The sequence below is a fragment of the Lates calcarifer genome, linkage group LG5, assembly GCF_001640805.2.
Source record: "Lates calcarifer isolate ASB-BC8 linkage group LG5, TLL_Latcal_v3, whole genome shotgun sequence".
Taxonomy (NCBI): Eukaryota; Metazoa; Chordata; class Actinopteri; family Centropomidae; genus Lates; species Lates calcarifer.
In genome coordinates this window covers 4,253,545-4,372,489 of record NC_066837.1, presented here as the reverse complement: position 1 = coordinate 4,372,489, position 118,945 = coordinate 4,253,545, and the positions used below count along the sequence as shown (strand labels likewise).

General features: G+C 40.1%; 5 protein-coding genes across 9 annotated transcripts; 4 read left to right on the top strand and 1 right to left on the bottom strand.

Moving 5' to 3' along the window:
- The first annotated feature begins 5,475 nt into the window (after positions 1-5,475).
- Positions 5,476-38,185, top strand: fam20cl (family with sequence similarity 20 member C, like). 2 transcript variants are annotated; one of them, XM_018682441.2, is made up of 11 exons: positions 5,476-5,587; positions 5,896-6,381; positions 7,759-7,934; positions 9,813-9,891; positions 10,250-10,342; positions 10,545-10,660; positions 10,888-11,068; positions 11,545-11,654; positions 36,305-36,386; positions 36,525-36,584; positions 36,986-38,185. In XM_018682441.2, exons 2-11 carry the CDS (start codon positions 5,900-5,902, stop codon positions 37,257-37,259), a joined length of 1,653 nt encoding a protein of 550 aa, XP_018537957.1. In that variant the 5' UTR covers positions 5,476-5,587; positions 5,896-5,899; the 3' UTR covers positions 37,260-38,185. The 2 variants fall into 2 exon arrangements, with proteins under 2 accessions (XP_018537957.1, XP_050926366.1); XM_051070409.1 differs by having other exon boundaries at positions 5,482-5,587; positions 5,820-6,381.
- On the top strand, positions 12,197-36,194 carry LOC108887170 (dynein heavy chain domain-containing protein 1). Its single transcript, XM_018682438.2, has 44 exons — positions 12,197-12,256; positions 13,002-13,453; positions 13,691-13,888; positions 14,005-14,208; positions 14,318-14,428; positions 14,706-14,862; positions 15,066-15,320; positions 15,598-15,741; positions 16,196-16,307; positions 16,528-16,760; positions 16,872-17,115; positions 17,340-17,497; positions 18,061-18,186; positions 18,298-18,574; positions 18,811-18,938; positions 19,237-19,435; positions 19,523-19,620; positions 19,741-19,969; positions 20,072-20,197; positions 20,306-20,400; positions 20,488-23,644; positions 23,732-23,831; positions 23,975-24,134; positions 24,235-24,517; positions 24,619-26,143; positions 26,517-26,622; positions 26,953-27,067; positions 27,183-27,369; positions 27,618-27,720; positions 28,097-28,225; positions 28,388-28,579; positions 28,814-29,233; positions 29,353-29,776; positions 29,963-30,055; positions 30,165-30,338; positions 31,118-31,296; positions 31,727-32,743; positions 32,838-33,012; positions 33,140-33,214; positions 33,622-33,847; positions 34,001-34,092; positions 34,175-34,324; positions 34,589-35,214; positions 35,340-36,194. Exons 2-44 carry the CDS (start codon positions 13,086-13,088, stop codon positions 35,766-35,768), a joined length of 13,599 nt encoding a protein of 4,532 aa, XP_018537954.1. The 5' UTR covers positions 12,197-12,256; positions 13,002-13,085; the 3' UTR covers positions 35,769-36,194.
- A 128-nt stretch (positions 38,186-38,313) lies between the features above and the next one.
- Positions 38,314-47,566, top strand: baiap2l2b (BAR/IMD domain containing adaptor protein 2 like 2b). The gene is made up of 14 exons (XM_018682427.2): positions 38,314-39,315; positions 39,553-39,628; positions 40,720-40,806; positions 41,841-41,902; positions 42,281-42,352; positions 42,894-42,983; positions 43,142-43,273; positions 43,679-43,783; positions 44,217-44,319; positions 44,699-44,906; positions 45,683-45,748; positions 46,207-46,549; positions 46,690-46,733; positions 47,246-47,566. Exons 1-14 carry the CDS (start codon positions 39,262-39,264, stop codon positions 47,319-47,321), a joined length of 1,518 nt encoding a protein of 505 aa, XP_018537943.1. The 5' UTR covers positions 38,314-39,261; the 3' UTR covers positions 47,322-47,566.
- A 766-nt stretch (positions 47,567-48,332) lies between these two features.
- On the bottom strand, positions 48,333-83,208 carry pvalb7 (parvalbumin 7). Of its 3 annotated transcripts, none has more exons than XM_018682433.2 (6): positions 83,075-83,193; positions 53,503-53,528; positions 50,354-50,422; positions 49,899-50,028; positions 49,625-49,734; positions 48,333-48,975 (listed from the first exon to the last, which is right to left on the bottom strand). In XM_018682433.2, the coding sequence occupies exons 3-6, from the start codon at positions 50,412-50,414 to the stop codon at positions 48,950-48,952; spliced, it is 327 nt and encodes a 108-aa protein (XP_018537949.1). In that variant the 5' UTR covers positions 50,415-50,422; positions 53,503-53,528; positions 83,075-83,193; the 3' UTR covers positions 48,333-48,949. The 3 variants fall into 3 exon arrangements, with proteins under 3 accessions (XP_018537949.1, XP_018537947.1, XP_018537948.1); XM_018682431.1 differs by lacking the exon at positions 83,075-83,193 and adding an exon at positions 53,683-53,702; XM_018682432.2 differs by lacking the exon at positions 53,503-53,528 and having other exon boundaries at positions 83,075-83,208.
- On the top strand, positions 63,336-91,711 carry ncf4 (neutrophil cytosolic factor 4). Of its 2 annotated transcripts, XM_018682429.2 has the most exons (10): positions 63,362-63,565; positions 64,205-64,289; positions 64,395-64,554; positions 71,032-71,102; positions 71,837-71,964; positions 75,070-75,124; positions 83,191-83,289; positions 86,509-86,660; positions 87,700-87,765; positions 90,309-91,711. In XM_018682429.2, the coding sequence occupies exons 1-10, from the start codon at positions 63,534-63,536 to the stop codon at positions 90,514-90,516; spliced, it is 1,056 nt and encodes a 351-aa protein (XP_018537945.1). In that variant the 5' UTR covers positions 63,362-63,533; the 3' UTR covers positions 90,517-91,711. The 2 variants fall into 2 exon arrangements, with proteins under 2 accessions (XP_018537946.1, XP_018537945.1); XM_018682430.2 differs by lacking the exons at positions 86,509-86,660; positions 87,700-87,765; positions 90,309-91,711 and adding exons at positions 84,990-85,054; positions 86,083-86,418 and having other exon boundaries at positions 63,336-63,565.
- Positions 91,712-118,945: the final 27,234 nt, after the last annotated feature.

Below are 118,945 nucleotides of genomic sequence, written 5' to 3'. Positions count from 1 at the left end.
TCTGGTTTTAAAATGTCAGAAAAGAGTAAAAGTGTGTGCTTAACACAGAAGCCAGCTACAGCTCTTACAAGGCTTTTTAGAAATATACACAGAGGAGGAGACTAACAGAGATGCTTCCAAAAATATCAGACAAGGGCTTATGTTCATAAGGAGGAAGGAGAAGGTGAATGGTTGAATGGTAGGGACTTGTCAGAATGGACAATAAATTGGATAAAGTTGTTTAGAAAAGATGCTGTTCAACAAGTTATATGTTATTTCCCTCTAAAGGCAAATTAAATATTTTGTCTTTGAGTTCATTATGCACACAAAGAGGCACAGTCAGACTCCGCTTGTTCCGGGTTCATGTAATCCACTTAAAATGCATCAGTTAAAATTTGTCTTAGTAAAAAGTAGTCTTGGTATACAGACAGCTGTGTTAGGGGAGAAGTGATGAGTAAAAAAAAAAAAAAAAAATCAAAAATAAGTTCCCATGCACCTTCAATACTTAACCTCAACTCCAATTTTGTCCATACAGGGAATTTATGTTCAGCAACTTAAACATTACAATAATTTTTACAATAATTAAAGGTAATATGATAAATGTTCAAATATAAAAGATAAATCTAGTATTAACACGTGATTATTTGCAGCATTTATACATACTGTATGTAAACATATGTAAACTGAAATAAACCACGATGGCCTTTAATATTTATAAATGCAGTAACTTTGACATTTGAATTGGCACATTGTTGTCAGTTGATAAGTGAAGCATCAGCAGTAGACAAACCAAATGTGTTTATGTTCAGAATATTAATGTGTTCTTGTTGGCAAAGCTTGCACACTGAAACACGCATAAAGTGCACTCATTATGAGGGTACATGTGCAGAAATAGTATATAAAAAAGTATGTCCACAGCCCAGGTTTTAATATCTGAACTGCAGATTGTTGTAGCTAAAAGAAGCATGTGACACTTATCTGCTCAAGAGAAAAAAAAGTTGTGTAACTGAAGTGTCCCTTTTGCACCAGGACAGTGCAGAATGCATTTTGACCCAGCAGTTGAGGGAGGGAGGCGGCCATTATTGACAGATTTGCAAAATCTAGCAATTTAAGCCTGAATGTTTGAGTACCCAAACACCATGACCCCAAATCAGGTCAGCCTGTTCTCTGGCTTCACTAATAAGGCTGTGATCTTCAAGCCTCACTCTGGCCACTTCACCTCTGTTCACTCTTGTTGCTACATGTCTAGTTTGGTCACGGTAAACTGTCTGTTTCACCTGATTGTTAAACCACAAATTAAACTATCCAAATTAAGAATAAGAGTAATTCTACACCATATTCTGCATAGTCATACTGTATCTGTGAATCTGACATACAGATGTTTGACGCATATACTAACAGAGAGCAACCCTAGGTCCAGATCTGTTGATCAGTGTTTGTTTGTGTGTTATGTTTTCATGAAATTGCCCAACATAAAATTTCAGGGTAAAGGTACTATTTCCAAATCTGAAGAATGCAAACAACCATGATGGAGAAACAGGTTTGAGAATCAACACTGATAGCTTTCCCCCCAGATTCACCTGGTTGGCCTACTTCATGTGAAGGAGCCTCCACATCCTGCAGTTATTGTAACAACCCTCTGATTAATCTGGTGGGTCTTGTGTCAGTAAACATGGTTCCACCCTTGTGATGCATCTCATTCATTATTCACCTCAGACGCTCTTTATATATCTCCTCCCTCTCACTGTGTCTCCTCAGCCTTGTTAAATATTCATACAAAGAGCCACAGAGTCACACTAAAGACTCTGCTTGTTTGCTCACTTACGACACTGAAATGCTCTTCCCAGTGCGCTGGAAGAAGGCTCATTATCCTACAAGAGGCTCTTTGGAGCTTCCAGCGAAGTTAGGGCCACATTACCTCATGAGGGGGATGTTAAAGGTCATGCACACATCTCCCTAACGCCACACACGAGGATCTGCACGTCAGTGTTTTTTTACAGCGGGTGTTAAGAGGTTATTGCTGTGGCATTACAGCAATATACCACCCTCAAGATCACCTGCGAATCATATAGACACAGACATACAGTCTCTCCAGTGTGTTCAGAGTCCTAGCAGCTTGTAAAACTTTGCAAACTATCATGCAAAGTCATTTATAGAAGGTTAAGGATTTGTTGGTAAAGAATTTGTTGGTATTACTAATCCAGCAGATGTAGGTTAACATTAACATTCATTTGGAGCTCAAAACACTGATTAGTGCAGCTTAAAGTTCTTCATCTCTCATTTTATCTTCTGCAACTAAATCCCAGTTTCTGCTGCTGACAAGACTTAACTATCACTGAGGAAACAGAAGTCATGTCCACTGTGTCTTTTTCTGGGAATGTTAGGATCTAAAGTGCATTTTACATTTTAAAATTTAAAGCTGGTTTAAAGTTAGGACACATAATACATTTCTAAGGGCACACAGCATATTTTTTAGACCCAGTGCTATTAAAATTGACGATTTTCAAGCAAGCCAATAAGAAAATTGCACAGTGAATAAATAAAATAGTTCAACAATATTCCTCACCAAACCTTAATTGCCAGCAGAGTGGAGAAAGCTCTTATAATCCATCACTTTTTCTACTTTGAGACATAAAACCTGCTTTTAATGAATAAAAAATAAAGAAGTTATAATAGAACAGTTGAATGAATATATAATGAATATTTTTCAGGTTGTGTTGGTGGCTACTGGCCCAGTAATCGTCAAAAAGCCTTCACATATCGTGTTACAGCAACAGGCAGTAGAAAAAAATGTTTTTTACTCGCACAGATTAGCAGTGTAATCATTGATGTTGAAGTTTAAACACAGTTTTCTGCTCTCACACTGTGCCTTCATTCGAAGCATCTCTTGGTGATGGAAAAGCTCAGTGCTGTATCTTAGCAACCTCCTTACCACCTGCAATGACGGGTGGAAGGTTAGAGCATCCCCAAGTGTGTGTACATGAGCGTGTGTGTTAGTAATAGATGCAGGAAGTGAAATCAGGAAGGAATCGGCAGCAGTGGTTGAAAACGTGGTGACTGACAACTCAGAGAATTTAATTGCTGATACAGAAAAATGAGACTGAAAGACAAAGAGGATTTTTTAGAGTTTAGAGACTGAAAATTCACAGACTTCAACAGTCGCTCAAGGATACAGAGAGTTAGAGAGGAGCAGAGCAAGAAGAGGGTTTTTATCGAGCAGCCACCAGTTAGGAACGGAGAGCGACAGAGGATGGCAGAGGAGAGCGGGAGAGATGAATTTTTCATCTGAACATCGCTAGTGGGCTTTTTTTATTGAGAAATGAGAAACACAATCCAATATTAATATGAGTGTGTATGTGTGAATCTTTGTGCATGTGTGTGTGTGTGTTTGAGGCAGCTTCCATTTTGACCATCAGTAGCTGTGACTGTGTGTTTCATTAGCTCATCTCCAGACTGAAATAAAAGGGTACCATAGGTTTTTTGGAAAATGGAAGAGGATGGTGAAATGAAGTGAGAGGAAAGAGGCGGAGAGGATAAAAGATGAGCGTTGTATGAGTGTGTGTGTGTGGATCAAGCCTGAGACAGCTTGTTTATAATACATCAGTGAGGGGCAGAGACAGAAAGAGTGCATTAGACAAAAAGTAAGACACTTAGCAAAAAGTATAAGTCCCAGAAGGCTTGTAGGTGAGCTGAAGTAAGAAAAACAAATCAAAAGATTGGAGGGAAAGACATGAAGATGACAGATGTCGTGTTGTTTGCATTTGTCGTCTGATGGATTCCTCTCATCACCTTGCTGGAGGCTGAAGATATCCTTGAGATTTTTTTTTTTTTGCCTCACCTATAAAATCTGTCAAATAAAATAAGAAAGTTAGGGAAAAGCAGCTTTTTTTTTCAAAATTCTATTATAATTCTAGAAAACCATATAAAATATCAATCAGTTTTACAAGCTGCAAAGCTGAACACGGCTGCTTCCATTGTTAAATAAACAGGAGGGTCAAACAATTCAACCATACAATAATTTTGATTTGAACAAGTGCCACAAAAGGCTGAGACAGATCAGTCTGGACCCAAAGTGGTGGACCAACCAACCAATCCATAGAGCCAAGAAGCCAGTTGTTCCTTAATTCAACCATTTTCTCCTTTGTTGCCTTGTTAAATTCAGGTTCACCCTGTGTTCATCTCTGTCAACAAGTGTCAAGTTCCTGTTCAGCCTTTAAACACAACATCCCTTTTGGAACGCTGGCATCCACCCATCTGTGTGTTTATCTGTGTAAGCCTGCTACAGAGACCCACTGAGACACCCTGCCAGCTAAAACAAACCTGAGCCCTTGTATACTTGTTTTTCTCTCTAGTCACAGACTTTTTTTTGAGTAATAGGCACTCATCAAGATATGCTAATCTGTATAGATAATACACACAACACGCTCATGTAAAAATATAATCTAATTACGCCCGTCTTTCAGTCCCACTGTGGCTTTCATTATATTCATGAAAATCACATTTCTTTTGCTTCATTTGCATGTAGTTCACGCTGTTATCCAAAACATCCATGTTTTATGAGAGTTGATGAATAATAAATGAATATGACCACCTGCATGAATACAGGAAAGAGCATGCCCTAAATCTGTTCAATCCACTCTATTCAGCTGATAGAAATGAGTCAGCCTGTCATTCTTCTGAAGATATTCCTTTTCAGTGCACAATATTCACCAAGTCACATAGATATGACACATGCATTTTGTCAAACTCTCTCAGATCTTTCTCGTGGATTGCTCTGTGCGAACATATACACAAATATACATCATGCAACCGACAGACACACACACATGCAGACTTTAAAGAACCGTACTTCACAGAGACTGTGTATCCTGCGGGACTCTACAGGAGGTCTGAGGTGCCTGAATCAAAGTCTCAGTGCAAACACACACACACACAGAATATGAAACATTTGTCTCGCCCACTACCTGGTTATGAAACCTGATTCATCAAAACCTCTACCAGACTGCAGATAATTTCCTGGTGATGGTTTGGGCCACTACATAGACTACAACATGAAAACAGATGAAGTCAACATGTCATGTGTATGGAAGGGTGTTTCCAAACAAACTGTTGAATGTTAGTAGCTTTATTCTTTAGATGTGAAGAGGAAACAGTGGGAGTGAGAGTTGCTCCTGTCTATACAAGACTCTCATTTAAATAATCAAATACACATTTACATTTAAAATCAGTTTTTTTTTTCTTCTCTGGCTTCTTCTGGCTTCCAGTGACTGCAACTGTAGTTGTCAATTTCTGATCAATAAAAATTAAAAATGTAAAAGGTTGTGGAGTTTTAGAGAGGTCTAATTTCTGGATACAGACTGAGAGACGTGACAAATAAACTGGCAGAAAGAGACAAACTTCAAAAGAGAAAAAAAAACATTGATCCACGTCCAGATCACTTTAACCTGGCACCTCTCCCAACCTGAGACTGGGAGCAGAATTATAGAAAAGTTCAAACAATTGTGTAAAGGCTGACTGGATACTGAATAGAGTCCCGTCTTATTCCACTGGGAAGCAGCAACAGCCCAAAGGTGAATGGAAACCATTTTAAAAGGAAAGAAACTGTTCTGTAAGTTGCCTTTTTCTTGCATTTTTTCTCCATATGTACAGAGACTTGTCGAGTGACTTCAATAAATCAATTGCAAAGTCATACGGGAATGGAAGTAAGTAGAAGTGGATTGGCAAGAAACTACTTTTATGCTTTTATCATGGCCACAGTCTTCATTATATCAGCTGTTGTTTGCATGATGCTGTTGCTTTATGGCTTTCTCTGATATTTTCTTGGCGTTTTTTTCCCCCAGAATCTTTTACACAACATTTTTTTTCTTGCCTTCGTGTGTTCACCTCTCCTGACCCAGTGTCACACTCTCCTCTCAGTAGGATGATGTGGCGTATGCGCCGTCGCTCCAGGACAATCTGTCTGTCCTTGGCCTTCATCACCATTTTCCTCCACCTCTTCCTGGCACTTGTCTCTCTTTCCATTAACCACCAGCCCTGTGACCCCCCGCTGCCACCCAAGACACACATCCTGAGAGACCTGGCACGCACCAACTACACCTCTGTGGGGATCGGTGGTCTAGCTGAGCCACCAACTGATACCAAACAAAGAGATTCTTCCAGTATAGATGCCAGTAAGGATGTCAAAGGTCACGTGCGAACGACTCCTGCTTCAATCAACACAGCAGCCAGTGAGGACCATTATGACGCCAATAGAGCTGAGGCTTTGGAGTCTGGTTTGTTGAAACTGGAGGCGCTGTTTGATCACCCTCTTTACAATATGCCCAGCCCTCCTGTCCCTGAAGAAGACTGGCTGCTGAAAGTGAAACCAAAGGTCAAGGCTGGTGAGAAGAGCTCTCAGATGTGGTCAGTATTAAACAGTCGATGTGCAAAAAGACTTTGTGTGTATAAGATTTCTCCTTTGATATCATCTATCATCATTCTCACAATCAGAAAGTACATTCCCAAAATCACTTTCTTTAACCAAACATAGTTGTATTTGCTGTATTTATCTTATTTTAGCATCTTTCAGTTGCCATATTTAGCCCAATACAATTTATCCCTGCAGAGGACAGGACCAGGACATAAACATACAACATATTTGGGAAAATGACATTTAAGCACAAAGCTAAAGCAAGTAAAAGCCATGAGCTGAAACTGTATGTGCATATTCTTCTGAAATACACATTCATGTACAGTACATTCAAGATTTTCAGCAGATGGGTCAGACTGCAGGGAGCAGATACGATCAATCCCCTGTTGTCAAGGCTGGTTTACAGTGCTGCTGAAATAGGTTTCTGTGGCGTCTCTGCAGGTCTGGACAGAGTTACTGTATGATGATGGTTGATGGTTACATGGACAGTATGTCCTCAAAAGTCTGAACAAATGGTCTTCTGTGAGGATGCTTTGTGTTTTTTCATGGTGTCTTTCTTGTAGCATTCTCCTCTTTTTCATGACTTGTGGACCACTGACAATTTCACCACAGTCAAAAGCCTGAGGTGGCATCTTCAAATGACTTTTTCTGATCAACAATCCAATATAAATACAAGGGGTGATTGATAAGTTGGTGGCCTTTGGAAGGTGGGTAAGAGATTAGTTAAATGATAAGTCAAACAGCTCTCATAACATGATTATGGTGAGAGTATGAAATTAATACATTTTGTGGTAATTGACAGTTTCAGCACTGTCACAGTCAACATCGGCCTTCGTGCAGTCATCCCCTGACCGTGGACTTAAACTTGTTCAGCACCCGCCCATCAGACCACTACCTCTTCCCCAAGATGACAAAGGAGCTCAGTGGTCGGCGTTTTGACAGTGATGATGTCCTTGCTGATGTGGACCATTTTCTCAGACAGTCCTGACCTTCAGTTTTCAATTATGCGAAACAGAAATATCACAAAAGATATTGTCAAACTTTCTCTGTAATCGCTCAAAGACTTGAGCTGCATGTGTATGTAACAAGAGCTGTTTAACTCATCTTTGAGCCACTTTATTGGTTTTGGACTATTGGTCAGACTATTGGTCTTCTCATATTTGAGAAGCTGAAAGAAGTGAATGGTGATCCCATAAATTATCAGAATTGATGCTGATTAAATTTTCATTGTTCAGCTATTTCTTTAACTGACTAAGCACTATTTTTCTTTAAATGTAATTTTATCAGTAACAGATTAATCATCAGTTTTGCTGTCTGTGAATCAGAGAGAATAATGTCACATCATCACTCCCCCTTCCATCTCTTTTCAGGGTGAGTGCTAGCCAGGAAGCCTACGAGGACGTCCAGTGGACCAGCAGCAGCAACACTCATCCTCCCTGGCTGCGCTTCCACCTGGGCATCTCCCGCTGGCAGCTCTACCCCCACCGTGACCCCAACATGGAGGCTCTGACCCAGCAGCTCGCCACTCAGCGCATCGTCAGTGCAGGTCTGACACACAGCTTCTGAGTTGTGTTCTCATCTGGGTGATCAGTGTTTGTGCAATATTTACTTTTTGTGTTTGCTCAACAGTTTTGCTCCACCACAGTATGGTCAGAGCCGAGCACAGAGCCTGACACCATCACACCAGAAACACGCTGATTGAGCATGACAGCTGAGGCGTCAGACGAACAAAGGCGAGATGTTTTTCAAGTAGATGACAGGAGGATCTGAGTCAGTAGAGAGGGTGACTCATTGAACCTCTTCAATAAATTAGTGTATTAAGGACATCTCTTGGACTGTAATCTGCACAAAAATTATACTGCGACTTGAAAAGAAGGAGATCTAACAAGAACTAAAACTAATTTTCAAACTTGTGGGAGTGAAGGTGGTAGGGCTGCAGGGCGGGTGAAGGCAGGAAAAAGGCGAGGGTTGTTGTGATTGTGTGACACCTTGGGTTTAGGGTCAGACTTTCAAATGTAGATTCACTTTGAAGCTCTCCTGACATGAAAGACGCTGTGAAGCTTTGAGAGGCTGTAGAGGCTCAGCAGAGGATGGACGGGAATACATGAGCCACTGGTCATGTAGTAAACATCTCAGTATCAAACAATCACACATGTTTCTTTACAGTTTCACTTTTTCACCATGTACTCTGAGTCTGGTCTGTTTAGGTTTAGTGGTTAGAACAGTTGCTCGGGTTAGGACTGGTACATTGATTTAAAAATGAAATGAATTACAGGATCTTGGTAAATGGGAAAAATAAGAGAGAGTCGTAAGGTCAATAATCTGTCTGTTTAAACTTGATTTATATTTTTGATTTATATTTTTTCTCCATGTTTCTTTCACAATAAAGCAATAATGTTGCCACAGTGTAATACAATAGCATTTAAATAAGAAATCACAAAAACAGCACCTAAAAATGACAGAAGCATCAGCTGGATCATGTTGTCTCTGTACATCATCTTGCAAAGGTAATTTGGAAGAATGTGTTATTTATTTTGAATAGTGACACGGCCTTGCTTTAACAAACAGCAGCATGACTATGACATGGTTTTCTGTTTGTGTATTTGGGATGATGTGTGATTGAATCTTCACTCAACCTTGACAAACTATAAATAAATTTGAAAGCACAAGGCCTATCTATGCAAATCAGTTTGAGATCCCAGTATCACTGTGACAGGAGTTGCTTATTCTGTCACAGCAGTGGGCATAAAACTAAAATAAATAATGAATCAAAGTATTGCAAAATAGATGAGACAAATCTTTGAGCAAAATTTTGCCACAATTTTGTCTCTGTAAATTTGGCTCACTATCACTTCTGATTAAGTCTGACTTTTTGAGAGTAAACGTGAAAGATACCCTTGATAAAAGACCAGGTTCATGCATTTTATTTTTGGAATAGTGCATAAAAGACACATGCTTGTTAAGAGGTTACTCTTGAGAAACAGATATAGAGTAGGTCAAAAAAAAAAATGATGAAAATATATTGATATCTGTGGCAAACATTAACTATACTTAAACTAACATTAAGGATACAACCTTCTCTTTCATTATACCTAATATACCTGATAATATACTGTATCATGTTCATGTGAGGTTGGGTAACACTTGAAAGAATGTATGCAAATTAATACAATGTCCAGCCAAATTTAGCAATAGTCATGTGTGTGTACATGTGAGAGAGCGCTGGACATGGACACAGTGGTGACGCACATGTTTTCTCTTTGTATTTTGCTTTATGTGGGCATGTTTGTGTGTGTGTCTGTGTGTGTGCCATTAATGGCCATTGTGTTCAGTCACAGCATGGTATATTGTGTTTGTGTGTGTGTGCGTGTGTGCACACTGTGTGCTTTGTTGCGATGGTAACGCTCTCAGCACTGTTTTTCAGTGCAGAAGTCTGGGGGGACGCAACTGAAGCTGGTGATGTCATTTCCCAACTATGGACAAGCTCTGTTCAAACCCATGAAGTGAGTCGCAAAGGGACAAATCCAACACACTGATCACGTTACAGAATTTGTATAAACATGAAAGAAAACACTCAATCCTTTAAATCCTCTTGAAATTAATCCAGTAAACCATGATGGGAAAACTGTAACAGAGGGATTTTAAAGCCTTCAGACAATTGAGAAATATATCTTTCAAGTAAATATTTGGAAGGAAAGTGTGAAATAATTCATAAACTGAAATGTCTGAGAGAGGATTAGTCACATTTTATGGTGAATGGAAACTTATGTGTATGTTTGAGTTTGTAAAAGAGGCTTTACTTGATGAAAATGTATAGCTAATGCGTGTGTTATGTACTGTGGTTTAACTGCTCCCTGGCAGGCAGGAGAGAGATGACGAAACCAACTACAACCTCTACTACTTCTCAGACTTTGAGAGACACAATGCAGAAATAGCAGCTTTTCACCTGGACAGGTACTAAGTCCATTTTTCATTCAAGAAACTACAGTATAACACAGCTACAGTGAGGATGGATGTGTATGGTGGATGAAATGATCACAAAATGAACACGTTATATAACTCTGTATTGTGTTTTCCTTGTCCTCCCTTCCCTCTCTGGTTTTCTCCTCCTGTCTCTCCCCACTTCCCTTTGTCCTTTCTTTCACTCTCTCTGCAGGATTTTGGGTTACAGGAGAGTCCCTCCCGTGGTTGGGAGGCTGGTGGACGTGGTCAAGGAGATCAAAGACATCACTACCGACCGCAAGCTGGCCCGAACATTTTTTACCTCCCCTGGTACTGCTAACAACACACCTCCTCCATTATTCATTTACCCTGCTCAAAATGCCCTTGTATGTCAATTTATTTTGAATCTCTTTTGAATGTTGTTCTTTTCTTCTAATTCTCACTACCCACAACCTCTTTCATCCCAATTTTTCCTTGACATTTTTCCTCCTCCCCTCCTCCTCCTCCTCCTCATCCTCCTCTTTTCTCCTTCTCTGTGCTCCTCTGGCTCCCCCTAGTGGGAAATTTATGTTTCTATGGCCAGTGCACCTACTACTGTTCAACTGAACACGCTCTGTGTGGTCGTCCCACGAACCTGGAGGCCTCCCTGGCTGTCATGCTCCCAGACCTCTCCTTGGCCACCCGGAGGTCCTGGAGATCCCCCTGGAGACGCTCCTACAGCCGCAGCAAACTGGCAAAGTTAGTAGGTATTGGGTCTTTAGTCAGAGAGAAACCAGTGTGCTGTGTGATTTGAAGTTATTCAACATATTATCCCCTCAGCACACCTCCAAAAATACTTTGAGAGACCATAACAACAAAAAGGTCTCTGAAATCTAATTTAGTTTTCCTCTGGAGGTTACAGCTAAAGCTGTGTAGCATTTAAAAATCTATTAATCATCATTAATTAATGTCATACCACATTCATTTTGAGATACTAGTTGCTGCAGTTGCAGCTTCTACTGGCACTACACACTTGTACTGCGCTAGTGGAAGGTGTATGTCTATTGTTTTGCAGTAAAAATGAAACAGAAAACACTTTGACAGAAGAGGGAAAGGTCTTCTTTGTACCAGAAAGTGATGGAAATACCAAAAAATGAAGTCTTAATTTTGAAAATCACCAGCAATAAATAATACATATATAATGCCAAATGGTGAATGATGCTTGTCTGTTTCAGGTGGGAGACAGAATCAGACTACTGTTCAACGGTGAAAAAGACTCCACCGTACAACAAAGGCACAAGACTGGTGGACTTCATAGATATGGTCATACTGGACTTCTTGATGAGTAGGTTTATGCTGTGTACATTGTGTCATGGAGGCTCTAGTTGGTGAATTTAAACTCTATGTGTTTGACATAGTTCTGGCTTCTTGCTGAAACCTTTCCAGTGTTTCAGTGGTAATAGAGCTTTTTCACTGCAGATATTTTGACATGCTATAGCAGGAAAACCACAGGTGAATTTAATAACATTAACGGTAGTTGCAGTCCACTGAGGACAACGTGCCTTCCTTAATGTTCTTATTTTCACCTGTGATTTTACCTGCAGTGGTAATGGTATGCTGCCATCACTGTACCTCAGTACTTGAGCACAATTTTGAAGTATATAGGCTACTTCACTCGAGTATTTCCATTTATGCTGCTTATACTTCTACTCAACGACAACAAACTAAGAATGGGATTGAAAAGTAATAGTACTTTTTGTAGTAAAGGTTTATGTCATATGCTTAAGTCTTGACAAGCTGTATCGGAAAAAAGCCATACTGTAGGGTTAAGGGTAACGAGCAGTTTAAACTCGACATACTTGACCTTCAGCCAGGAGACCAACTCGAGTTACTGTGCGTTACCGTGGCAACGAGCTGTCGCCGTGGTTGCGCTGACAACTTCTTCAGGTAAGAAAGTCTAACAAGTTAGTTTTGTCTCCTTTGTTGTTAGGTAGTTGTTTCGAAGTACTTATTTAACTTTAGAAACATATCCTGCTGTTTCCAATGATTTTGGTATCCAAATTAAGTAGTTATTAAGGACAGAACAGGTGCTAAACTGCGTCAAGTGTACCGTCTTTAGTTTTGTGCTTACGGAGTTAACTTTAGCATTCATCACAAAGTTAGCGTCGATTAACTAACTAGCTTACTCGCAAACAATTCTTTCCCGTTCCAGAATTAGCAAGTAGATGTTTACGTTATTGTAATGGAGGATAAATCACGTATGTAATGCAGTTTACATAGGAATTTTGAAGTCAAACCGTACTTAAATTACTGTATTTTTCTGACGTTTGGTAAGATCTACTGTAAATTAACGTTAATCTGCGCTACCCAGAGTCGTCGATAAGATTTTACCTGTACACTGTTTCATCATGACTTGCTGAATGTCAATAGGAAATGGAGAAGTGGAACCGCATTTTTCATGATAATGAAAAAAGTAATGATAATACCATATATTTAGATCAAACATTATTGAGAAAGCATATGTTTGTTTCCACACAGCTTATATGTCATTAGCTTGATAATTTCTGTGTTCAGAGAGCAAGTATTAACCAGTTCATCCTAGTCTAGAATTGTATTGTGTAAAACAGGACCTTGGTTTTGTTATTTAGCTAAATGACAGTGGTAAATTAACTTGTTTGTTTTTACCTTCCAGAACTTCCAGGGTAAAGTCCTAACCATCAAGATAAAGTTTGTGGTATGTAAACCGACTGATGGTATTCATAGAGAGATTAGCAGCATGTTCGCTGCCACTAAAGGGGAAAGATCCCGTAATATAATCTCTCAGACTGGTGGTAAAGACATCACTAAAACTGGATCCAAGGTTAAGAAAAAATCACACTCTGCTGAAGTGACTTTACCACCTATATGCCCAAAGCCACCTTCTCTCTCAGCCACCTTTGTGGCCAGGCCCCTGTTCAGCCCTACCTCCATCCTTCAAAATGTCCCTCCTGACAGACCTTTATCAGTGGTGGAACTTCCTCGTCTGATAGCCCAAGTAGGACCTGGTAGAGCCATAAATGATACAAAATGGACAGGACCTCGACTAATGGCCTCAGCATTAGGGACCAACATCCCTATCAGAACTGCTGAGTCGACAGCACAAAGGTACATGGAATAATTCAGATTTCATTTATTACATCAATGCAATCCTTTTGTCACACCTCTTGAGTAAAATGGTGAGATATGTAAAGATGATTATTGTTTGTAATAGGCCCAACCCTGTCTTGCTAGGCCTTGAACAAAAGTTAGGAGCTGAAAAATTTAGCTGCCAAGATTTACTCCCCGAGCTATTTGAGTGCAGAATGATTTTCTCTGTTCTTTATTCTGTTTTTCTTGTTTCAGTGTAACAGAGAAAGATGAATCAATGAAAGTCACAACATGTAAGGATAAAAAGATAAGGACTGTAAAGGATGGGAAAGCAACCAAACCAAATACATTTCCTCTCACTGGCACAGAAGTTGTTCACATCTTTGTCCAAGAAAGACACCTGGCAGAACTGAAGAGTTATTACCTTAAAGAAGTGGACAGAGACTCATACAGGTACAGTTGAATAGTATTTACCATCCATAAATGTCAGACTTCTGTGGATCTTCTTGTGTTGTAATTTCATTCCATGTGAACACTTGAATGCATATTGATATATCCTCTTTTTTTAGACCCTATGACCTACAAGTGGTCCATTCCAGTGAGGCTGGTTCTGAGCACTACATCTTCTCCCCTAATTATGTACTACATGTGACAGAGAAGGGTTATGGTGGATTTGTTAGTCTGGCAGAGTGGTACAGAGAGTCTGTGTTGTGGACAGCTTTGCAGGAAATCTCATTTTTCAGGAACTTCAGACTGTGGAAAACGTTCACCTTGTAAGTACATATAAGCTGTCCTTCGTGTATTTCTCTCCACTTACTTGTAAATTGTGTTTTGATTTTTTGTTTCTCCATGCTTCACCTGCATGGGTTTTGTTTGTGCCAGGTGGCATAGAAATGTGCGCAAGATATGTTTTCAGCGCAAGTGTGTGAATCTGCAGGACATGCTGCTTATAGCTGTGCCTCAGTTCAGAAGTGCTCTTCAACTTTTCACTAGGTAAGTTATAGCAAACAGTTACAGCACTAATGATACAAGGGTGCTGGTTCTCAACAGGCAGATGATACTGTTATATATTAATATAATATGATAATATAATATTCTTTTGACTGGCTGTTTTTGGCGTAATACATAAAGAACTATCAGATTTTAAACCAGTGGCTCTGAATTGCTCCAGCCATTGGATCTGACCTTTTAACTTTGAGATAAAATGTAGGACTGATGTTTAGATGATTATTTAATCTAAGTGATGTTTGTGTGTCTGTTTTTTTTACAGACTAATTGAAGATTTGAAGGAGACACACTGGCTGCCCCAGGAGGACTCTCAAACCTACACATTGCTGGAATTCAAGAATGTACTGATAACTAAGAATCAAGAGTGCCTGGAGATTCTGGGGAAGTTCTCACAGTTTCGCAGTGTCATCCTAAATGTGGTACCTCATCCTTTTTTCCCTTACATAATACAAAACTATAACAAACTCAAACCAATGTCAAATGTTAAGAATAGCATCAATAATTGAGCAGTTGAGAGCATGTCACTTATTTTGGAGCATTAGACAGATCTTTTGTAGTTTTATCCAAGAAGGAAGCCTGGCCATTTCTGTAATCATCTCTAATAATGCTTTTTTATCCCCAGGTGAAAGACAACAGCTATAAGGCACACCAGGAGCTGAAACTGCACATGGAATATGCTAAAAAGCCAAATAAATGCTATGAACCCATTCACCTCCATCTGGCTCACCAACAGGAGCTGAAGAAAGAGTTGGCTCGATCTGAAAGCATCTTATTGAAATTGGGGTGCTTTGCTTCTCTCATCAATCAAATGGTTGTGCAGAGTCTCATCACGATCGTCAGACAAGATGCCATATCTTTTCTCAGTAATGTTATGAAGGTGACAATAGCATTCATTAATTCCATTTATGTTGGTCCTGCTACACCAGCACACCTTTCTGCCAGAAAAAAAAGTCATGTTGATTAAAAACACAGTAGCCTTGCACTGTTGCAACCTGCCCTTGAGCTATAACAAGGAGGGCATGGATACAAAGCCCAAGTAACTGTGAAGAACCACTGCTATATAAAATAATGGAGGAAGGATCAGATAAAGCAAATTCACAGTATTTAATTAATATTGAAGTAAATCACTGTTGTTGATGTTTTCTGTTTGTTAGAGAAATACATCTCAGCAGTGCAGTCTCTTCCACACTGAGCTGTGTCTCAGTGCTACTAATCAGCTGACTGTGGACCCACCAATACACCTGTTCCAAGAGGCAGTGTGTGAAGCACTCCTGACTGTTGGCGACTCCATAGTTCAGGTAATTTACAAATTTGCGCAGTTGCAATGACAGTTACACCTACATGATATGATATTTCTCAGTTGTAGGTGTTGGATAGTTTTAAGGTCATTGGAAAAGCACATTATATTTTTGAAAGCTAGTCCCCATAAACAGAAAAGGGTTTGCACTAGTAAAATGAATGGATTACTAATTACAACACATTGAAATGGACAAAACTAAGTATTAATATCTCCAAAAAGTTGATTTGCACAGATGTTAGCCTATGATACACTTATGCTAAATTATGTTAAATTTGCTGTAGAGCCTCAATAATACAATTTTTGGTAAATCAACAACTATGTGGGATTAAGACTTACATTATATTTAATATGTTATATTTATTATATCTGTTAATTCTAGCAATGTTGTATTTTTAACAGTGTCTTGGTCATGAATTTATCACCAGCCTCATAAAACCTCTCTTCTCTGGTAGATGTGTGACACTTGTGGATTCTTCCAGGAGATCAGCAACAGTGTCTTAAACTCTGATTTTGCTCGGGATTTAACTTCTGACCTCAGTCGTATTGAACATCCTCCTATTACAGGTATAGCTAACAGTTGTTTCTGGTCTTTAACAGAACATTTCACTATTCTGATTTCAGTTGATTTAAGCGTCTGCTGACCCAAACCTGCTGTCATTCCTGTTGCTGTATGGATCAATATGGTCTAAACACAGAATAGTTCCAAAATTAGATAAATGATAAACTTATTTATTTTATAAACAATGGGAAAACAGATTAAATGTGAGTGTGTTTTATTTACCAGGGGAGAATAAGAACAGTAATGGAAAGACTGGTTGCACAAAGTTTTGCTGCTGGCGATTGCACAGAGACCTGTCAGCTCACTGGCTGGTGCTGCCAAAGCAAACCCAGCTAATGGTGCAGGGCAACATGGTGCATGGCTGCTACTATCCTCTCTCCAAGACACAGCTGGAGTGGCAGATCAGCACCAATGACTCTTCAAAACAAGCTGACAGAGAGCAGACCAAGGTCATGCAGGTGAGGCTCACTTTCAAATCCAGTACTAGCCAATGTTAGTGTATAATCAGTAATCATCTGAAACAATTTGCATACCAGCTCATTTAGTAATTCCAATTGTTCTCTGGACAGAAAGCTGAACTAGAGATCCAGCAGCTGTGTGAGCGCTACAAATGGTTGGTGGACATTAATTTGTTTATTTGTCAATGGAGTCAAGTCTCTTTGGAATCCATGAAGGGTCAGCCTGCTTTACGGTATGAGGAGCTCATTAAAAAGCTGCGCCGCTGGGCTGAAAGAATCAACACAGTTCCCTCATCACTTTCTACCTCCAACCAACTGTTCATAATCCACTGCACCCACACAAAGGACACTCTAGGTATGACTGCATTTCATAAAAGCAATTATATCTCCTCTCCTGTGTGACTTGAATATTCAAAACAAATCCTATTCAAGAACTTTTCTTAGGTCAGAATTATTCTTGACTGGTTTTCTAAAATAGCAGATTACCTGTATGTGTCAGTTTATAGGCTAAGAAATCCATAAGTTATTTCCTGGACTTAATAGCAATTGGTATTTTGTTCTTTACCTTTGTCTCTTCAGGTCAACAGCTGAGGTTCATTGAGGAGAAGGTGCTGGAGCAGCTAGTTGAGCAGATAAAGCTACACTCAGAGAACCTCATAGCAGATTTTGAGAGGACTACAGCCGAACTCAAGACAGAACCGCAGGACTTACATGACCTCTCAAGATATGCTCTTATGGTATAGTAACTCTCAAAACTTTACATACATGCATGGAAAAAAAACAAAACATATAATGTAAAGAGAAATTGATAGATCCAAATGGTTAGCAAAAGACCTAGATCTAAAAAGATCATAAAATAACAATACCCTAGTTCTCTGAGGATGGGTGATGGAAAATCCAGATCCTCTGAGACTCCTCTTTCGGTCCCACATTCACTTTAATTGAATTATTCATCATAAGGGCTGTGCTTTGTCAGAGCCAATGTGTTCTGAATTTAGATTCCATTATCCAAGAACGATCAGGTGATGCATAGTGATTTAAGGTCTTCAGTGCTGTTATTTGAAGGAGAACTATTGACTATATGTACTCATGTCTATACTTTTGCAATTGGTATTAGTGAGTACTCCAGTGGACTTTTGTCATGATGAGTTGTTTAATACTTGCAGGATGTAGTTTCATCTAGTTGTCACTCAGCTTGATTATCCAGCCTCTAGGCACTAAACTGTCTCTCTTAGTCCTCTGAAGTATTTTACAATATTTAAAATTGATAAAAATGTAAATTTTTTCCCTCTCTCTGCAGGTGAGGGAGTCTGTGAAAATGTTGGCAGACATGCAGGAACGGTTGGAGTACATTCACTCCCTCCAGAACACTGTTTGTATGAACTATAGAGAGATGACTGAGCAGGAGCTTACTTTGAAAGATAAGGTCTGCAGGGATAAGAGTGAAAGTTATGTCATTAATAACCACATTTCACGTCTCAGCTATGGCTTTTTTTACACTGCCGTGACTATGCTTCTTTTTGTGTTCTATATTTAGATGCTCGGCTTATGGGATAGCTTTATACCCCTCTTGAAGGAAGCAGACAGCATAGTCTGCCACCGTCTTCCTTCAGTGGCTAATGCACTGAACACAATGTTCTCATTTTTGGTCTGTGACCTTAAAAATACAGTCTCTAAAGCTACATCTGGACCCTTCCTTGACCCAACCCAGAACACCAAAGAGATGGTCTCCAAACTGAACAGTATGTGTGCACATGTGAACAGTATAAATGCAAAGCTGGAGCAACTTAACAGGAACAGTCAAAACCTACAAGGTATGAATTATGGCATGAAAAAGTTGGCTACTTCTGAACCTTTAGCCTTGACTTGTATATATCGAAAGGTGTATGGTAAGCTTAGCAGCAAAAAATGATAAATAAATTAAAAAGACAACCATTGAACACTTTCTATTGATCACCAATGGAGAAAAATATGTTCCACTTTGTATTTGCAAGAATCCAAATCTTACTAATCCTAATCCAGAATGTTATGTTCTGTTGCCTCCCATTAGAACATACAATGGATTTGACCAAATTGTCAATGGATGTTCAGAAGGTCAAAGCTCGTAAAGAGTTATGGGAGCTGATAGCTGCATACACAGCATGGATGGAAGAATGGAAACAGCTGCTTTTCAGTGAGGTAACATGCCAAATGAACCTCTCTCCGCTTTTTGACAAGATGATAAAATGTATTTGACAAGGAAGTAATCATTTTAACTTGAATTTGCTCTGTCCTTAATTAGTTGTCATCTTTCATTTCTTTGAAGAAAAAAATAGTCTAATATAACAACTTGGAGTATTGGTAAACACATTCTGTCTCATAATAAAACATGTATGTGTGCTATTCACTGCTTGTAAACCACTATCAGTAATAAAATGAACACTATTTTGTTCTCCATGCGAGTTAAACAAACAAAGCTTTTCAAATTTTCTGTCAGGTTGTGGTGTCACAAGCTCAAGGGAAAATTGCAAAGTGGAAGGAGCAAGCTCTTTCTCTAACAAGTATCATACCTGCCCATGATGCGGTGCTGCAGGAGACTTTAGGGATCCTGGAAAGCTTAAGCAGTCAGCTTGCAGTCATGGCCAAGCTACAGAGCCCCACACTCAGGCATAAACACTTGAGAGCTATTTTTGAAGGTCAGACCCTGTGTCCATATTGTAACATATGTATACTGTGTGAACCACAGCGTATTTGAAGTAATCAAAATATATTCTGTCTGGCAGGCTTTGGCCTACTGAATGTCTCAGAGAGGAAGGTGACTGTTGGTGAGCTGATGTCTCAACAACTTCACCAAGAAGCTCACCAGGAACTAATTTTCAAGGTAAGAGCAGGAGAGAGGTATGTTATGGCAGTGACAGACACAATAAACAACAAACTTTTCTTATATGTAACTGATACAGCATTCAATTATTTTTATCTATGGCATCTTTTCCTTTGTCAGATGTGCAGGGATGCACAAGCAGAGTGTAACACAGAACAGACCTTCCAGAAGCTTCAACGAGAATGGAAAGCTAGACTCTTCCGGCTGGATGAATTTACTCACCCTGTTTGGAAGTATTGTGAGTTACAACATGGATTAACAGAGACAGAGAAGCCCACAGAGGGCATTGTTTCAAATCTCCAAACTGCCAGTCACCACCCCTGTAAAGAGGAAAGATTCATCATCATTGGTGAGACTAAATAACAAGCATTTTTTGTTCTGTGGGGGAAATATGTAAAAGCAATATGCTGCTCACAAGTTGGTGGGATTTTCCATGTTTTTCCTCATTCAGGTCTAGAAATACATTTTGCTGAGATAGAGAACGATTTGATGACTCTGTCCACCATGTTGAAGTCTCCATATACTTTTGAGTTCAGGCAGGAGATGGAAGATTGGATGCAATCACTACTAGATCTTGGTAAATCAGATATTCAGAAAAAAAATTGCTTGCTTGCAAGTGCAAAAATTATTTGAACAAAGAAAGAATTCATTGCTTTTTTTTTGCTTTTTCTTTCAATATTAATAGAGAAGCTGCTAGACTTATTTGAAAGATACCAACAAATGTGGGCCTTCTTGACGAAGATGTTTGATGAAACACTCTTTAGCATTAAAAGAGATCTGGTATGTCTCTGGTATGTCTCTGATACATTTCAGAACTTTACTATAAGTTTACATCAGACTAATGTTGTTTTTTGTGTTTTTTCATAGCTGGAGCAGTTCCAACCAGTTGATGACACATTTAAAGAAATTGTGCGCTCTATATCAGCTGACCCTCATGTATTGAGCTTTGTTAATTCCAAGAGGAAAAATGACAGATTTCATGGTAACAGTCTTTGCCAGATTCTCATTGGTGGTCTGTATACAATGGAAGCTATTTCCAAACAGATGGTGGATCCTCTGGATGCCCTGCGTGAACAGTTTCCAAGACTCTGGTTCTTGAGTGACAGGGAGGTGATACAACTACTCTCCTTTCACCCAAGGCCTGTCACACTGCAGTATTTTGCACGCAAATGCTTTAAAGGGGTTCACTGGCTTGAAGTGGATAGGGAAATACCATGTAATACAAGAGATGTAAAAACCCATGGGCCTACATCTGGGACCCACAGACAGATGAAAGTGCTAGGGGTTTTTGCCAGCCTCCAGGAGCACATTACCTTCCTGTCTCCTTTAGAACCAGATCTCAATGCCTTGGTTTGGCTGAGTGCCTTTGAGAAACAGTTAAAGTTGACCATGGTACAGCTCATGAAACAATGTGCTATTGTGCAAAACCAGCTTCAACCATCCAGTCAAGATTTGGAATGTGATAAGAAAGCTGGAGACATCTTGTTCCACATGGCTAGTAGGACAAAAAATATACAACCTGTGCTGGATGTGCTGTCTGAATACCCTCTCCAGTGTCTGCTGGTGGCTGAGGAGGCAGTATGGTGCAGTGTTGTGCTACAAGCTTTCCAAGAATCAAGCCCAGTGAAACTGAGGAACATAAAGGCGTACAACTCTGCAAAACTGAAAAATCTTGGCTGTTTCATAAGAAATGGAGTCACAGGGGCTAAAAGCGAATCTCTAGTTTCTAAGTACACGATGATGTGTCTGCGTGCCTTAGTTCTGCTTACAATGAGTCATGCACAGCAGCTCTCTCAACTCATGGAGGTACAGTGTGTGCTGGACTCTTCTTTTGAGTGGCTAAGTTTGATGAAGTATCATATAAACTCAGAAGATCAGAGTCTGAAAGGCAGTGATGATTCAGCGTGTTATGTGGATGTTTTGGGCCATCGCTTCCAATATGGCTATGAGTATTTTGGTCCAGAAGACTGGATGATGGTGCACACTCCTCCCACAGATCGGGCAATACTGGGGATTCTCCTTGCACTGACAAGCTACAGGTGTGGGTTTGTGAATGGACCTAGCATGTCTGGAAAGAAAAAGACTGTGGTCCAGTTAGGAAAAGCACTGGGCCGGCAGGTTGTTATTATACAGTGTTATCCCAGCATGAGACTTGGTGTTATTCAGCAGATGCTGTTTGGCGCCCTACAGACTGGAGCATGGCTTCTGTTGGACACTGTGGACTTACTAACACAAGGGGTCCTGTCGTCACTAGGACAGCATCTAGTAGACATTCAACAGTCCCTCTGTGGGTTAACAGGAAATAGGAATCAACGGACAAATGACAAACCAAAGGACGGGACTGTTGATGGGGCAGATATTGTTAATCCAGAGTGCCATAGGGTACTTGGAGGGAAAGGCATTTCTGCTAACCTCAACTATGGGTGTGTTCTGATCTCATCAAAGGGGTATACAGCCGAAGTTCCAGAGACTCTGCGACTTGCGACAAGACCAGTTGCATTAACCCATCCAGATTACAGGATCATTGCGGAAGTAATGCTGACTTCCATTGGTTTCACAGAGGCCATGTCTTTAAGTCAGCGTCTGGTGTCTCTTATCAGTTTGGCCAAGGATTCCTTCTGTCTGCCTGATTTCATCACTGATGATCAGAACTGCTATCTTGTAATTTTGCAAAAGATCATCTCTGCCTCTGAAATACACTTAAAACAAAGTGTAAGGCAATGCCAGTTTACAGATGAGGCTAAAGGATTAGCTTCAGAAAAAACTGATCTCATGTCATCTCAAAATGAGCCTGTCAGAGTCGCTGACAAGGATAGAAAAGAGTCTGAAAAGTCTTCCAGGTTGCGCAGTTCTCATGTGTCAATTATACAAGGCTTAATGGAGGAAACTGCCATTGTCAAAGCGATTCTTTCTGCATTGTTACCTGTTCTTTATGACCACAAGAAAGCCTCACAGTTCTACATCATCTTCAAGGACGCATTCCCTATAGCCTGCCAGTTTCCTCTTTTCCAGCAATACATTGAGGAAGAAGAAAAGAAGCAACTTAAAGATGCAGTTACAGAAGAATTACAAAGGAAACAGTTTCACTGTGACAAGGAAATAATTTGCAGTGCTCTTACACTCTACCAGACTATGAAATTTTCTCCGGCAGTTCTGCTTATAGGCCCCTCGGGTAGTGGAAAGACAACCTGTTACTGTGCTCTAGCTGGAGCACTCAATAGTCTGGCTTCCAAGGCAGTGGAAAATGTGTTTGAAAATGACAATATGATCAAAGGAAATGCCCCACAGGCAGATCCTCAGATCTCTGCTTCAAACTGGAACTCTGTCGACACTGTGGTTTTATTTCCTAATGCCATGTCCCATGATGAGGTATTTGGCTGCTTCTGTGAAAAGAGAGGATGGCAGGATGGAGCTGTTCCAAAAGTACTAAGAGTTTCAGAACGACAGGAACACAGAGGTTTTAAATTGTGCGACAATAAGAAGAGAAATGATCATATGCCAATAGTAAAATGGCTGGTAATGGATGGGGAACCTGTGGGGCAGCCTGGCTGGTTAGATTACTTAACCACACTGTGTGATCCTGAGGATCCATTTCTCTCCCTGCCATCAGGTGAAACACTTGTGCCATCCCAATCATACCTAAAGCTACTTATGGAGATCACAGACCTAAGTGATGCAAGTCCCTCTGCAGTGACCCGCTGTAGCCTCATTCATTTTACAGGAGCTGATCTGTGGAAGGCTGTGTGGAAGAATGAAATGGATGCTCTCTACTGTGCACACAGACTTGATCAAAGGACCTTGAAAATGTGGAATCGTCTCGCTGAAGATCTTTTCTCCAGCACTCTTGGTTTGCTTAAGGAGAAGGCTTTAACCTCTGCAATCCACAGTAAAGGAGAATCTTTTAAAAGCCCAGTGTATGGACTGCAAGAAATCATGTCATTTGTCCGGATCCTATGTGCTCTCCTACAACATTTTGGGAAGGAAGTAGAAAAAACTGAGACCATACCTCAAAGTGACAAAAGAGGTATAACCATTTTTAATCAACTTATAACCTTGCGATAGTAGAATAGTGGTGTTACCTTTATTAAAACTATCCTTACTCTCCTACCAGATATAGCTCTACATGGAACCCAGAGTAAACAACAGCTGCTTGGCAGGGACCTTTTTTTGGTGGCTTATATTTGGGGATTTGGTGGACATCTGCATCCTCGGTAGGAGAACTTTATATGTAGTCACATACTGTATATGTGCACAAATATTCAAACTATGTATACTCTTGCTATCAAAAAATGCTAAGTCTCCATGATGAGTATCAGTAACTAATGTTATTCATATGTTTTTGTTTTTACTTCAGTCACTGGCCACAGTTCGACTTGCTTGTCCGCCAAGCACTGTTTACTTGCCGGTACAAAATTGTGGTTCCTGATAAAGAGAGTGTGTTTGAACACTTTTTTAGCATCGACAGTAAGATGTTCCCCAAGAACATGCTGTTGACAAATTCCATCATGCCCAAGGTTTGTCTTTAACACTCTTTAAAGACTTTAAAGACATAAATACGGTATTCACTTCATTTGAATATTCTAACTTACATGTGTCTTAAATGTCTGTTCATAGTATTGGAAACATACCAATCTCCTGAACCTCATGTTGGAGGCAAACCAGCCAGTGTTGCTTGCAGGAGAGCCTGGTACTGGAAAAACCAGCCTGTGTCAAACTTTGCTGAGTTTTGACAAGCCACACATCAGCCTACCAGCCAGTCCACTCTTGAGCTCCAGAGACCTGCGTACTATACTGAAAACCATCAGTTGCCAGAAGTACTGTAAAGATAGTGTGGGTTCTGCAGCCAAACAGCCAAGACTGCTTCTGTTTGTGGATGATTTGCATGAAACCCCCTGCGGTGAGTAAGAAAATTTACCTCAGATGAACTAAAATGATTAAATTTGAATCTGACTGAGAGAAGCTCTGTTAGATTAATATTTCTATTGTTCCTGTTGATAGATTCTTTTGGGAAGACATCGACTGCTCTAGAATCTCTACGACAGAGTATTTCAAAGGGAGAGATTCTAACATTTGATACTTACCACTTCAAGTTATTGAGTTCTGCAACCATCAGCTATATGGCTACCTGTTGTGTGTCAGGATTCAGCAATCACTACAGTAATGTGATATCCTCCCGGCTGTCACGCCTGTTCTCCATTTTTGTGCTCCCCAGTCTATCTATAGACATTATATTGTCTATCCATTCTCCTAGGCTACAAGTCTGGCTCAAAGAAATGCCACTTAAGCAGAGTGGTGAGGACATGGCATGTTGTATCATCACTGCAACTAAAAATCTGTATCATGCTGTATGTGACCAATTCCAGCCCACTGTGCAGAGGCCCTATTTCATGTTCTCCCATCATGACCTGCAGAAGGTGTTTCAGGGGATGTATCTGTGGCAGCCTAACATCCAAAATACAGGGACAACGCAGAAAAAGGAGTATGCGCTACCAGGCTTTCCTCCAGTCCTTCCTGGGCCTGCAGCATCAGTTCTTAACATAGCACATCTCTGGATGCATGAGTGCATGCATATTTTTAGCGATAGGTTATGCTCAGAAGACGAAAGAAAAACTCTTATGTCACTCATAGCCAAGGTTGCAGCAACACACTATGGAGTTGGATTGGTTGATGAACCCCACCCTGACAGTATAGATGTCTCACCCAAAGTCACAAGCCTTGCTACTCACACACTACCCACTGACACAGCAGGCACCTATAAGGAAATAGGCCAGAGTCCAGAAACACTAAGTCTGCCACCAGAGCCAAAACCAGCTGGCCAGTCAGACCTGAAGATAGACTATACATTGACTGAATCTTCAAAAGAGGCAAGCCTAAAAACTCATCCTCTGCAGCAGCTGATTGTTCAGCATATGGAGGGCATAATGCCTAGGCTTGTATATGGTCCTGAGCTTTCAGAGGCCTTGAATTCAGTGGATCAGCAACACAATTTCAAATCTAGCTCTTGTTACAAGGAGCAAGATCTTGATACGCTACTGCAGAAACTGTCTGCTCTTGTGGACAGAAAAGAGGACAGTCAAGGACACAAAGGACACAACATTAAATCCAAATACATTTTACACAGAGAGAGAGTGAGACAGCTGCTACATATCCTCAGGGCTTTGCTCATACCTGGAGGTCATGGAGTACTGATCAGCTCAGAGAGAGGCACAGGCCGTAGAACCACTGTGCGTTTAGCGGCCTACCTCACAGGCTACCAGCTGATGGAGGTTCATTCTGGTAATGAGAAGAAGTTGCATGAAATCCTAAAAGAGGCTGGAAATCGAACTAGAGTAGATGGCGGTAATGTTATCATACTGGTCCATGAAGAAATCAGCCAGTCTGTTAGAGAAGAACTGTTGCTGGCGATGGCCCACAGAACCTACCCGGCACTCTACACAGAAGAGGAGCTGAGGAACTTTGTTTCCAGAGTGACGGCTGTGAACAACTCAAGAAGATACCTTATGGACAGTTGGGTGTTTGATAAGTAAGAAGATATACCTAATTGATATTTTAATCCTCATATTAGAACTGGTAGCTTTTACCACTCAGCCCAATCAAACTGTCTTTTTTAAGAATTAGACCTAGATGTACATTTATTCAGTATTTTGTCACTTTGGAATTTACTGTCAACAAAGAAATGTATGTAATGCTAATGTACTTGTGATATGGACAATCATCACCAATGACAATCATTTATACTGTAGTTGAACTCTTGGTATGTTAATGATGATTCCCCATTCACCCTCATTCACCAAATAGGCTTATAGGAAAACTGGTTTAAGTACTTAGACTAAATATTTGGAAAAGATAATTTGTGTACATTATAAATCATATTCAGTCTGTTTCTTTTAACAAAGGTACTTGAGCCAAGTCCACAGAAATGTCCATGTGTTCCTTCTAATGCCCTTCACCACATCAGACACCAGTGAGATACGTGCCAACAATATAACCCCTTGTAGGGACGTAAGTATGAATACTTTTTCCTTGAATTATTCTGCATGTAACTGAATCTTTGTGTCTGTATCCCAAAGCAGAAGACAAACTATACAGATGACATTCTTAAAAAAACAAGACTGTACACCTCATTTAGAGAAAATATTTGTAAGTAAGGTGAGGAAATGGGACAGGCATTTAATGCAATAGACCTTGACACAGGAACCTCTCTGTCACATCACAGTTGAATTTTTTAGATTGTAGCCCTTGTTTAGAATACACAGTCTGGCATACTAGGTGCAGTGATTTAATTTTAAGTAGCAGGCCTAAATAAATGACATTTTATTTTTTATGATCCAGAGACAAATGATCAAGGCCCTGAGCCTCAGCTGCTGCGCCGAGGTGTACCAGCTGTGGTCCAGCCAGTCCTTAGTGGAAGTTGCTGTTCAATGCCTCAAAACCTGTCCCAACAAAAGTGAGTCAGACCACAAAAGTTAGTCTATGCTGACTTCACCTTTATCACTTTTTACTGTCAGTGTTATTTTTACAGTGTACTGAGACATATAACTTTTCCTTTTGTTTTAATGCAGTGAGGAGAGAGGGCTCAGAGGCCAGCTTGTCTGTGGCTATGGCAGGAATCCATCAATCTGCATGTCAGTATGCTTCTGTCCTTCTAAGTGCTCAGCCTTTCAGTCCTCAGACTTATATGGATCTCATTGCCCACTTTGGTTACCTCTGCAACCACCTGCACAAACAGTGGCAGGACCAAGCCAACAGGTAATTAGTCTTAAACTAATAGTTGAGTAGAATTTTTCCCTCCAGTATTTAATATGCTGCTTTACATCTATGAGTTCATTTGTGGTGATTATGGTACTAACTAGCTTTAAAGTGGCCCTACACTTTGTTACAGGGCTGTTTAATTAGATTGTAGTAGACTGTACAGGTTTAAATTATGTTTTCCTGACACTTTTAAAATAAAACAAAAATACACATTCTAGTCTACAATAACTATTTCATTTTTTCAGACTTGCCTCTGTTCTGTCTCATTCGGATGTCATGAACAACACAGCTACGCAATACAAAGAGCACTTAAAAAGACTGAAAGAGAAGACTGCTGAGACACAGAAGGTATTGTAGAGCAATTCAGCATATGCAATTCCAGTGAGATCAATATCCTATATAACCACAAGGTTATTTGTCATCACAGTCAAAAGGATTCAAACAACCTTGAGAGCAGTATATCCAGTGCACTATAGAGGCTTTTTTATGCCGAAGAACATACCACACACCACAGACTGTTTATTAATTTCAAACTCATAAACTCATGCCGGTAACTCTTTTTTTTTTTTTGCTGTGACAGAGCTTATGTTAAAGTAACTGTACACATATACATCAGTTAATATTGCTGTGTTAATATTCCATAATCACCTTAAAACCTTTTTGTGAAAAATACAAGTTGAGATACCTTCAATAATGCAGTGTTCCCTTCCCATTTGTCCTGCAGCATGAGAAAATGCTCCTCAGAGCTGTAGATGATCATAAAAGCCTGCTTGAGGATGCTCAGGAGAAATGTGTGGTAGAGGAGAACAAGGTGTATGACTTGGACGAGCAGATTAATCATGCTCAGAAGCAGGTAAACAGATTTCCTATTTTATAGATATCTGCATCAAAAATCATATAAATGTATACCTAATTCTAATTTGCTGTTTAGATACTGGGTGGTCAGGTCCTTTAGAACAATGTAGAACATTTATTAGGTGTCACAGAATATGAACTTTTAAATCTTTTTTTCCAGGTGAGACCTGTGTTCCTTTCAGGCCTCAAAATTCTTCAGTGTCTGAATCCGTCTGACCTGGAGGAGGTGCGTCACTACAGAGATCCGCCTGATGGAGTGGTGAAAATCATGGATGCAATTTGTTTGCTGTTTAATCGTCCACCAGGCTGGGACAGTGCTAAACAGCTTCTTGGACAATATAACTTTTTCCAGGTGTGTGGAAAAATTAATTTAATTTAATTTTAAACTTTTTTGATTCCTGTCAAAAACTGTCGGTGCATTAAACATAATACTGTAATACTACATGCAAGTCCTAGGCACTGAGTTGAGTCATCATTCTAATTTGTGTAGTATACACAGTTGTTTTGATATTGAAGTATTGAATTTGTTGTGTATTAAGTGGCTGCTCTTGGGCTGCTCTTTTGCTAATATATCTCCTTTCATCAGGAGTTGGAATTTTTTGACCGGTACAGCTTGACAAGTGAACAGCTGCAGCAGCTCGGCCAGATAGTTCACAGTCCTCAGTTTGTGCCAGAGTCTGTGCGAGAGGTGAGCAAGGCCTGTGAGTCCCTGTGTCGATGGGTCCAGGCTGTATATGAATGCTGCTGTATCCAGCACCAGATGTTGGTCAAGCAGAAACTGGAGGTGCTGGTGGAAGAGGCACGAGGTCATTTGCACCTGGCCAATCAGCAGAAGGAGGATGTATTGAAGCGTCTAGAGGATGTTAAACTTCAACTTCAATTTGTACAAAATAACCTAGAGGAGCAACTGCTGGAGCTGCACAAAGCAGAGAGCATGGAAAGAGAAGCTACTGTAGCTGCTGGACAGTTAGAGGAACACGTCAGAAACTGGAGGGCTGCTTCTCAGGTAACAGAATTTGCAAATATACTGCACAAGTTACTTATACACTCCACTTAATTTTGTGCTTGGATGTTATTTTTGATGACTATTTTCTATTTATTAGAATTTTTCTATTTTGCCTTTAGGAGGCAGAGTTACATAACCAGAACTTATCAGGAGATGCCTTAATCCTGGCTGCAATCATCGCTTATTTAGGCCCCTTTGCACCTGATATACGCACAGAATTACTGAGCAAGTGGAGAGAGCTATGCCAAACAGGAAGCATCAACATAAACCCAAAGGATCCTAGAACCTCCCTGTTTACTCAGTCAGACCCTGCACCTCCTCATCCTCCTCTCGGTTTTCACATCCCTGTGTCGGAGAGGCTGCAGCAGCTTCTGGGTCGGGCGTTAGGCATGAAAGAGTGGCAGCTCCAGGACACTGTGTCTGCCAGACTGGTGGTTCAGCTGTTGCTGTGGGGCTACAGAAGTGCCTTGGTTCAGCGTTGGCCTCTACTGGCAGACATCCAGCAGCATCTAGAAATAAGCTCTCAGAGCTGGCTCATCATAGGTAGGTCCTTGAGAAATCACCTCTGCTTGGATTTGGCCATTTGTTGCTGTGCCGTCCTGAATCATACAAAGTGTAGTTTTTGGCCACCGGAGGTTGAAGTGCAATAGGCTTCATGTAGAATAAGATCTGAATGATAACTTGTGTTGAAAAACTTAAGCCAGCACATCATGAGTGTCTGCTCTACAGGAGAGAATACCAAACTTGAGACAGAGTGTGGGATGGTGGTTTGTGCTGATGATCCAGAGCTACTGGACAAGCTGGACCAGGCTGCTGAGAAAGGTGAAACACAGAAGAAATTCATTTCATTATATTCTGCTACTTAGTTTAACATGATGTTGTGTGTGTCTTTTTTCCACCCCTAACCTAATCTTACCATTTTGTTTTACAGGTTTGAGAGTCCTGGTAACTCACGTGGAACGTGGAACCCCCAGTCCTCAGTTTCTGGCCAGATTGGCCCCCCCTGCCCCTTGCCCTTCAGGGTTAATGAAGCATGTTCGCCCAACCCACCCTGACTTTTGCCTCTTCCTCAGCACTCATCTGCCTGTCCGACTGCTCAGCAGTGGTAAGAATGATTCAGTATAAACAGGTTGTTTCTGTTAGAGTTGTCTAACTTTAGTATAGGTATTACAGGTGGTATAGGTTTAGGTATTTTACCACAAAAGTGAAGGATAAATCCAAGGGAAATTAATGAAGATTTTGGATTTAGAGAGTCTAACAGTTATTTTTGCAGTTACAGTTAACAAGGCTTTTATTTTCCAGAATGTTGTCCTTATTTTTGTGATGATATTATGTGATATTTTTTTTCTTGATTTTGTTGTTTAGTTTTAATTTGATGTGTCTGTGTTAGAGATGCAGCATTCCTTGGAGGCTGGCCATGTATGTGTCTAGCTCTCATTGGATAACTGATAAAGGTTCAGTCTTCTTGCAGCGTGTATATATAGATTGTGTTTTTTACACTTTCTGTTAATCACCCTGATGAATGCTCTGTGCTGGAACGCATTGGTAAAATAACAAATATTCTTCCAGTTAGTCTGCTAGTTTTGCTGAATTGTTGTTTTTCTTTTTTCAAATTCATTAATCATCCCAGTGCAATATATGTACAGGATGTTTTATGAGTAATTGCTAAGACTTGTAACTTATACACAGACAAACTAATAACTTTTCACACATCATAATGACACACATAATGTGAAGAGAGGGCACTGCTGAGTATAAAGAGCTAGAGCCTCACATGGGATATCTAAAAACAGTAATGAACTGAACACTCAGACATTTTGGATGTGAGCTCTTGTAACTCATCTAAAAATAGTGACTAACTGTATTCTTGCTCTTGTTCCTTAGAGATCCATCCATCCATATTGGCTGAGGTACATGTAGTTGACCTCTCCCTGAGCTCAGAAGAGATCCAGGAGCTGATGCTGACACAGCTGCTGCAAGCTGAGTGTAAAGAGCTGCTGATTCAACACCTACGGTTCCAGAATGATAAGCAGTTACTGCAGGAGAAGCTGGTCACAGAGGAGGTGACCAGACTACCATTTACCATCAGATCAAACAAATACTGCTCCATGTAAAAGCTCTCTGGCTGATAACTGTCAGGCTCTAATTATTATCAGTTTTCATTTTCCAGACTTGAATCTTACAATGTGTATTGTTCCCATGAGTCTGGCTTTGGATGTCCATATTATCTAGATTACCTGGGCACAGTTAGAATGTAGCTCATGTGGATTCTAACATGACGTGGTGGTTATGGTGAAGATACTGTACTAGGCTTTTGAGAGTGATAAATTAATTTTTTAATTAAGCTACTACTTTGACTGTTTTACCTTTAGATCAGACTAAAGTAGGGTGCAGTTCTTTTATGCAAAGTCTGACTTAATAGATGATAATGTAATTATCTGCTGCTGTTTATAGCTGTTGTGCATCAGTTGACTGTACACATTCTTGTCGTAGAACGCTCTGATGGACTACATCCTGCAGTCTAAGACTTCACTGCTGCAGGACTGTGATTTTCACCCCCGCATGGCTGCTTGTCAAGAAGTAATGAAGAAACTGCAGGCTGAGATTAAACAGCTGAATGAAGAGCTGGATTACCATGAGGCTCTGGTGGCTGCCCCCCGACAATTAGTGAGGCTAGCTGCTGCTCTCTACCAGGCTCTGGAGGAGGTGTCCCGTCTTTCTCCTGCATACTACTTTTCCCTACGTGGCTTCATCACAGTTATCCAAAAAGCCTTCTTTGTGAAGGGCAGACCAATAGTGTCATATATCACTGGCAAAGTACCAAGGGGTATAGTACCAGAGGTTACAAACAATATGGTTGCCCAGCTACTGGTTCAATACAGGCCTTGTCTCTTCAAGAGCCATGTCGCTGTTCTGAAGCTGCTGGTGTCTGTGGCCCTGCTCCAACACAACCAGCTCTGCTCCGAGGGTGAGAGGGTAGCCTTCATTAGGGGCCTTCAAGACATAGAACATCCTGTCTTTAAAGTTAAACCCAGCCCCACGTCTACCACCTCTCTACCCAGCTGGATACCCCCTCAAATCCATCCAGAGCTCCTCCGCTTGGAGAAGATCTTGGCCTTCAGAGGGCTGATTTCCTCACTTTCCAGTTCCTCCATACAGTGGCAGGAGTACCTGCACTTTCCTTCGTCCACTGTGGCAGGGACTGTTCCCTGTCACTCTCACTCCCATCTGTCTCTGCTACAGCGGGCTCTCCTCTGGAAAACCATGCTCCCAAACTGCCTTGATGGACTCGCTGATGTGATAGCTGCCTGTCAACTCTGTCTGCCTGTTCAGACTGTGGGATCTGAGGCCCCTCACACTGGGAACCCAGAGTCCCTCGCACAATACCTCGTCAAACATGAGGGACCCATCATTCTTACATTGCCCAGTCTAAGAGGAGATAAGTGGACAAATATTCAGCCTCTTCACTTAATAAACAGTTTGGCAGACTGTGTAGCAGAAACAAAGAAGGTAAGACACACTGTTTTTCTTTGTTTTAAGTTTATAGTGTTGACTGTTGTACTTCAGTGCAGTGCTTGATGTTTTCTTAATGAATATGTTTTAGGTTCAAGTCAAAGTCATTTCTTTTGGGGCTCTGTGTAACAGAGAGAGCATACTCTCAGCACTGAACAAGGCAGTTAATGATGGCCACTGGTTGGTTTTTAACAACTGTCAGTTGTTGGAACAATGGGATGATAAAGTAGTGGCTCACATCAGCCAGCTGATCTTGCCTTTCAGAGGTAGGTGGTCCATCAAGAATTAATTTACATTGCATTTGTATTAATTATAATCATTGACAAATGCATACAACCCAGTCTTTCTGTTTATGTATTTATCTGTCTGTCTGCTTGCCTACCTGTTGCACAGAGGAGCGATGCCTGATTCACCCATGCTTCCGGTTGTGGTTTATAACTCAAGAATATGCATTATGCCACATACCAGGTAGATTTAATTTTTTGCCATTACTGCTATGTCCAAGTTTTCTTTTTAAGGGACACTGTAGCTGCAGTTCAAAGGATTAATCAGTCTGTCTTTTTTACTACCACTACCACCTCTTACTAAGCTAGAAGATTATCAGTCTAATCCTTTACCTTCCTCAAACAAAATACACACAGAACATTGGTTTGCAGTCAAAGCACAAAGTATATCCATGTTTCTCTATTAATGCCATCTCACAGTCTTTGTGAGAGAGTCTTTTTTTTCCTGTGATAATGAAAATCAGAGTTGTCCATTTATGATTCAGTTCATTGATTCAGTTAACTTCATTAACTTATATTTGTCTTGGTTTTGGTCAGGTTATATTAATGATTAAAATGATAATGGTCATTGTTATTTTTATTATCAAACAGCGGCAGTGCGACTGTGTGCGTTGCCTCTGGTCTGTGATTCTCCCTGGGATCTGAAGGAGGAGCTGAGCTGCTCCTTGCAACAGGTGGTGTCCATCATACAGTGTCAGTCACTGTCAGGTGTGACAGCAGACAACACGGAGTTCCTCCTCCGCTGTGCCATCTTCCACTCTGTCTTACTGCAGAGACAGTCCTACAAATACTTAGGCCAAGGGAGAATCTACAAGTGGTGAGGAAATGGGCCCACATACTGTACATATTTGCCTATTTAGAAACCAAACACATGAATTATGGATTAATGTATTAGTATTTTAAAAGGTACCTTCTTCAAATAGTGAGTAATGTCATGAAGGATTAAGACTTGATTGTTTCCATTTCAAAGGAGTCAGGCAGACCTCCTGGCTTTGGTGGATGCACACAATTGCATTGCCAATCTTTGCCATGACAAGACCAAAGCTTTGCAGTATATAGCAGGTAAGGCAGCATTAACAGGTAAAACTGTCCCTCTAGTTCAGTAACTGTACGCTGTTAACCTTCTTGTACTTTGCATTCATAGTCAATCTAGTGCATGGTGGCCATGTGCTAGACTCTGCAGATTTGGAGGTGGTGGAAAGTGTTGCCAAGGCCTGCCTTACCAGAGTGTCACCTCTGTGGGGCAGTGTACCACACATCCTCTCAGATTTTATCAGCAATCCTGGCCAATTCGGTAACCAGACAACTTTCTGATAGAACTGTATTTTACATAGTATTCATCTGACAAGCTAACTGATGAGAGAGTGGACTGGAGAAAATGGATTATGCAAAGATTTTTTCTTAATTCTTATATTTTAAATATTTAACAGAAGGCTTTATGTAGAGCAAGTTATACATATCAGGAGTACAAGCAATAGAGCCACAGTGGGTGTTTCTGTTTATCAACTATTCTCTTTAAGTACAGTGTATTGATAGTGGCTATGTTTCATGTCCTCAGATTTGTCAGGACTACTGCAGATTTTGGAGCAGGGTCTTCAGGATTCAACGAACATCAATGACCCCTTTGTGCTGGGTTTTAGTCCGGATGTGGCAGCTGAGACAGTCAAGATCAATAGCCGCAGTTTGAACATACTACTGCAGGCCTCCCAAACTCCTCTAGGAACAGTGAGGAGTCTCTACACTCAGCTAAACCAGCCCTCCGTAATGCCAGCCTACAGCCATGCTAGAGACAGATTACAGGCCCTGAAGAGTTACCTTACAAACAAGAATGACAGCAGAGTTACAAATGCAGAAGCAGTTTCTCACAGTCCCCTGAGTGACTTCCTCCAGGCTGAGTGGGATGATCTCATTGATTTGGTGTCCTTGCTCCTCTCACAGCTCCAACAGCCCGTTCAATACAGTGCGCCAACCTTCAGTTCCCTCCTCAAGCTTACCGACTTGTCTCGTATGGAGAGGAGGGCAGAGTTGCTCAGTGCTTATCTCTGCCACTATAACACTTCAGATCCACCTGGTGCATATAGACTGTGTGCTTTCAGGAATGCCAGAGGCTTTCTGGTGGCAGTGTTGAGAGAGGCTGCTCAAGTAAATCGCAAATTTATCAGTGATGTAAAACTGCATTTTCAGGTAAAGCGTACAAATCATGAAATCATACTAAAATGGCCTTTCAATTTTGGAACTCTGTGGATTGACTGTAACCAAGTGCTACAGGTGCTACAGGATAAATACTTATACTTTCCTTGTTCCTACAGGTTCTGAGTGATAGCACATACCCAGCCTCACTTCCCTTGGATGCTGTGTATTTGTGTGGCCTGGAGCTTAGAGGGGCATCATGGGATACGCAGCTAGGAGCCCTACAGGACACAGTCTCTCTGCAGCCATGCTCACTGCCCCTTCTTTGTGTCAAGGCTCAAGTCAGGAGCACAAATACTGCTCAAGATACCTTCCCTTGCAAAAGTTCATATTTAATGGACACCAGTAATGTTCAAGTCTCAGATGCTTCTTCATCGACTGCCTCTCAGTTACCAGTGTACCACTGCCCACTCTATCTAGATGAAGAGCGGGAAACAGGAGACTGGGGGCTGGCAGATGTTAACATTATCACTAAGGTTCCCCTTCATGCCAGGTTAAATCCTGTGTTGTGCAGTTTGAGAAGAGTGAGGCTAGTGAGTATTCTCTGACTAAACCAACCTGGATTTATCAGCTGTGATGAACCTCACTGATGTTGGATGCAGTAGGACTTGAATCTTGTATATATCATTACGACTAATGCTCATATGAATTTATGTGAATCCTCAAATACATTTGCAGTTACTGTATAATGTCTGTTTATACATTATGTTTTTGTAATGCTTTGAATTTTGTTTTTCATTAAAAGCATTACCAAGTGGCATTTAGACAGTTTTGTCTAATCCAGCTGGAACTTACTGAGCCCAATGGAGTGGAGGTCTTATCTGAATAAACTGTGTTTAATCTGTTCAAAGGCTTTTGAAATGTGATGTGTAATTTCTACTTGATGATTTACAACGATAGTTATAAAGTCTTCCTGGTAAACAGTACAACAGATTACAGTTTTTATTGCTTTAATGTGCAATCTTGGTTTCATGTATCAAAGGATATTTACTGTGGGAAGCTCTACAGGAGGAGGTGTGTACTTTGAGTTGTAATCATGTAGTTGTTGATAGCAGTATCTGAATGATTTCCTTTCTTTCCATAGGTAACATGGACAGGCACCACTATGAGACTTTTGAGAAGTTTGCCAACAATACTTTTATGTTGCACCTCGACAACGGGAGAGCGTAAGTATTTCTGTCACTGTTCTCACAAACAGTGTTCATGTTAATGCACTTAATGTTTTTAGTTTTTTTTTTGTTTGTTTTTTTACGGTTAGTTTGGTGCAGTTGTGACTTTACTGACTGAGTCTGTTCTTGCTGCAGATTTGGGCGTCACTCTAAAGACGAACCTTCTATCTTAGCTCCTCTTGAACAGTGCTGCAGGTACAAAAAAGCCTGAGATAAAATGTGGTGAACTCTATCTATCCCCTGTCCCTATGCTCTCTATGTTAATATACTCCTTCTGTGGTAACTTGCAGTTAAAATAAATTGTATTCCTCTTATCAGAGATGAGGTTAATCCAGATTTATGTAGTTACTTATACCTCAAAACTCAAAAACAGTATTGTACAGCATCACCTCAGTATCATAAAAGCCATCACAAAGAGGTAACACTGGGTATTACAAGAGAGGAGGTTCATGGCTTAGTTCAACAGTTGTAAAAATTTCCCAGATCCAAAATACAAATCTTTGCTGTGACCATCAGATGCTATACCTACAAATTCACCATTACAGCTTTCCTCTGTCTTCTCCACACCTCTTTGTTTCACTTTGATCTTTCACCAGAATCCGTCGCTCCACTTGGCTTCGCCTGCGTCTCTTGTCTCTGCCTCAGTATCGTCTTAGCGATGTCATGCGGGCCTCGCTCTCCCAAGATCCCCTTCACAGTGTAGCTCCACTGCTGTCGGAGCCCCACCTTGCTGCTCTCGATCGGCGTTTGAAAACTGTGCTGGAGACTGTAAGTCGTTGCCAAAAGCAACAGAGCCAGGATGGCGGTGGTGATGAGGTCATCTTTGATGACAGTGCATATTTGAAAGACATGGTCAGTCCTGCTGGGTAAAGCAACCTCATACCTCCTTCACATATCTGTGTTTATGATCGCTCTAGCACATGCAAAATGGTGTCAGCAGTTATATTAAGATCATAGTTCAAGGATAACTTGGATTTTGGAACCTGAGCCTCATGTTTTTGGGTGTAAATGACTGATATTGCACTTTCCAAATTTTTGGCTCTACAGCATAAATTCATTCTAGCCACTGACAATGACAACATCCAAACATCCTAAAAAATGCACTTCAAATCCATATAGCCAACTCACATCACTTTAAAAGTTATTAAGTTATTAGTTGGAAGGGGAAATTGGAGGATTAATCAGGTACTCAATTATAGACTCTTGCCACTAATTTGAAAAGATGATGCATTTAAATGTGATAAAAACACTGGCCTTGTACAGGTTAAAATGTGCATGTCTTCAGGTGTGAAGTAAGGGGAGGGCATTACATGTTTAAGACTAAATACGCAGGTAAGTTTAACTGGTAATGAACAGTTTTATTTTAGTTTTGTCATATTTTTTATGCATTCTGTGACAACTGTAATTTTCTTCAATATTAACTTTGATTATCTTTACCTGGACTGATCTGTTTCAAAGCTGAAGTACAGACAATGACGATGAGATTTTTTTCAGTAAAATTTACATTTTGGCCCATCATGTTATTTAGCAAATTTTATCCTTGTAAATAATGCAAGAAGAATAAGAATACTATCTACAGTATACATATAACTTGGTATTGTCTTAATTTATTTCCAGATTGTTTTCTCCATAGTTGAAGTACCTTTTGCACTGTGGTTCTTGAATGTTTAAATAAATTGTTATAGACCGTATTAATTGAAAAACTGTTGTGATTAAAACATCACAACAAATTCTTAGGAGAATAATGAGATAATTCACAAACACAAACTGCTTGATAAAAGCAAATTAAGATTGGAGGAAGTCATTCTGTGTTTACTGTGTCACTATGGTTTGTTAACACTAAAATAAGAAAAGACTGTTAAACTTGTTAAGGATATATAAATTTATAGGCCTGAGATTCTGGCACCATTAGCAAAATTGTTGGTCAAATTAAAATAATCTGTTAGGAGTTCTGCTACATAACAAATAATGGCTTCTAGTTGAATGGACTTCTTGTAGTCAAAAGCTACTTCTAAATTTTGAATTGCACTGTTTCATTCTTTAATGCACATGTGAATTGTTTTATGACCTTGCCTCTCCTCTTTGCGACTGACAGCTAGTCAGAAATCCCAGCTTTCATCTGGATTCAGTATGATGGTCTGTTGAATGGACAGAGGAGGTGATCCTTATATTATTTTATGTACTTGGTGTGTGATAGGTTTACAGTATATAGTGTGTCTTATGAAACAGATGAACTTGTATGTGTGACTGACTTTAACATATTTCCTCATAGCATTAGAGAGGGAGTTTCTATTAGTTTGCTGAGTAATATCTGTGTATCTAACTGCATATGATTATTTAATAATGTACCTTTTTTTTAGGGCAGCAGTTAGTTTCACCAACGTTGAGGTACTCCCTTAGGTGTGAGTATTCATCACAGCTAGTTGGGCAGCTGGCCGTCCTCCTTCTCCTTTCCTTTCAGGGCTCCAATCAATAATTTACCTGGCCTGAACATATCGATGGCACCTACTCCTTTTTCTCTTCCCCTTGCTCACTTGCTCGCTCTTTCCATGAAAACTGCTGATGACAAGGGGCTAAAAGAGCTCATTAACGAATGACAGAAAAAGGGAGAGAGAGCGAGGAAGACACTATCATTCTGTCAGACAGGTGTTATCAGTCTTTGGAACATAGCAGAAACAGTGGGACTGCAGTGAGGGTGACTTTCACTGCTATAAGACGCTGATACACACAGGACGAGAAACGCCTGAGGAAACTTCTTCACAAGTTTGAATGGGAATACAGACTCTTTACAGAAGTTTGTTTTGTCTCTGACATTCATTTTTTAAGACTTTTTCTTTGTTTGAAGTTAATATTTCCCTTACAATTGGTCACTATGTCAGGAGCCAGCAGTGACCAGCTGCACAGATCAACCTTAACTGTCTATTCGGTGAGTTTATATCATCTGCATCTTCACATGATTTCTGTTCATGTTCTTGACACATGGGATGTGATACACAATTTTAAATGGAAGCAAGAACTATGATGTACTGTATATTTAAATGTGGCCTGACTTGAGTTACTTGGGTGAGTAAGTATCAGACTTTAAATCCTAATGTCTCAAGTAATAGTTGAAGTGATATATTTTTCTTTTGGTATGTTGGTCTGTTTGTGTGTGTTACTATAGAACCTGATGGAGCACTTCAATCCAGGCCTCCAGAACCTTGTTGCTCTAGGAAACAGCTATGTCAAAGCTTTCCAAGGTGAGTGAGCTTATGACTGGCTGGGTGTGGGTACATTTTTGGGTGATTGAATGAGGGTGTGTGTCTGTGTTTGTAGAAATTTGAAAGTTATTTTGATTATTTTAGTTTACACTTTTACTTTTCTATTGATATCAGAGGAAACACATTATACTTTTTTTATGTTTGATAATTAGTAGGGTCTTGTAGTCCCATGTGGGATGGGCCAAAGGTTTGGCGTGACAGAAAAAAAACAGTAGCTGCACTTAAGTGTAAAATATGTAATACATAATCAAATATAAATTAGAAGACATAATACTGTAGGTGCTATTGCAAGATTTTCTTTTCTTAGTTGTTGTTAGAAGTGTCAAAATTGATGGAAGAGGATTTTATCACCGAGACACAAGTCATAGCACAGATTTTTTTTTTTTTTTTTTTTTACCCAGGTTGTTTTTTAATAATGCACCAGCAAAGTTTTAGTGTTTGTGAACAAGCAGATGCTAGAAATCACTGGGCTTGTATGGGGTGTCGGGGCTTTTTTGGGGTCATTAAAAAAAGTGATGAGTAGTGAGCTACAATGAAATTCACACTTAGTATGTAAAAATCAAATACGTAAAATTAAGTTTAGATTTCAGTACTGGTGACAACATGAAACAGAATTTAAACCTGCTTTACTTTAAACATGAGACACCAATGTTTAGAGTAGAACCTTTTGTGTGCATCTCATTGTATTTGCTTGTCTGACCTCACTAATCCTTCTTGTCTACGTTTCTCCAATCTTTATCATGTGTGTTACGTTGGTAATTGGGTGAGCAGCATGTATCATTAATGCACCTCCTTGCCTGATAAAACAAGACCAGGCCGTCAGTCACAAGGCAACAAGGCAGCGTGGTAAAACTATACCCACTGGCATGGGGCTGTTCCCAGACCGAATTCATGTATCACATGTCAGCACTGCGAGGCCTGTGTGAATTAAATAAATAAAAGCAGAATTGATTGACCCAATTAAGACTAGTTTAACTGGCTGTGATGTTACTCGAAAGCTATAATGGTGAATATTTGAAAAGCATTTGGTTTAATGTGCATATTTGTGTGTATTTGTGTGTGTACTGCAGCCTTAGCTGTTTGCAGTGAGGCCTACTTCAGTGCTGTGGCTAAGATGGGTGACCAGGCTCTTCACACGCTCTCATCTCGCTCGCTTGGTAAGTGTGTGTGTGTGTTTGTATGTCTGATTGATTACTCAGTCTTTCCATTACAGGTTTCAACCTTAATTTATTGTATTCATTACAGAAGCAGAATTGTCCTCTAGAGATGGCCAAGTGCTCTATCAAGTTAATGTCAAGCCCAATCATCCTGACGCATCCTAGATTGTGAAATACCACACACACTCAGTAACCTTAAAATTACATCCCTCCCTGCTCTTTCTCATCCTCTCCTGTCTATGTCTCTGTGTGTGTTTACATACAGTGTGTGTATATGTGTGTGCACAATCCCGAGTGCATGCATGAGTGCATATTTTCCACAAGCATCACTTTCACTGACCCTGGGACGTGCGATAGCATTGTTAGTGGTAATTAGCAATATGCTAACACGTCCCCATTGAGACGTGTGGGCTCATACATTACTGCTAGCACACAGCAAGACACACGTGGTTCTGATAAGTTGGCTAACTGAGAAGGTCAGGGAGCCACAGCGTGACCAGGGGCCCTATTGAGTGACGGGTCCTGAATTATAAATGGGGACAGTCTTTCACCTGCACTCAATTCATTAGTTCAACCACAGTCCATGACAATAGACAAGGCCAGAGGCACCCATAATATGAAGGGCTTGGCTAACTTTCCACTATCTTAGCAGTTCAGGTAGTTAGATCAAAAGAATCTGCAGATGACTTGAGCACTGTTGAATTGTGTTAAAGTCGTATATCAAATTACTGACATCCCTGCTCAAATATTGTGCCTTTCTTTTGTAATGGACATAAATTCAAACAAAATGTGTGATGGACTTAGATTGATGGTAAGTTAGTGTCAGGGATCTTCTATTCCAGAGATTTTGAATGAAGGATTTCAGATACTTTCTTCAAATGGCCCTTTTATTGTATGTGCTTACACCACCCCAACTATCATAGACTTTTTTGACATTTAAAATTGTGGCAGTGTGGTTTTGATGTGTGTAATGATGTGGTCCATGGCTGGTGTGTCAAGTCTGTAACTAACCCAAGTCTTTTTGTTTTAAACAGGGGATGTCCTGATCCAGATATCAGACACGCAGAGGAGACTCACTGCAGAGATGGAGGGAGTGGTGAGTACAAATCTTGAGCCAATACTTGTGTCATTCAAATCAAAACACAGGACCCCAACAGACTGAAACACTTTTAACTTAGTACAAACCAGTGAATAAAAGATAAGTTTTAGAGAATACTTTTGGAAGACCAGGTCTTACTTCCATTCACTCCTTGTTTAAAATTCATAGTGCCACTCAGACCCTTGTGCTTGATTGCGGTGGCTGTGGTGGTATTAATTTGGCAAAGACATTGGCCTGAGAACAGGGCACATTTGCATATAGATTTAGTCAAACAAAACAATCAACCTGATAATGAAAACTAGAGTTTGAACAAGGGGACAGTTTCCATAATGACTTGGCTACATCACAGGGACATTGTTTTTCTTCTTGCTACAGTTTCGATGGTTCCAGATAGAGGTGCTGCAAGCCATGGAGAAGAATGTAAAGTTGGATGAGGAGTACATTGATGTAAGTTTACAGATCGGGAGAAGAATATGTTTTTATAATAACTTATTCTGAGGAAGACTGTTTTTAATGGCTTATTGTAATCAATTAGGCAGCTATTCTGTTATATGTATATATTGTATTACAATTACTATATTTGTGTATTTCTCCTCATTCATCAATAATTTTTCCATTATTGGCTTAATAGAAAGAAAATATTCTGTCAGAGTTCATCAGTACGTTTTTGAGAACAAGTGTTTTGTTTAAAAGTGGAGTGACTGAATGAATTAAAGGACTGTCGCTTGACTTGATTCTTCTGAGTGGCTCAACATACAGGAGCACTTATTGTGTACAGTACTAAATATATATGTTTAGTTCACATTCCTTGCAGTTTTATTATGGCCATTCCCGAGAACTCACTTATAGTGATAGTATAGAAAAATGAATCTTTATCAATGAATCCAATCACCAAAACTTCCAGTAAAAACAAATTGTCAGCACGTTCAGGAAAACTTAAAGTTGCCACTTCAGAGTTTCTTAAATCAAACTGTTTGCTGTGCTGCAGGGTAGTCGCAGAGTGTATGAGCTGGAGGTGAGGAATCAGGCAGAAGCTTTGGAGAAACAGCTCAGACGAGGAGCCTACAGAGACTCCCTGGTACACACATATATATATATACACTCTATACTCATTATGTAAACCCACATATACGCACACATCGTCCAGTAACTATACTTCTGGACCACTGTATATGTGTCATTTCCTATGTGTGTGTGTGTGTGTGTGTGTGCCTCCCTCTGTGTGCATGTTTTCAGGAGAACAGTGAGTACATGCTGTACCTGAGGCAGAGTCAGCAGGAGATCCTCAAGGAGGAGGAGAGGAGGTATCGCTTCTTGGCAGAGAAACACTGTGGCCTCACTCAGTCACTACTCTTCTTAATAAACAAGGTACACACATATTATACTGAACACACACTGCCAAAGCAGCCTGCCTGCTACTCTGGCCCGTGTCACAAAAGTGAAGGGAACTGCTTATTGAGTAAACTTAAACACTAGCTCAGTTCAAAATAGTTATCTGTGCTATGAGATCATTGCCAGGTGAAGGAGCAGTTTAACTGATGCCAAAGTTACCCAAGCCAACATCACTGTCTTAGCAACAGTTACATGTTTTCTTTAAGCCACCATGGCCAAGAGGGTTTTTATTCCATGCATGTAATATCATATTAATTGCTTGATTATCTAAAACTCACATCTCAGTGTTCATTGTCTCGTCTACTCAAGCGTTTCTATTTTTGTTTCTGCCTGATCAGGTTGAGATTTAATGAGGTGCTCACCTCCCTTATCTGTTTTCAGACTGGTGCATCTCTCCAGCAAAAGGCAGATGGATGGAAGGAGAAAGTGAACGAGACCAGAGGGTCCAGACCTCGAACTCCCACCCATTTGGACCAAGAGGCACAGGTACCACCACATTACCAAGTTTAGGCAATTATTTTTACCCAGTGGGAACATTAGTTTAATATTCACTGACAGCCTGTAAAAAAAACTCTTTTGGCTTGGGTTACTCCACCAGTGCCTGAAGGAAGCTTCAGTGACATGATTTATGGAAAACTGCACAAATACGATCATGGGTCTTTTTTATTATCTGGAGAAGAAAGAATTTTCTTAGCAAGAGGCTTTCTCTTTTTAATATCAAATTTCGCACAGTGTGCAGTTTTTCCAACAGTAGACTGCGTGGCTCTGCACAGATCCTACAACTAAATTAAGCACCAACTTCTTTAGGGTCTCTCTGACCATAAGCATCTGAACTTAAGCTTTCCATTGAAAGCAAGAAAGACCTACTGTGCTAGTCTTCATGGCAGTTAATCTGTCTGTGTATATTGTGTCTGACCAGCTGCGAGGTTCAGTGAGCTCCCTGCTGCAGACAGTAGCCAGAGATGAAGACATGTCGTGGGCCAGGAGGGAGCAACAGGCACTGGGCAGAGTGCCCTCTAGAGGTGGGAGGTAGACAGTACTAATCACAGTTCCTGTATGTTCATATGATAATAATCTGACAGCTGCTGAGGTCAAAGACGAAAAGCTGTATTTTTCTCTACAGCATTAGATCAATTAAATAACGTAGATTCTGCTCTGTACATTGTCACATTTTAAATTAACTTAATAATGTTTTTCTGCTTTAATGAGAGAGTAAATACATTTTTTGCCTGTGGATATGCATTCATTCATGCATACTCAGAATATTCCCTTCTCTCTTTTCTTGCCCCTGTGAATTTCTTTTTCAGTGCCATATCAATTATAAAGTAAACTTTGTCCCTTTCCTTCTCTACATTCTATTAATCTCTGTCTGCTCCTTCTCCATTTTTCCTCCCCCTCCAGCACCATCTCCCCTCCCCAGCCGCTCTCGCTCCAGCTCAGTGGGGGAATCTCTGGGTCTGGGAGGAGGGAGAGCCATGAGAGCTCTCGTGTCTCACCCCTCCTCGTCCAATCCAAAGCTTCTACCTTTCAGCAGGGGAGAGACTGTCACTGTACTGGTCCAGGAACCACGGAATGGCTGGCTGTACGGACGCACTGACAGCAGCCTGCGGTGGGTAGCGGAAATAGAAGATTTATGTGTATGTATGCAGGTGCAGGAGCCATAGCATTATGATTTTTCACCAGTTTTTACATTGGCATTGAACGTTCTGTGGCTACATCTGCAACCAGATGAAACTGCATCTGATTACTTTGGCTGTGACTATGGGACAGCCTACAGTTTTCCAACTTATCATTCCTCCATTTTATTGACAATAGAGATGAATAACTAACTAGTTATTAGACATAGCAAAGACTTTCTAATGGAAATGGTAACAGTGCTATGATTTATTAATTTATCATGAGAACACAATGTCTCGCAATGATGATTACTCACTTTGAGGGCAGTAGATTGATGGCCTTGGAAAGCAGAGAACAGGCTGAGTCTCTCAGCAGCCATTGTAATAGTGGAATCACTGGTATTGACTTAGCAAACCCACGTCTGTAAGTGTTGTTTTGTGCAATATGGCAATGAAGCTATTAATTTTGACCACTTTAAACTGAGAGAGAAAATTGAATATCTCTTTTGTGTGGGTTTCCATTTGAGAACATCACAAAAGAATAAAATACTAGCTTGATAATCTAGAGCAGAAAAATAGTGTAATGGTTAATATGCTGTATGTTCATGGACAATATACTGTACTGCCTGTACAAAATCTGAAAAATAAGTTCTATATTATATGACAGACTGTTATACAGAATATACTCCCAGCACAAGGACAAGAGTTATAGAGTTTGTGTTGTTTTGCTTGTTGTTTGCCTCATCTGTATCTGTCTTATCTCCTCCAGTCAGGGCTGGTTCCCTGCTGCTTATGTGGCTCCTATTGAAGATTTCTCCAACACTTTAGCGACAAGGTAGGAATTACTGCCAGTCTGAACATCAGATTTAAGCAGGGAAATTTAAGTGTTGGAAACGGCCAACATTTGTGCTTGTAACAAACACGTGCCAGGGTGACAGATTTCAGTGACACAGGTTGAGGTTGGGTTTAGAGAGACAAGGAAAAATGGGCTTACTCCCAAATGCCAACACGTGATCTGGTGATGTGTCCTTGAGCAAGAATTCAAGATGCACTGTACTGTTGCAGATCCTAAACTTTGCCCTGACACTGCACACCAACAGAAAAGATTATCATCTTAAAGGGATCACACAACAGAATGTCTGGACTAAAATTTAAAACATTTACAAAAACACAGGCTTATACCCAGCCTAGAAATGGGAATGGAGGCTTTATTTTCTATTATCTTTCTATTATCTTTCACTAAAATGTGTCAGAATCACTAAAATTTGCTGTGTGTGCCCCTTTCACCCTCAGTGGTGGTTCTCTAAGAAGCCACAGTATGAACAATCTGCTGGATCCCACTGACACCTCCTCTGACCAATCAGAGAGCAAGAGCTATGGAGATATCCCACCCCCAGCCACGCCCAACCGTAGAGCTTCTGTAGACTTCCGGCCGATCTCTCCCCTCCCTGAGAAGAAGGCAGAACAGGTGACAGAGACAAAGCTTGGTCAAATGAAGAGCTATAATGAACACCCACCTCCACCTCCTCCACCACCACCTCCTCTGCCGAGTCAGAATCTTAGAAGGGGCTCTGCAGATTTCCGACCAATCTCTCCCCTCCCTGACAGGAAGGGTGAATCATCATCTGATGTCCAGGTAACAGGGCTTTAGTACTGAAAAGAATTTACTCAAAGGATGACGAATGTTTTTCTTTTCTGTTCCATACACAGTAACCTAGGTACACTAATCCCACTTCATTTTTTGTGGTTCACATTGACGATCCTCTTGTTTCGTAGACATTATCACCCCATGGGCCACCTGAAAACCCTCTCTTTCCCAGGTAATTTTCAGTGTGTATGGGTTGACAGAAAAAAAATCTGTTTGTCTGTATTCCCTGGATTCAGTGATGAATTCCACTGCCTTTTTGACATTTTCTTAAGGATTATCTAATTGGGATTGTATCCAGGAAACCCTTTTCTGAAATTATCCTAATTCAACACAGACTTGATTTCATACAGGCTTGCATGAATCTCTTACCAGGACTATAAAGAGTATTGAAGATTCACTCATAGAGATTGTCTGGGTTTCATGTGTGCTCATGTTTAAGGTGTAGATATACTTCAGTTTTGTGGTTGTCACTATGCATTTGTTTTAAGAGCTGGAAACATTTTGTATCTTAGGACCTCTGAAGCATGCTCACTATCCACAGTCAAAATTTACCATCCTCTTGCTGGTGTTAGTTTTCCAACCTGGAGTGTGTCCATTTGTGTGTATGTGCCTTATTTGTGTTGGCAGAAAGCAGCTGAGTGCATGAGGTATTGTATAACATTTTCCATCATCCTCTCATTTCAGAGGCACAAACCCATTCGCCACTGTAAAGCTTCGCCCCACGACGACCAATGACAGATCTGCTCCTCAGATCCACTGATCCATCAGCACTCGGGCAGGCAGGGTTTGTAACCGAGGCTACCAGATCAGGTTGTGGAAGCAGGTCATACATTTTTGTTTCTGGAGAATGTAATGATATCTCTGATATGTGAAGACTTTGAGGCAGAAGGGCAGAGGAATGGTTGGTGAGATTTTTTGTACAGTGTTAGATAAGATGAGGTATTTCTTTTACCAAAAGCAAAAGTAATACTTTAGTATCACTAAATAATTAAATATCAAAACTATATACTTTTAAAGTAGTTGTTTTATCAACTCTTTGTACAGTATTTTAAGTTTCTATGTTAATAGGTTTGTTTCTTTTGGTAAAAATATTGAGGTAATAGTTAGAAATTTAGGGAAAAACACTTATTTGCATTTTGGCTGAGAGTTAGAAGCGAAGATCAATACCACTCTCAGATTTGTCTGCTAAATATTAAGACACAGCAAGCAGCTTAGCTTAGTTTAGCTCAGCATAAAGACTGGAAACAAGAGGATACAGCTAGCCCAGCTCTGTCCAGAGGTCACAAATCCACATACAAGCACCTTTTTTAAAATATATTTCTTACCTCTGGGTAGAGCCAGGGTAGCTGTTTCTCCCTGTTTTTGGTCGTAATGCTAAGCTAAGCTACCAGGCTGCTGGCTCTGGCAACATATTCAGCACGTAGACATAAGAGCGATGTTGATCTCAGAATTTAAGCATGCAAAGTAGATAACCATATTTCCCGAATGTTGAACTATTCCTTTATGCTGAGAGCAACATGTTTTCTTGCTTAAGTTATCATGTGTCTCATGGTCATGTGACAGATCTAAACATAGGTCTTTGTCCACTTTTATACTTGATCCTAAATGCTCTATGGTACATATTTGATCTCCCACATGGTAGTAGTAGTTTCCCTTCTGATTTATCCTCCACACTGTTCTGTGATTGACATGTGTAGCATTGTTTAGTGCGTTAAATTTTATGAGTTTAATGTTTTGTGTCCGCTGTGAGTAACAATAAGTAAAGAGACAGTTATTATTCAACTTTTTTTATTATCATTTCTTACTCAGATCTTTTCTCTCTTCACAGCTCTTATATATCATTTTATTGACTACATCATCTGATTGGAGGCAGGGATTGAGGAGGAGGAGGGGATAGAGGAGAGGAGGTGAGGTGAGGTGAGGGAAGGTGGATGAGGAAGAGGAGTGGGAGGAAAGTGCACTGATATGTGAACATCTAGAAGTAAAACTAAATGCACAACCTGAAATACACAGAGGAAGGAAATTAAGAAGATTTAAGAAGTCTTTATAACATCTACACCATCTACAGCACTAGTACCACCTGTTTTTAGACCACAAACTATCCTCATGAAATCATTAAGAATGATTCTGAAACCCATACAGCATGAGTGATTAAATATATATAAAAAATGAAAACTTAAAAATGAAACTGGTGCCTATTAATGTTTCTCCTCATGGCAACTCCCTGTCGGCCTGTTTCTGGTCGTGTTTTGTAGAGAGCAGGCCTGGTCTGACTCCATGCTTGGGGTCCTGAGGGAGGTGAGAGGAGTTTGAAGGTGGCAGTTACAAAATATGAGTGCAGGGACGAAGAGGAGGAGGAAGAAGAAGGGGAGGGTGTTCACATATCCCCTACTCATGCACCAAGGCCTCAAACTCTGAAAAGAAAAGTAAAAATGAAAGTGCACAAATCATGAGACAAACTTTACTGAACTGAAAGATAAGCCTGACAATACTCTATATTTCTATACTGTCAATGAAAAGAACAAAAGAGGAGCATTACACACCCTTTTTCATAGCAGACATTTTGACTTGTCAAGGCAGAAATAACGCAGGTGTAAATAATAACGTTAGCGATGGCTGTTTTTCTTTAAGTGTCGAGTAGGCCATGTCAGTGAGTGAGCATGCACGCATGGCACATTCATTTTCAGACATCATAATTTCCATAAGAAAATGATCCGGCTTTAACTTTTAGGTTATGTAAAATTCATCCCAGCTTCCACTGAAATTGCATTGTTTTAACTTAGCTGAACTCTTCTCAGAGGTAACAACATCTTCTTTGCTACAGGAGGCAACACAGATTATAGAAATGATGATATAATTCTGTGTAAAATGCTACAGACAGCACCAGAAATCCAGGATGAATTTCTCACCCAGTCTGGAGGTGTAGAGCTGCAGTAATCCACCTCCAGCCTATATGCTAAACTGCACACTCCCCTTTCACCCAACCCTCTATCTTGTTTCCCTTCTCTTCTTCATTTTTTAATAATAAAATTTATGATATAACATTTTCTTCCTTTCTCTCACCATCAATGCCGATCTTGCCATCTCCATCTTTGTCTGCTGCTTTGAGGAATGCTTTTGTCTCCGCATCAGTCAGGTCTCTGCCATCCTGGGAAAAGCCCTTCAGTACAAACCTGAGAAAAATACAGGGTGTTGCAGAGAGTCATCACTGTAGGACGGTTAAATGAATACATGACACTGTACAGGGCATAGGCTTTATACAGTGTGCAGTCTATTGGACTAGCCTAGCCTTCTTTTGGCGTGTTCATGTGTTTCTGGGTCTGTGTGCGTCCCTCACTTGAGCTCTTCCTCCTCTATGAATCCACTACCGTCCACATCCAGAACCTGGAAGACCTTCTTGACGTTTTCGGCTGACATGGCCCTCATCCCCACCATTTCAAAGAACTTTTTAGGGTCGAATGTTTCTGCTACAGAAGGCAAGAGAAGAGGAACAACAAAAGTACAGACTGAACCATTAGACAGCTCTAACTTCTACTTTTACATGAGTCAGTTTGAAATGTTTTGAAAGCTACATATGATCAAGGGGCATGATGAATTTTATCATGGCCAGCTGTGGATTAAATTAGTGCTTCACATATAGAGCAGGATATAGTTGTTTTGTCACTGTAGCAATGTTTGTGGATTTAAAAGATGGCAATATGTGTGGATTTACTGTGACTCAGTATCCATAGCTAACTTCTGGAACTTTGTAGGTTTGTCTCTGCTGAGAATACCGTGTCAACGTTTACAGACCTGCAAAGGCATCAAGAGCTTTCTTGATCTCCTCAGCTTTCAACAGATCTGTCATCGGCATTTTGTCAGCTGGAGAGAGGGAAGGAGAGCGAGAGGGAGAGTGGAGACAGAGAGGACATAAAAGGTAAAGTGAGAGTGAAAGAGCAGTATTTCAAATAGCTGAGTGCAGACAACAGCAGAGATGGGAGCACAGGAGTGGAGGACTTGGTACAAAAGCTTGAACCTGTTAACATTGTGTCCATGTGTTGGTTGTTTGAAAATGAACTAAAGCTCTGGCCAAGAGACACTTAAGAAACTGATGATGAGAAATTAATACAGTCTGATGGTTGGATATGATGCACACACAGACAAACACAAAGAGGATTCTGACCTTGATGGACTTGGTAGAATTACATTTAGGCATTCAAAAGAGGGGCCACACATACATGTACCTCCATTGTGCTGTACACACAAATCCTTAAACTCTTTAGGTATTTGTAACCACGTCTTGGATCTTTTTGTCTTTTCGCCACCTTGCATCGCTCTGACAAAGTGTCTTATTTATACACAAACACAAGACGCCGGCACTGCAGAAAATGCAGTGGGGAACCTGAATGACCACACCCATGCTGTATAACACATCTCAACGTTAAGACAGAACATTATCAACAAGAGCAACATGTGACACAACGTCGACATTAGTTTAACATGGATGGCATCAACATGTTCTGCCAAACAGCTACTGCTTATATGCAAACTACTGCCTGCTACTGAAAAATGACTGAATATTAAATTCCCTCAAATTGATTTGAAATCAAACATGATCACTGAGTAAACCATATTTTTGTCTGCAGTATGTACTGTATACAGCATTACTATAGCTACCATAACTAGCTTAAATTGTCTTGTGAGTAGGTCCCCTTGGTTGCAGTACACTGCAGCGGCCTGTAGATGTCAGTAGGCGTCAGAACTGAGCTGAAAGCTCTCAGGCTCCTTGTTTATCTGTTCATAGCGCTGGGAACAACTGTCAAGTTGTCAAGACAGATGTTTGATGAATGTGTTTGTGTCTGCAAGAGAACTGAGCTCCCCTGTGTATGTTATCTTTGTGCGAGTGTGTGCATCTTTGTGGCTGTGTTTCCTATGCCACACAGTGCCTCAGTGAGGATATGAGACTTGCAGAGCCCCAGTGGTGTAGCTTTGATAGTCCTAGTGCAGGTTGTACCACAGGTACACCCCAATAAAATACTTACCCTCCCTGACTAAAGACAGAGTGACTTATAACAAATGAAATACACAGTTGTCTTCTTTTCTGTCCATTCACTTCTTCTACTTCTTCTCAGCTTTCTCTCCACCTGTTATGTGTCTGAGTTTTGTGCATCTATTTGTGTGAGATGTCTCAGGTCTTCGTCCTTTGGCAAGACAGAAAGGTTGTTTGGGTACTTAAATTAATCTTCTATTAATTTACAGTAAACCAGTCTGGCAGCTTGTTGATATCCTGTCAGAGTTGTTAAAATAGTTGTAAAAACTTGCAGACAACATGACATATGCATCTCAGTCATGTCTGGCATTCATATGATTGACAGCATTCCTTCAGCTTAATGTAAAGTCCTCAGATTCTTTCACATCTTTGACTTTGAGAGTTGCAGACGATCGCTGTGAGAAAATGTCCTGTAATCAAAAGAGCTGAGGTTTCTATCACCTTGTGCAGCAACCAAGTCTGAAGTGTCCCTGAGCATGCACCTTTTTTCTCAGTGTAGCCTAAAATGTAAAACAATAACGATGCAGACATGAAGATTTCACTATCTGCCCTGTACTGAACAAATATGACTGCTGTGATGGATAAGTGAGGCTATATTTGAGCATCATGGCATGTCTATTCATCAAATGACAGACTCTGGAGATTTAAAGTCAGTTTCTGCCTGTTGGTGTGCTATAAATAAATACCAGAAGTTGCATGTTAAATCTGAGTTGCTTCAGTTCTACACTTCAACTTTATCCTGAAGGAGGCAGGAATAGAGGAAGAGTAGGTCAACATTGTTTGAGAACAGAAAAGCTATAATGCCCTACAGCACAAAAGATAGTTAAAGATTGAAATTCTGGTAACAGAACAGTCAGCAGTAAGTCATAGCACAGCAAGTGTATTATTTATGAAGTATATTTTATTAAAATACGTAAGCCTCACAGAGCATCTGAGCCCAGTTTTTCAAGAGGGGCCTGGTCAAAATAGTAACAACAATGAAAAACATCCAGAATATGCATTACTATTAAATAATGTACATAAAGCCATGGCTACCAGGCCATGGCACTGTTTACAAACACCTGTTCATGGTGAAACAAGAGCCAAGAAAATACCCATTAGAACAGCACCTGCTCCTAACACTGCATTTTATTTACCACAGGCTACTGCGGAATAGAAAACAGTAAGGGAGGAGACAGTCAGTTGCAGCTTGCAGGGAATGTACAAACCACACCCAACCAAATGGAGTTACAGAGACATAAAAGAAAATAATCCCAGATTGCTCAAAAAGCAGCCATGTTTTTATTTCTTTAAAGAACTGAGAGCCAATTATTATGTAACAACAGAATGGTATTTAGCTTTCATTACTGACAACTTTGGAAGTTGTCACATTCATTTTGATGCTGTATTTTTGTTGTTATTGCTGGCACAGAGCTTTGTCTCCACATTTCTTTAAGATGAGCTTTATTGGGAATTAAAGAAGTCTGAATCAAATGTGAAATGGCAATATTATATTTTTCACCTATTTATTTAGTGATATATGTTGATATGTGCCTCAGTATCATGTCTTTTCATAGTCCTGGTTGAATTTACATCCATGATGCCTCTGTTAGATTTTCTGTGTCAGTTTAGTTTCTAGCAGAGCACTGACTCAGAGCTTTCTCTAAAAGCACCCATGCCGCTATGAAAGACTTAATTGTTCTGTGTCACTCTGGCTTATTTATACAACTAACAAAAGTATTTCATTCAATTGCAGCATATCTGGTTGTCATAGATAACCCCTGAAATCACAATATTTCATTTTTCTGTTCACAGTGGCCTAGAGCTCATTCTTGTCACTGACCAAAGCACCTGAACGACCTGAGTCCTATTATGTGGTTTTTCCAAACAACTATTCTCTGCTACAATATTTAATATTTCTTTCCTGTCTTACCTGAACGAAGGGGTGGATGAATGCACCTGAGAGGAGAGAAACAGGGCAAGAGACAAGGTGATGGAGAGAGAATGGCGTAGAGAGAAGAGAGAAGGGTTGGAGATGGAGGTAAGTTGAGCAAGTTGGGAGGGAGGACACAATAAGACTTTTATAGCTGCTTCAAAACACATACAGACTTACCCCATATACCCCCTCTCACCCACCACATCCCCACCTCTCAGTATTCTCTCTATTTTGAGAAAGGCGGGGGGGTTGTCAAGACATGACGCACACACCGTTGACCCTGGAGTGTGATCACTTTCTCTGCAGCATTAACAAATCACACACAGGCCTATTAATAATACCACCCAGGTCCTTTCTCTTTGCCTTGTGTGACCTCCTCCTTCTTTGCTTTTATGCACATCTGTCCTTTTACTCTTATCTGCTTTGATTTATTCAGTTATCTTCATTTCATGAAGGCTGTCTCTTCCCACTGCCACAAAATACATAAAATATATAAATGGACAGATTCACATATATATGAAAAAACAGGTACACCTAAAATAGAGGTATGAAGCTAAATACTTAAAAACAAAACCCTCTCCTCTACAAACTCAGTCACTCTAAAAATGGGTTACATTAATTATAAATGATTAAAGATGGAAAAGCAATCTAAAAAGAAGAAATGGGGAAAAAATATTTCCCATTCTAGCCATAAACTTTAACAGTAATTGAAAATTAACCAGTGTTTGTATAAGAATCGACAGTAGTTCTGCCTTTTGATTTAAGCTGTACTGGTAATTTTCTTTTCTAACAATGGATGAAATGTGTCATGTGAAAAGTGTTTCTCACAGTGATGAACCAACAGAGAGTTATCAACCAACTCAGCACTTCCCCTCAGTTCATTTTAGCCTCTTTCAGCACACTGTTTTGGTTCTATGGCCACATTTCTGCTGTTTTAGTTCAGCTTTATTTCAGCACGTTTCCAGCCGCAGCTGTTTTCAGTGAAAAAGCTCTGATAAACCCACCGTACCTCACCTGCTCCATAGAATACAAATGCAACTAGAATCTTATGTTACTCTGAGTTGCTGGATAAATTAACAGAAGCTAACATGCTTGCCATAACAACTATACAAGAGAGACTGGCCTCCTATTAAAAATGACCCCATAGGTTGTGCTCATTTTGACCCATAGTTATCTTTTATTGCTCTGTGACTTCTTGTGGTCATGTGAGACAGTGACATTGTTATATGGTGACAAGATCTGTGTAAAGAGGAGCTCAGGGTCAGTAAAACATTGGGCTTTGACTTAAGAAACGTGGTTATTTCCTGTTTCCAACTGGTCAACAGTATTTCTTTTAACCATGACCACATTTCAAACCATGATCTTTCCCTAAACATCACCAAACCTCTACCATAGCACTGTCACAACATAGAAGGGTTAGTAATCTGTCAGCAGTGATTTTTTACCTGTGTGACTGTTGCCACCAAGTGCTTAAAAAATCTGGTGCGGTTTAAAAAACTATCCCATCTTGTAACACACAAAAATTCCACACTTTCTTTGAAAAAGTCTGATTTCTGTCTGACAAATGTGCTGAACTTGAACTTGTACAATCTAAGGCAGCAGGAGAATGAGGCACTTTCACTGGCAGGGCTGGGTTTCTCATTCCTCTGAGAAAAAACCATGCTGAAGATGTACCCATCTCTTTCTCTCTCTCTCTCTCTCTCTCTTACCCCAAACAACCTCTGCTCATCGCTTCCTTCAGTATCTCTCCTTTCATCTCATCCCTTTCCTAATTTCTACTTTATGTCTCCTCCCCTGCCACTCTCCCCTCTCCAAATCTAACAACAAATTTGCTCCTTTTTCTCTGCCTCCATATCTGCTTCTTTATCACCTATTCATTTCCATCCTTCGAGGACCCTGACAGCTTGTGTGTCTCTGTCTGACTCTCCCTCTCTTTCTTTTTCTCCCTTTCATTCGCTTATCTTTTGTTAAGTCATGTAGTGAATCATCTTGCTCCCAGTCAGTCAAGGACAAGAGATAAATTAATTAATGATAGGTGCATGTGTGAGAGATAGAAGGAAGAAAGGGCTACTTGAGCTGTTATAAGGCTGTAGCCCAGAAAAGGGCATGAGGTTTTTTTTACCCCAACTTTGAATACTTTTGTTAATACTGGTTTATGTTTTTAACCTTATTACCCCTAATACACCATCAAATGTTCATATGGATTACCCCTCCTGCAATTTATTTGTGTAAAAGAAAGCTTGAAATCCTGGGACACATTTAGCTGAAGGCCTGTTATCCCTGTTTTTTTACTGACATACCAAAGGCAAGTATTTTGTACACTGGTTTTAGACAACCGTTCAGCAGTAAAAAATCTTTAAAAACCTGCTAAGGTCTCCCAGTGGAAACAGAAAAATGAGCTCACAGTCAAGAATTAGCCTGGAAACCAGACCAATCAGTGAGCTCAGGCGATGCCAGGCTAGTCGAGAATGGTTCCCCTTTGGAGTCTCATAACAACAAATCCTCACACTGAAATGACAAAACAGGTTGTTTGTCAGTGCTTTCCAAATGTTAGAGAGATATTTTCTGAGCTGACACCTCTATGGATGTGTTTAAGTTTAGGCATCTAAAACTATATTTGTTAAGATAAGGGCAGGAATGTGGTCATGTTAATAGCAATCAATAGGATATGAGACACAATGTGAATCATGGTGTCAAAATCGGATCAACCAGCACCATACAAATAAAACTGTCAACTTTAACTTTTTTACTTGCTCATAGTTAACCATTTCACATGTTGGATGTGCTGTAAAATAAAATAGCATAAGTTTTTTCTTACTAACACAATAGGATGACACATTTTTCATGTAGGTTTGGAGCTGTGTTGTTCAACTGCACCCAGCATTAAAAAAGCAAAATAAGATGCTTGTGTCTTCATGTCCCGTGCTGAGCCTCTGCTCTCACAGAGTCCTGTCCTGAGACTGTCTTAGCTTTCTCCTCTCTATTGAATTTCCCCTCATCAGCACTTTTCAGCTTTGTAGAAGGATGAGGGAAGATGGAGTGAAGTGGTGAGCATTTGTAATGGGGAGAGTGGGTCAAGAGAGAGAGAGAAAGAGAGAGACAGGTGTAGAAATACATATGGATGGGTTACTGTAAATGAAATACTGCAATATATGAGGAGAGGTGAGTGAGGATGTTGTCAAGGACAAGACTAGAGACAGACAGGGACTATTAATGAGGATAACGAAGGTACGAATGAACAGTATTATCAATATTAAGGAGAGGGTAGACTCACTAACCAAAATAACCCTCTGGAAGGAGACAGTGCAAATTTATGAGTGCATATTGTGCACTAGATGATAGATTAGATATACAGAGTGCTCCATAGATCAAACTGAAAATAGAGAGAAAGTGAGAAAGAGAGTGACAGACAGAGAAAGAGTGAGAGGAATTAAATGTGCTTTTAATGATCAACTTGCTATCCAGCGACAGGTGGAGCATTAATTCATGGCAGGGGCAGATACAAGTCACAGCTGTGTATGTGAGCATGTGTGTGTGTGTGTGTGTGTGTGTGTGTGTGTTAGTGTGCACGTAGTATTGATATCACTGGGGTATCCCTTGTCTACTCACCCAAAGATTAGCAGGTATTAGCTGTAAAAATAAACATGGGGGAACCCAGTGACTGTGCTAATAAGACACCCGGTGGAGCAGTAGAATATTGGATGTGTGTCTGAACAGTGAGGACTCACTGTATGTATATTTATTACTCGCATTGTAATTTTTCAGATTCATCCTCAACTATGGCCAACCTGGGAATGACCTCAGTGACTTAAAACAGTGCTGGGTAGTTAACCTATTATTTAGTAATGAGTTACAGTTATATACTACTTTACTTTTTTCTTTTTTCAAGTACTGTGAGGGATTACAATTTAGAATTCAGTGATTACATTGCAGTTACTAATCCCAGTAATGCTCCATTACTTTGACAAATTGGAGGTCAGCATCTTTGCTGTCTTACTTTGTTTGATGGAGGGCTGATATCAGTTTTGTCTGCATGTGTCCTGTGGACAAACTGGTTCAGGATATGTTAGTGTGGTGCAGGGGCTGGAGGTGTGGGACAGTCAGCCTTGACCAAAAGAGGAGAAAATCTAGTCCTGGTAAAGGTAAAGTGTGTGTTGTGTGTTGTTATCTGGCTTGCTAACGTTAGCCACTGGTAAGCCCACACTGAGGAATCACCTGGTTTTGTTCAGAGTTGGACAGTTTGACTGTGAGGACAGGACTACTGGAGAGCTGTGATACAGAAAGAAATGTAGACAGAATGTAGAAGATGTGACATGTGGTTGTGGAGGCTTTAGAGTTGTTTATATAAACCTTTAATGAAGCTGCACTGAGTAATGAAAGTAGAAATGATCTCAGGAGTTTGCGGTTGTCAGTTTGGTTACTCTTTTGGTGACTTGTCAACAACACCACTCACAGCCTCATGACTCCGGTTCAGGCCAATATGTACAGTAGAGTGGGAGAAGGAAGCCCCTCCATTTGCCAAATGTGCATGACTGCGCTGCAGGCAGTGGTTAAGGTGGTATATTCAGTGCTAATTTTACGGCTGGTGTGTGTGGGAGTGTGTGGGAGACGGTGAGTTTTAAAAGGAACACACCAAGTTGTTGAGAGTTTGGCCTGTTATGCAGCCAAGCTGTTAAATAATGAGACACCAAATCTTCTACATTTCCCTGGTAGATTCCAGTTAGTCATGCTGATTGCTTAGCTTGCAGCATGAAAGTGGGAGACTAGCATGATCTCTGCAATGACAAAATTAGAGCCTGCTTATTATTACACAGGTTGTTAGTGATTACAGACAAAGGTAAATTGATTTCACAAATGTTAAAGGTGCTGTAAAGTCTTATAAGAGTTGAACAGGGCTATGCATGGTACTATGTGAGGTCATCAAACTAACAGTGATACATAAAGATGTCAGTCAAGCAAAGTCTGAACATGCCATTACAGTCCTGAGAAGAGGTGTTATGAGGTGATGAACAGTAACGGAGAACACTTGTGTAGGCGCACCACGGGTTTGTAAGGAATGGTCGCACACACCTTCAACTGTAAGGAAAAATATTAAAATTTATCAACATATGACAGGATTCTGAGGTAGTCAACAGTAAGATTAAACGTCAAGAATGAACACATTGTAATAGTTGTTTCATCAGTTTACAGTGTATTACTGTCTACTACATTAATGTCCAGCTCCTCTGAAAACATGTTCTTCATTAACTTCCAAAAAGTAACATGATGTAAATACTACACAGGAATAACATAAGTTCCAACTCTCCTCCAGTAATCGTAGATATTAGGTGGCTCAAAATGTATATACTGTACATAAGCTTCCAAAAAACCTTTCAGCTAAAACCCTTTTTAACACAGTTTTAATCAAGATGTCTTTTGATTTGTAAATTACCAAATCAGTGCTTATTCATACTGATCATAATTCCGTGGTGGATAACAGATTTGGGGTAAAAGCTTTTTAGTTGCACCACCAGCATTAGCTGAGGTTATCTTTCACCATAAAGTCTATGTATTTAGATTAGCTCTCTGCTCAGGTTCACCCCTTCCTCTTTCTACTTCCCTTATGACGTCTCTACGGTAACCAGCTGTCAACATGGTAAACACCAGCCGTGTGTTTGTTGAGACTTTCTGTCAGTCACACCTCTTCTGTTTCTGTGCTTGCAGATGTATGTGTGTGTGCTGGTACCTATTTGTCTGTCAACTTAATGGCTTATTATATTTCATCAGCAGACTTTTTACAGTGTACTTCTGTTTCAGGGCTAGCATGCAATACCACAGTTAACAGTACACTCAAACACACACACATGCATCATCATCATCTTTCGTACATATACACATTCACAATCCACACATTCCCTCTCTTACACACACACGCACACATACTCACAAACAGGCACAACAGACTCTAGCAGCTGGCCCGACCTTGAAGATAAATACACCCTTGAAAAATGTTTCTGCAATTCATGGCTGGCGATGGTCTGTTATACGAGCAGCGTTTCAAAGGATCCATCTCAGGCTGCATTAAAATAGATATGGAGTCAATATGTGCTGCATTCGCACACACTCCTCTATGCACCGTCACACTCTACTGCACTCTTTGTCTCTGTCTTTTTCTGACACAGTCACTGACACTCTATTTTTCAGTCTTTATGTAACAAAACACAAGTCAAATTTCCACACCCTCACAGTTTTTCCTTGTGTTTTCTCTCTTTCCACATCTCTTTTCTTGTTATTTATACGTCTTTCCCCAATCAAGTCACAACATTTTTGTAAACCCTTTTATCTCAGTGAGAAAATTAGAGTCAGGCCAGAATCATGGTGAACATAACCCAGTGACAACAACCCTCAACACACCCTGTTTGATTTAGTGAAGCATGTAACTGCTGTAATCTTTTTTACTTTCAGCTCTGTCAGTCTGTGTGCACAGTCACTGGTGCAGTGATTCAGGTGTTGTAGTTACAAAGCAAACAAAAGGCAGCCATGCAATATGGAAGCTTAAAGTGCCCGTGGATTTATTTGTCTTTATGTGTAAGCGAGTGGTTTGCTGAGCCTAGACATCATTTGTGATAATGTTGACATACAGAACGAATAAATACCAAGTCCACATTTGCTGCCAGCGCTCAGAGAGTCTGAAGTAGAATTGACGTCACAAAGTCAGATTAGATTGTTCTGATAAGAAATTACAACCACAATCAGTAACCTACTCCCTGACATCCTGAGTTCAAGTTTTAAGAAATCATTTGATCATTGATTAGACAATACCCCCCACCCCCCACCACACACACTCTCTCTCACTCTCTCTCTTTCTCTCTCTCTCTCTCACACACACACACACACACACACCTCCGACACAGCAACAACTCTGCTGACATCTAGTGTTATAAGATTTAATCACCCCAGATGTATTTTCTTTTTCAGAACTGGGTCTCTGCATTTTTATTTCAATCATTTCCCCCCTGGATTTCCACAGCTATCAGCTATCATCTGCATTTACTTATGAATATCAACTATAAAAGGAGGGTGAAAGGTCAACACTGAGTCATGACATGTTTGTGTAAGGGGGTGTGTGTGTGTGTTTGATGCTATTGATTTGGAGAGCTGTGTGCTTTCTTTTTAAAGTGAGACCAGAGTTGAGAGAGAGAAGGAGAAATGTCAACACACACTTCAAGGGAAGAGTTGATGTTGACCAAATAGGTGGAGGTGAAAGATTATGTCATGGCTTAATGGGGAAAACCAATGAACATTTTTGACTCTGCCAACATGTTTCCTAGTTAAAAGCTTGGTAACATTTAACATGAGTCCAAGAGAATGCATTATCATGAAATTACTGTAAAATAATCCAGTTTTCTGCTCTTTCTTAGTTTGAGACACTAAATCATGACTTGAAGTCAGCAAAGAACAACTGAGACATAAAGCAGGCATGCTGAACTCAGCTGAGTTGGACCATTTGGCAAGACAAGAGGAAGTTTTTAATAATTTTCTAATTGTATCACTTGGACAAATGATTTTGTCCGTGCTTTTATCAGGTTTACCATTTTCATTCAGTGTCACTACTCTCATCAGCTCCATTTCTCAATGCATCAGATGGCAAAAGCACTGATAAACCCACTTTACGTGACCTGCCCAGCACCAAACAGCAGGCACGTTTCTCTTATGGCCAACTGAGCTACGTGGAGATGAAAAGAGTGAGAGAGAAATGTGTCTGCTTTTTATACTCTGCCATCTCTCCTGTATGCTTCAGGTCTAGTGGTTCTCTTTAAGAATGTATTCTCACCTAAGAGAAGGTGAACATCTTAAAGCATGAAGGACAGTACAGGAACAAGAACAGCAAAGAATTCAAGATTCAATGTCCCACAGAGTCTGAAAGAAGAGACACTGAGAGGGAGGCTGAGGGATGGTTAACTGCACAGGACTCTAAACAAGTAATGGAATTAGCTTTAAAGTGTACTGTAACCATTAACTTCTGCATTTAAACTTGTTAGTAAACAGTAACCCTGCCATTTTGTTCAGTCACTGGAGAGTTGGAGAGAGTCCTGGAAAGAAATCAACTATTAACTAGGGACAAAAATTAGGAGACCTACAAGAGACTCTCTATTTTTTTTTTTAAGTATCAAAATCACAGTGACATTTTAGTGCATCACTGGGGAATTGTGGGTGATAAAGCCTCATACCTAATAGTCAGTTTATTCAGTCCAAACCAGAGTGAAGAGACCTATGATTTAGTCATTTATTAAAAAGATAAAGTAATCTGTGCTATCATGTGCAAATGTTTTTCTGTCTATTTAATGACTCCTGAATCACTTATTGACTCCTTCTATTGTAGCACAGCAACATACTGCATGTGCAGGTCAGTGTCAGTTCGAATGTGAAGGATACAGTCTGTCACAATAAGCTTAAGGTGTATATATTGAAAAAATAACATCCTCTGGCTCTTCTATTATCAGTCTCTGCTTTCTCTCTGACCCCTCTCCTCCCGTGAGTAAGAAAAGATTTAACACCTGCTCACAGGAGGTGGAAACAGTAACCTGTATAGTAACTCCTCCACTACACATTCAAGCTAAGGCTGTGTTAGAAGTTACACACTGCTGGTGCAACCTGCTGTTGCTTCAATTTCATTAATCATTACTAATCATGCATTTTGTTTGTGTGATGTAAATTAACAACCTTCCATTGTGTGATATGGTGTGGGAGGCTGGAAGAGGCTGCAACTAGTCAACAACCATCTTGCTTGTTTACAGTATTTATACTAATCAGTCAAATTGAATGTGGGAGTGATTTATTGATGCCTAAGATGGTGCATGTGGCACTGCTGCTGTGAACAGACTCTGGAGGAGACTGCTCTGGAAGTGTGACTGTTAAACTGTGAACTTGTGCATAAAACAGAAGCTAATGTAAAACTAATCAGTGACAAGTCACTACTTGAGAAATGCTTAGGGGATGTGACCCAAAGGTTTCTATTTTTTAAATCTGCATTTAAAATCTCATTTACAGTAGGTGATATTTGGACAGTGGCCCCCACATTGAGAGAGAAAATACAAAAACTAAACTAAATACAGTAACTTATCTACTATTTTTTCACCTAAAATAACAGCCACCAAGAGAGTGTTTACTGCATATTCTGCAGAGATTAGAGATTTGGGTCTCTTCTTCTTCTAAATACCTCTTAAATACTGCACATGTTGAAATAGTTAAAGATGGGTGTGGTTTTTACTTTCTCTAAGTCCCCACAAAGCTTCATGCTGCTGATGGCCTGTGTGGCAAGTAAACAAACAAACAAACAAACAAAAGTTGCATATACCTGCAGCAGTATAATGAATTCAAATTGAAAAGGTATTGTACAGCCTTTGCTGGCTGTTAGTAACAGGTTGTGTTCATGAAAACAGACAGAAATTTAATGGGTCAGTTCATCCAAATCACACACAACCCTCATTTCTTTTCTCTGTCAGTCACCAGGATGTTGTTTAAATGTCATTTTCCAGTGATTTGAGCATCACAAACAAAATTCCAGTTACTCACATTGTGAGGCAGCAGAATTTCCACAGGTGGGTGTTTCAAAAACACTCCATATAAACCCACATCATGTTGATGAGATAGATAATATAGACACATTTTTGTGCAATTTGGATCAACTGACCGTTTAATATAATCCTGTTACTGTTGAGTCACTCTACCTCATCAGCTGATAGAGACTTGACATCATACCTGCCGTCTCAGGTGCCCCCCTCACCCCATTCAAAACAATCTCCCCGCCCCTGTTGTAGCTTCGGCGCGGCCTGATGAACGCACCATTTTCGGGTCTTTTTAGAGAACTTTCGCTTCCTGCTGCCCGTTTCCGCACTGTTGCGTCTGCAAGCTGTTCCACACGCAGTCAGTCACTCAGTCAGTCAGTGCAGTCTGCGGTGTGTGATTGTAGTCTTCGCTCAAATCTCTGTAAGAAGCGCTTCTCTTAAAGTTTCTGTTTGTTTGCAGTCAGCACCGCGCGTACCGTCATGCCGCTGCCGCAGCAGTTACGAGACGAAAGGTGAGTGTGATTGATGAACTGAATGTCAATGTAAACTCTTCTAACTCTGTATCAGTGACTTTATATGCACCTGTTCACTGTAGCGCTGTTTTATAGCAAAACTGGCAATAAAATGGGCAATAAAATATCGGTGCTCCGATATTTTACTGTCTATGGGCCTATTAGTTAGAATATCACAAATGTAGTATCGGGTTATTATTAGGCTACATCTCAGTTCACCGTTTCTTTGATCTGCGCACCTAAAATATAACAGGGTAATGAAACTAGAGACGGACTTTTTTTCTTCTTCCAAATATGACGTGTTTGCACAGTATGAAGCAAGATCGGGATGTTTTATGGCCGTTTTGCTGCTGTTATACACACAGTTCATACAGCCATGCAGCCTACAGTTGACTTTCATTAGACAAAACAATGTCATGACTAAAAAGCCTAAGTATGCAAAATATGTAGCGTCAGATAGGCAGGCTGTGCTCTACGGCTTCTGACTTGACTTGCATATTCAAAACTCTAGAATCAACCAGTCAATTGAAATTTGATTTCTAGTAGTGTTCCACTGATAAAATAGGACTACTTTAACCTAAACTGATGGAAGTTTGTATTTGGTGTAAAAAATAACCATCATATGTTTGTGTTATTCAGTGACTTTGATCAGCTGCCTCATAACATCCCAGTCAGTGCGACCATTGCTGATATTGAGGAAAAGAAAGGCTTCATCGACTACTTTGTAAGTTTAAAATCGACCACCAACTTTTGACTGAGCCTTGTTTATGTAAAACAATGTTGAGTACAGATGTATTTCTTATTATTTATGTCTCTGTTTCTCTTCCAGAGGTTTGTGATCGAGGTGAAGACTAAAGGAGGGAGTAAGTATCTGATCTACAGGAGGTACAGAGAATTTTTCAACCTCCATCAGACCCTCGAGGCCAGATATTCCCCTGAAGACCCAGAAAAACCTGGTCCCAACACCTGCATCCTGCCTCCTCTTCCAGGTGAGTGAATGTGTCCATAACACTGATAAACTGATAGCTACAGTGGCATGCAGACACACCACGTCACAATATTCAACACGGTGTCAGATTTCACATTGTTCAAATACAGTACATGTCTGTTTCTTGGGCACACAGCTCAGCAGACAGTTCATTACGTCCTGTAATTCTGAATTTAATATTTTCAGATCTGACAGGCAGGAGAAAACCTCTGACCCAAACTAACTGATTCACTGACAGAACAGTCACCAATTTTGTTACATTGCTTTCTTGGCATCATAAATTGTGCCTGAGGCTACAAACAAACAAACAAAGAATTAAATTGAATACGTTCCTTAAAAGTCAAACTGTGGACTGATGGAGCAAAAGACAATTTGAACCTAAAGCAAGCTGAGCTTTTTAGTATTTAGACTTTTAATATTTAGGTGAGGGCAGCTGGTGCAAACAGCAAGTTCCATGCAATGTTCAAAACAGCATGTATCTCGATCCTGAGGTACATTACAGTACAGTAAACACTGATGGTGAGCTGCCATAAAGCAACTTTCAGACAGACAGCAGCACAGTGTGATACTCCATCAAAAACAAACAAACAAACAAACAAACAACTTAGGGTGGTCTGAAAAATGTGGTTGAAATTCTGCTACAGCACAATGTGATGTCATCACGCTCTGTATTGGCCAATCAAATATATGCAAGCGCAGTTTCAGCTCTAATCTAAATTCAGCTTTTTTTCCTTAGCAGAGGACAAACCTACACATAGTTTGTCTGTACAAACGTGACTACTGTTGGCCTTCTGTGATGTTGGGGACTTTCGAGTGATTGTTTCGTCTTTTATATCTCTCCCTGTGTTTTTCTCAAAATAATACACGCTCTATTGCCAGACAAGTAATCATTTAAGTGCTTTACCATAATGAAAAGATTAATTCTTATAATTATGGTTGTATTTTTTCTTGTTTTGTTCAGTGAGAATAGAGTAGAGTCAGCACGGCTACTGTAATTTCCAGTTTCACAGCGATCACACTGATCTTGCTGTGTCGGGGCTCTGCTGCTGACTGAATACGGCGGGAACACTATATTTTACTGCATCATTTCTGCCTTGTCATTCTGTAACCTTCACCTTCAAATGCAAACTCATTCTGCTCTGCTTCATGCATATGGAGAGGGACAGACTGGGTTTGCGGTGACAGCTGGCTGAATTTTCTCCCTGTGGCTGGGAGAACTGAAACCCATCTGAACATGGTTTTAAGTCTACTGTGTGTTGGACATAGATTTGTCATGTCAGATACCGTAAATCAAAGATACAAATCAAAGATACTCCTCCTGTTCAGTCCCTAAGTACTTGGAGGATTTAGGCATGATGGGCTTGCTTGATAACTTCAAAACACATTAGCTGTAGATTAAACGAGTTTAATAATATAACCACTGTTGTAGCCCTTACAGATTTGATGATAATTTAACCCAAGTTTGGTGTGAACTCACTTCTCTATAAATCCAATTCTGTTCAAGCCACAAGGGTATAGTGACAGCATATTTTAGGCACATGTTGCTGCATAGTAATGTGAAGCTTGAGTGCTGAAAATGCTGCGTTGCAATCCTGTTTTCTCCAGTGAGATATTTTCCTTCTGAGGAATAACACTCTACTCTCAAAATATTTATTCAGCTGAATTACATTTTTAGATTACTTTGTTAAGTGTAATGAGTAATTGTTAAAATCTTTACAAATTTACACACTTCCTTCTGTTGAGATCAGTTAACCTGATGTAATCGCTCTCCTTGCAAGGTCAAAGCATTTTGGAATGAAACTCCTGTAGTGTCATGTTGTCAGGCTGAATGTGTAAAATTCTGCACTGCAGACTTTAGTCATGCTGATGAGCATATCCTTCTAGGTCAGCATAAAACCTTATATCAGAAGACTGTGATACATGACAATAATCCACTGTCACTGACTTTAAGAATAGCCAGAGAGCAGAGGAAAAGAATGACAGATGAATGACACAGGAGGGCTGGATGTTTGAGGGAAAGATGATGGCAACAGAATGAGTTGAGAACCCACATATTGTTATATGCAGTAACCAGTGATATCCTGTAGTTGGCTGAAGCCCTTGAAGGCCAGCTGGGAGATGTGACCCTCCCATCATGTCCACATTTGCCCCAGGATCTCCTCCCAGTCCAGCGTGCCTGGAACACCTCTAAACTGAGGCAACCGGGTGCTTGTGATAAGTGGGTAGTCATCGTACCTCCTGAGTCACAACTGCCCCGGAAGCTGCAGCTTGATACAGAAGTTGTCTTGCATCAAGTAGAAAAAATCCAGCCGCCTTGCACATAAAACTTCAATCTGTCCCTTAGTTTAGCAGGTCAGGTTCATGGGTCTACATGCTTCTATCATCTGTTTTGGAGCTATGTCTGGCACAAGAATTTCCTTTGGGATTAATAAAGTTCTATCTTATCTTCTGATACCAGATAGATGACTTGATCTGATGATCTGATGACTTCTCCTACCAAGTCGCTTGTTGTTACCTCAGACAGCAGTCAGCATACGGGCTCAAATAAGTGTGTACAACATCATAGTTTGAGACAGTATTTATTTATTTGGAAGAGACATAGTTTCTTATATAACTCTCAGTATTTCCAACACCAGAGCAGCTGTCCAACTTAATACAAAGCAGCATTGGGCGTACTCCAGTGTGACTGCTTTGTCACACCTCCTATAAAAGGTATGATTTGTACAAAACCCAGGACCATGAATCATTTCAAACACTGATACAAACAGGTTATGTGTCTTGCTTCTTGTTTGCTGCTAAAGATAAAGTTTTAAGATGACAAGGAGTTGAGTTACATGAGGAGAAATAAGAAGAGAAAGATGGAATGAAGAGATACAACCAACAGAGCATGTCTTGACATTTAACAGTCCGAGGTCCAGGGAGGAGAAGTCATTGGCCCATGCAAGTGAGCTGTTGTTAAGGAAGATTAAGAAGTGGGAAGAAGCGTCTGGACTGGCCACAATCAAACAGAAACTTTAAATTAGAAACTGAGTGCAATAACCAGTCAGAGACTGAGGAGTGCCATTTAAAACTCACGATTATAGTCAGCAGACAGAGGCCTGCAAAAATGAGACCAGAATCCAGTCTCAAACTCAATTAATCTGCTAAATTCAATAATTATGCAACAGTTTGTGTGGCATTGAAGCAGAGATGCATGCTTAACAGCATAATATTCAGGCCTCAGTCATTGGCTTTGCTGCTGTGTGTCTGTGTTTGCCCTCTTGTTCTCATCTGCTCAGTGGCTCCAGTCTTATTCTGCAGCTCATTGTTTTCCCATAAGCCTGTCTGTCTAGGAGCCGCCATCAGTGTCCGTATTGATTATCGGAGGCTGGAAACCAACATCTGCACCAATAAAAGCCTGAAGGCTTTGAATGGGCTGCTTGGACCATTGATTTGGGAGAGATGAGGACAGAGTGAGGTGTGTGTGTGTGTGTGTGTGTGTAGATTACATACAGATGGAGAATCAAGCTGCACTGCAATCACACTAAGGTCACACACAGATTTCTGTCTCTTTCTGTTCTGACTCACATGGCTTTAGTGCAGCTGTCAACTTGTGAATAATGTTTAGCAAATGAAATATTATATTTGTTTTAGTGCTTAATGCTGCAGTTATAAGTTATATACTGCATCTCTGCAGTTGAGGCACAGTAATCTGTGATGAAATTAATTTATGCTGAAAATGCTTTTTATGTCTTGGACAATGAAGTATTTTGGAAGTTTTAGGGGCCAAGAGAAAATTAACTCACATGTGACTGAGAGGCTACAGCCGTGCTAGCAGCTCTTTGAGGCTGTTCTTATACAGTAACATACACACAGTAACAATGGTAACATGCTAATGTGTTCAGCAGGTGTTGACCATCTCATTGTCGTGCATTAGTATGCTAACATTTACCCAGAAACACAAAGCAGAAAGTACAGCTGAGGCTGATGGGAATGTCTTTAGTATTTAAAGTAGGGATGTAGCGATTCTCCAAATCAATTTTTTTAGATGTTCCTGTAATGCTGACTTGAATGTGTCCAATAGTCAAAGGGTTATTATTCATCTTGAGCTAATTAAACCAGGCTGACTGTATCACAGTTCTGTCTTCACGTATCATAATACAACATTGTGGACGCTGATATTGCTGTTTTGGTCTTGGTTTCAGGATCGTTACACCCCTAAATTTAAGGACGTGCATGTACACCAAAGTATTGGACAAAGTCAAATGTATAACTGGAAGTGAAAGTAAAACCCAACTCCCCGCATGAACTCCCTAGCTGGGATTCATTAACCCCACACTAGGAACCAGTGGACAGTGTGACTGATCTTGTGTGCTCTAGAGTTACATTTTCAAAGTAGCCTCATCTGTCTCATCTTCGTGGTGCACCTGTGGTGTTTGTTATGGCTGGAGCTTTGCCAGAGCTGGATTTGATCTGATCCATTAAAACAAGGCCTCTGCTGTTCTCTGATCTCTTTACTCTTTTCTCTGCTCCTGTCTGTCCTGCCCTAAGTGTCTCCTCTTCCCTTTGATGTTTACTGTATTTGTTGGGAGCCAGGCAGGGGGTAAAGGTACAAATGATTCTTATTCTTGGCATTTGCTTTAACCTGCTTAAAGTACTGGCAGAGTGAGGGGTTTGCCACTTAGATTGTGTGTCCCAGCCTTAGCAATCACAGAATATTTTAGACATATAGTCAAGCATCAGAGCCTTTATTGTGAAAATTTAAACATAAATTCTTCATTGGATGTAAGGCTGTATTTCTCATTGTCACTTGCTATATTGGGAAAGTTCTACTTTTCTACAAACTCTGATTTAGCAGCTGCCACTGAGGAGTCTGCTGGATAATATTAGATGTGATGGGTTTAATTGCAGTGCCAGATCTCATCAGGATGGAAAGGGAATAAGAAAGACAGGGGGGAGAGGAGGGAGACAGAGGGGAGGATGGGTGATGGGTAGGAGCAAAGAAAAAAAAAGGAAAAGAATATAGGTCTGTTTGGTCAGATTGAAGCAGTTTTGATGAAGAATTACATGATGGAGATTTTTTGTTTTTATTTCTCAATGCCCTTTGGTTTCAATTCTCTTTATGTTATCTGATTGTATCTTAAATTAATATTTTGTGTCACATGAATATTGTCTGGGCCAAAGTAATCACATTGTAAATCAGAAATAGAAAGTATAATGTGATAGATTCAAGGTCAAAAGAGCATTTACTCAGTGAGCCCCCAGGATAAGAAGAGAGGTGAGTGAATGATTCATTGGTAAGTGAGTAAATGAGTGAATTTGTGTCTGTGAGTGATTGAGTGAGTTATTGAGCTCAAGAGTGAATGAGATGAGAGAAATTGAGAGAAGAGAGAGGGCTGAATATTGTGGCAGAGGGTCATTAAGACTGTGCTAAATCTGATTTAACAGCAGTGTTAGATGGATTGGATGAATTGTTGAGGGGCCTGATTTAGAGCTTTAGGAGTCTGTGCTGTGCCTCATAATTTTTGACTGGACTTTGTTGAGGTTGAAGGGTAATATGTTTCAAGAAAGAGGTGTTTTCTGAAGGTGTATTTGTTTAGCTGGGCACAAAATAAATGCAATTTCAACTTAAAATATGACAATAATGACACATAGTGGTGTGATATTATGTTTTGTAGAAATAGTCACACCAAGTGATCTAACATCAGGACCAGATGCATGAATGTGTAGATGCAACACTACAAGTTTGTGTATGCACACATACTGTTTTCATCAGTGCACATAGGCACAAGCTACTCCCTCATCAGTTCTTTGCATAATAATATATCCATCTACTCTGAAAGGCACTCAATGAAAAATAGTGAGATTTAATTTCTTCAATCCATTAAACACCAGCCAAAATATAAAAATATCTAAACTGTATTGGTGCATCAGATTATGTATAATTTGAGATAAATGTCATTACAAACACTTATACTTTAAGTTTGTCACAGACAGTGCACCAAGTCTGTGAGTTGCAAAGTGCTTTACAATATAAGCCATAGTGGAAAGGATGTTAACATGGGGAAATGACACAAACAACGAAAGCAGAATAAATAAAAAGAGTTGCCACATTGATCTGCTTCTTTGTGCATTACAACCACAGACTCTGAATAGTATATGACTGTACTGCACTGCCTTCATGCGTGTGTGTCCTTATTTCGAAATTTCTTTGGTGTGTAGGCTGCATAAACTTATTTGCAGTCAGTGAAACTAACTAGCAGTTTATTTTCTATTTCCATTTTATCTTGACACACTAAGTTTGCTCCAGAGAAACATCTGTTCCCCTGGTCCTAAGCGCAGTGTGTGCGATGTATTCACATGTTTGTCTTCCATAAATACCAGTTTATATGTGGGAAATGGTGTAGGCTTTCATTATAGATCTGACCCTTGCTCTAAAACTCATTATTGACTCAGTGATTTTATTACTTCACTTTCCTGTGAACATATTTCTCTTTAGGAAAAGTCTACATTGGCAACAAGCAGGAGATTGCAGAGAGCAGAATCCCTGAACTCAACACGTACATGAAGGTAATGACATTTAATTTCAAGCACAGTGCAGTCTTTAATTTTGTACAAAGGAAAGAATTGTTGGCATGCTTGGTATCTTGTGCAGTGTGCAGCGCAGTAGCCTACAACTTAGTGGGCTGAATGATGCTGTAGGTGGATAAGCACTGACTCGGATATTTCAGCAGTAGTTTGCCGATCGAGCTCAACATGTAGGCGTTGCTCCTCTCTTCTCTTTGCTCTGCCCTGTGCCCACATCACGTCTGACTGACTGTAGTTGTGGGACTTTTGACATGTTTCAGTGTTGCTCCATCGCTAAAAACACAATCAGGTTCTCTTTCTCCCACTCACTCACTTCTCTTTTCTGCTTTACTCTTTTTTCCCGCAACCTACATGGTTCTCACTTGGCCACACTCTCTCGCCTTCGCTCGCCTTGCACTTGTAATCTTTCTCGCTTCATCTCCTCTCTTTTCATACACTCCTTCCACCCATCTCGCTCAAATCTCCCACCACCCTACTTCTCCTTCTCCTCTTCCATCAAACTCCTACTCTCCTTACACCCCTCTCTCCAGCTACCTCTCTAACCATCCACCCTCCTTTTCCATTTCTCCTCCATCTCCACTTTTCTTACACATCTTCACTTCATCTATATCTTTCATCCCATCCTTTTCTTACTCTATCCCTCCCTTCCTTTCTTGTGATCCAACCCCTCTCCATCTCCTTTGCCTCATTCTCCCTCTCTCTCTTTTCGCTCCCAGAGGTTGCTGGGTTTTCCAGCATGGTTCCTGCTCGACGAGGCTATCAGGATGTTTTTCTACCAGACTGAGCAGGACAGCCAGCACCAACCACGAGCTCTCAGGCGTCTCCGCCCGCCTACCCGCAAAGTGTAAGCCCCCCCTGCACACCCAGCTCACAAGCACTGGACAAGACTGACGAGCAGTAATGCTTCGTAATAAGAGTACAAATCCCTAAATTGTGCACAATGACAGATGCCATCCAGCTTACATGCATGTGAGACCCCTTGATAGCTAATGTGTGTGTGTGTGTGTGTGTGTGTGTGTTTCTTTTTTAAAGATCATACTCCAATTATACAAAGTGTTTGAGGGTGCAAAGGTGTGTGCCTTGGTGAATTGGGTTTCAAGCTGAAGCACCTTCGATTAATGAAAAAAGGGCTTGTTTATGCCACTCATTGATTTGCATATTTATTTGTGAATAATAAATCATGTGGGGTCTTAGTAAAAGCAAAGGCCCTCAAAATTATCAAATATCAGTGGCATTTTGATCACCAAGATGGGAAACTGTCTCCTTTTATTGTTTTAAAGTTACTCTAATTAGTATCAATTTTGTGGAATTAGGCTTTTTGGAGCAGTTTTTCTCCTAAATAATTATGTTTTCATGTTAAAGTAGTTGGGGTAGATGGGATCCAAGGCCATCTAACACTGCTGCTGTTTGGTGAATGTGAAGGGTTAGATGGATGATTACAAAATTACAAAATTCATTAAAGCAAATTAGTGAAGCACTAAAATACCACATAAGTACACAAATATCCACCTATTAGCAGCTGTTTATTTACATCTGCTAACACATTAACGGTGTTGACAGTGAATTCTGTTCAGCTTTAACCTGGCTTTGATCAATCATTGATCACTGGCTCATAAATTACTGTAATTTTATGATGCAGATAATCATGCATGTTAATTTCTTCTTGCCTCCGTGCCCTAATAAGTTCCTGACTGTCAATCATGACCCTTAAACTTACATCCTACTGGAAGCTTAGAGGGAAAAAAAGAAGACTCAGGCAAGCTTTCATCCATGGAATTTTTATTACAGAGCTTTCCATCTAGATAGTGCTATTAGCTCTGTATACTGAATAACAGAGGTTGTGTAGACAGGAAAGTCAGTTAAACAGAATAAACTGAATTGAAGTAAGTACACAAACTTGATATCACAGTTTAAGTGTTTGGAGGTGTACTTCTGATGGTACAGTCAAGTTGTGTGTTTACGCAGCATCTGATGTTGAAGTATTAAAATAACACAATTTACATAAGCAGGGATTAGTGTTAGTGTCAATTCTAGCAAAAGATCAGTCTTCAATCAATGTGAGCTCAGGGTTGTCTTAAATACTGCTTTTTGCTCTGGAGAAAGCATTTACTTTCTCTTAAAGAGAACATTATTTGACATCTAGCTTACACCCATATCCAAACTGACTTAGAGTGAAGTGCTGGATGTTGGCATTTGTCTCAAGAGCACTTTGACAGGAAGATTTTGACGGACAAATGAGCTGTCGAAACACCTGAATATCTGGTTATCAGGCATTATCTTCAAACACAAGGACAATGAGATATGTTTAAACAATATTTATTATCCCCCTTAAAAGGTGTTTGATTGGTTATATAATAGAGACCTTGACAGAAGTAGTGTTCTGTCTGAACAAAGCTAATGCTTTATTGTTTAAAATTCATCATATTTAAGAGGCTTTTAAAGTTGTTTAATGCTGTTCTGAGGGGTCGATGAGCTCACGGCTTGTGGCTGGTGAGACACTTTCATCGAGTGTTTGATGCTTGGGTTTTTAGCAAATGGTTATACAGTTAGATTATATTTGGAAAAGGCTCTGCTCTTTGAGGAGGAAATGAGATTCTACTGGGAAAACTAATCCCAACCAAACAAACCCATACAGTTTCTGAACATTAGATCTATGAAGAGCACCAAATACCAAAAGCTTAGCTCGTGAGGAGAAGGTTTGGGTGGGGGAAGGTCCTGCTGCAGCAGACTGTGTTGGTATGGAGGTTTCTAATGGTCGTAAATCTGCACAAATATAATTGGACATTATTAGTCAGCTGATAACCAAACAGCCAGTGAATGAGCCACTGCCAGTCATTAACAAAGCAGCTGATTCTGATCAGGAAATGCAAGTTACCTTGACTAAGTCTTTCCATCAGAGCAAGTGACATATTTTATATATTTTCTAAGAAAAACGTTTGAAAAAGTTTATATGTTAAAAAATGTTTATGGTTTATGTTTTAATACCATCAAACCACATGCTTGATGAATGAGAGCAGAGAGTACTGCAGCTAATGTGATGGTAAAGCCAGGACCTAAAATACAGAACACCCTCTAACCCAGTAACAGGTGATACAGCTGTGCAACAAGCCCTAAATATTTTATGTCAAATCAAAACAAGGCTGTCCTGAGTTATGATGTCCCACTTGGCAAAGAAGTGCTGCCTCGACTCTCCCTGTCCTATCCTCACACCTCTCCATCACATCATGAAGGGATGGAGCTAAGTAGCGAGGAAGCAATGGAGGCGAGGATACATAAATGTGGCACTGAGAAAAATCCACAGAGACTTTTTACCCTTTTTTATGGGTCTACTTCCTCATTCATAACGGCCATTCAAGCCTCTGATTGGCCCATTTCCCTGTGGTCAGATTACACCAGTAAGAGATGTGGTAAAGGGGGACTCTCTCAACAGGAAATTATGCAAAGGTAGACTCTCATTACTTCCTCTGCTTTTGCATCTGACCTGACTTTATTTATATGGGCATATGATTGGATTGTGTTTGAACATTACAAGGAACTGTGACGTTTCCTCTTTCAAATGTTGCTACATATTTGATTCTCTTATTGTCCTAGAAACCAGCTGCATTTTGTGTTCATTCATATACAATTTAAGTGTTTATGTTGTGGTGGCAACATAATTATCTTCAGAGATGGCGGGTATACAAAGTGCACGACCAACACACCAGAGACTGGTGTTTACATCCACAGTCTATGGTTTGGTTTAGGCAACAAAAGCACAGACTAACACCATACGCAGATTAGGTCTGACAGAAGTTGTAATTTGAGGACAAACTAAAGCCATTAAAAAGCCTTAAACTGTCCAGTTTATGTCACTTCAGGGGATAATGCATCCTGTTAATGATACACCTGCAGACAATGTTCACTGTTCATTGTATGAATCATCTTGTCCCTGTCTCTGTTTGTCTTTTAGGAAGGCGGAGACAGTCAAACCAAAGATGGACCTCTTCTCCTCCCCCAGGGCAGAGGTATGTGTAGTTACATTTTTTTGTTGTTGTTGCTTTGGTTACAATCTCCACGACTACCCACAGAGTAACAACTTCTTACTCAAACGACCACGCAGAATGCACTGCATCACCCCGAGAAATACCATATGATCCTGTCAGCACCCTTAGCGTGACTGTATCTCATGACACACACAAATACACATATATAACTTTACACTGTCCCACCCACAACATTGCATTACTTTATGAGAGTCACAAACAGGGCGTGTGTAAAAACACACACTAAAAAACTAAGAATATACACAAACATATTGACTGATGTGACAAATCAATAAGGATGGCTTCATTCATCAAATGTTATGCCACACTTTTTCACCTCCCTCTTGCCTGTGACTCCGTTGACCTCATCAATAGTTCCCGCCTCGCTTCACTTCCTTTTTTAATTTCTTTATCCATCTCTCCTTGCGTATTAGCCTCCGTCTCCCTCCTTGCTTTCTCTCCTCCCCCACTCTTCTCCTCCCTTCCCCACCCCTCCCCTTAAACAACCCTTAAGTTTGTCCTTGTTTCCCTTTCCTCTTCCCTCCGTCTGCCTCTTTCCAAGGTTGTGACCATCTCTCATCCCTCTCTCCCCCCCTCCTCTTCTTCTCCTCCACATCCTCTCATTTTTATTCCGTACACACCCTCCAATCTGACGCCAGAAAAAAGAGGAAAAAAGGGAAGAGTTTGTATTCTGCAGTCATCTTAGAAGGTGTGTGTTTGTGAGGTTTTGTAGCTGGTTTGCTTCAGGACCAGGTGTGCAGGAGGGGGAATACAGTTAGGTCAGGGGTTGAAGTGGTAATGACCTGCCAATTAAACCCTCTAAGGAGGTGAAAAAGGCTTCTCCTTAACCTCAGCCCCAAAGCTTAAACTTTCAGCCAGACTGCTGAAGAAGCGAGTAGCAGCCAAGATGTCCTCACTCTTAAGGTCTGTAACTCAAATTGGTCCTCTCAAAGATAGAAGTGCAAGAACACATCCATCATAAAAGTCTATTTTTAAAATAAATCAATAGCGCCTTGTAGTGACTGTGTGTAATAATGTTTGTGTGGGAGTAATCATGTTGATAGTACAGTCTGACTGATGAAGACAGCCACTCTAGCACTGTGAGTTTCTATTTGTCTGAACTGTAGTGTGCACAAAATGTGTTTAGTTTTGTGTATCATTTGTGTGTGTTGCAAAACTAATTTTAATTTAGTCTGTAAAGTTTTTTTTTTTAACATAGCGGATGGTGCCCACACATTGAATTGATGCCTCCAGAAAGATTAATTTAGTACAGAAAAGGTGCTACAATATTACATCTTCATCAGGTTTACTTTACTCTGTAGTATGTAACCAAGAAGGTCCATTTACATTATGTTCACATGATTCAGCCTTAGTTTGGGTCCCAGATCGAGGCCCAGCTCAAAATGTTACTTCAGTTACTTCAAAATGGACAGATAGAGTTTTTGCCATCTTGCCCTCGCTAATGAGACAGTATTGGGGTGTGAGTACACTATGTTGCAGCTAAAAAAAAATCTGACTGCAGTGAGAATTATTCTTGACTCTAATGCAGTTTTCTTCCTTACTCTTTTTCATTTCTTAAAAAATGGTTAAAACAAGTGTATTTCTGTTGGAGAATGGTTGAAATATTAATACAAGAGCTTCAGCAATTAGCCAATTAATCAATTAATCGATAGACTGAAAATGAATTGGCTACTATTTTGTTAATTGGTTGGCCAAAAGATTCAGTTATATGAGAAACGACTTTATGAACTGGAAATTTTTTGCAGTGTGAGTGTTTGTGTGTGTGTGATGCACCTTTGCTCAGTTTTGTAAGTGGCTGTGTCTACGGTGAGTACAAGCTGTAATATGAGTACATGTCTGCAGGTGATGTGTGTGTGTGTGTGTGCGTGTGTTTCTACAGCTATTGAACTATGTGTGCTTTATCCCCTTGCGAAAGTGTTTAACTTTTCCTAACCTTGCACTACACAGAAAACAGTGCAGAAAGTTACACACAAACACAATGTATTGCTCACTATACACTCCAGTGGTCTTTTATTGCCAAAGTAAGAGCAACAACTCCATTTTACTCTGTCCTCTCTCTCTCTGCCTCCCTTCTCTCCCACACAGAAGTAAAACATTGGTGTACTCTACTCACGAAGCTGCCAGCCTACTCAACATTTATTTTAGCTCTTTCTCTCTCTCTTTCTCTCTGGGAAAAAAATTAGTGCTCCTCTGTGTGTTTATGTGTGTTTGTGTATATCCTGCTGTGTGTTTTTTCAGCATGGGGAAGTGGCTGTTAAACTCCATCCAAACAATGATCAATGGCTGGTCTGAGCCTGATGGATAAGAAGAGAGCGCAGGCATTTGTCACAGTAGAGCTGGTGCAAGCGTTAGCGTTTACGCTACAACACTTCATTCCACTCCACTTAGTATTAGCTCAGGCTTAGCTCCACACAGTGTGATGAGTAATTGTTGGCTGTGGCGCTATGAGCTTCAAACAAGGTCAATGGGACAGGCTGCTCTTGGTTAACATGAGCTTTTAACAATGCACAAGCTTAAGTGTAGTTTGTCTGGAGGGAAAGACAAAGAAGCAGGAACTGATAAAGGAGAGAAAAGAGGGAGACTATGTTGGAGAGGTGAAAAGATAGAGTGCAAAAACACAAGACAAAAACCCATAAAATTAGAAAATTGAAAATCAAGCAGGTCCTAATCGACTGAGGCTAAGCTCTTTTTCTTTTGCAGTGAGAGCCATTAAAGCAGAAATTAGATCCTATTTTAGATAAAGACCTACCCGAGAAAAAAAAAGCTGACATGCAGGTACGCTTAGCGCTTCTCCTCACCAGGAAGAAATATGACCATACACTTCAGACGTTCTCTTCTACCTGTATTATTAACTGAAATTGTGCAGTAGAAGGTTCATTGGTGCATATGGATGTGAGCCATTGTGATGGAATTCAGCTGGGTTAATACTGGAGGTTTGAAGAACATTTGAGACCAGTAGTATCTTGGCATTGATTTTTACCAGTGGTTATCTTTACACATAGTGTATGAACAGTGAATATAAAGCATATGGTCATGAAATTGATATATCAGGAGGTTACATGAGTCCTGATTTGTTTGTTTCTTTCCGTATACTACATTTACACAGACTCCACTACTCAACTAAATCAAAAGACTTTAACAAAACAAAAAAACATAGAGAATTGTCCTCTAACTCTGCACCTCTGTATAGCTTTGTAGCCTCCTTTAGCCCACTGTTTTGGTCTCACAGCACATTTATTATATGGCTCATTCTCATTACTCTCATCAGACCTGTTTCCAGCAGCAGACAAGTGTTTTCAGCTGAACCCATTAAACCCACTCCACGCTACCTGCCCAGCACCAAGCAGCAGACAGACACATTTAGCAGGTACCTAGTTGAAAAAGTGGAGCATCTAGTAAGTTAAAAGCCAGATATTTTCCGCAGGAATTAGTGGAGAGCAAAAAAATGAGACCTAAATTTGTCAGGAAGCTTCTTTTTTCCCAAACGGAAGGTACAGTAAAGTCGCTCCTCGTCTGTTGGATGAGTAAAAAGGCAACTGTTTGCTAACATGTTAGCAGTGAGTGACCTGCACAGATGTATATAGATATATGTGCACAACCTCTGCAACCAGTCTTATATACATATACATGCATATCCTCCCATGATCCCTCATTCCAGGCCCTCTAGGAAGTGGGCCATCTTCTTAAAAAAATACACTTTCATTAAACGTCAGGGAGAGAGAGAGAGAAAAAAAAAAAACTCAATTCTCATCTCCTCCTCCCTATCGCCAGACTAACGAGCTGAAGGTTTAACAAGCTCATTAAGGCGGGGTCGGTGCGAGTCTAATTGTACCAGATGATTGCTCCTGTGGCTGGATGAACCCAAGGGTTGTGTGGCTACATTTAGAGACAGGCTTTTCATTGGGCACCCGAGGTACACCAACACCGAATTCCTGCCCTGGATAAACTACAGTCTAAATATATACAGTGAGAGGAGACAGAACAATCTTATTTTTTTGCTTTGCATGGGTGGTCAGGTTACAGAAAAGTAATTAAGGAGGCTATTGCATTTCATACATTACTGATGACAGATTTGTAAGGATGATACTGTGGCTGCATTGCGTTATGGTCTGTTGATACTGCTGGGGGTAGAAAATTGGTGCCTGCTATTTCTGTGATAGATTTCATCCTGCATGATTGTTGAGTAATGTTGCAACGGTGAATCAAAGAATCAAGCTCTTTCCCTTTGATTTATATTGCAGTAGAGGTGTTAAAGAATTGCATTGTTTGTTATTATGTTTCACAGTAACAGATCTTGACATCTTGCCATATTGTAATTCCAGAGCTTTGTAGTCAGCATTAAAATTTGGATGTTGTTCTCAAATATCAAGGAGCTAGCCAGCAACCTACAGCCACATCCATTAGAAATAGAACAGAAAATGAGTCGATAGAGCTTTACTGGTTGTTTTAAGTCTCCTTATAGAACCAACGACTCTTGAATCAGCATCTTTCTTTGACTGTCATGACTAACGTTAATAGCTCACTGATATACATCCTGGTTTTAAATTTCCCCCTCTCCACTGTTTACACCTTTTCAGTCATCTTGAAGTAAAGTTATCTTTGCTAGCCAGGTGCTGAAAAACAGTAGTGAGAACTGAGTTGTTGTAGTTTACTCATCAAGTCAACTTATTTTATATTTTATTAGTTGGCTAAACCATTAGTAGAGACAGAGACAAAAAAAAAAAATGGATGGAAAAAAAAATTGGATGAAAGAAACAGGCTGCAGTAGAGACAAAGAGAAAACGACAAGTAAAAGTAAAGCGATAAAGAGGTGGAACAATGATGGTGAGGAGATGGAGAGAGAGAGGGGGAGAGATGAAAGGAGGTGTAGAAAGAGGGGGGAATTGCTTTGTCACATCATATTTGGTGTTTGTGTTGGAGATAGTAGCTTATCGCCTCCAACACATTTTCACATCATCTATAAATTACAGCCAGCGGCGGGTCAACACTATAATAAAACAGCGTCTGGAATAATGCATTAAAAATAGCAGCCTTGATTTCAAAGAGTGTGTGTGTGTGTGTGTGTGTGTGTGTGTGTGTGTGTGTCCTCAGGGTCAGGGTAATCTCAATGGATTGTTAATCCAGCCAGCTCCCTCACTCCCCAGCTTCATTAATCTGACACCAGCCTCTGTCTCATTTTCTTTGGACACACATATACACATAAACTCTCTCTCACACACATGTACACACACACGCTCAGTCATTCATTTGCACATGGACACATGCTTGACCATATACTTGAAGATGTAATCCTTCACATTTGAACACGTCAAACCCAGTTTCTGATCCCGTCTGTCTGGAGCATTCTTTCAGCCATAGCCATTAAATTTATTTCCGTTCAGTAATTGTCTCATTATCTAGTATTTTAAATTGTTAATGGCTGAGTCTGCCTTTCCCATACAGGATTCAAATTGTGTACTCATGCAGAAAGAAAAGGATGCATGCAGGTAGTGGATGTGATGTGTTTTCTGTGGTGTGGTTGATACACACCTGTATTATTCAAGCACACTTGCTGTTACCATGACAGATCTGAAACCTGATTTAACTGATTTTTTTAAAAAAAAATTTTGGTCACCTGGGGCAACACAACAAGCTGTAAACACAACACTGACATATTATTAAGTTGTTATTGTCATCATGTTGGCATGCTAGCAATTTACATATCCAGAAGACATGGAGCAACATTAGCATTTTTAGAGGCCTTTCCATCTGGTAAATATGAGTTTTTGTGTTGAGAAGAGTTGCCTGCTGCTGCTGGAAAACAGATTGATGAGAGCATTGAGACTGAACCAAAACAGAAAACTCACTGCCTTTACGAAGGTACAGCAGTTCTTTTAGTTAAATGTTAACATCCAACAGATCATCAAAGAGATTAGAGTTCATCCTGAGGGACACATTAATTTGTTTACCACATTTCATGGCAATCCGTCCAATAGCTGCTAGAAAAGTCACAAAGTTCAATCTCTTGGTAGCACTAGAGGAAAAGTCAGGGTATAACCAAAGTCAGCAGGAATCATCTTCTGGGGACCATTAATGTCTGTATGAAATTTCACAGCAATACATCCAATAGTTGTTAAGATATTTTAGTCTGGACCAAAGAGGTGGACTGACTGAGAGACAGACCAACATTGTCATCCGTAGAGCCGTTCTACTAACATGGCTAAAATATTGGTTGGTGCAGCTTTAAGAGTTGTAACTTCACATCATATCATCTATTCTCAGACCCATGGCACAAGAAAGTAGAGGTTTCTTTATGCTCATTCATTCACTCACTCACTCGTTGTCCAGTGGGGATTATCACACAGTCGCTCGCTGTGAAACAACAACGTAAAGACAGCAGTGATCCGTCAGCCCTCTGCAGCCCTGCACCTCTGTTTAACTTTCACTTTTCTTATGTCCTCCTCCTCTCCTTCCTCCTCTTCCTCCTCTTCCTCCCCCTCTTCTTCACCTCCCTCCCACTGCTTTAACCGCTCCTCGTTCTTTTTTTGGTATCGCTGTTCCACTCTAATGCTCCAACCCTCCCACTGTGGTTGTAATTCTCTACCTAACTTCTTAGTCCAATATAATTGCTCTTCTTTGATATTGACAACACAAACTTCCATGTGTGGGTGAATATCAGCAAGTGTGCACATATGTTTGCTTTTGGATCTTCATGTGTTATTGCACAGTATAAGTATTAGTACAGTGATATTATTGCCACTTATGTGCGTGTGTGTGTGATTGTGTGTGTGTGTCTGTAATAGGCTACTTTATCATCTGTCTGTTGGATGAGTGTCTCTGCAGAGGAGGAATAGGTTTAAAGCATTGGTAATGACTCTACTGAGCTCTACTTTAAATGCAAATTCAGCTCGGGCAGGCTTTTATTCCAGACGCACTGATGCTAACCAGGACGGCCGAGCATCCAACACCCCCAACACACACACACACACGCATACAGCGTCTCCTTAGGCTGTATCACTTTTGCAAACTGCTCGTACATGCATTTTACTTCATATCACACTCACTTTCTCTCACACACACTTACTTACATGCACAATTACTCAAGATAGCTCTGGCACATACGGCATATTGTATGTATGTATACACACACAGAAAGGTCACATGCTCATGACGCATTTAGATAATTACTTCACCATTTAAATCATTATGTGAACAATTAATGCACAATTTTTACTGGTTCCAGATTCTCGAAAAGTGAGGATTTACACCTTTTCTCTGTTTTATATCATAATCAATCAAATATCTTTGGATTTTTGACAGTTGGTCAGAAAAAAAGCACTGGACCTTGGATCATGGCAAATGTCACTTTTCTCAGACAATTCACGAAAACCAATTGGAAATGAAAATAATCATTAATTGCGGCTCTAACTCACATGCAAACACATGCACTTTCACACACCTACATGTATTCACTATCAAATTTACTTTTACACATTGCCATCAAGTACGGTGTCTGCTCCGCACAAACACACAGAACTATAGCTGCACAACTGAACACATGAAATTATCCTTCTCTAGCATCCCTTCTTCACCCATTATCTTTCTCTGTCTTTCTCTCTCACACACACAGGTTTTCTTACACTCCAAACTTCACTCCTTTTTGCATCAATGAGCTGTTTTGCTCAAAAATCTGTACTTCTTCAAGCTGAAAAAACACTCATGCTTCTCTTTCCCCATTTCCTCACTTTCTCTCTCCCACACTCATATACACACACACAGGTCTTACGCTTCAAACTTCACTTCATAGGTTATCTTTCTTGCCCATGAATCTTGACTTCATCTTTCTCTTTCTCTGTCTCTCTCTGTCTCTCTTTCTGTCACTTAAATAATCACATATTATTTTTCATTAGCAAAAAGTGTGTTAATTCTTACCTGTCCGCTCTCACCGTCACTTCTCTCTTTGTGTTGAGTGTGTCCGTATCTCTCCTCTCTTTCCTTTCTCTTCTCACTGACTTGTGTGTGTCTGTGTCTGTGCGTGTGTGTCCCAGGCGATATTTGACTTTCGCGGCAACGGCAAGGCGGAGTTGAACCTGAAGAGAGGAGAGGTGATCTTCCTGCTACGACGAGTCAATGCCGACTGGCTGGAGGTAAGAGCAGAGAGAAAACGAGAGTGGGAGAGGGAGGGAGGAGAGAAAGAGAGAGGGGGAGGAGGTAAGGAGGGAGGGAGGAAGGTAGAGAAGGAGGGAGGGAAAGAGTGGGAGAGTGTAAGGCAGTGAAAGATGGATGGAGAGTGAGAGGGAGGGATGGAGAGGATATAGAAGAGGTGGAGGGGGAGAGGAGAAGTAAGAGAAGAAAAGAGTAAAAATGGAAAAAGAGCAGGAAAGGTGGAGGGGAGGAATGAGATGAAAGAATGGAGGAGGACAGAGGAGAGTAATGGAAGAAAAGACAAGGAAATGGCAAGAAAAGAGGGAGGGAGGGAAAAAAAGATCTTAAAAAAAAAGATCTTATAACAGAAAGGGAGAAAGACGAGAGATGCAGAGATGAGAGAGTGAGATGGAGGGAAACAAAGATAAAAAGTAGGCGGACAAATTTTTGGAGACAGAATGAAAAGAGAAATTAAAGGAGAATGAGAAGAACGGACTGAGATTTTATTGCAACCATTTCCACAAAATGATGGCCAAAAGTATATGGACAAAGATCTTAAGGTCAGTTTATAGTTTCTGCATCTGTGTGGCAGCAGGGGTCTGCATGAGGTAAATCTCTCCATCTTCCCATGTCCTCAAGACACGGCACAGACTGTCCTCATCCTGCTCTGAATTCACAAAAGAATACTGTGCCCGTGGAACATATTTGCCGACATGTGTTCACACATTTCTGTATGCAAACACCTGCTATAGTGTATCAAATGCACATCCGTGGGTAGGTGCGTGTTTACACATACTTATGGGGTTACAAGAAAATTATTTTCCTAGTTTGATGTAGAGATGAACTGGTGATCTGTGCTCTTGTGGCTAAATTCCTGCAGAAAGGTTCCAAAATATTTTTTTTTTGCCTTGCCAAATGTACTGGCAAAGGAAATAGACAAAACACAAGTTCACAAGTTGCAGCAGTCAAAAAGTTAATTACAGAATATGATCAAACTTTAAAAAAAGGGATTTAAAAATAGTGTCATCCCCACATGGCAGCAGACCAGTACAGTGACCACAAAGTACCGTCACTGGTGTGATTGGAGGTGCCCTACTCTAGTTTCCTTTACAGGAACAATTACTTAATGAACAAAATGTCCTGATTACACACTGCACGTGTCACGTTTCAGTCGCTGCCATCCAAAAACGGGATGTGGAACATTTTAATTAGCTGCTCAACATAAAAATGCAACACTGGAACATTGGTGCCAGCAAATAGTTGTCATAGAAATTCTGCTTTGTCACAGAGTACTTAAAGAAAGGTCAGGAAACGTGTTTAATAAAAATGTGTGAGGTGTTGAGATAGAGTGTGAGAGAGAAGCCGGGAGTGGGAGAGAGGGAGAGAGGGAGAGGGAGAGAGGGAGAGAGAGACGAGGTGGAAGCTGATGTGGTGGGAGAGAGGGAGAGTGAGAATCAACACTGATGGAGGAGGAGGATGCACTTATCCTGCCCCTGGCTTTCTAGAGAGATCCTAAAAATCGTAACGGAAAAGACTGATAATCTATGTATTCTTATGCAACACTGCAAACACTATCTTGTTGTTCTTTTTTGGCAACTTTGCATCCACTCTAGTAGTTTTTTGCTGTTTTGTTTTTTGGGGTGGGTGAGGTTAATGCAACACTTAAAACTTGTGAAAAGTTGACTGAGTGCCTTTGATTTAGTCAGTGGACAGAGTGGCTGTGGGTGGAAAACGTGACAAATCCAACTGGCAGACTGGTGCATCAAGGTAAATGTTTCAAACACACCAAAGTAGAGAAACCTCAGTTTGTGGATTCCCAGAGAAAATGAGAAATACTTTGATCAGCAGCAGCTGCAAAGATGCCAGAGTGAAAGACTTCATCTGCAGTCGCTGCAGTTATGCTGCTCAGTGGCCATCAATAAAGAAAGTGATTGAAATGCAGATAAAGGTTCTACTTTAGTTTTCACCCATTGTGCCTTAAAAGGGAAATCCACTGCTTTTACATATCAGAGTAAAATAGCTCTTCAAAAGGTTTTGAGAAAATGACTAAATGGCATCACCCAACTGGAGTGATACTGAACAAACCACAAGTTTAAGAGGGCTTGGGTCATGGGGTTGTATGTTTTCTAGGCATTGAAAGTCTAAGTAAAAAATACATTATTAAGTTGCACCATTAATTTGTGTTTTGCAAGTCCCCCAACATTTATAGAAGAGAAATACTAAATTGCTGGAAGACTCTTTTAGCCTTGAATCTGATATTACTGTTTTTTAACACCACTTTCCTAACACACGAAGAAAAGATTTCTTCATGCCAATAATGACTGTGAGTTATTGGGCAGTGGTCAAAGAAAACAAAGGGAAAAGAAGCTTATTTGACATTTGTAAGCTGTAAATGCAGTAAAAAGGCAGAGAATAGGTACTTCCATCATCTTTTGACTTCCTTTCTTCACCTACAGAGGTACTTTAATTCCATAATGTGTATTATCAATGTGTCTGCTGTTCTTATGCACAAAGTAAGTGGTAATATACTCTATTATTCTGGTGTCCATTTGGCTTTTAATTTGACAACACATTGATTACAGCTCTGCTGAAACAAAAGCACTTTTCTCTCAATTGTTTCCCATTAATCCACTCCAAACATCACTGGCTCATTATCAAACTGATGCATTCTTTTCATTTGAAAAAATTATTATCAGAAATATTCTCCGGCCATTCATTCCCCCAAATCTTTTTGTGAGTTGCAGCGTGAGATACTTGTGCATTTGATAAATTCACTAAATCATTTGACAAAACAGGATGAATGTACAACATCTCTTGATGGACAGGATGCTCTTATCATTGGACTGTACCCAAATTATACCGGTAAGATGGGTGTCTTGTTCTGCTGTAAATGTGTGTTTGTGTTGGATGCTTTATGAAATAGTTTCTGCATGTGTTTATGACTTAACACACTCAGACACCTGGGGTGTTGTAAAAAGGCTGTATGGTTGTGTTGAGTGCTTGTAACATCAGCAGCATGTTATGAATAGACTAATTAGTCAGGAAAACTTGTCTCTAGCTGCACCTCCATGCTGTTTTCTTGTGTTTCTCTCTTTTAAATCATCAGCTCTTCTCATCGTCAGTGTCTTATCACTGCCTCCTATGGGACTCTAACCATTTATCCTCATTTATCCTCTTCTCTCATCACATTCTATCCTTCTCCTCTCTTGCTTTTTCCTCAGGGCACAGTGAACAATCAGACGGGTATTTTCCCAGAATCCTTTGTGAAGATCATAAAGCCCCTCCCGGAGAGTGACTCAGAGGGTGAAAGTGGAGGCCACACCTACAGCTGCCTGCACTGCTGCTTGCTCACCCCCTCTGGAGTAATCACCAGGTCTGTTTAGGAGGGTGACTGTGTGTGTGCTTTTGTATGTTTGTGTATGTATATACACGAAAATACTTTATTTTAATGAGTTAACAAAATTTACTTGAGAAACATTTTGTAATGTGTAAATTTGATATTCAGATTGATACGTCTGGCATTACGCTGAAATGGCCTTTACTCTATGGATAAGTGGAGTATTACAGACAAAGACAGGACTTCATGCTTAGGTTTTGGATCGCCATACTTCCAGTGTCCCCAACTGAACTTTCTACTGTGTGGACGTCATAAGCAACAGGACAGATTGTTGGGAAAATTAAGTGACAGGTAACTTAGGCTATCCACAAATGCACAGCCTCTCTTTAGGTGAATACACACCAGACTTCAGGATGAATATGAGTGACTGTACTTCAAGGCAGCTTAAAGATTTAGATTTCAAATTGAAGAAATCTGTAATAGTTTGTTTTCCCTCAAGTCCCCCCAAAAGTGTATCATTCCACCCCAGTTCAACTGTTGAAATGTGATTTTGGGAATGCGGTGCACAAAGCAGTTCTACTCTACTTTTTACCTTCACCAAGGACGTTATGTTTTCACCCATCTCTGTTTGTTTATTTGTTAAAAGGGTTACGCAAAATACTGAACTGATGTGCACCAAACTTGGTGGAAGGATCAGGCATGGACCACAGAAGAACTCATTAAATTTTTTTGTGGATCCAGAATTTTTTTTAATCACTTTCCTTGACATTGCGACAGAGGCTGTTTTTTGACATTTTGGCCTTGGCTGCAGTATATAGTCTACTGAGAACCACTCTTGTTAAATCATAATTGCCTTCATTCAGATGTGTTTTTTTGTATGTGCTGAAATCAAACTATAAACCTTTTATTGACTGTACTAGTTAAATCTCTTGTGACATATCCGGTAATTACACCTTTAGGGGTGAATGTTTTATTTGTTCGTCAACCTTTAAAATGACCTTGAACTCCCAATAGCTACACAGTTTCAGTTTTATAAAAAAGGCTTTAAGGAGATGATTATGTGTTCCTTTTTCAGAGATGTATGTGTGCAAGAGGCCCTCACCATCCAGCCAGCATACAAGGAGTTACTGTCTCGTATGAGGTAGGTCTATTCTTATGATCTAGATGTTACCTCAGAGTCAGACAGACACTTCTTTTCACTTATTTTGGCAGCTTAAGCTGACACAAAGGATTTGATGGACATTTAAAAGCATCTGCTTTGTGTCCTCATTTTATCGCATTTACACCCATGTGGGAAACGATGATTAGAAATGTGAGAATGATTTTTTTGAGTGTTAAGAGTGGACTGTTGTTTAGTTGTGGAGGGGGAAATGATTGTATGCAACCTCACACCTGTGAGTGAATTACAACACCTTCCAAAAAATGTGATAATGGAATACAAACCTGACATATTTGATGAAAGGGTGGAGTGAAGTCAGTGGAGCGTGTGGTTATTATACTGTTTTGGTATGTGAACCATCATATTTTTGCATCATAATCATATTAACACTCTTATATAAGCCTTACTTAAAATCTGGCTCTTTGTACCACAAAGGTAAATCAGTGAAAAATCACTAATTGCTGACAGCTAACCTTTAACCTCTGCTTTGTCAAGCATCTGTGAGGTGTGTCCAATCAACCTGTTTTATTAAAGCCATTTGATAAAACAAATCAACTAGATACGTGATTTAAATTGCTGTCTTTTAAAGTCTGAGCTTTTTGTTCCTAAGTCCATGCACAGTGGAACACATTTTCATATTTAGTGATTCTTCCTGAGATGTACTGATGAACTAAGGTGATCGGTGACCTTTGTGTATTTCGCTCCTTCTCTATTTTGTGTGTGAGGATGCAGTGAAATTCCAGAACAAACAGGGATGAGTAGAAGTTCATTAATTCACCCCCCTTCCCTGAGGGGCAGCGTATTTAACCATTGTGCACTGCAAACCTGCAAATTGCCAGTTGCCAATCATCACCGCTCGTCAGATTGGTTCCTCTGGGATCCGCGACTCCCCTCACCCTTCCCACTGCACCACCATCACCAGATGTATATGGTCATTACACTATCATATCTGTTCTTCTCTGTCTTTCTCTCTTTCGTTTTCCCCCTCCGTCTATCTCTCATTATCTGGTAATTTAGATAGGTGAGCGCTATGATGATTAGCCCTCCCCATTCATAATCAGTTCATTTCCGCCGCTTATCTACTCATTATTGTTTTTCGGTGTTCGGGCCTATTGTGCCCTGGAGTAGGATGGATGAGACCCTGGTCCTGAGTTTTAATATGGCTTAGCACTGATAAAGTGAAAGAGGGGGAATGAGGAGATCGGGGGAGGAGAGGGTGGTAGTGGTGGAGGAGGTATGAGGAGACAGTAAGCAGGAAAAGAGAAGAGAGAGGACGGCGTTGTGTAAAACAAGAAAGAGGAAGAATAAGAGAATCTGTGTAGAAACTGCAGATGTTGTTAACCTACGTGTATGTGAGTCTACAGTGGAATAAAACTGGTTTATTTGATCAACTGTCAGATATCATCACATCACATTAACGAATCATTAACACATTTTAACACATTTCAAAACACACTGTTACATTCTAGCATTTCATCACACTATCCATCAGCGTTGTATCAGCTGGCACAAGCAGAGAGGGAGACTCCATGCTGTCAGTAGCCCTGTCATAACCAAATTACACTACTCTTAAATTCAAGTGTGTATAGAATGTAAGAACATACATATGTATTTTGTTATCATATAGTTAAATGTTCATGACTGCCAAAAACAGATTTTTATATATTAATTCAGATAGCTCCAAGTGGAAGCAGAAGCCTTCTATAGTAAATGACACTTGTCCTTTCATTGCTCGTGGCAGGAAGTGACTGAATATTTCTGTGCTTGTCCTTCATCAGATGTAATTTTTCATCATGTTGTGCCTCTGGGAAGCCAATAGAAAACCTCATAAAACTGGGGCTGTGTCTCTATCTCTGTATTTTCTTTGTCTTGCTCGCTAATTTCTGGACACAAACATTAGAGTCTGTTTGTGCAAAATGTAGAATATAAAGAAGGTGGTGCAGTTATCAAACTTCCTACCTGCACTTATTACCCATTTCCTTTGAACCAGCACGTGTTTTCTTGGTGATAATTCTCATAGCAACATTTTAATTAAACTGTAATATATCAACAAAAGCCATGTGGGGGCAACCATTTCCTTTGGTGGAAATATGGTGGAGGACTTTTAAATTTTGTTTCAACATTAAAGTGCAACACCCATTTAATATAAAAGAAACATGTAAAAGCAGGTTTATTAGAGCAGTCTGAATAAAACACCCCATACAATAATAATTAGAATAATAATTAAAAAAACAAAACAAATTCTAGCAAAAGAAAGGCAAAATAAGAGAGGTGAAGAAACTTATGAATCATGAGCACTGTACATTAAAGTTGTGACTCTATATGTATTTATACCATGTAATGATTATTGAAGTTATAATTTTACACAAAACAATTTTGACCTCTTTTTATTTCCTCTCTGAACATTAAATATTTTGGAAATTCTTCAATCTTGGTTTGAGCGTTTTAGTTTAAAGTCTGACTGAGGTCTGAGGTTTAAACACCCACAGTCTAAAGTCCCTGTCTCCTGTCTGTGTTACTCTCAGAGATGTCTTCAAGGAGGACGACATCGCCCTGAACTACCGTGACCCCCAGGGCGACCTCATCCGCATCCTCGACGATGAGGACATCCAGCTGATGATCAAAGAGAGCAGAGGTCAGCTGGGGAAAGTTAAGAGACCTGTCAATCAGTTTCCGTGGGAGCTGCATGTGACCCTGGCCTCTGATCTTTCTGTTTACAACACAGAGGCATGAGAGAGAAGTACAGAGCTGAATTTAAGGGAAGTAGGGAATATATATATATAGCGTTCTTATATGAAAAAGATGAACTTAACCAAGTCAATAATGTTGGTGATGTTGCCTGTGGTTTGTCTTTTTCAGTCATTCACATTCATGTTAATGAATTCACTGCTGTGTCAGTGAGCGGCCGATACATTTCACTCAGTAATAAACTAATATAATAACATTTTGACATTTTTCATGCAAACTTGAGGCTAAATACTTAAACTTTTCTCTGTATAATAAAAATGTGTTTACATTTAGTGAGCTTAAAATGGGGAATAGATTTAAAAGCTCTTGGAATAACTAAATACAGTAAGTGAACCTTACCTTGAGAATATTTTCCGCAGGTATGAGAATTAATCTCCTCTCAAGATAATGAAAATGATGAACAGGCTTTTCTCCAAAGTTTCTCTACTTAAACTGCAGCAGCTGCTGCAACTTTGTCTCTTTTAGACAGAGGTCCCCCTATATTGCCATTAAGAAGACACCTCATTATGCGGCCTTTGCTTATTCACTCTGACGTGACGTGACGTGACGTGACGTGGGAGAAATTTTTAGAATTGGACCCTTAAATTGTAATGAAAAAGTGTGAAAAAGTTTTTGTATTCATTTTTGTGTGTGTTTCAAAAAGCACAACTGAATCCTCCATGGCTCCGTCTCACTCACACCGTGCATTCACATTTTGTCCATGTGTCTGCATTTCATTTACACCTGCCTCAGGAAATTCAGATATTGCCTTTGCTGGCAGGACAGTTTTTCCTCATCTTTAATGCAAAGTTATTCCCCTCATATCCCTTTTTAACAACCTCTCCCAGGCACTGTGGAAGTTATGCATCTTTAAAAGTTGCTTATCGCACCAGAGGTGACTGATACTCGCCCATGCTTAAGTGTAAACACCCTCATTCTATTGAGTATTCATGTGTGTGTTTTGTTCTTTTTTTAGGAGTAAACATTATTGGAAAAATGACAAATCCAGGAAGAAAATATGTTGTTGATTCTGTGATGGATTGAATTTGACAGCAAATTTACATCTTTTTATGCTTTTTCATACCGAGTGGAGATATTTTATTGGCAACTTATTCTAGACCACTGTCCAAAACAACAGTTATTTTGTAACAGCTAAAGCACAGTTAATTCTCTATCCTAAAATACAGATGGGATCCCTGGACACATGTTGGTGTAAATGGTGTTTTTTTTTCAGGTGTTAATGGGTTTTTTGGTGATGATCTGATCCTGTGAAGCACAGCACACTGCCCTACATGGCACTGACGTGGATGCACATCACTATAATTCACTCTCATGGAAATGTTATCTCTATGCTTTGTGCAAAAACTGAAAGATTGCTTTAATGTTTGTGGGCTGAAAGCATTAGAAACACAAAACCCTGATGTAAGCCACAGGCTCTGCACACACACATACACTTTTGTAAGGACACACACGTGAACACACATACATACACACTTTGATTTATCAAAGTGTAAATCACATCAGTATGGGGGGAATTGAATGGATAAAGGGGACGTGTCCTTGATAAACCAGTTTGTCTCTGTGATACCTGTATCTACATATTACTCTGTTTCCAGTTACATCGATTGGCTTTTTCACTTTTAAACAGCGAATTCAAATTTCAGTGATTGACAAGTGCAGTGACACTGGTTTGACATTGGCAGAGCTGGAGTGAAAACACAATGTGGTGCCACTAAAGCAGCCATGCCTAATGAACACAGTCACTTTTTATTGAATGCTTTCGGCTCATGAAGCTCTGTGATTGCTTTCAGTCACTGCTGTGCTCTTGTTGTGATAAAAGGCAGAGCCCACTGTCGCCGCTGCCATCACCATGGTCTTAACTTGCTGTCACGTTTTTCTCGTACATTTAGCTGATGATATAATCCAGGGCAACTTAACACTCAGTGAACAGGTGAGACTTTGGGTTGAGTTCAAGGACACTGCTTACTGATGGACAATGTGGCAGATCAGTTGTCATTCTGGGGTTTCATTAGAGGCAGAAACAATCTTCTAGAATTAAGCCTTAAAGGCAAATTCCATAATGTTTCTTAAAATTGAAATAGAATTATTAAATTGGTCTTTGTGACAGAGTGTAGTGGCATAATTTAAGTGCCACAGTGATTGGAAATGCTCATCCTCTGCTGCTAAGAAATATTGGTTTGATGGATTGCACCTGTCCATGATGATGATGTGAATACTCACATCATAAGTAAGCAACAATTTCAAAATTCACTGCTTAATAACAATGAAAAGGTGAAACTTTACAAATGAATGTTGATATCATCTTGTTGGTATAAGGTCCAGTTATTAGCAGCAACAATACACACTGTTTTCAGGGCCAAGAGTGAGATGAGAAGCTACCACTCTGATGTCCATCCCATAAAATAATGAAGCTACAGCCAAGAGGCAGTTAGCTTAGTTTAGAATAACACTGGAAAAAGCTGGCCTGGAGCTAATTCTGGAGTCATTGTTGCTGTGCTGTTGAGATGTTCATCTGATTTTTGGGAAGAAAATAAGCATTTTTTTTTTTTTTTTTTACAAAAATGTTTAACCATTTTTTTCACAGGCAGAAGTACAAACAAGATGATAGGATATCATCCAAGATACGTCATGTCATGTATGCTTTAGCAGTGTGTTCTGCCATTGAACTAGACTTATGATGTGAAAGAAATGCTTGAATGAAAGTTTAAACTTTCAAAGGACAACAGGAGTGCGGGCAGGTGTTGTTGGAATTTGAAGAGATGATTAATCTTATTACTGAGGGTGACTGCATCATCTGTTGGAGAACATTTTATTCGCATGTGTGAGTATTTCTCTGTCTGTCAATCTGACCCAGTCGGTCTGTTTGACATTCTGTCACTTTCACGCTCTGTATCTCTCTGTCTGTCATCCTCAGCCTCTCTACGCCTCATAACCTACCCGGTGAGAAAGGGCAGACTCTATCTAAGTAGCATGTTCTCTAGTCAACCTTTGCCCAGAATTTAATTATCAACACTAGTCTTTGCTGCCATGATGGCCTGTTGTACATCTAATTAAGCTCATAATGAATGTCATTAGGACCAAAGTCATGTCAGCCTGTGAACCAGCCATATACCATGAATAGTCAATGGAACGTGCAGCACATGCTGAAGTAGCACAGAGTTAGTGATAAAGGAATTAAGTTTAATTTTACATTTTTAGACTCTATGTAACATATGCATATGGATGCATATGCAACCAGGTTTATTTTTTTAAAAAAAGGGAAAGCGGTAGCTAGTAGATTTGGAAACAGACAGAGGTATAGGTGACAGGAAAACACTGGAAATCATCAGCAGGAACTGGGACACAACTGGAATACAACAAACCTGAAGCAATGGACTGACCTGGCTGTAAGATGAGTGACCAGATAAAAACAGCCCAGGAAGAAATCAGAGTTGGGAGGACACCTGTCAGAGTGGGTCCTCTGTGACCAGACTGCCAAATAATTAAATATTTCACCAAATTTCCTTGCAATCTCAAGGCCACCAAAGTCAACCCCATGTTGGTGCCAGAGGAAAAGTCAGGGGATCACCAAAGTTATTAGGAATCATCCTCGGGCTGTCACGAATTTTGTGGTGATTGATCATATATTGTAGTTGTTGAGATATTTCAGTCTGGACTAAAACAGTGGACCAGCAGACTGACATTGCCAGCCACAGAGCTATGCTGTTGGCATTGCTAAAAATACCCTCATCCTCTGACCACAGTAACTTCTAATACCCTAAAGAGTCTGAAATCTTCTATTTACCCTCCACATGTGAGTTAGAGAGAGGGGTCAGGTAGAAAACATTTCCACTCCGTAGCTGTTTTGGATGCAATCAGTGCAGACACTTGGGTTCATGTCAGAGAGACTGAAATGGTGCTTTGAATCAGCAGTTGTTCACCTTGCTGTGTGACTGGTGAAATAGCCATATGCAAGGCATTCTGCCTAAATTTACCAACATGTGGCTGGTGGATGGTGTTAATTTCCCCGCTCTCTTCTGTTTACTCTGTCTTCTTTATCTTCCTGACCTTCCTTTCACCGCTTCTTCTTTCCTCTCTCTCGTTATTTCTCTCATTTGGCAACTCCAGTGTTTTAAATCTTCACTTACTGGAACATTTACAGTAGGTACCCGCTCAGAATAGCACAAGGGGTAGTTAAATCACATCATGATAAGTTACTGCTCCTGCTGTGGCTGTTTTTCACTGCAGTTGTGTTGGGAGATTGCTTTTTCAGAATCACATTATTCTACGATCCAAATTGCTTTTGGAAGGGCTTTGCAGTGAAGAGGATATCCATTTAAAGTTTCCTGTGTCTTTTGAAAATAGTTTTTGGACCTTTTCATGGAAGATGGGCTAAACATTTATTGAACATGTATACTTTCATAAGTGTGTAGCTCTGTCCTAATGATTACTGTACAGTTGTATACCTTATTGGATTCACACTGGGGAAAAGGGCAAAATGAAATCCACTTTAAGTCTTAAATGCCAGCATGCTTGGAAAATAGCTCTAATTTGAGTGCAGTATTGATGGAGACTATTGTGCCACTGTGCATAATAGTCTCCATATTGAGGATGGTGGAATGATGGCTCTAACAACAGCTCTGAAAATAAACTGCACAAGGTTATGAATCCAGTGGGAATTATTTTTCTTTGCTATTTGTAAAATTTGCTATAATCTCAGGCTGTGTCCAAAATCACTCCCTAATTTATTCATTCACAACCCCCTATATAATAGACACTCAGTGGTTTACTCTGTTAACAATGAGTTGAGTTTCAGACACCTATGAATCATCATCTCTGAAACAGTTACTCAACAGTAATTCTATCTCTAAAACACAGACCACTGCACTGTGGGATTGTTAGCAGTAGCAAGACATGCACATGCATTGCATGAATTTTTGATGTTACAAAGTAAATAAATTTCCCTAAATTAGAGAATGATTTCAGACACAACCATAGTTTGATGTCTATTGAGGCATCAGTTCCTATTTGCACAGGGTGATACACTTACCTCTTACATGCTTACTATCATAGTGCCCTGTAAACAATAGTAAGGTTCATGCTATTATCATATAATATGTTGCTGTTAATAACCCTGATAGATTTTATTAGGTTTGATTCCAGTACTTTATTTTCCAAACTACACATCAGGTTCAGTTTGTTCATCATGAGGAGTACTTCTCAGCCTATGAGTACAGTTGTATAATCTATATTGTATAGAGTATGGGGTTTGAATGATGAGGGCTGTTATAGCTCAGTAAAGGTAGGACTCAAATGCACAACTCTGAGACACAGATTATGGAATATGATTGTTGATGTTTACTTAAGAAGTAATAGACAAAGCAAGCAAGGGGCAATGGAGTTGGTGCCAACAAGAGAGCAGAGGAAAGCGAAGAGGTAAAAGGGCCGAGCAAATTCGTAAAAAAAGTTTTTAAAAAGTCAGATTGAAATGCTACAGCACTGGGGAAGTCCCAGGGAGCTGATTAGGAAATGGAGAGCAGGTGTGCAGGTGGATGGGTTAATCAGGTGACTGAGGACAGTGGGAAAGACTGGGGATACTGCAGGGCAGGTGAAAGTGGCATGATCCGAAATTATAGTATAGGTCGGGGCCATTGAAAGAGCAGGTAGACGTGAAATAATGAAATGGAGACAGACTGACAAAACTGTCCCGAGTGGCCAGACAGAGGTAAGAAGCTGCCATTGTAGAGAGGGGTCAGACACATTGAACTGTGCAAATGAGGATAATGTTCACTTTGGTCAGTCTCTCCTCAGAGACATTCATGGTGTTGCATGCATGAATTGTGATGGAAAAAATAGGAAAGGAAAATAGAAAAAAAAAATAGACAGCTTGACAGAGTGGTTCAAATTCTGCCTTATTTTCAATCCTCTGCACACCTGACTGGTACTTGTCAGACTGTGTCTTTCAAAAAAGTTACAGAAGTTGTTAGAAAATCTAGCGTGTAGATGATGATGTGGAAATGCATCACACTGATTTACATCACCACCTGCTACAGTATGTATCACCTCGAGTGTCACATGTGTTTATTTTCATGTTGAATTACATCAAAGAACAGCTCCTGACACTTGAAAGCACCACTGCCAGTGATGAATTAGAACTTCTTCATCTTTTATCTGCTAAGAAGGAGTCTCAGTAATAAGCCTCTCTCCTCTGCACTGAGCTCCTCGCTTTGAGGCTGCAGTGCTGTGAAGTGCTGCCACTCATTGGTCTTTATGAGGTACTGCAGACACCTGACAGCACAGAGTCTAATTGTTACTGTTAATTGCTGCGGTGACCTTTTATGATTCACAGTTGGCAGGTTTTATGTTGTGAGACCTCACAGGTTATATTTGAGCAGCACAGTGTTGTGCTGTGTTTCTGGTGATGAAAGACAGTGATGAATGATTTCTTTAATGCTGACATAGAGCCAAACAAAGATAAATAAGTAGATGTGTGAATGTTTGTGTTTACATCTGTTTTCTGTTTTGGTGTCAACAATTGGAGATGTACAGTATGACCACACACATACACACACACACACATTGTGGTGCAACTTCTTTGTGGGGACCCATCCTTGACATAATGCATTCCTTAGCCCCTTACCTTAACCTTACCCATCTCAAAACAATGTCTAACCACAATCCTTACCTTTACCTAATTCTAAGCCTAACCCTGAACTCAAGTCTTAACCCTCAAACAGCCATTTAAACTTGTAGGATCCAGCATTTTGGTCCCCGCAAAAGCTGTTGGACCTCAAGTATAGCGGGTTCCAATTTTTTGGACCCCACAAATATAGTAAAAAAAGACCACACATACAAAAACACGGGCTGCTGAGAGATGGATCTTTCTGTCTGCTCCTGGTCTTTGGTGATGAGTTCAATCCATCTTTATCTCATTCTATTCCAGTCAGCAGACATACACCTTCCTCATTCTCATTTATGATCATGTAGAGATCTGTCATACAGGTAGCACATACTCTCTGACACACACAACCTCATGTCTCAGACTTAAAAACATTAGATAAATCATGAGTGCACTTAATGTTTCACATACAGGGAAGGGAATTGGAAACATGTTACGCTGATATTAAAAGATAGCCATACAACAATCCTGTCTTATCATTGCATCACTCAATTCTTCCATCCAGTCCCTGTAATATATGGTTTATTATTTTCACATATAAACTTAACTCATCAAATTATTGTCAGGACTCCAAGCATGGCTTGATGTTTTCATTTTCTTGACAGGGAGGCACTGTTGCTTGAAGAGTCGTGTGACAGAAATGTGCTGTCTAGGGGTTATTAACAACATTATCACCATCGTCATCATCTTTGATGCTTATATCATTAAAGTTACTGAGATATCACAATATTATTAAAATCAACCTATATATCAGTTTCAATAAATAATTCTCTGTCATGTTCTGCAGAGGAAAACTTATAAAGACCCTTTATTATGGTTAAAAGTTGAATTTATTGAAGGCTACTCTTAGGGCTGGATAATAAAACGATAACGATAATTATCGCGATATATTTTTTCCTCATAGACAAATAAGACATGGTCAAAACATTGTCGATAGAACTCCACATGTGTTTTGAAAAGCCAATGATCATGAGAATTGGCCGCACCGAACCAATCATGTGGCTGGAATTGTGCTACAGCCACTTCAGGTCAGGTTAGGTTGAGGCACACGGCACAGAGCACAGGAGAAAGCACACGTGCTAATGTTTTGGGTACTGCTGCCGCGCACACCTGCACGTCAGGAGTAGGAGCGAAATAAAAAAGAAAATTACAACAGAAAATGTTAACGAAAACTCAAGCGACAGTGTTACCGAGGAAGACACCCCAATGGACACAGCCCCAGGATTGACAGGTAGAGCCGGTAGTGACAGACAGCTGATAAAAACCCTCTGGGATTTGGGATTTGGGATTTGTCCCGGTAGAAAATACAATGTACAAATCTAAATCAATGCTAGCTAGTTCATTCTACCATCTTCTTTCTCTCTCTCCCTCTCGGCTCAACCGGGTATTTTGCAAATTTATAATAATGCAGCAGTGGTAATAAGTTTTCCGTAGTGGGCCGCCACTATAAAATGTATATATGAGAGACACTGCAGACATGAAGTTGGCAGGAACATTTAAGTTTCTACAGAAATAGTGATTTGATTTATACTATGAAATATATTGATATTACTGATATGAAAAAGCACATCATGATATGATTTTTTCCCCATACTGTCCAGCCCTAGCAACTATATACTACCATAGAGTATAACTGACCAAAAACCACTAGGTATTTAAAAATAAGTAAACAAACAGAGTCTTACTGTTCAGTTAGTGAAAAGTGACCTGACCGGACAAATGAATTTATTCTTTAAGGGGCTAATTTAGAGTTTTCTCTGCTGTCGAACATGGTTTCTTGCCAGGAGCTGGTGGTGGTGATGGTCGCTTGCCAAGAGCTTCAGCCATTGTTGCGTTGCATTTCTTCTAGACTGGTAAGTAAACAGCTGTTAATGCTAATGTTGGCTATGATGCAAAACAAACAGCTCCTTTAATCAGATATGCTGATCAGAACTGAGGGGAATCCATCTGAAATTACCTCTGAAAGTGAAAATAAGAATTCAACAACTTTGTGTTGAACTAATCCATATTTAACAGTCCCTTTGTACAAGTGCCAAAAATTATATTAAAAAAAAAACTAAAAAAGTAAAATCATAAAAGGAAGGAAAGATCAGACAGTGGTTGACTTTATATTATAGTCTCATTAAAGCCTTCAAGGCAGGGCAGGTTTATTTCCAACATGGCAATTCAAACTTATTTACATATAACATAAAAGTCATTAAGACACCAAGAGACACCAGTCAAAACATTTTACAGTGTAACTACAGTGCAGTGCATGACACAAATAAATTGTCCCAAACTTAATTAGATAAAATTCATTAAGGGTGGTGCCAGCCATTGAATTCACGTTGGTCACCGATTTTCTTCATTCATTTTAATTTAATCAGAGCCTCATGATGAATGTTAACACTGTTTTGAATGATGTGCTGACATGTTGTGAAGGATTTGCTGGATGATTGAGAAATGTATCTGAGATTAATATAATAACCGACACCGGCAGAGCCCAAACGTCTGAGGCCTATGTGCAGTGGACTGTTGCTGACGTTAAACCTCAGCTTGGCTTTTCCATCTTTGCCACAGAGGGGCGCTGTTGATCTGTTTGTCTAAAGAGGTCAGATGACTTTGTGCTGCAGAGGCACAGCACATCTTCATCAACATAGTTATCATAATCAAGGTCATCAGCATCAGGACCATTATCATCATTACCATTAGCAGCATCCTGCAGATTAGATTCTAAGAAAAGAAAACAAAATTACCCTTTACCGCTCTCTGTGCTGCTTTATTTGTGTTTCCGGGAGTTTGGTAGCAGAAATACAGCTGGAACGTTACAGCACATGGCAATGACTCCCGTGTGCTTCATTACTGCTTGTAATGTTGTGTTTGTAATGACGTAACTGAAGGTTATTCTTCTTATACTTTTCTTCCAGTTTTTGGATACCAGCCTTATATTATATTAAAATAAAAAATGCATATGACTGATACCATATTGCACACAGGAGCATGACTGTGTAAATCTGCATGATACTGCAATACATTTTCCATCAGACGAGACAGAGGAGGAGCAGGAGAGGGGGAGTTTTTATGGAGAGAACTGATCGATACTGTCATCTCAATTTAGGCCTGCAGGGTTTGAAGAGATAGGCAGACAGAGAAGGAGAAAGAGAGGGCAACGAAAATAAGTTGAGATGGAACAGTGAGCAGTGCTCACAGTGAAAATGTTCAAACAGGGCGACTGGAGTCACACAGATGGCCAGACACACACAGAAGGTCAATTATGAAGCTGTGGAGGAGGCAGAGACTGCTGGGAGTCTGTTGTCAAGAACTTGGCCTGAGATGTCGGTGCGAGGATACTGTGTGTGTGTGTGTGTGTGTGTGTGTGTGTGTGTGTGTGTGTGTGTGTGTGCGTGTGTGCGTGCGTGCACGCGCCAGGCATCGGTGTGTTTTGTTGCTGCTTGGATCTTAAATCTCTCTGTAAGATATGAAAGGAGGAAAGAAAAGTTGGTAAGAGGCTGAGACGGGTGGGTGGAAGAATCAAAAGGAAAAAATAGAGTGAGAGGTGGAGAAGGGAGGGAGGCCTAAAAAAGCAACAGACTTTTGATGTACATGACAGCAATAAAAAGAGGCTACGCCAGGAGATTTACAGTAACAAATCTGTTTTCCTGGATTACAGTAAGCTGAGCAAATTGTTTATTTTGTGTGTGTGTGTGTGTGTGTGTGTGTGTTTGGATGTGAGTAAGTGCATGAGAGTTTGTGGGGATTTTTGTAAAAAGATCAAAGATGAACTTCTGACGAGAAATGAGGTCTAAAATCCAGGAAAAGTACTCAAAGTCTTTTCTATAGGTTATGATTCACAATCTTATATTGGCAGCTAAGGGTTTTATTAGCTTCTGACTGACCTCTGGTATGTAAAACAAAGGCAGTTTACTGAAAAACTTAACTTAAAAAAAGTATCCCAAAAAAAAAAGAGACTTTGGTCATTGGTAGCCACTGGTTTGTGTTGTTTTTACTCATAGTGTTGGTTCAGTTTACAACCACATTTCCTTTAAACCAAGTTGATTCCTACCAGAAAAGAGGATATTGCTGCCTTCCTGGCTTTTATTGGCATCCATCTTCACTTTCATTTCTACACGGGTGTCATTAATTTGCCTTAGACCAGGATAAACATACCAGCAGAGGGTTTTATTTGGATGGACTGTAAAATGTTTTCACCATTACATTAGAAGATATATTGGCATGTATTACAAAACATATGTGGAATCCTATAATATGCTCAGATATATTGCTAATATCTGACTTTTTTTTTCAGTAAACGTTGAATATAATTTTGCTACATAAAAACTAGGAGAGAGAGTACTGATCTTCCCAGTGTCTTATTCTGTAATTATATTGATTGTAATTATTTATTTCTAAATTCATAATGATTGTTAAAATGTATTTATAAGCTTTTAAATTTGTTTTAAATGGACAAGATAGGAAGGAAAATGTCAGTTAAAGCTCAACAATGAGACAGACATTCGTCATCCTCCTCGCATCCTTTTAAATGTCCATTTTTGGAGACAAAACAGAGACGAATTTGGAGGCTAAGTACAAAGGTACAAGCGGATATCATGTGTGGAGAAACACACATATACAGAAACACACCCATAAACATACAGACGTTTCTCTAAACACGCACACACACACACACACACACATCTTCACCTCCACAGGATCTGCAGGGTAAACTGTCGGCCCAATCTACTGACAAACAGGAACACACATACACACGCCAAATTTCTTTGTCACACACATGCATAAGAATAAACTGTTATTATCATCGCATACCGTCACTGTCATCAGAATAACCTCCCCAGAAATATAACACACACACACACCCATACACATATTCTGAACAGTGGTCAGACATGGGTGTGGGTGAGTCAGTCTCCTGTCCAGTGAAATACAGAATAGACCATTGTTAATCTTGAATGACAGAGAAGGGAAGAACAATTAGGAAAAGTGTGCCTGAAAGTTACACACCGCCACATGGACTTTCTGATATAGTCAGATTATGTGGAAACTGGAAGAACTTACTCATGAAGTTTGTGAATTAACTTTGTGTTTCATTTTCCTCATCTGTTTAATCTCTTAGCGTTTTGTCCACCTCCAAACTTAATGGCATTTCCACTCGTCTGATGTGTTTCCCCCTCCCTCTCTCCACATCCATCATTCTTATCATGTTTCCATTTTTTGTTCATTCTTGTCTGTCTTCTTGTCTTGCTGTGCCATTTTTGTCTCTACCATTGTCTCTGTCCAATTCTCTTTCCCTGCTGGCTCTTTCTAAATCCCGTTATCTGTCCGCTGTTTCCTTCTCGGCACTCCGCTCCTTCTGCTGTGCTGGCATCTGAAACAAAGGAAAAAATGAAAGCCTTTGTACTTCAGTGACTTTGTATTTGATGTCAGAGCGGAAGCTTTTTCATGACGGTCCAAACTGTAATTAGGGTTTGCCCATACAAAGTGCTGCTGCCCTTGATGGGCCTTGTGTGGATAAACTACTGAAAGAGTCACACCTCCAGTGTTGTTTGGGGCGGTTGAGTTTCTGTGCTCCCCATCAACCAAGGTGTGTTTGAGTTGGTTTCTGTGGTTTGCCTCACAGTGACACAGCTGAACCCACAGCTTCTTTTATCAGGATGTGATGGAGCTCTTTGGTGTATAAACTGCCATGCACCATGCTAATTCTGTAATATGGAAAATGTATGATACTGCCCCTTCCTGCAGTGATTTTCTAGTAACAGACGGCAAATGTGGCCAATTAAAAAAAAGCAGAAAAGGAAAAAAAGCATAATAGGAATAGGTTATGTTACTGTCTCATATTTTTGATGTAAAAATGCTTAAGTAGAAGTAAATATTATTTGTGTTCTCGATATTGCTATTTGGTCACCAGAACAACTACCTGTTAACGTTGATGGTAGATGTTAAAACATTTGTTCATGGAAATAACCTTATCATCAGCATACAGTGTGATCTTCTGATCTTCCACTTTGATTATTGTGCTAGCTTCATGACCAACCAGTTTCCACTGATAACATTGACATGTTCTTTGTTTTTCTTTTAATATTGCACAAGTTGGTGTGTGGTGTTACTACCTGTTCTAAATTGTTTTTAAGAAAGTCTCCTTTGACAAGATTTGGCCTGTGGGCCACAGCAGTGCTGTTTCTCACAATTACCAGTACAAATCTCATTGTGATCTCATTTTCCAAGTAAAATATATTTATGTAGTCCCATGGAAAGGAGTTATTTATGTCATGAAAAGTTACTTCAACAACATCAGTTTCAGTAGATTTACAGAAATGACGTAAGTTTGCCTTCAAGTGACAATGTACTCTGAGGGCTAAAGGAATTATGACTTGTTGGGAACTAAGGAGGAAGTAGTGTAATGTTATTACTGAACTACAAAGTCCACAGAGGGAGGAGGTCAAAGTGCATGGATGGGTTAACAAAACACTGGACTTAAGCACAGGACACAGCTGTTTGCGTGGTTATAATTGTATCTGTGACAGCAAAGGCCCCTTAACGTTAGTGAAGTAGCAATTTTATGATCTTTCCAGAATACCTTAGTGCATTTGATTCTGTAAATGCCTTCTGGGTCACAACCTACTTTGACCTTTTATTGACCCTTCTGCCTGATCTTTAATTTAACCCCCATCATCGTCACATCTCTGCTAGAGGTTCACTTTACCTCAGGACCACTCACACTAATACTCTGTTGATGTTACTATGAGACACTTTGCAGAAACAGCTTACATTATGTTTTATGACATTTGACCTCGAGTCAGAGGCCAAGTTTGAGTTGTGTAACAGTTGTGTTTAGTTTCCGTCATGTTTGGTTTGCGACATAAAAACTGAATCTAGAGCAGACTTCTACAGTTTTCATTAACTGCTAAAGTTTTGTTGCCTACATATAGCTACCATTTCTTACACTGGGTTGGCACTTACAAGGCCACAGTGGAGGTGGGAACTCTCAGCACAGAAGTACCAAACCACAAGCTGTTGCTCATATTTTTATTTAATGTGAGTTAAAGCAATATACCCAGAGAGGCTGTGGTTTACAGTGATTAGTTAAGTGGTGTTCCTAGTCATTTATTGATCATAAACAATCATTCTTCCACCAAGCAAAATAGTTCTTCTTTGACATTTAGCAGAATAGTTGCCAAGCAACACATGGATAGAGCAACACACATACATAGTGTAAAGTATGCTCAAAGATTGGGGTGATTATTAACATTTATTTGGATTTTTTTAATGTGCAGTGGCAGAAGATGATGATGATGATGATAATGAAGATGAATGATATTGCTCCAGCATCTTCTCTCGTTGTAGTTTAGATGCCAAATTCATGCCCTGTCACTGACATGATTTCAGATTGTTAACTTATAACCATATTAACCATAGATCATTGGTGTAGTTTGTATGTTTTGGATAGCGATAAAAGGTCAGTGGATTGGACAGCAGCAACAACAGGTATTCCTCGAGAGAGAGGCAACAGGACACAGGTCCTCTAGCTGCTCAAACATAAATTACTGTTGACTCTTTGTCTCTTTCATTGACATTCTTGCTTTTTTTTGTGTATTTGTTGAATGAATGAATGAACGAACAAATGAATGAATGGATGGATGGTACAGTAGTACTGATGTCATTCAGTCACAGGCATGTGTTTATTAAGTATTTAACAAAATATCTTACATCTTTGCAGAAATCCAACCCTAAACAAATGAATCCAAAAACTATTAGCGTTGATAAGTACAACTAGATGTAAATTGTAAGTAATAGGATTTTTTTTAGTAAATTTTTATTTTTTTCTATTTTTGTTTATATTGTATAGAGGTCAATAGAAACCCAGGCAGTCAGAAGGTAGTAAAAAGTCAAAAATACTGTGGCTCTGCAGTTGGCTTTGAGAAAAGGGAAAATTTTATCTTTTATCTCACATATAAAAAGTATTACAAGCTCTTAAAAACTTTCAGTTATGGTTCAAGGAGGAGACTCTCCACTGTTACTCTTATGTGTATTTTGTATTGTGTCTTTTCCTCCAAACATCAACATGCAGCTGTGCTTGCACTACTTTTACATTTCCACTTGAAGAGGCGACAGATGCAGGTTAACATGCTGGTGTGTTTGTGTGCGTCTGAGTGTATGTGTACCCACATACATGTGAGAAGAAAGACAGAAAAATGCTCTGCTTTCACTTTCAAAACATCCTGAAGAGGGAAATAGATACACTCATTCTTTAGTGATACCCTCAGTGTGTGCGAAGGAATTGAAGTTAGCCAAAGTGCATTTGTCCCCTATCAACAACTTGACTTGATGGAAGAAAGATCCTCTTTCACACACAAACCACTTCCACCACATCTTTTAACACTTTAAATAGGGCACACTGACATGAAAGCCCTGCATACACAGGACTGTCAAAACTAGTTCTTACCAAGACATAAAATTGATTCATAGCAATAGTTTAATAATTTAATTCTCTATGATAAATATTAGAATACAGTATGCCAGAAGTAAAGTGTCACCTACGTGTCCTCTACAAGTTGAAATCAAAAAGCTCTAAGATTCAGCTTATAACAAGCAAAAAACATTCCTGATTTAAATTTGGCCACCTCCTGCTGTGATACACCACTCCCAGCACTCCTACCATGCTTAGATCGCTCCTTGGAAGTCCTATTCAGTAAGTGCATCAAGCACCATCTGCGCCTTGTGCTGGATCTCCTCCACTGTGTCAACATGACAACCCCTCAGCTTGAGTTTAATTTTGGGGAAGAAGGAGAAGTTGCAGGCAGCCAAATTCAGCCAGAAGGGCTGGTGGTAAACGGCAACTGTGGCGCACCCAGCCGTCATAAGTTCAGGTTTTTTAGGCCAAATTTCACAGACACTTCAGAGGTATGCAGTACAACTTGGTGTTGACAGTCCGACCCTGGGGGACAAATTCATGATGCACAAACCCGTTAATGTTTAAGAAAATGATGGGCAGGCTCTCGGTCATGCTCCTGATCTGACGTGCCTTCTTCAGTCTTGGAGACTGAAGGCTCTACCACTGTTTTGTCTCTGGGTCATAACTCTCCCCACCACTGATGATCCTCGATGTGAAGGTTGGGTCATCCTGGGCCTGTTGACAGAGATCCTTGCAAACATTAACAGGGTGCTCTTTCTGCTCCATGGTGAAATTACAAATGTGCACCTCAGGTGGTCAGAAAAATGCATGTAACACATGTCCAGATGTTGATAGTATGACGCAGCATGTTAATGTGCCACACTCTGTTCATTCAGAACAGGAGCAGCCTCTTAGCTTTTCTGATCGCACCTTGTATATTCTTTGCAATGCATCTCTCAACCTTTATTTTGTACTCAGAAAAAATAGCAGAGGGTTTAATAGACCCACTGTTTTTAAGTGAAGAAATACCACCTGAGCAACATGAGTTTATGAGTGAAAATATGAACAGGAAACAGAGAGGCTGCTGGTGAGTGAAAAAGAAACCAGGCTAAGGTTTATGAACCACAGTCTCTGCAGTCCTACCTAACTCTCCTCAGGTTTAGCCAGATGAAATGTGGTGTGGCTGGCAGGCGCTCCTGACACCTCCCACTGAGGGCTACTTGAGGGCAGATCAATCATACTCTCCGTCCAAACACAGTTTACTGCTTTCTCCCATGGTTGCAGTTTAGGTTTACAAATGACACAGCTGGATGAAAGGGCTGCATCTAATTGTAAATGAGTTCTATTTCAGATTACATGCCAAATGTGAGTCACAATTTCACCACCAGTCTTTCACCACTTGTATTTCCATTACACTCCTTGCAAGTGGTTTGCCACTTCTCAGATAAAATAATTGGAATACATGCATGTTCTTTAAACTCTACATGAACAAATTCCTCTCTGCAGCATGTAAACTCCATTCATAGTTTGCAGTAATTTTATGAAGGTGTGTTGACAGTCAGATAATCCTCATATAGGCAATCTTGCCAACACTTGGTAACTAATAATAACTATGAGGGTGTTTTGTTGTACTTTTTTGTATGTGAATATTGCTGCCATGCCTTTTCTTTTCTTTAAGCACATCGACATCAACTCTGTAGTTTGAACTTTTGATGAAAAATAGTTGTATAGTGGGAAGATAGTGAGGATTTTGTTCTTGTTTGGTGTCAGACCCTCAGTGGAAACAGAGCTGTTACGCCTTGTTAGAGCTGATGTGTCTGTTCCAGCACCACACCATTATAAAATACAACGGGGCATTGTTTCCGAATCAGCAGACCATAAGAGCCTTATGAAGAGCTGAAGTCAACATACTGTGTCCTATTCAACTCATGAAAAGGTTACTTTTTGTGGCAAGTAGCAGCTTAAAACATAAGATTCAAGATCTCTAAGTCAATCACACTACAACATACTGCCTATAGAAACAGGACAGTTTTACATTCTGTCTTAGAGCAGTGATAGATAACAGATAATGGAAATATTTCTTATAAATTATATGTGCAGCTTACATGCCCAAACTTGAGGAGAGGTGTGGTCAACTACATGAGACTTGGTGACAAACAGTAGAAGGCATAGCTAGTACTGTGTGGAAAGTAGAAGCAGGGTAACACCGTAGCACCTTATCTATGGATACATAAGAGACTAAGCTCTGAAGACGGTGCTACATTACTGTCATAAAACTGACATCATGTAACCATCTAACCTTAAACAGCTTCAGAATGTCTATTAAAGGCATAAATGCCCTAAACAAAATTTAATAGAGAATGAGTATAGCACTAGCCACATGCTCATGCCCTTACATGTGATACAAGAAAAATAGGACTCGCCAATCAAAACAGCGGTCATCAACAACTTCTTTAAAGGTTAGAGTCAATGATTGGTAATCCTCTTATTTTGCTTCTTAAGTAAACCTGTGTAAAATGAATGAAATTCAAAGAATTGACTTGCTCGCATCTCCCCCAATAAAGTAGGATAGTTTAGTGTTTGTGTTTAGGCTAGCCAGCTGCTACTGTAGCATGGCCAAGAATCCAAACCTCCGTCACAGCAGCTTCTACCAGCAGTTACTGTATGTTAAAGCCTATGCTTGTGTCTCCAACACTGTAACGGCAATCAGGAGGAAGAGCTTGTTCACTGAGTTCAAAGTGTTTTCTGATGCTCTCAATAAGTCGATGAACGCCATCTGTAGTGTGTATGTGTGGGTTTGTGTATGTATGTGTGTGACTTTACTGTCTTTGATGTGTACAGTATACGTCTGTGCATGTCCCTCTCCCTCTCTACATTGCTCTGTCTCTCTTTCTCCACTGACATCTGGATGGGTGTGAAACAGCTGTGTCTGCTGCAGTCCCCCTTGGGATTTATAGCCTATCTACACACGTACACACACACACATAGAAATACTTCCTCACTTAACCCCTCATCCCTTATCTTTCCATAACATCCCACCTCACGCTACACCCCTCCCTAACTCCTCCTTTACCTCTCTCAGCCTGTTTGAAGGGGAGAATTTGGGGATTTTAAGATGTCTCTGCACACGACATTATAACATGCTGTGTGTAGTAATGTGGACAGTGTGCATGAGCAGGTTTTTACATCTGTGCTGTGTACATTGCATCACTCCTTTTATGCCTGTTTACGGGTACATATGTGCAAGCTCATGCATGTGGACATTCATAATTTCATGTGTGTTTAGTCCTCGTGCACCCCCATGGCAAACATTCCTCTCTTCTCCTCCTTTCATCCCTCCCTCCTCTCCTCCTTTTCTCTGCTCTCCTCCTCCACCTCCTCCTCTCATCCTCCTCAGGGCAGCCATTCATAATCAAGATCTTTCTGCGGAGAAAAGAAGTCTGTTGGGGGGAAAAAAATGCTCTATTCTTTCATCTTTTGCCCTTTTCTCCTTCTGCCATTTGGATTAAAACGTGCTTCAGTAATGTGCTGCGGAAGGATTTATGGGATGAAATTGGCTTCATGTCTTAATAGATTTAGTGTGATCCTGACAGCATGTACACAAGGTATCCAGTGTCTGAAAATGAAAAGGAAGAAAATATAATATTACAGAAACAATATACGTCAAATGTTAGAATATGATGCCATATTAGAAAAAATGCTTGTCTTGATGCAGTTCCTCAAATTAGTTGCCACGAGTGGTTTAGTAGGTAAATAGTTATCCAGTACAGTATGATACACCTTGTTTGGCCCTCAGAATGGCGTGCATTCATTAAGATGCTACATGCAAGGTCAAGTCAAGTTGTTAGAGGTTAACCTCTCTGTTGATATGGGTCCCCCATACTGAGTCTCTTCCTGCCCCCTTCCATTACAACTGTCCCAGACCAGCCTAACCACATAACTTTTTCCTCCTGCATTTTCCTTCATCCCTTTTCTTTACATTCATCCACCCTCAACTTCCAACACTTGCCCACATTAATCACGTACTGTTGTGGTGTGGTCTGCATTGTTGCACTGCACATTTGCTGAAAATTATAGTGGCTGTACAGCCTTGCTGTGAAACCTCATCCCGTAGATGCTAAATGGGGTTGAAATGCTGGCACAGTAAAAATCACTGAAAGCTAATAAAACTGCAATTAAAAAAAGAACAATAAAAGTTGCTGTGAGGTTCCTGGAATCGTATGGACTCTAAACATCCCTTGACTTGCTGCTTTATCAAGTAAAGTCAAGTTGAGTCATTTGTATTTATAGTTTGGTGCCAAAAATCACAAATTTATCACTAAGGGTTTTGCAATCTGATCAGCATGTGACACGCCCCTGATTTAGATACAGAAAAATGTAACATGCTGGATGTATTTATCTTAGTGTAGACACTGTTGTCATGAATGGGTGGACTTAGTAAGATGTTCAGGTAGTCGTTGTTCAGATGATTATCAGGGACCATAATATGTGCCAGAAAAGCATTCTTAAAACATCACACTGTCTGCACCGCATGTACAACTGGAGAACTTCACTGACTCATGATGTTCGTTCCAAACTCTGATATTTCCGTAATCATACTACCAAAAGAACCTGGACTCATTCTACCAGGCAGCTTGTTTTCTGCTCTCAGCAGTCCAGCTCTGACACGTCTGTGTCTACTAGAGACCTGCTTAGTTTTTATTTATTTATTTATGCTCTTTGGTGACAGCAGTGACACCTGACAGTGTTGTTGGTTGTAGTTCACAGAAACAAATAGAGCTGGGAATTTGTCTTGCTTAATTATTATTTAACAATTAAAATGTTGCCTCTAGACTAACCCACACTAAACCACTATTTCCATAAGCATACAGTACTCAGATTTTTTGTTTTAATTGTCAAAATGTAGTGGTCCCACTTCTTCTGCTCAGTCATGATATCCAGATCAAAATAATGATTGACCCAATGATCAAATGTATATACTCAACTCAAATGGTGTATTATTATGCCTGGTTGTGGCCTGAGTGCTTGCATGACATTCTTATTTATCTCCTCTAATCTAGAAGCAGTTTTCAGTTTATCACTTATACTAAGATGTTTGCTTTGCTCATTAGTAAACCCTTTAAACAGTATGATAAGCAGCCTTAGATGACAGCCGTTTGGGAAATGATAGCTGTCATGCCGAGCTCAACCATTGCTATCTTCAGCACTTCAAAGGTCACATGTTTTGCCTGTTTCAGTTTTTAGCTTAACACTCACTGACGCTGCAAATGCCTCTCTGTCTGATTTATACCGCACACCATGCTTATGTGATGTATGACTTGTTAGAATGTACATTTTGTGTAAATGTGAGGGGTTTACTTGACAAACTGCATGTGCTTGTGAGTATCAGTTTTTATAATAGCCATATCTGTACGTGCTAAACTTTTTATTTTATGATATATGTGAATATAATGTACTGAGCGAGAGAGAGAGAGTAACACACTAATTGGAAACTGTTCATGCATGTGTGTCTTTGTGTGAGTGTGTGTGGTTAGTGCCTGATGGACTGCAGCTCCCGTTATAGCCCCAGAGCAGTGATTAGAGTTGTCTGTGAGCTGATTAATATTCTCCAGAGACACCAGGCGAGGTGAGGGAAACGATTATGGGATGGACAGATAATGGAAAGATAATGCCCCCATGGATCACACTGTCAGAACAGAGAGAGGCACAGAGTGTGAGGGAGGAAGACAGGGGAGAGAGGGATGTAGGTACAGACAGCAGACTAAATGGAAAAACTTTTTGAGAAGACTTTTAAAGTGCATGGCACAAGGAGTAGATCGAATAAAAAGATGGAGATATAGAAGGAGATAAAGAGGAACGGATGGTAAACAAGGGATCTAGATCAGAGAGAGAGAGACTAAAGGTAAAGACGTATAGGTCCAAAAGTATGTGGACACCCCCGTCAGGCTTCCAATAACCCATTAACTTTCTGTAGGAGCTGGTGTAACACACCATTAAAAATAATATCAGATTATGTAAATACATACATTAACCATTGAGGTTAACTGATACATGTTATGTTGGGTTTTACTTTTATTTCATTCACCATGTCAGCGCATTATTAAAGAGAAGGCCTAAGGTTCTAGTGGTTATTGAGGAGGTTCTCAGGATCAATTGTGATGTTTTAGTGATCAATGGAAAGGTTGTAGTGGTTCTTTAGATTGTTTTTGGGTTGTTCGGAGGTTTAAAGTGGTCATTGCAGAGGTTCTACAGATGGTTATAGGAGGTTTTAGTAGTCATTAATAGGGTTCTAGCTCCTCTAGGAGGTTATGGAGGTCCTTTTAAAGGGTTGTAATGGTCAATGAGGAGGTTCTGGAGGTACTGTGGGAGTATAAAGGGGTCCTTTTGAGGTTTTAATGGTCAATCGCAAGGTTCTGTACTTTTGGAAGTTTTAGAGGTCAATGACTAGGTTCTAGAAGTCCTCGGGAAGGTTCGGGGGGGTGTGAGTGGTCCTCAACAAGGTCCTCTAAGATGTTTCTAGTGGGCCTTCAGGGGATTTTAGGTGTCCTCTAAACGGATACACACCATGTGATAGACAGCATTTCCCACTGCCATCAGCAAAACACCAAATGAGGAAATATCCTTTGGAAGAACGCTGTTCATCCCTCCAGTACAGTTCAATACAAATGATGAAATTATGACATGAGCACTGAAGATGTTCTGGATGCTCATGGTGGAACATCACTTTATTAACTCTCTTTAACTTTCTTTTGCTTTAATTTTACCCCATAGCTGTCTAGTCCTAAAATATAAAATGATCCAATTTTCTAAAATGTATGCTAATAAAACTTATAGCTGAGGTAATATCTGTCCATGCCTTTGAAATTAGATGTTCAACAATTGCATATGGGTGTTAGAGTCACATAGTTTTGGGGAAATGAGGGAAGGGGGAGAGAAAGAAGGGAGAAAAGCAAGGAGAAACAGAGTTATTAGAAGAGGAGAAAGTTAAGGTGGGATGCAGAGGAAGGACGGAAGGGAGGGAGGAAGGATAAGAATGGAGAGAGGGGAGGGGAGGGCAGGGGAGCCAGCAGCAGCAGAGGAGTAAATCCAGCCAGTGTTTGGCCCGCTATAATCTATGCCAACAAAATAACGTCACTGACAAACCCAACTGACAAACAGCGAGGCTGAGAGTAGGAGAGAGTGATGGACGGAGAGACTGAAGATGGGTGAGAGAGGAGATGCAAGGTGGAGGAGGAGGAAGAGAAAAGCTGTTTGATTAAAGGAGCAGGAGGTAGGAACATATAGCAGCTAGAGCAAATGGAGGAAAAAAGGAAGACTGTGGGAGAAATAGAGCAGATTTTGGGGAGATCAGTGTGTCAGCAGTGAACACAGTAACAGTTCAAGACCTGCTTTTCAAATCTGTCCCAGATGACGGCTAAATATACAGGTGTAAATGCAACAAAGACGTACAGAGAATTTGATCACCCAAACTACATTTGGAAGTGGTCAGAAATGCCTGTGGCCATGTTTGTAGTGTAGTGTGTGAACACATATGAGTTCCCATGACATACTTTCTTTGTTTGCATGTGTAGAAATAAATACACTCAACTTTCTTTATGTTATACTGCTGTACAATCATGACTATCAGGAAAAGTTAACTTTTATAGCCTGCACTTAAATTGCAGTCTAACAGCTTGAAGGGAAAAGCTCATTCTGTGTAAGTGAAGATAAAGTCGGCCCTAATGCCTTTAGGATTGTTCTGAAGTCCTCGTAGTGGTGATGGGGATGCAAAATCCAATCACGAAAAGTCACGGGAGATTGAGTTTGAGAAGCAAGCCGATGTCAGGAGTAAATGCAATTCACATCAGACACTATCTTTACATCTAGGAACAAGTCTGTGCAGATCTAAATAGGAAATCTGAAATCAACACAGTTAATTCCTCTGATACTTCATAGTAATACAGACAATGTTGATGATACAAGATGTGAAGTGAAGAAGGCTTTAATGACAGTAAAAGGCATTTAGAGGCTAAATGCTTTCAGGATGAGTAACTGCATCTTTGTTTTAGCACGTTATCAGGTTTCAGAAGTGCAACTGTGTATTTCTCTCAGCTCCTAGACAGTCCTTATATTTATATCGGTATAAATCTGGACACATAGGGACTTGGCTTGGTCAGGCATCACTTTTAATGCACCCCTGTAGCATCATTTTTCAATGTCCAGAGGCAACATTGAGTAACAGCATTGAAGTTGCCTGGAGGTGGTTTTGGGTTAGATGGCAGGTCATGTTTAGGCAGCACTTGGTTAAAGTCTGGAAAAGCTTGTGGTGTGGTTAATACCAAAAAAAGTCCACTGTTACTTCAAAACCATAATGTGCTTTCATCCCATAAATGTCAGCAGACACCAGGCTGTGGTCTGCTTGACTCATGTGTCAACTTTCAAATGCAGAAGAGAACACTGGAAGTCTATCTCACTTCCCTGCATGTTGAACAATGACGCTAATGGGATTAAAAAGTGACACCAATTTGGTTCCCGACCAAGAATTCATTTGTGATAACTTGGGAGTGCGACCTGGTTGGGACACAATTTAGCATTTTTTCCCCCACCAACTTCAAAACTGTAATTCCAAACAGCATGCTACTTCTGCGCCGCGGGAAAATGACCAAGGGCAAATGGAGGACTTAAATGTAAGTGCTCTCATCACTCACGTTGTCCAGCTGGGCAAAGTTCCTGTAGACTTACTGCAGTCTGTCAAAGGATGAAAAGTTACTGTTATTAGTAGAAGGACATGGTATTATCCTTATTTTTCTTTATGTAACAATGGCTAGTCTTCCACTATGTACAAATCCATCATTATGATGAACCTCCTCAATCAATCTCTTTGACAGTAAATCTTTTTTTTTTTTTTTTTGAGACACTATTTATCAAAAAGTTGTGAGAAATTGCAGAGGAAAGTTTTACTTTGACCTGTGTTTGAGTTTTAGGTGCACAATGACATTGCTGCTGCAACTGTTTCTGGAGATATGTGTGTATTCGCCCATATCCACCATAATTGTCTTTTCTTTCCACAGCTTCATAATTGACCTTTTGTGTGTGTCTAACCATCTGTGTGACTCCAGCCCCTCCAGTTTGAACATTTGTGTCTTTTTGGTGAAACTCTGAGTGCTGCTCATTGTTCTCTGTCTCTCTCTCTCTCTCTGTCTCTCTCTCTCTCTCTCTCTCTCTCTGTCTCTCCCTCGCTCCCTCTGGTTCTGGCTCTTGCTCCATCACTAGTATAAGAAAACGCTGGAATTTGAGGCACGCAGTTTGTACTTCCCGTGTTTTCCGCATGTTGCTAAGGTAGCACTTCCTGTCTCAGGAGCTGGAAAACACTGCTCTGATGCAAAACACACACGTGTGCCCGGACACACATACGTAAAACATATTTCTTTCACCATTTGTAGAAAATCCTCCTCTTCTACAAACAAGCAAGACATTGTGTCATCTATAGAGAAATTTGCTTGAGTGTATATATGGTAACATGAACTATCTTCAGGCATTTTTTTCAGTTGTTTACTTATTTGGTTTTTGTGAAACAGGCAGAAAGTAACAGTAGCTTAAGACATCAAAGCAAAAATATTTCATATGGATCAGTCAAGTCTTGGCCCTTAATAAGGTTAGTACTGGGACCAGTCTAGTGGGTTGAATTAGTTAGTTACATTTTCTGATTTGCAGACTTGACTTTGCTGGTGAAGTAAGTGAAACACCTAGTGGTTGAAAACCAAGATATTTTATTCAGTAGTGGGTGGAGACCAAAAACAGAGCTAAAAGAAGAATTGATATTGGGCTCAGGCAGGTGTTTGCTAACACACTAATTGGTGATGATATGTCAGTTTGAGCTGTCACTCCCACGTGGCTGAAAAATCTACAGTGACAACAGTACAGTACTTTTCTGACTTTTTTCCTGTCTACTCTCCGGCATCAGCTGAGGATTGGAAATATAGAAACACCACACAAATTGAGACAGAATTTAATCAGGGTTTAATTTGTCTTGAATTTGTAGTGCTCTCTCCCACACACTTAAACATTCAAAATAGCCTTGCTTTGTTTTCTCTCTCTGACTCTCCCTCTCTCGCTCCCTTTTGACAGTCACACCAGGTTCGTGACCCCAACTTGGCCACAATGGGAGGCTGAAATACAGTCCTGCTGTCACTTTGTGAGGCTCATCTCTCTCTCTCTCTCTGGTCCTGACAGCCTGTGACAGTACGGAGGGGGACACACAAAGTCACACACAGACTCACATTCTTTGAGTCTTAGTCACTTGCTCACAGAAAATGCCATTGTCAACATCCAGAGAAACAGACAGGGGGGGCGGTGGTGGAGGGGGGGTAAAAGAAAGAGAGGATGTTGAGCGTTGACTTGTGACTTTGTGAAAAGCCTGTCCTCGTATTTTTCAGCTGTCAACAAGGGCAGGGACAGAGAGATAACAACTGAAAGAGAGGAGGACTGATAAGTCCAGTGGTGAAGTGATAAATGGCTGATGATCTGTTTGAAGTGAGCCGCTTGTTAGCATTAGAAGTTGTGCTCTTTTAGTTCATGTGTAGGATGAGAAATGGCAATTCTGCATAGTAGATGCTATTGTCCTCAGTCTGGTCTGTTAGACATAGCATGATTTCTCGTTATCCCATGTTTTACACTCCCATGGTGAAGTTTTCTAATGGCAAGTGAAAAGAAGTGGCTGCCAACCACCATGAGAAATGGGAAAAATTAAGACGGTACCTCAGTGCCTTCTTATGTTTAATTACATACTTTAATACATTTTTACACTGTTTTTCTCAATGTTTTTTGTAATATGTGTAAAACTTTGTTTATACCTCTGTGGCTTACGCAAGTGGCCTCTCTAGTTGTTGATAGTCTCATGATCTCCCTCTAAAGTCAAGGAGTCAATTTCCAGGTCAACAGTCTTTCACCAAATGTGAAAGATGTCAGTGTTTGTCTTCATACGCAGTATGTGTTAATTCCACTAATGTGTACATGTGCGTGTGTGTTTGTGTATGGGGCGTGTGTAATAAACAGATACACCTGGCTTCTTACATAAGCTAAAGCCTCCAAGGCTGCGGCACACCTCCACCGTCAGAGTTTCCACTGCACTGACTTCATGCTGATGATATGCCGGCACATGCAGATACCTACACACACACACACACACACACACTCTGACACACAAACATACACATATGCAAATATAGTATACAGTGTGCAAACACTCAAGACAAGGCACAGACAGTAAGGATGCACTAGACAAACAAGTGGGAGCAAAATCTTGTACAAATGTAAACACATATTTTTCTGCACTAACATTATATATTATATAAGCTCTTACTATATCATATTCAAAGCTTCAGTCTCTTCTTGATGTAGGTTCATGTGTTTAATAGTTAGTGACCCTATAGTTGATGGTTTAACCAACATGATGCGCTGAATCAGCACTGAACACTTTTTAATCAAAGAAAAAACACACACACTAACTCAGAAAATGGGACACCACATGCACACACACGTCCTATAAGGAAAGGGTATGACAGGGCAACTGAGCTACAGCATAATAACCACTGGGCCAGCGAGGACAACAGCGGATTAGAGAGTGACAGAGAGTGCGGGAGAGAGATCAGGGTCATTATACAGAGTGAGAGTGCTGAGTGTTAGGTAGGACTAATACCAGACCAAAGAGTGAGTGATGAGATAGTAAGTAGGTAAAAAAAAGAGGGGACAAATGTAAGGAAGGAAAATTAAGTATCTAATCATCACTTATGAGAGTAATAAACAATAATGTGGCCAAATGTTTGTGGACATGTGATCATTACACCCATATACGATTGCTGAACATCTTAATCTTCAATCAATTAATCAAAGTCTAGGCTCTGACCTTATCACTCTCTACATAAAACACCAAAAGCAGTACAGCAGGGAGCGGGGAGAGATGATATTCATCCTAGTGGCCCTACAGGTGGATGCTGGGTTGGTGCTAGGACTTGTTAAATGTTATACGAATGACAGCAGCAGCAGTTGCAATTGTCAACATAGCTGTTAGACGAGAGGTCTGGTGCACTGCCATGACCACGATGGTGCATTGCATATATACAGTATGTTGCAGTGAGAACAGCATGCCAAGTGAATTCTGCATTGACTTTGCATTATAAATGAGACTGAACAGAGATATTGTGCAAAAAAGCCTGGCCCGCAGTTGGCAATCCACCTCATCCCCAATTAAGTGGTTGTGGATGTGGTTGAGGTCAGGCCTCTGTGCAGTCGAGTCACGTTCTTCTACACCAAACTCACAAACCCACACCAAAAATACAAAAATGTGCACACGAACATTGTCATGTTGAAACAGGAAAGGGCCTTCCCCAAACTGCTGCGCCAAGCTGAAAACACTCTCCTGGCTACAATACAGTTGTATGCTGTAGCACTAAGATTTGCCCTGAATGGAAAAAAGGGGCTTAGCCCAAAATATGAAAACCAGCCTAAAGTACAGATTAAATGTGGAAAGGTGTCAACATACTTTTGGGCTTATTGTGTATACCAAGAACATTCATTTACATAAAAGGTCTTATGATAGGACATTAAAGCCAGTTAATGCTGCAAAGGGCAACATTTATGTATTTATTGGTGAAAAAACAGCATTAGTGTAAATCACAAGCTGGTTGCAAAAGAGATGGTATTTTCTATGATAGTTTTCTTAGCATTCAGTGTTACTCACATTTCTTTTCTGGTTTGTAAAATGCACACTCACAAAAATAAATCAAATTTTTATAGAAAGTGAGCATCATGATGATATCAGCATTATTTGAGGTTATTTTCGGTTATTTAGTCACATAAAATTTTCAATGGAGAGATTTCTGCAGAGCAGACCATCAGGAAAGTGTGTGTATGTTTTTTGAGGATGTGAGTACATGCAAAAAATGTTGCAACACGGGTATGACATTACACCACATCTCCAAGAAACCAGAGATAAATATAGTTCTGGTTAGAGAGAAGGGACTGTTCCTCTTTCTGTGTTTCTTCCCTACTGTTTTCATGTGAATGACAAGTGTAGAGCAGCGTGATGAGAAGAGGGTGATGAAAAACTGCAGGAATATATGAGGGAAAAAAATGGATCTTAGCACTTCTCTGTGAAAAACAGGACGGGGAGAAGAAATGTACGAACATGCACTTCTTGTTTCACTTCTGTAAACCTCACTGGATATCTGGAAATGAGCTAATACCTAGTTACCGTAACCAAGAGCCCTGGGACAAATAAACTCATTCTTAAAATACTGCCGGCTGTCCTGGTGATCTGCTGGCTCCAGCACTCACTCCAGCTTTTTTTCCAAGGTCTGAAAATCAGGGTTAATGAACAACTGACTTAGGGT

Bases quoted from the DNA above. Each gene is read 5' to 3' on its own strand.
- baiap2l2b (XM_018682427.2), top strand. From the start codon at position 39,262: ATGTCAGGAGCCAGCAGTGACCAGCTGCACAGATCAACCTTAACTGTC. The intron at 43,784-44,216 runs GTACCACCACAT...GTGTCTGACCAG, and splicing joins ATTTGGACCAAGAGGCACAG to CTGCGAGGTTCAGTGAGCTC. The intron at 46,550-46,689 runs GTAACAGGGCTT...CTTGTTTCGTAG, and splicing joins AATCATCATCTGATGTCCAG to ACATTATCACCCCATGGGCC.
- fam20cl (XM_018682441.2), top strand. From the start codon at position 5,900: ATGATGTGGCGTATGCGCCGTCGCTCCAGGACAATCTGTCTGTCCTTG. The intron at 10,661-10,887 runs GTACTGCTAACA...GGCTCCCCCTAG, and splicing joins AACATTTTTTACCTCCCCTG to TGGGAAATTTATGTTTCTAT. The intron at 11,069-11,544 runs GTTAGTAGGTAT...TGTCTGTTTCAG, and splicing joins AGCCGCAGCAAACTGGCAAA to GTGGGAGACAGAATCAGACT.
- ncf4 (XM_018682429.2), top strand. From the start codon at position 63,534: ATGCCGCTGCCGCAGCAGTTACGAGACGAAAG. The intron at 83,290-86,508 runs GTAAGAGCAGAG...CTTTTTCCTCAG, and splicing joins TCAATGCCGACTGGCTGGAG to GGCACAGTGAACAATCAGAC. The intron at 87,766-90,308 runs GTAGGTCTATTC...TGTTACTCTCAG, and splicing joins GAGTTACTGTCTCGTATGAG to AGATGTCTTCAAGGAGGACG.
- pvalb7 (XM_018682431.1), bottom strand. The intron at 50,029-50,353 runs GTCTGTAAACGT...TGCCTTCTGTAG, and splicing joins AGCTCTTGATGCCTTTGCAG to CAGAAACATTCGACCCTAAA. The intron at 48,976-49,624 runs GTGAGAGAAAGG...TTTTCTTTTCAG, and splicing joins TGGCAAGATCGGCATTGATG to AGTTTGAGGCCTTGGTGCAT.
- LOC108887170 (XM_018682438.2), top strand. From the start codon at position 13,086: ATGTTCGCTGCCACTAAAGGGGAAAGATCCCGTAATATAATCTCTCAG. The intron at 23,645-23,731 runs GTATAACCATTT...CTCTCCTACCAG, and splicing joins ACCTCAAAGTGACAAAAGAG to ATATAGCTCTACATGGAACC. The intron at 34,325-34,588 runs GTAACCAGACAA...TCATGTCCTCAG, and splicing joins CAGCAATCCTGGCCAATTCG to ATTTGTCAGGACTACTGCAG.